The sequence below is a fragment of the Leptopilina heterotoma genome, unplaced genomic scaffold, assembly GCF_015476425.1.
Source record: "Leptopilina heterotoma isolate Lh14 unplaced genomic scaffold, ASM1547642v1 Lhet_27, whole genome shotgun sequence".
In the NCBI taxonomy this organism is placed as follows: Eukaryota; Metazoa; Arthropoda; class Insecta; order Hymenoptera; family Figitidae; genus Leptopilina; species Leptopilina heterotoma.
Genome location: NW_025110978.1, coordinates 2,526,041 through 2,652,263, shown reverse-complemented (window position 1 = coordinate 2,652,263; position 126,223 = coordinate 2,526,041). Strand labels below are relative to the sequence as shown.

Here is a 126,223-nt window from a genome sequence, read left to right as displayed (position 1 = left end):
GGCATATCTGATTCTACTTTATAAGTGAAAAACTTAAGTATATTCATAGCTGATTTTAGTATGTTATCAGTGTTTTTTTGGAAAACAAATAAAGTCGTTCTTCTATAATTAATGTCCTTATGATAGTTTTGCTGATGTACTCTATAAAAGAAAATATAAAAATCATTAATTGTACTTGGACAAATTAACTTTAAGATATTGTGGGAGAAAAAGTGCATTACTCTTCTCCTGTAAAGAGAAAATATTTTTTAGAATATGATTTTGTTTAAATAATAGAGAACGGCACGTTGCAAAAATTTTAGCATAAAGTTTAATACAAAAATTTAATTTTATCAGGTAAATTAATTGCAATCAAAAATTTTTATTTCAAAATTAAAGAGGTGATTTTTTATAACATTTGTGGATTCTATACCTGAATAACCAGATGCCAATTTCATCATAGCTTATGATTAACGATGCAAAATGCTGATTGACTTGTTTTATTAGGGAATTCATCAATGGGTCCATGTTATCCAATTCATCTTCAAGAACAAACACAACTTGAAATATTTTAAATTCGTATTTCAGAGAATTCAGAAGCTCATCAAAGTAATCTGTTTTCATAGGTTTTTCTAGACTAATTGTTGAATGTACTGCAAACATTCCGTTCAACAAAATATAACAAAAAAAATATATTCTTGAAAACTTCATTCTTGACTACCACCTTTTGCAACTGATAAACAATGACTGCCGGTATTAAACCAAAATTATAGATATTGTCTCTAGTTCATTGCGTGTGTAGATTCATCATTTTAGGGAGCGTTTTTTATTGTACGAGTGTTGTAGACCCTGTAGGTTGTATCTCTAATATATATATATATATAGTTTAATTTAATAAATTTAATATCAATGTATCTTTTATTACTGTTAATAAAAGTGTTACTATAACGACTAAGGCTATTCTATTCAGGTAAATAAAATTACATTAAATTACAACAAAGCGAGAAAACTGTCGCTAGTACTTAAATGGAAATTATTTTCTTCAACTGCCATCGATTTGCCCTGCAGAATAACAAGACCAACATTGTCACCCTCTGCAGGTCATAAAGTTAAACATTTTTCAAGTAGAAATATATTTTTGTAAAATTTAAATGTTAATAAATAAAGTCCTGAAAAACAAGTTGTGTTTACTTTATTGACGACTTGACGTGACTTAGAAACATTTATAAACAAGTTGTTCATTTTATGACCATTAAGCTTCCTCAATATATAAAAATTGCGGTTTTGCAAACTTTTGAAAAATTATGTACAAAAGGGTTCGTCCAGAAGATTGGTTAAAAATAAAATTATATAAATCATTTATAAGTTGTTGTATAAATATTTGGTGAAATTTACACTTTCATTTGCCAATTGCTTCTATTTTATGATAGAATAATCATTTCAAAATATTAATATTAATATTAAATTAATTATGAAAAAAATACCAAATTTGAATTTTTTGTGAAAAAGAAAAATATTTATTAATTTTATAAATTTTGATAAAATATATACTTTGTATACATCAATCGATTCGTTTTCTTGCCAGGAATGTAATTTTGAGAATAATTAATAAAAATATTAACAAATAAAAAAATTATTTCAGAAAATACAAAAAAAAAAATTTTCTGAATTTTAAAAAAATTGTATAAAAAAAAATTTTGTACATATTTTTGAAAATCCTTGTGTCAGATTTCAGGTATTAATGACTGCAATAAACCTGCAAAATTTCAGGACAATCCATCAAAATTTGTCTGAGATAATTTGTACACAATTTTTGTGACATACACACACACACACACACATACACACATACACACACACATACACACATACACACATACATACACACACACATACATCTGGACATTTGCTCATAATTGAATATACATATGTTCTAGATGAAAATGAGTCCATATAACCTTGTTTTGAAAAATTGAAAATCGTCACCAATGCAAAGCTTCCTCATGAGGAAGCAAAAACAGATTCAAAACATACCTCAAGGATGTCACTCCTCCTTAGTTGTAAAAATTTACTTTATCAATCATACTTATTGTTAGTAATTCCGTTTGCATGTACTCTAAGCTATATAATCTAATTTTATTCAAGTAAAAAAAATAAATAATCACTTAATTTCCTAATCTAAACCATGTGTAAAAAGTATTCATTTTGACAATTAACGTCGCTGAAAAAATTTCAAATAGAAAAGTAATGGCGGAAAGAGAATATCCAATTCCTAATACATAAGAGGCTATAAGAAACAATTTGTCCTTTTTAATTTCGTCTGGTGGTGAAATCTTGTTAGGTGGTACACTAGATGATTGATAATCTTCTCTAAACAATCCAAGCTCAGTGATTGCTTCAATTACTTCATTGTAACGATCGGTGTAAGGTGTGTTGCCCATTGACGTCCACATTGCAACATAGTAGTTGACAGCTTCTGGCAATATTTTTACATTCAGTTCTTCTCCTTCAGAAAATGAATGTTTATTAACATAATATTCAGCATCCGGAAGAATGCAGCATACATTATTATATTGCGCTAAGTAATTTAGGCAATATTTCGCGAAAACATCTTCAGGCTCCCTTATATGAATTTCTCTTTCTGTGAGTTTTCTAATATGATAAATAGAACTCTCACGTATATTTAGATAAACATCTAAACTCATCATTCGTGTCAATGACGAATTTGCCAATTCTTCTAAAGTTGAAATTTCAGGTTCCGATTGTAGATTAATGTCCAAAATTACTGAATAAAAGTATCCAGTGTATACAGAACATGTGATTAATAACGAACCAAAAACTATCCTTTCCAACCATTTACTTGGTTCATCATTTGCAGGCAGTCCCATTATAATCTGACTAATGTTAAAAGTTTGCCAAGTAGTCCTATTGAATCTCATGAAGAATGCTACGATTCGAATAACGATAATCGTGCCAATTGTTCCCAAGATCATGTGAAGAAGTTCTGGTGAAAAATTAAAGACTTTTGTAAATTTTTTCATCCTTGGAATTATAGCTTTAGTACTATCAATTTTTTGTAATCGTAAATTTAATGGTCCATGATGATCGTCATTTTCATTTTCATAAAGATAGTATTTTGGATGAAATGTTAGCACTTGTCTATTCCTGTATCCGGCTCTGTGTTTAAAATTCATCGCTTGTTCAAAAGTTGGAATATACAGTTTTTTCATTTTATCTTTTAGCTCATCATTGTGCTGATGGTATCCATAGTAAAAAGGAAACATCATTTCATATCCATTTAAATTGCGTATTTTATTTGGAAACCATTGAATGCCAGAGAATATTTTCTGATTAGTGAAATTTTTAGTAAACGGATTTAGTTGACACAGAAATGGTTTCGTTTGGAATTCTTCATCGTACGTCATAATTGTAATGTCTAAATATTTCCGTCGCCAAAAGAAACGCAAATTACGCTTCAAATACTCCAGAGTAGAATTAAAGGAGTTTATTATTAAACATCTTGGTAATGCTAAATCTGTCCTGCTGTTTATTTTATATAAATATTGTATAATTCGATGCATTGTTTTTTCATTCTTTGCTTGAAATACAAATAAACTTGTCCTTCGAAAATTAATTTCGCTTTTGAATCGAGTATTAGTGAATCTACAAAGGAAAGAAAATCATTACTTAAAAAATTGCAAATATCTTTCTGATTTGGAAATTTTTTTCACTGATTCATCTTTAGAATGGGAATAATGTTTTAATAATAGAAATTTCGAGAAATTTGAATATATGTATTTTTTAAATATACTCTACCTTTCGAACAAATTTTTAACTTGTTTGTAGTTGATGCAGAAAGATGGAAACTCCATATCAACTGCTTTTAGTAGAGAATTCATCATTGGGTCCATATTGGCGATTTCATTTTCAAAAATAAACACAACTTGATGCAGCTTAGATTCGTTGTTCAAATAATTTACAAGGCCATGAAAGAAATTCGTTTTTAGTGGCTTCTCTAGACTGATTGTCAAACGCACTTGTATAATTTCTTTCCAAAAAATACAACAAAACAAATAATTTTTAATAAACTGCATTGTTCGCAAACAAATTCTTTGACTGACAGAAATTTTCTAACACAATTTCTGCACAATTGGTTGTTTATATACTAGTCGTTTCAGGTTATTGAACTTCTTGTATATTTTTCCGTAAATTTATTTACTAATCAATTTGTATGTTTTCATGTAAATAACTTTTGGTATCAAAAAGCAATAAGTAAAATGAATTTCTAATTCTGTAATCAATTTTTAATAAAATATTATGTATATTGATGGTATGAAAGTGAATTTGAAATGTAATCAATTTGTATTCACAACCCTAATAGGAGCGCGGCAATGACAAAGAATATTATTTCGAGGTTTCGTTTTAGGTTTAGAGATAGCAATTTAGGGAACGCAAATTAACTTCATAATATTAATAAAAATAATAATAATGATAATAATAGTAATAATAATAGGTAGTGTAATGTGAATTGCAAAAATGGAGGAAAAAGTCAACAAAATGTTAAAATCATGCGAAGTTTGATTTCACTGCAAAAAGAAGTATCTTAATTTAAGATGCTTTGGTAGTCATTTCTAAGATGTTTTGGTAGACACTTTTTAGTTACTTGAAAAATCTTAATTTAAGATGTTAAAAGTATCTTCGTACACATTTTCTGTGTATTTTTGGGGTAAAAAGTTTTGAGGTTAACTATGGGCTCTTATGGAAAATACTTTATGTATCTTAGTTTTTAGTAACTTACACTTATGGCGCATCTTACGATTTTCAAGTAACTTAACGCTAAACATCTTATTGCAACAGAAACATCTTAATTTAAGATACTTTAAAGAACTTACAAAAGTATCTTACTTTTCTAAGATGGAAGAAATATCTTCATCGCTTCACGTATAAAGCATCTTAAATATCAGTAAGATGCTTTAGAAAACATCTTATTGTAAGATGTAAGATACTATTTTTACATCTTACATCTTATTTTAAGATATCAAAAAAGACACCTATTTTTGCAGTGTTGTTACAATTTTGATCATTAATGATGAAATTTAAATTTTCGGCTCTAATTCCCCCTGTTTCAACACATTCCGACGCCAAAAATATTAAAATTATCATGGTTTTACAATTGTTTTTAAATTTCCTTTCTAATGGTAATGTTTAAAATAAAGATGCGAGAAATTTTGGGTTTTTGTAGAATTTTCATCGTTAATGATAAAAATTTGTGTTTAATAATGGATGATTATTTGTTGTCTTCAGCATAATCTAGCAGCCACAGTCGATGAACATCAGAAAATGAAAATCGAACAGTATCTGATCAGATCGCGTCAAGACAAAGAAATTGTTAATAAGCAAATTATTAATTGGTCCTAAATTATTGCTAGAACAATACTAATGAATATTTGAGCGATAAGAATTAAATTACATTAAAGATTAAATCCTTTCAATTGTAATGTTCAAATAATTTCTCAAATAAGAAGGTCAGAAAGCTTTGTTGATAATTTATAAAAAAAATTTTAAAATAGTACTATAATTTATATGTTATTTTTATCCGACAGAAATTTTCTGATAATATTTCAATGATTTTTATAAATATTTTGAAAAATTTATATAAAAACTTTACTGAAAAATCATTAAACATTTAATTGTAGGGATAACTAATGAACGACAATGTATTTTAATAAAATTTATTTAGTTCAGACAAAGTAGTACAATTGGTGAATGTTGTAAAAATTACACATTTATTCAATATTGAAGTTAAAATGTTGCTTGGTTAAATTTTATTATACTCTTATATGGGTGATTCTCCGCGTAGCGCAGAACTTGGTTTTTTTCATGTTGTAATGGAAAAATAATAAATAACTTTCATATATTTTTACAATTCCAACGTAAAAAGGTTATCTATATGTTTAGAAACAAAAACCAATAATTACTTTTGTATCTAATATTATAATTTTTCATAAATAAGCGGTTTTAAGGCTGAAAACGTCAAATTTTTACCTGTCCCCATAGGAAGTTTAGAAAAAAAAGTTAATAATTTTAGTAATATGCAATAATAAATACAATTACTATTGACATTTTAGTATTGTCTACTTTAGTACAGTTGAATAAAAAAAAATTTTTTTTTAAATTCATTTTATATATGTTTTTTTCAGTTTATGCTTGACAGCAAATTTGGATGCTATTTATTATTTTATTAACAAACAGTGAATTATTTAAATGAAAATGAAATGTTAACTTAAAATTACTTTTGTAAACACAAGAAATAACTTCCTTAAGTTAATTCAGGAAAAAGAATCAATGTTCTAATTGATTTATTCATTTTTCACTCATTTTATTAAGAATTATTGTTAAGAATTATTTTATTAAGAATGTATGTATCGATCGATTTTTTTCAAAATTTTTTGTAAGAAACTGGTACTAAATTAAGAATTTTTAATCCTTGTCTGATTGTGGGCAAACGATGGGATCTATTTATTTTGTAATTTTTAATTTTTGTATACGCAGTGAAAACGGTAGGTAGCCAAATGCGTAACTTGACATTTGACCAAATCACGCAAATTTTTCAAACCAAAACTGTTTTCAGACTGAGTCTCTCCGAACTTAACCTTCTTACTGTTTAAAAAAGTGATTTGATCAAATTGCAAGTTAGGCATTTGGCTACCTACCGTTTTACAAAAATTAAAAATTTCAAAATAAATAGATCCCATCGTTTGCCCACAATCAGACAAGGATTAAAAATTCTTAATTTAGTACCAGTTTCTTACAAAAAATTTTGAAAAAAATCGATCGATACATACATTCTTAAAAATTAAATTTTATTTTTAAAATTTAAAATTTTTTTGGTAAATTAAAAAAAAATTTTTTTTAAATATTTTTATCAAAAACTACGTGTAAAAACAAAAATTTTCATATATCGAACGTCCAATTTGATCAATTTTTGTCCGAGTTATAAGCATTTAAAAAAAAAATTTATGTAAAAAACGTGATTTTTCAAAAACCCAGATCTCTTAAATTACTTCATGAAAAAATTTGAAAAAAATCATGGAAGTTCCTTTCAACCAGCACTAAAAGAAAAAAAATATTTGAAAAAAATCGGAGATGCAAAAGTCAAAAGGTGTCCGACTTGGCGTGGAATGCCCCATATATACATATACGGTATCAAAGACGAATGTGCCAACTCTTCTAAAGTTGAAATTTCATGTCCCGACTGTAGACTAATATCTAAAATTACAGAATAAAAATATCCTGTGTAAACAATACATGTATTAATAGAGAACCAAAAACAATTCTATTTACACTGAAAAACCTAGTCTCATTTTTGTTGCATCTCAAAATGAGACTATGTTAAACGCCATAGAACGTGGCGCCACCTAAGAGTCTCATTTTTGTTGCAACTCAAAATGAGTAGCGTACACTACTCATTTTGAGACTAGGTTTTTTCAGTGTTTCCATTTATTTGGTTCGTGATTTACAGGCATTCCAATTATCATTTTACTGATCTTTAAAGTTTGCCATGTTTCCCTGTTAAATTTCATGAAAAATGCTGTGAGTAGAATGATGACGATCATAATAATTGTACCTAATATCATGCACTGTAAAAAAAGGGAGTTAAATTTTAACTCCCCAGGGGATTCTATAAAAGTCGCCCCCATTGGGGAGTTAATGCCAGGGGAGTTAAATAAAGAGAGTTAAAACTTCACACCCAAATGCTAACTCCCCAAGGAAAAAACAACTCGCGCGGGTGTTGAATGAAGGGAGTTAGAAATTAACTCTCTTTTGGAGTTAATTTTTAACTCGAAAAATTTCACTCCCAACTCCTGAGTCCGTTAACTCCCTAAATTTTTTACAGTGTGGGTAAAGCTTCTGACGAAAAAACTATATCTTTTGTGATCTTTTGCGTTGTTGGAATTACAGCCTTTATAACATCAACTTTTTGAATGCGTAAAATATATGTATAGAAAATTATAATTAAAGAATATTTGTTGTTAAAGTTTAAATTTTTGTTGAAATATGTTGCACGTTTTCAAGTTAATTTAGAATTCATTGCTCAAGCAAAAATTTGTATAGTTTTTTCTTCCATCCTTCGATTTTCTCCAGCATCATTGTCGGAAGAAAAGGAATTGAAATGAAAGTCCATTTTTTGTCCTATTAGATCGCCTATTTTATTCGGAAACCATTGAATTTTTGGATTCATCATCACTGCATTGAAAGTTTTTGTAAATATATTTATATGACTCAAAAAAGGTGGCACTTGGTGTTTTTGATCGTACGTCATAATAGTAATGTCCAAATACTCGCGTAGCTCAAAAGAATGCAAGGTACTATAAAGATACTCATGCACAGGAAAAAAAAAGTCTGACTCCGTTTACACCTTAAATTCAGCCCATGTATTTCACATAAGTCTGTCCTTGTTTAACGGGGCTGACTCCGTTTACATCATAAATTCAGCCTCAAAAAGAGGCTGAAAGTAAAACTTTTTTTTTAGTGTGTGACTTGCACTGAAAGAATTCATAATTAAACATCTCGGAAGTGCCAATTTTGTTTCGTAATTTATCTGACGAAGGTGTTTTGATATTGAAACCATCGTGATAGATAGATTTTGTTAATACATGTTGTCTGACTTTAAAGATTTTTCTACTATTTGGTCTGATTTAATGGATTTTGTACTTAAATAACCATTGTCTGACTATTGATATACTTTTCTACTGAAAAAATATTGAAATAGACGAATCTGCAATACCGACCATTCATATGGTAACATAGAAGTTCTACAATTGCAATGTAGGGGCGATGACTTTAGTGGCGACGCCATAACTGAAGAAAGTCATTTCGTTCGCACTTGAATTAATTATGAATGTTTTGTAATAATAAATAAGTTTTGTTTTATCCGAATAATTAATATTATATAAAAGATAAGTAAGAAATTATAGAAAAAATAATTATATTTTGACAAAACGCAACATGTCAAAAATCAACAATGAAAACAATATTTTTGTCAAATATTGACTATTAAATACAGAATCGTGTAATACATTACATCGTTACAATTATAAATACGATATTCTTGCATGACTGCAATTAGTTTGACATGAAAGATTAATGTTTCGCCGCAGAATAATATAGAGCTGCAATCGTCAGAGCCGCAAGATGTATACCTAACCTCAAAATTGTCAAAATGAATATACATTTTGTTTTCAGAAAATAAAATTCTACCAATGGTCTGTATTCTTAGACAAAAAATAGTTGTCACGCATCGTGTTTACATATTTCTTCTCGAACTATCAGGTAAATATTTATACATTAAAAAAAATTTGTAATTTTTATTTATTTTCTACGCTAAGAACTAAAGTATTTTACAAAAGTTTTTTCTATATATACTTATTGTTTAATAGTGGTAAAATTTGACAAAAATCCGATGGTTTTCCGTTAAGAAAGAGCGTGGAAGTCATATGTACATTGTACACTAGCTTTAATTGTTTGCTATAAATTTTTTGTACATTGTTTTTTTTAATTTCTGACAAAAAATACTTTGCATAACCAAAAGTTGTTTATCTATCAACATTTACATTTTTTGTCAGTCACAATATTTTTAATAAACAAATAAAAATAAATGAATAAAGAAAAAAACTATTTTTATAAATTAAATAATTTAAAATGGATTATTTTTCGTTCTTTTATACCGAAATTTTTTGTAATTCATCTCTAATAATTTTGTAATTCTTCAACTGAACACAAGGAAATCTGAAGTAGAAATAACAGTATCACTCCTTCCTTGCAATTATTTTGCCCTAATAATTTTTAATTATCTCAATAATAATTGAGATTACAAAAATTTTTTACAAATATTCTGTCATTTGTTGACATGAACATGAATCCGATATATAAGATATATAAGAGATTTTACAAAAGTTTAATGTGTACTCGTTTAATGGAGAAATATATCTTGATGTCATTGTAAACATATATATTGTGTTTTGTTGAAGAAAGAGCAGAGGTGTTAAAGCCAGTGTTTATTTTTTTTAATTAAAAGTTAATAGTTTTTTTCAAGTTTTTGTCATAAATTTACTGTCGAAAGAATTTTAGGTAGTAATTACTTTCAGTTCTCGATTTTTTTGTCGAAAGTATGTTTTACATAACCAAAAAATTGATGATTATTTTTAACAACATTTTCTCAAGATGAAGCTTACTAAATAATTTTGTTTCTAAAAAATGTGTAGATTTTACCATATTTCATTGTGAATTTATGAATAAATAATTAATTATTAATTGCATGATTAATATTTCTACTTTTTCAGATTCCTCCTCCTCTGTGACTCCTGTGAATATTGAGTGATGCAGACAATTTTGATGTAACAGGTAATTTATATTACTTACATAAATTTTTACTTGTTAAATGGTGATTGCTTATTTTTCAATTAAGATAAAATATTGGTAATTTATCAAATGTACTGAAAAACATAACCTACAGTTGACAATCATTATTGCAATTAATTTTCATAACTTTTGTTGACTTTGTTTATTAGGATAGGACTGAACTTTAGGTTAGGTCATAAAAGTATAAATTATTTTTATAGAGACAGGTCAAAAAATCCTATTAATTTTGTATTTTCATTACAAAACAAACTTTGAATAAAGTAAAAAAATTTATTATCGTGCCTGATGTGTTCAACAAGCAACTTGTCAAAATGAATCTAACAATTAGGTGTTTCATTCGTACAAGATAATTATTTTTATTATTTTATTTATTTAAAATGGAAATATGATTAAATCTAAAAAATTAAAAATAAAGTTGAAGTTTTTAAAAAATATTTTTTATTAGTTATCTAATTTTCTCATTAGTTAATATAATTTATAATAATTGCAGATCACTTTATATTATAATTGTAACTAAAAAAAAACGTTTTATAAATATTGTAATTGATTGTAGATTATAAATAATAATTTGCTTTCATTAAACTTTGTCAAAATATGGAACTAAGAAATTCTAATATTTTTCGAAGTTATATTAAAAAAATGTTTTAATTTTATTAGAACATTTATTTATAATTATTATTATATACTAAAGTTAAAATATTTTAATTAGTTTAAAAATATTTTTCAAATTATTCTTCTTTCCGTCATTTTAATTCATGATTATATTTTTTTCTCTTTTATGATTATCAGTTCACGAAAGTTTTCAATATTTACTTTACACTGCGATTTTTTTTAAATAACCATATTTACCATTTTTTAATTATTCTCAATAGAAACCTGGGAAATTTTATGGATCGAATATAATAAGGACAACTTAGAAATATTAAACTGGAGGAACCACGATATTCATTATCATTTACCGGACAAAGATCTTCGAGAGTTGTCCATTTTTCAACAGGAATCGAAACCCAACGACCGGTGAGTCCATTTTTCTTTTCTTTCGTTACAGGGTTGCCACAGGACAGGAGATTCAGAAAAAAGTCAAATTTTTAAAATTCATAAAAAAAATTCTTAATTTCGGTGATGAGTCCAAAAATGAGGATCAAATTGAAAATTGATTCGAATTTTAGCCATCAATTTCATCCACTTTAGTATCAATTTGATACAAGAAAACCGTGTTTCTTTAAAAATAAAGAGTATACTTTTTAAAAGTATAATTAAAAATTCTAATTTTTAAAACTTGTTTTATTTTTCAGTTCGTTTTTGTTAATTCAACAATGTAAAAAAACTGGAAGGACATTTTTGGTGAAAAGTGATTCCTGGATATTGACTTATATTCAATTTTATTGTTTTCTACAGGAAGTGCGATGATACCGGAACCATCGCCCAACGACTGGTGAGTCCGTTTTCTGTAATATAGTTTTAAATATTTTAATCCCTGTTTGAGTTCTTTCTTTACTTCTTTCTTCAGGGATTAATTTTTGAATTGATTAATTTATCAGATATTTTTTCAACGTATAATTTTTGCAATACTTTTTTCATATTCCTGTATTAAGAAAATCATTTATTTATTGAAATGAATTATAAAAACTAATTTTAAAAAATAAGGGGAGGGAATCATAACAACATAGTGACGCAATTTACGATAGTTAATTTTTTTTAGTATTTATACGATTCCGCATTCAAGAAACGAATGTTAATCGTCCCAGAATTCGCACTTGTCCGATTTTTTTTATTCATGCGCATAAACTTTTGCCATTTTCTTCAGTTTCACTCTGTCAATTTTTCCATTTGCTGTTTCTGGCAGTTTGTCTAAAAATTTTATTCCACCATGTAGTTTTCTCTCTTCACCAAGAACTGAGGCCATTTTTAAAATTTCCTCTTCTGATATCTGCAATAAAAAAATTATGAATGTATAATTTTGGGATAAATAGTTTTCTTTTGTTATTTCAACTTTTGTTATTTCAACACAACCAAAAAATATTTTGTCTACACAAAAGATGTTCGAAGGTAATCAAAATTCAAAAAATGATTTCTTTGTTTTAATTCGATTTCTTCTGAAAAAATTTTAGGATTTTTCCAGATATGTTGGGTGTTTGAAATATTTAGTGGTATGCGATAGATTAAATAATAATTACATATAATATTGCAATTTAATTACTTTAACATTATCTACTGTTGAAATGAATGCCATTGGATGTTCAACATCTATTGAATGAGGAACTGGTACCACTGCAACCTGAAATACGTTTGGGTGCTTCAGAAGATGATTTTCGATTTCCGCAGGATAAATGCTTTCACTCCTATACTTTATCACTTCTTTTAATCGATCAACAAGAAATATATTTCCGTCTTTATCATAATATCCAAAGTCCCCAGTGTGAAACCAACCTGAATTAAACATAACTTATTATTACATTTGAAAATTATTATTTGACAATATAAATATTTTCAAAAATCACTGACTGTTGTAAAAAGCGAAAACAAAATTAAACATTAGGAATCTTTATAATTTATTTTTTGATACATTACGGAATATTAAAAAAACAAAATTTTAAATATAAAAAAATAAATTTCGTTACTTTGAAAGTTCAGAACTTTAGGATTGTTTGATAGTATTACCATCTTTATCAATAGCTTCTGCCGTAGCTTCTGGGTTGTTATAATATTTGTCCATAATGCACTCTTGCTTAAAATATATTTCTCCTCTTTCATTTGGTCCTAGAATTTGTTTGGTATTCGCATCAACTATTTTCATTTCTAAATCATAACATATTACACCACAAGAATTATGATTTTTATGACCCTTATTTTGGAGAGTGCCAATTGTTGCTATTTCGGTAAGACCTACAATAGAATTAAATTGTAGTAAATACATCAGCAATTTTAATTAAGTCTAAAATAATAATTTTAGTTTTGCTATTTTTTGTTATAAAGATGTTTTCAGTGAAATCTCTCTTGTAGTGTCTTTGACTTTTTCTCTTCTTCCGAAAACATACTATTAAGTGCAAAAATCTACATACCGTAACTTTGGAATGTTTCTCCATTTTTTAAGAAGGTACTAATTTTCTTTGTACTATCAGCAAGGACTTGAGAACCTCCTGCTACAAGAATTTCCACTGAAGAAAAATCATATTTTTCTAGTAAATTTGACTTATTAAGTTCGTTTAGATATGCAGATTTGAAGAATACAAATTGAACCTAAATAATAGAAAGAATTTGAAGTTCTTCTTCAGATGAGTTGAAATTTACCACTTTCAATTTTTTATTTATTCGTAAAACATTTTGAAAAAATAATCCTACCGTGGATAATAATGAGAAAAGTTATAGAATTATTCAAGTAGGTACGAGTATGGGCAACAGTGGTAAAGTGTTGGTAAAATAAAAGCTAAAAGTTTTTCGGATTCAGATGAAAGAAAATTTAAACCTTATATTGTTGGATAGCTTCACAAATTTCGTCACATGTTGGATTGTTCATGATAATTGATTCGTAGGCATTCAATAAACTGTACATATAAGTCAGAATACCCGTCATCCAGAATATTGATGTAATCTCCATTACGACATATTTCTTTCTAATTCCAAAGTCTTTGCTGAATCTGTACATATTGTAGTGTAGCGAACGATACGAGTGTTGTATACCTTTAGGCAAACCACTGCTTCCCGAAGAGAATACCAATAAGGCACTGTCTTCATGCCTTACTGGATAACACTGAAAGTTATCAATCTCTTCAGCACTCCAGTCTTTAATAATATCATCAAAAGATTCGAAGCCTGGTAATTTTCCAAAAACGACAATTTTCGTGTTGACATTTTCTTGTTGAAAAACTTCTTTTAACATTTTTGCTGCATTTTCATTTGCGAATACGATCTTCGGTTTTGTTAGATTCACATAATGTACAGCCACTTCTGAAAATAATTTTTGTTTCTATTTTGTAAAATTTATTGTTATCGTTGGACTGTGTTTGAATAAATAATTTGTGAATATTAAGTATAATTAATGACTAAAAAGTTTACCGGGCGTCCAGTTGCAAAACCAAGGATTGATATTTGCTCCGATGAAGAAACCTCCACATAGAGGGACTATAGTTCTAATGTGATTATCAGAGCAGATTGATATTATATCACCTGCTTTAATTCCCTCCTTTTTTAGCCATAACGCACAGCGAATGGAGTAATCTTTTAATTCTTGATATGTCCAAGTTTCTCCTGTCTTTGTATCGATCTGTGATTAAAAAATTTATAACATAGTAGAAATTCTTTAGGATCGTTCTAGAAAAATTTACCTTCTCCTTCCCTCGATTTTTTTCTCTTTTACAGTAAAAAGTAAATCTTAATTTAAGATGAGTCTTAAATTCAGCACTGTCTTCTTCAATGTTAAATCCTCGAAAATGAATTTTGTAAATTCAGCATTGACTGCCTTACAGATGTTGCATCTTAATTTATGACTGCCTTACTGTCTTAAAATAAGACTTTCGTTTTACTGTGTCCTATCGTTCTAATTAAGGAAAAATAGAGAAAGAAAATGGAGGTAAGAAGTAGATAACCACCAGATGGCATATTGAATTTTAGCCAATCCCAATAGAACTTTTTCAACTGGGTTGGTTGCTAATTTTTCTTTTTTAATTTAGTAAAGTTCTCCTTACTTGAGCAATCGATTCTGAATTGTTTTTAAATTTTTCCAACATTACTTCATTCAGTCGTAGGTCAGTTGGTAATGGAGGCAACTTTTCACCCTTTATGATGTTATTCTCAATTGTAAATGATCGATTTTCCTAAAAAAAACAATAATGTTTTATTTATTAAATAACATTTATTAATTAATATTTTATTAATTAGCACTTGAAATAAGTTTTTATTTGCGTTGAATACGATTTTTATTTATAACAAATAATTTAGTAATCTCTGAGACAAATAATTTTCATTTATCTCAAATTATTATATTATTATTATTATAAATTATAATACCATATATGTTTTATACAAACTTTTTCTCTGGGCGAGAAAATTTTCTTTTTGAATTTTAGAAAAATAATACCTAGTTATGTAAAATTTAGATTTAAGAATTTTGAGGACACTAAAGTTCTGAACGTTCAAATGAACGAAATTTTTTTTTTTTAATTTCCCGATTTTTTTTCAATAATCTTATTCAAAATAGTAAATAAAACAAATATCCATTACAAAATTACAGAAATTTTATTATTAGGGGTGGAAAACATCCCCTATGCAAATAACACATATAAGTAATAATTCAAATCGCTATTTACTGTTCGCCTTTTTGGATAAAAATATTTTTAAAAATTCCCAAAAAATATACCAAGTCATTTCCACTTTGTTAGATGCGGCGCGCGAACCCCCAAAAACCACCCTTAATTAATTAATATTCTCAATGGCCATAAACAGCTATTTACTGTTCACCTTTTTGGATAAAAATATTTTTAAAAATTCCCTAAAAATATACCAAGTCATTTCCACTTTGTTAGATGCGGCGCGCGAACCCCCAAAAACCACCCTTAATTAATTAATTTTCATTATGGTCATAAACAGCTATTTACTGTTCGCCTTTTTGGCCAGAAATATTTTTAAAAATTCCCTAAAAATATACCAAGTCATTTCCACTTTGTAAGATGCGGCGCGCGAACCCCCAAAAACCACCCTTAATTAATTAATATTCTCAATGGCCATAAACAGCTATTTACTGTTCGCCTTTTTTTATGAAAATATTTTTGAAAATTCCCTAAAAATATACCAAGTCATTTCCACTTTGTTAGATGCGGCGCGCGAACCCCCAAAAACCACCCTTAATTAATTAATATTCTCAATGGCCATAAACAGCTATTTACTGTTCGCCTTTTTTTATTAAAATAAATGACTTGGTATATTTTTAGGGAATTTTTAAAAATATTTCTGGCCAAAAAGGCGAACAGTAAATAGCTGTTTATGGCCATTGAGAATATTAATTAATTAAGGGTGGTTTTTGGGGGTTCGCGCGCCGCATCTAACAAAGTGTAAAAGACTTGGTATATTTTTAGGGAATTTTTAAAAATATTTTTATCCAAAAAGGCGAACAGTAAATAGCGCGAACCCCCAAAAACCACCCTTAATTAATTAATATTCTCAATGGCCATAAACAGCTATTTACTGTTCGCCTTTTTGGCCAGAAATATTTTTAAAAATTCCCTAAAAATATACCAAGTCATTTCCACTTTGTAAGATGCGGCGCGCGAACCCTCAAAAACCACCCTTAATTAATTATTATTTATAATGGCCATAAGTAGCTATTTACTGTTCGCCTTTTTGGCCAGAAATATTTTTAAAAATTCCCTAAAAATATACCAAGTCATTTCCACTTTGTTAGATGCGGCGCGCGAACTTCCAAAAACCACCCTTAATTAATTAATATTCTCAATGGCCATAAACATCTATTTACTGTTCGCCTTTTTGGCCAGAAATATTTTTAAAAATTCCCTAAAAATATACCAAGTCATTTCCACTTTGTTAGATGCGGCGCGCGAACCCCCAAAAACCACCCTTAATTAATTAATTTTCATTATGGTCATAAACATCTATTTACTGTTCGCCTTTTTGGATAAAAATATTTTTAAAAATTCCCTAAAAATATACCAAGTCATTTCCACTTTGTTAGATGCGGCGCGCGAACCCCTAGTAACCACCCTTAATTAATTAATGTACATAAGTCCCCCAAATCGCTATTTTATGTTTGCCTTTTTTTATAATACTGTTTTTAAAAATTGCCTAAAAACATACCATGTCATTACCAATTAGTTAAATGCATCGCTCGCACCTCCTTAAACCACTCTTAATTAATTAATATACATGAAGGCCCCAAATATATAGGGGAGACTGTGGCGAAAAGTTAAATTTTGCATAAATGATTTTTTTTTGGCAATATAATCCGCTTAGATGCAAATATTTGTATATCAATATTGTAGGGCAACTTGTCCCCTACAACTTTCAATAAAAAAGTTCCTGATATTTTTGCAAAAAATACATGTTTTGTCCTTTTTTGAAAATTTTGTTTTTTTTAACTTTTCGCCCCATGCTGGGGCGAAAAGTTAAATTCTATTTTTAGCCTACTAAAACTATTTTCTGATAGGTGTTAAGTAGTAGATAAGTTAAAGTAAACGTAAACAAGTAACTTAGTAAATAAAAGATCTTTGTTTATTTAACAAAAGCTTTAGAATAGTTGTAAAGTGAAAAAATTGAAATTTCAAAAAAAAAAAAAATTTTTTGGTTTATTTCATGTGAACGGTCTTGTTTTTTGACAGAGTACTTGCCCAATGTTAAATAAATAATTTTTAAACAAATAAACCCAAAAAATAAAAAAAAATTAAGAAAAATTTTTTAATAACATGTAAAAATACATTTAACTTTTCGCCCCAGGGTGCGTTTTTGGCATTAAAAACAAATATAAAAAATCTGACTAGAGATATTTAGCAAATACCTTCAGGTATCTCTTCAGGGGACCTAAATAATGAAGTAAAAAAATCGCGGTGAGGATAAATGCAAAAAATATACTTAAAAGTTGATATTTTCTTTTTCGAAAAAATTTTCAAAAGTAGGTTGAAAAAAAACATTCAATATAGACACCACAAAAATTAACAGAATTGCACACAACTCCGGACAAGTATTTAGGGTGATAACACCCTTCTATAATTAAAATTGCAATGCTCTAACTATTCCCGTTCGAAAGATAATGAATTTTAACGGTTTTGGCAGTTTAAAATTCAGTTATCAAAAAAAATGTTTAAAAATGTTTTAAAAAATGTTTAAAATTCAGTTTTCCCCAGTCTCCCCTATATTTTATATATCCGCCATTTTGAATTTTTAAAATTGGACTTCAGATTCGTGATCAGCGACCTCTAAAACCTCCGAGTATGAAATTTCAAGCTGATCTAAACACTGTCAACAATTTCGTACTTTCGAATCTAATTTTGAAAAAAAATTTGAACTTTAAACTCCATTTTTGAGCAGCCATTTTAATTTTTAATTTTCTTTATAGTTCTATCTTCTAGGTTATATATCTATGTCACGTTATTTGTAACATTTAGAAATATTTTTCTGCTATTTTATAGTAAAAAAAATTGAAAATTAAACAAAAATTGGAAAAAATCTGACTTTTTTTATAAAAAAACATTAATAACATTTTTGTTTATAAATTTTTGACTTTTTTTAAGGACATTCAATGGAGCGCATATAAAAACATAAGAAATGATGATTCGTGAATTTTTCTATTGATTTTTAAGTACCGAAATAAGTCCTCAAACTTTATGCCAAAATTTTGTCCATTTGGGCGTTAAAGGGTTAAGCATACAAACTAATTTCAATTAAACAAAATCAGTTAAAATTATTTTTCTACTTAAATGAAGTACAATGTTTTCTCAGTGCAGTATAATAAATATTATAATAAATATTAAAATAGATTTTTTATTTTAAAATGTAGAAAAAACAAGAGAATCGTTCTGGAATATCACTATTATCTAGTGAAAAATCATTTTTCAAAAAATGATAATATCAAAAAAATTGTCAATAAAAATTATCATCCAGAAATTCTGCTGCCCAAAGTAAAAACCTATAGAAAGTCGCATTTGCCATAAGGTTCAAAATCGCTTACCGTTCAAGCGACTTTCGCCACAACGGCAAATGCGACTTACTGGGTTTTTACTTTGAGCAGTAGAATTATATTAAAATATTTTTTAATAATGCGATTTATCTAAATTTTTTATTCAGGGTGGTCACATGTCAGTTAAGTCAGGAAAATGTCAGGAAAAAAAGTTTTGTGGGGAAAATTTATAAAATTAAGACTTTTCCGTCTTATTCTTAAAAATTGCGACTTTTTCTATTTTTAATCTAAAACAAAAATATAAAATATCATTTTTCATAACGCGGTGCAAAAAAGGGCACTTTTTTGCACCTTGTTATGAAAAATATCGTTCGTAACTAGTGCTAGCAGTTGCCAATTTTTGAACGAGCACTTTTTTGGAACAAACTGTAGGCGAAGCGAAGCTTCGCTCGTTCAAAAATTCACAACTGCTCGCACTCGTTACGAAATATACTAATTTTAGTATTAAATGTAACTCATTTCTATTTTTACGTTGCGAAAAACATATTATAAACAAATTTTTTTCATATTTAAATTTTCGAAATATATCTTCAATTAATAAGATTTTGAATAATTGGAATATTATAAAATTTAATCGAAACTAATTAATTTGTTTCAAGATATTTTGTTAGAACAATTTTTGAAAGTCAACTTTTGAAGAATTTTAACTGCAAATTTTCAAAATAATTGAATTATTAAAAATTTTAATGAAAAATCTTTAAACGTAAATTTAAAAATGAAAATTACACGGAGTGAAAATTTATGACACATAAATATACCATATCATATACCCATATCATATATATTTTGTAAAAGTTTTTTCAGTTTAGGGAAAAAGTGCACCAAACCGAAATATTGGTATCAAAAATAATAAACAGTGAAAGAAATAATTTGAAATTTAGTAAAGTTAGATTAAAATTCTTGATTTTTGATATTATTATACTAAATTTCATATTATTCCTTTTACTGTTTAGTATTTTTTATACCAAAATTTCGGTTTGGTGCACTTTTTCCCTAAATTGAGAAGCACCAAAATTTAATATAATTTTCTTTCCGTGTAGCTTCTAACTGTTTAAAATTCAGTATCTTTAGTGATTAATTACGCATATTTCCGTAAATCCAAATAAATTACAAAAAAGGAATAACATTTTAGAATTATTTTTAATCATTTTGGAGAACATGTTCAAAATATTTCATTAAAATTCATGAAACAATTAAGGGAACGTTCATAAAATACGTAGCACGTCTAGGGTTAGGGGGGTCAAGCAATTGTCTACCATAAGAGGAAAAAATGGCGCTAATACATGTAATTTCGTCTACAGGGCCGGAGGGGGGGGGGTAAAATTTTCCAAAAATTGGTCTACGTAGTTTATGAACGTTCCCTAATTAGTTTTTTTTTTAAAATACAAAAAATCTTTTAAGAAATTCAATTGTTTTCGAAAAATTACATTAAAATATTTTTAAAAACTACTTCATTCTTAGAATTTCTTTAACATATTTTTTTAAAATTTAATTATCTTTGAATAAGGCAAATAAAAATTTAAAATTTTTAGACTTATTAAAATTTCGGAAAAATTATAGTTATTTTTATGATTCGAATTCTTTAAACATTTGACTATTTTTGTTTTTTGAAAATATTATACCTTAATAAACAACAAAAAAAACATGAACACTTACAAATTATTATAAAGCATTGAATTTTCGTTAGTATATAATTAATTCATTTCTCAAAGAACTTTTCAAAATTATTTAAATTATTTTTTTTTTAAAATTATTATTTTTTGAAGAATGATTTTTCACTAAATAAGAGTAATATTCCTAAACGATTCCCTTGTTTCTTCTAATCTTTAAAATAAAAAAACTTAATTTTTAATATTTTTAATACTGCATGAAAACGATAGAGAAATTTTTAATATTTCAGACCTTAAATATGATTCAACGATAATAAAAAATAATTTATTTTCTTTCTTGATTTTCATCTAACAAAAGTGAATCGTTCTAGAGAATCACCCTTATCAAATAAAAAATGTTCAAAAATGAAACTATCAAATGAATATCAATAAAAATTATATTGACATTTTTTTGAATAATGCTATATCAATATCTCTAAATTTATTATTATAATTAAATAAAAATAAATTATTATTAATACTTTAAAATTGAAAATTTACGAAAATATAAATTTTAGAACCAATAATTACAACAGAATTTTTTTCAAAGAGTTGCAGTTTGTCGCGCTATCGATGTGAGGGCTGATTGTCCAAAATATAATTTCGCTGTCTCCTTCCGATTTTCGTTCGTTGTGCTGGGCAATGCATGCAGCGAGGTTTTAAATCTCAAGGTGAACCGAGCTTTGCCGAACGCACCCGAGCTAGGACCCTATAGGAAAGCCACTCAAGTTCGCAGAGAGAACGGGCGACCCGACGTTGAGTGTATTGTATAGAAGATTTACTTCGGGTGTGTTCGGCATAGCTCGGCTTATTAATGAATTTAAAGACTCGCTGCAATGCCTGAGCGCGGAAAGAAAGTCAAAAAATTTAATGCTCCTCTCGAAATACAGACTTCGAATTCAGTAAAACATAACTGAAAAACCAGTTAAACTTGAATAATTGAATCAATAAATTGTATTTAAAAATTATAAACCTGTTTGATTATTCCAAAATTAAGATAAGATTAGATTCGAAGAAAATGTGTTTAGAAAAGTTTGAATTTTATTTTTTATTAAACAGATTTGCTTGTGTGATTAATTTGAGAATTTAGAATTTTTTTCGATTTTTTCATGTTTTTTGGCATTTTAAGGGTTGAAAAAATCGTGTTCCCCTATTTCGATGGGGTTAATATTTTTTTTCCGTCTTTCTGGATCATAATGATCCAAAATATACAATAAAATTTTGGGTATCGAGCAAAAGTAGAGAATTTAGAATTTTTTTTTATTTTTTCTTCTTTACTTTAATATTTTGAGGGATGAAAAACTCTTGTTCCCCTATCGCTATGGGGCTGGTATTTTTCTCTTGTCTTTCTAGATCAAAATCTTGGTAAAACAGTTATAAAATTTTGGGTATCGAGAAAATTTTGTATCTTTGGAATTTTTTAATAATATTTTTTTGATTTTTGGCATTTTAAGGGCTCAAAAATTTATATTCCCCTATCTCGATAGGGCTTATATTTTTTTCTAGCATTTATGTATTATAATCTTTAAAAAACTGTAATAAAATTTTGGGTATCGATAAAATTTCTAGTCTTTGGAATATTTTTTTTTACTATTTTTTTGGGGTTGAAAAGTTTGAGAAGTAATTTTTTCTAACTATTTTGAATATTCTTAGTTTTCTATAATTTTGTGGCTTTTTTCGCCTTATTTTAATAACGTGCAATGTTATTTGAGGAGAACGAAATTTTCGACGCCGAGCGTCGAAGCCAACTTCATGGAGATGCATTAAGTTAGAAAACAAACAATCCTATATGTTAAATGTTAAAGAAAACGGACTTTAATACATATTTCTCTACTAAAAGTAAATGAGATGAAATAAAATAACAAATTTCCTAAATTTTGAATATCTGCACTAAATAATTACTTTAAAATTGTTTTAATTTCAAATTTTTTATAAAACCTGTTATTAACATTTGTAATAATTATTTTCATAATTTTCAATTTAAATTTAAAAAAAATTAATTAGGTTTTTAAATTCCTAAATTTTTTTTAATTATTACTCTAAAATTTTTAAATAAATTTTAAGTCAATTATTTTAATATTTTTAATCAAATAATATATATTTCAAAAATTTTCAACAATAATTTTTAATATATTTTTAAATAAAAGAAAAGTTTATGAAGATTTTTATTAGAAAAGCATTTTATTGAACCGAGTTGGTACTGAGAGAATGCAGCGACTTTAAAAACCTGAAGCTGAGCCAAGCTTTGCCGAACGCACTCAAGTTATATTGTGTCCTGTTTCGAGTATATTCGGCAAATCTCGTCTTCTGTCGGCTTCAACACCTCGACTCATTCACATATACCGCGAAGTGAAAGGAGAATCGTCAGCGCTTTCAACAATCAACGTGTGCCGCAAGGTGGGGGAAGGCTACATTCTCTCGATTCCTTCACGGGACTTTCTTGAGCATCGTGCCTCTCGAAGTCTCGACAAAATCAAGTCTCCCCACTCCGCTCTGTTCCCAGCTGTTGTGTCAGACAGCGGCGGCAAACGGCTCCCACTCTCGCGGTCAAATTGCTTCTTCAGGGCTCGGATCGTCTTTAAAACTCAAAAAAAAGTCGCTTTAGTCGTATAAATTTACAACAAAAGTCACAAAAAGTCGCATAAAATTTCCAAAAAAAGTCGGAAAAAAGTCGCTTGAAATTTTAGAAAAAACGACAAAAAGGAAATACGAAATTGTCAAAATTGTAAAAAAAAAACCACATTTCTCGACAACAGATACATTAATATCAAATAATGATCAATAAAATTTTTAAAAATTAAATAAAATTCATAGCAAAATTTTAATTAGGTATTTTTAACATTTTTTTAAAAAATTCTCTTTAAAATGTCAATTATTTTTATAAATAATAAAATTCATCTCCGAAATTCAATTATTTGACAAAAATTTTAATGAATTTCTTGTCAAAGTTTCAATTATCTTTATAAATAATAAAATTCTTCTCTGAAATTCAATTATTTTCAAAAGTAATAAAATTCTTCGCAAAAATTCAATTAATTTCACAAATTTGAAATAAAATACTTCTTATGAATTCAATTATTTTCAAATATTAATAAAAATATTTGTAATAATTCAATTATTTTCAAAACGTTTAAAAAAATTTTACGCAGAAATTCAATTATCTGCCAAAATTAATAAAATTATTCACAGGAATTCAATTATTTTTTTAAATTAAAATAAAATTCTTGACAAGAATATTCAATTATTTTTAAAAACTTTTAAATTCTTGTTAGTAATTTTTTTTTATAAATCAATAAAATTCTTCACAGGAATAATTGAATTATTTTCCAAAAATAATTGAACTCTTCGCATGACATCAATTATTTTCGAAAATTCATCAAATTTATCATAAGAATTCAATTATTTTCAATAAAATATTATATTACTAAAATTCTTCTAAAGAAATTCAATTATTTTGAAAAATTTTAATTAAATTAATGATAAGAATTGAATTGTTTTTAATACAAAATTTTTTTCGCGAAAGTTTAATTATTTTAAGGAATTTTAGTAAAATTCTTCGCAAAAATTTAATTATTTTCAAAATTAAATTGAATTTTTTACGGAAAATTAATTTTTTTCAAATATTAATAAAAATCTTTGCAAGAATTCAATTATTCTCCAAACTTTTAATAAAATTCTCCACAGAAATTCAATTATTTGCCAAAATTAATAAAATTAATCACATGAATTCAATTATTTTCAAAAGTAATAAAATTCTTTTCTGAAATTCAATTATTTGCAAAGAATTTTAATAAAATTCTTGTCAAATTTTCAATTATCTTTTTAAATAATATAATTTATCCTATAAATTCAATTATTTTCAAAAGTAATAAAATTCTTCGCAGAAATTAAATTATTTTCAATTTTTTTTTTAATTTCTCGTTAAAATTTTTATTATCTTCATAAATAATAAAATTCATACTGGAAATTTAATTATTTTCAAAAGTTGTGATCAAATTTTTTTGCAAAATTCAATTATCTTCAATAGTAAAAAAATTCTTCACAGAAATTCAATAATTTCAAAAAATTTTTTTAATTCTCTTCAAAATTTCAATTATCTTTGTAAATATCAACACTTTTCTGCAAAATTCAATTACTTACTAATGTTTTATAAATTTCTTCCCAATAATTCAATTATTTGCATAAAAAATAATTTTAAAAAATTTTTTTTATGAAGTCTTTTAATATAAATTAATGATTTTATCACTCGGTCATCTTTAATTATTATAAAACATGAAGACATCGATTGCTCCGAGTGGGGCAATCTAACAAAGTGGAAATGACTTGGTATATTTTTAGGGAATTTTTAAAAATATTTTTATCCAAAAAGGCGAACAGTAAATAGATGTTTATGACCATAATGAAAATTAATTAATTAAGGGTGGTTTTTGGGGGTTCGCGCGCCGCATCTAACAAAGTGGAAATGACTTGGTATATTTTTAGGGAATTTTTAAAAATATTTCTGGCCAAAAAGGCGAACAGTAAATAGATGTTTATGGCCATTGAGAATATTAATTAATTAAGGGTGGTTTTTGGGGGTTCGCGCGCCGCACCTAACAAAGTGGAAATGACTTGGTATATTTTTAGGGAATTTTTAAAAATATTTCTGGCCAAAAAGGCGAACAGTAAATAGCTGTATATGGCCATTGAGAATATTAATTAATTAAGGGTGGTTTTTGGGGGTTCGCGCGCCGCACCTAACAAAGTGGAAATGACTTGGTATATTTTTAGGGAATTTTTAAAAATATTTCTGGCCAAAAAGGCGAACAGTAAATAGCTGTATATGGCCATTGAGAATATTAATTAATTAAGGGTGGTTTTTGGGGGTTCGCGCGCCGCATCTTACAAAGTGGAAATGACTTGGTATATTTTTAGGGAATTTTTAAAAATATTTCTGGCCAAAAAGGCGAACAGTAAATAGATGTTTATGGCCATTGAGAATATTAATTAATTAAGGGTGGTTTTTGGAAGTTCGCGCGCCGCATCTAACAAAGTGGAAATGACTTGGTATATTTTTAGGGAATTTTTAAAAATATTTCTGGCCAAAAAGGCGAACAGTAAATAGCTACTTATGGCCATTATAAATAATAATTAATTAAGGGTGGTTTTTGAGGGTTCGCGCGCCGCATCTTACAAAGTGGAAATGACTTGGTATATTTTTAGGGAATTTTTAAAAATATTTTTGGCCAAAAAGGCGAACAGTAAATAGCTGTTTATGGCCATTGAGAATATTAATTAATTAAGGGTGGTTTTTGGAGGTTCGCGCGCCGCATCTAACAAAGTGGAAATGACTTGGTATATTTTTAGGGAATTTTCAAAAATATTTTCATAAAAAAAGGCGAACAGTAAATAGCTGTTTATGGCCATTGAGAATATTAATTAATTAAGGGTGGTTTTTGGGGGTTCGCGCGCCGCATCTAACAAAGTGGAAATGACTTGGTATATTTTTAGGGAATTTTTAAAAATATTTCTGGCCAAAAAGGCGAACAGTAAATAGCTGTTTATGGCCATTGAGAATATTAATTAATTAAGGGTGGTTTTTGGGGGTTCGCGCGCCGCATCTAACAAAGTGGAAATGACTTGGTATATTTTTAGGGAATTTTTAAAAATATTTCTGGCCAAAATGGCGAACAGTAAATAGCTGTTTATGGCCATTGAGAATATTAATTAATTAAGGGTGGTTTTTGGGGGTTCGCGCGCCGCATCTAACAAAGTGGAAATGACTTGGTATATTTTTAGGGAATTTTTAAAAATATTTCTGGCCAAAAAGGCGAACAGTAAATAGATGTTTATGGCCATTGAGAATATTAATTAATTAAGGGTGGTTTTTGGGGGTTCGCGCGCCGCATCTAACAAAGTGGAAATGACTTGGTATATTTTTAGGGAATTTTTAAAAATATTTCTGGCCAAAAAGGCGAACAGTAAATAGCTACTTATGGCTATTATAAATAATAATTAATTAAGGGTGGTTTTTGAGGGTTCGCGCGCCGCATCTTACAAAGTGGAAATGACTTGGTATATTTTTAGGGAATTTTTAAAAATATTTGTGGCCAAAAAGGCGAACAGTAAATAGCTTCTTATGGCCATTATAAATAATAATTAATTAAGGGTGGTTTTTGGGGGTTCGCGCGCCGCATCTTACAAAGTGGAAATGACTTGGTATATTTTTAGGGAATTTTTAAAAATATTTGTGGCCAAAAAGGCGAACAGTAAATAGCTACTTATGGCCATTATAAATAATAATTAATTAAGGGTGGTTTTTGGGGGTTCGCGCGCCGCATCTAACAAAGTGGAAATGACTTGGTATATTTTTAGGGAATTTTTAAAAATATTTCTGGCCAAAAAGGCGAACAGTAAATAGCTGTTTATGGCCATTGAGAATATTAATTAATTAAGGGTGGTTTTTGAGGGTTCGCGCGCCGCATCTAACAAACTGGAAATGACTTGGTATATTTTTAGGGAATTTTTAAAAATATTTCTGGCCAAAAAGGCGAACAGTAAATAGCTGTTTATGGCCATTGAGAATATTAATTAATTAAGGGTGGTTTTTGGGGGTTCGCGCGCCGCATCTAACAAAGTGGAAATGACTTGGTATATTTTTAGGGAATTTTTAAAAATATTTCTGGCCAAAAAGGCGAACAGTAAATAGCTGTTTATGGCCATTGAGAATATTAATTAATTAAGGGTGGTTTTTGGGGGTTCGCGCGCCGCATCTAACAAAGTGGAAATGACTTGGTATATTTTTAGGGAATTTTTAAAAATATTTCTGGCCAAAAAGGCGAACAGTAAATAGATGTTTATGGCCATTGAGAATATTAATTAATTAAGGGTGGTTTTTGGGGGTTCGCGCGCCGCATCTAACAAAGTGGAAATGACTTGGTATATTTTTAGGGAATTTTTAAAAATATTTCTGGCCAAAAAGGCGAACAGTAAATAGCTACTTATGGCTATTATAAATAATAATTAATTAAGGGTGGTTTTTGAGGGTTCGCGCGCCGCATCTTACAAAGTGGAAATGACTTGGTATATTTTTAGGGAATTTTCAAAAATATTTTCATAAAAAAAGGCGAACAGTAAATAGCTACTTATGGCCATTATAAATAATAATTAATTAAGGGTGGTTTTTGAGGGTTCGCGCGCCGCATCTTACAAAGTGGAAATGACTTGGTATATTTTTAGGGAATTTTTAAAAATATTTCTGGCCAAAAAGGCGAACAGTAAATAGCTACTTATGGCCATTATAAATAATAATTAATTAAGGGTGGTTTTTGAGGGTTCGCGCGCCGCATCTTACAAAGTGGAAATGACTTGGTATATTTTTATGGAATTTTTAAAAATATTTCTGGCCAAAAAGGCGAACAGTAAATAGCTTCTTATGGCCATTATAAATAATAATTAATTAAGGGTGGTTTTTGAGGGTTCGCGCGCCGCATCTTACAAAGTGGAAATGACTTGGTATATTTTTAGGGAATTTTTAAAAATATTTGTGGCCAAAAAGGCGAACAGTAAATAGCTACTTATGGCCATTATAAATAATAATTAATTAAGGGTGGTTTTTGGGGGTTCGCGCGCCGCATCTAACAAAGTGGAAATGACTTGGTATATTTTTAGGGAATTTTTAAAAATATTTCTGGCCAAAAAGGCGAACAGTAAATAGCTGTTTATGGCCATTGAGAATATTAATTAATTAAGGGTGGTTTTTGAGGGTTCGCGCGCCGCATCTAACAAAGTGGAAATGACTTGGTATATTTTTAGGGAATTTTTAAAAATATTTCTGGCCAAAAAGGCGAACAGTAAATAGCTGTTTATGGCCATTGAGAATATTAATTAATTAAGGGTGGTTTTTGGGGGTTCGCGCGCCGCATCTAACAAAGTGGAAATGACTTGGTATATTTTTAGGGAATTTTTAAAAATATTTTTATCCAAAAAGGCGAACAGTAAATAGCGATTTGAATTATTACTTATATGTGTTATTTGCATAGGGGATGTTTTCCACCCCTAATAATAAAATTTCTGTAATTTTGTAATGGATATTTGTTTTATTTACTATTTTGAATAAGATTATTGAAAAAAAATGGGGAAATTAAAAAAAAAAATTTCGTTCATTTGAACGTTCAGAACTTTAGTGTCCTGAATTTTGAGTGTTTGTTAAAAAGTTAAAAATATAAAGTTGTTATTATTTACAAGTTTGAAAAATATATTAATTTACTAGTTTTATAACTTTTTGTTTCAGTTAGTTTTGTGCAGTTTTGAATTTTAATGAAATATTTATTTAAAAAGTAGTAAATATCTTACCATTTTTATAATGATATTTTCTTGTATTTAGTGGTAAAAACAATATTCACATGGAGTTTTAAATGCCCGGTTAGTTAATTTCACTATAGTTTGCTCAGTTTATTAAACAGAGTTCAAATGTAATAATTACCGTTATTTATTGTCAACATTACAATAACTTGTTGCATTCAAAATATGTTTCAAAAATTCTTCAAACATTGCAATAAAAAAGAAAAACTGCACAACTTCTCGACAAGACAGAAAAAATAGTCATTGTCTGTTTGTACAGTGATTGATAATTATCCATGTAGGTAATAAAATGCACAAAATCGCATAATGTCAAAATAATAGGTTATACGGAGAGCGAAAAAGGCTACGATAAACGGTGATCCAAGTGTAGTGTAGTATGTAGTATCTGTCTGAGTGACTCAAACAGTAGCATTCAAGTCAACACAACTTGGGTCTCAAGTAAAATTGAAGGGCTACAGAAAATAAGGGGACGAACGCGTGGTTGAAAGGGATAATATCAGTCAGGTAGCAGCGAGCGGCTCAAGGCTTGTCACTGCTACCCGACTGGTAGTATCCCTTCCAAGCCTCGCGTTCGTCCCCTTATTTTATGTAGCCCTTCAATTTGCCTGGCAAACGCAAACTGTATTAAAAGTCTGATAACATCGGAAGATGACGTATAACGTTGATTTTTCCTATAAAGAATATATTGTAATTTAGATAAAATTTAATCTTACAGAATAATTAACAACTAAGAATCAAATTTGAAACACAAAATAAACACAAATTTCCAAGTATATTTCTGAATATAAAACGATGAAATTAAACGATCACTCCGGGTCAGGATTTAAAAACAAAAGTAAAAAATTTCTTTCTACTTTTCAACAAAACAGCTGTCCTCCTTAGGTACTAAAATTTAGTAAAAGGAAAATTCAATATAAATTATACATATTTTACGAAAGAGAAAATAACAAAATTATAAGTTGCAATTATTACCGGAAGAAAAATGAATTACAAAATAAGAAAAACCGCACATGATTTGCAAGATGAACGTTCTCGTTTAAACGAGTATGATTAAACACTGACTCAAAATATGCAGCGCAAAAATAATGTAAGTATGAAACGATGAAGATGAGGTGACTGACCCATTGCTAAACGGAAAACATATCAAGAGAAATGCCAAGGTTGATCGAAGTTGATAAAAAGTTACAAATGTTTTTTAATTATTGAGAAAGTGAATATATAATAGTTACTGAGATTTTGTGTGTCATCTTTTTTATCAATTTTGCGAATTGATAAGAATCATTTCAGACTTTTATACTAAACGATCATTATAATTAATCTTTTTGTCGAGAGAAAAAAAGTTATCAGTTTTTTTTATTTTTAGCTTTTATGACGATGTTATGACTCATTTTTTTATTTTCATTAGAAATGGTTAAAATATTGTAATTTTGTAATATTGGAATGTTATAGCTTTTATAAGGAAGATTGAAGTATTCTCATAAAAGTTTGGTAAAAAGACTTTCGGAAGCAATTAATATATAAGCCGTGATTGTTATTAATTTTATTATTTGAAATAGACAGAACAATTACGTTTAGTTTCGTGATGTATTTGTTAATTCAAATCTAAGGGGTAAGGGGCCGTCCATAAACCACGTGGACACATTTGGGGGGGTGAATCAAAAGTCCACGTTTGTCCACGAAGGAGAGGGGGGGTGTTAAAGCAAATGTCAACGTGGACATATAATCAAAGATATTTCCAAAAAAGATATCTTAAGCGTAATCAGGATGATCATAAGTTTCAGTTAATCAATTTCCCTGACAATTTACTGACATTAAAATTAATTTCCCTGACAAAATTCTTTTTACAAGAAAATATGAATGTTTACGGAAAATGAGTAAAATTTATGATTTTAATTATTTTTTAAAATGACAATTATAACCCTTCCTGAATTCAATTATTTTCTACAATTTCCAATTAAACCTTCGTCTCTGAATCAATTAATTTAAATAATTTTCCGAAAGTTCTTCTAAAATTCTGTTATATTTTAAAATTATTTTTGAATTTGATTGATAAATTTTAATTAAAAATTTCGAACATGATTGTCTCCTCTAAAATGTTAAAAATAATTTTAAAATGTTATTTTTTTGTATATATTTGAATTTTTGAAAATATGTAATTGAAAATATTGAATTTTAAAAAATTAGAAGCTAATTTTCATTAATTTTCATTTTTAAATTTACCTTTAAAGATTTTTTATTCTTCAAAAATTGTAACAAAAGACTTGAAATAAATTTATTATTTTCAATTAAATTTTACAAAATTTCAACTATTCAAAAAGATTTGTTTATAGTTATTTTTCACATTATAAAAATCAAAATAACTTGTACTTTTTTTTTGCTGAAAATTGTGGTATTTTGTCGCAGTTTTTTTAAATGAGTCGAAAAAAGTCACAATTTTCTTAATTTTCCTGACAAACAATTTTTTCCTGACATTTCCCTGACTTTAATGACATTCTTGCTTTGAAATATGTTCAAAAATAATCTTTTTTATTTTTTAACATACAGGAGTACAAAAAAACTTATTTTTTTAATTTGCAATATCCACGTGGACAATTGTATAGGGGGGAGGGGGTTTGACAAATGTCCACGACTGTCCACAACGGGGGGCGGGGGGGTCAAAAATTGGTGAAAAATTATCCACGTGGTTTATGGATGGCCCCTAATTATTTTTAATTGAGATTTCTTTAAAAAACTCAATCTTTTTAAAGTGAAATTTCGTTTATGAAAAAGTGGTCTGTTTATTAAACCAGACCATCACCCTCTGTTTTTTTTAAATCGAAAAAACTACCCTTAAATGTACAAATTCAAAGTTTACAGTAAACAAAATTGAATAACAGATTGTTATTCAGTTTTTTAATACAAAAATTAAAATTTTTTTTTTAACTTCACTTTGTTTTAAAAGAAGGAAACAAATACAGATCAAAGAAAAAGAAATCCACACCACCGCTCGTTTGAAAATAAGATGCAGAAATATATAATTTTTAATGGTTCTTTTAAAAAACTCATTTAAATTTTTTTTTCCTTTAAAGTCTGATATTATCCATATAAGGGTAGTTTTTTCGATTTAAAAAAAATTAGAGGGTGATGATTTAATTCTGTCTCTGCTTTCTAGTTGTGAGAACAAAAGTGCAGAAACGTATGCTTCTGTTTAAAAAATAAATTTTTTTTTAAATTTTTTTCTAGTAAACTCTGAGTTTATCCTTTTAAGGGTTCTTTTTAATATAAATTTAATTAATTATTAATATAATAACATTCGAAATTTCTTCAGTCGAATCATAAGATTTAATGAAACTTTTTTTTTGTTTTAATTGCTTTTTGCAAATTAATTAAACTTTTAACAAATCTTACATATTGTATCTGGGTGTTTTCGACATTATATTTATGCTCGGAGTGCTCCAAGGGGTTCTCAAACGTGTCTGATTTTGTCAGGAATCACACTTGCAAATCATGTGCGATTAGTTTATTTTGTAATTAATTTTTCTTGCGCTATTAATTGCAACTTATAATTTTGTTATTTTCCTTCTTGTAAAATATGTAGAATTTATATTGAATTTTCCTTTCAATAAATTGATTTGACAAATTCTCAAGTTAAATTCTTCCAGAAGGAAGCGGGAAGGTTTTTTATATCGCAATTCGATATATCGAAAATCTTCGAGCGAAATAAATAGTCGCTCGTCAAATTCAAATTCTGTCAGTTTTAAATAATGATAAAAATAATTGCTGTTAATGAAATCCAAGGTTTAATGAAAATTAACATTATTTTTTTGTAATTTTTAGTTTGAAAAAATTAAATGAATTTTTTTGAATTATAATCAAAATGGTTTTAAAGAAAAGCCCGCCGGGAATGCAGGATAATCCAATTGGTTGAAATAATTCGCGCTAATTTTTGAATGGCTTTTCATTAAATTTATATTAGTTTTACAAATATTTTTTACACTCTAATTACAGGTGTCTTATAGATTTGCGTTATACGTTTTGTCTAAGCTGGTGCAATACTGCGTATCACGCAAACTTCTTTAAGGTTTTTTTTTTTGCAATTTTATATGCAATATTGCCCTTAAAGAATTGTCTGATTTACGGTATTGCAGTAGCTACGACGATTTATTACTGATTTCTTTTTAAATCGAATACTGCTTTAGCAAAGTGTCTATTTTCAATATATTATAAATTTTACTCTTGTACAAATAAAATCTTAAATATATACTATCTGGATAGGTCATTTTACCAATTTTTTAATTATTAGAAAAAATTGAAAACTATAAAATTATTTCCTTTATATACTTTTTCTAGATGTTGAAATTGAGGAATAAATTACGGTTTTTTAAGTTTTCTATAAATAATAATTGACAGTTTCTTTTAACGTTCGTAATAGTTTATATTAAAGAAAATCTACTTTCATAAAAAATTTATTTATTTATTTATATTATATATGTATATACATACTGTAATAATTATATTTAAAATGATATTTAATATTACAATTAATATTATATTCAATATTATCATAATATTATATTTTTGATGTGAAGAAAGGTACCTGAGAAGCAAAGCTTTTGAAGATTATGTTTGTGTTCTTTTTTACCTTAGTTAAAAGTTTCTGTTTATTTGTGTGAAACAAAAATAAGTTTCTAATAGTTATTTTATATGTAATGAAGACTTAAACATCAGTAGTTTATATTGAGAATTGATCTCTTTTATGTATTTTCAATCAAAAAATTACAAACATAACCTAAAATTTCTTTTGCTTCTTTGGTATCTTTCCTCGGAGTAAGTATTTTTATATTATATTTAATATTGCATGTTTAATAATAATTTAAATATAATTATTTAATATAATAAACGTACATAATAAAAATAAATTAATATTTTTTATTGATAAATATCTTTGTAATCTTTATAATTATTAATAGTTAATACATTATATGTATTATTAATATTTGTATATAAAACTACATAGCATGATTATAATAATATGTCATTAAGCGTATTATAATAATTATGTATGCAGCCATGTATTTATATTTTTCGATAGAATTAACGTTTTATATAAATTATTCCAATTTTTTTTCTCTGTATAAATATATAAACTTAAAAGGAAAATAACAAAATGAAAATTAGAAATAACTTCTCAAAATTCGCATTGATAATTATAGCGTTATTATTATTTTACAAAACAATAATTAATTTTTCCAGTAAATATTTCTATGACTTTCACTATTAACTGCTAAATAGTTACTTACTATTAATAAATATTTTTACTGTCTGCAAAAAAGCAAAGAGCAAACAAAATATTTATTTGACTTTTTTTGTATATATATATACTATTATTTTATATAATAATATATTAATAGTAGTATTATATTATTTTAATTTACTGCTCTATTAAAAAAAATAACAAACTAATTAAATTTGATTTCCCTAAAGAAAAAAAATTTGCATAACAAGGTTTATTTTTTCTTATAATTATTAATAATTTTCAATCAGTATTTTTTATATTACTGATGATAATAAATGTTGTTCTTAATTCTCATAATTAACATTATCTATCTAAATAATAATATTATTGTCAATATCACGTTTATCAAAGATACTAAACGTCTATTTTTGTCTAGTTTGAGTAGAAAAATTAAGAAGTACGAACCGAATTTTTATCTGGATGATAAATATTTGTTCATCATTAAATAAATATTAACGAAATTAATTTTTGTCTAATAAATTTTCATGAAAATAGTCTTCTATTTTGAAATAATCGTTATACTCCCACATTTTATTATTTATAGACTGTTATAAATAAACTGATATTTATAGACTGATAATTTTTATGTTCGTGAAAATATTTGGCTACAATTTTTTTTTAACTTTAACAATGCCCCTTTATTTTCCAAAAAAATTTTCTATAGTATTTCCAAGGTTTGACAGTTCACACAATTTGTAAAAATTGAAAATTAATTATAATAGCAGATGAATATAAAATAATAATAATAATAATCAATAATAAACGTCGATTTCATGTATAGGATAATATTATAATAGTAAAATTAAATCGCAAATCACAGTTGATGATGAAGTATGTATATGTTTTTTATATTAAAGAGATCAATTAAGATTCTCGTATCATTTTGCTTTTTATAAAGTTTTTAGTCTTTTAGAAATTTTTTTACCTTGTAAAATATTTTTTTTATACTTTCCTTCGATTATCACGAATTTTTAGAAATAAAATTACTTCTGATTTTTAGTGACAATGTGAAATTTTTTAATTTATGAAATAATTTTAATTTTTTTTTTGCATCTTATAATTTTTTGAAATTTGAAAAAATTGCAAAAGTTTAATAAAAGTTTCAAGGATTACAATTTGTTGAGATATTTTTTTGAGTTTGTCAATTTGAGTTTGAAAAAAAATCAGAAGTATTTGTATTTATGTATTTTATTTGAAAATTAATAAATTTATTTAGTTATAAATTAATTAATTAATTAAAAATTCCTTTTGAAATAATTATAATTGATGAAAAGTTGAAAAGCAAAATGACATGAATAGTAAAACGAAGTAGCATCAAAAAACATTGTAAAAGCTTACTAAAGTAGTTTTGTACTTGAATGCATACGCTAAACTTAATACTTGAACATAGGGACCATATAATAATTATATTTAAAGGACGAACGATAATATCATTTTTGTCGATTTTTAGCGAAAAAATAAAATTCGACTAATTTACAACAATCAATTCTGATTTAATACCCTGACCAGAAGATACTATGACATTTAAAAAAAGAAACGATTTTGTAGCAAAAAAATAATTAGATTTCGAAAATTCCCTATTTTTGTTGATTGAATGAAAAATATGACGGACAGTAAAAACAAAAATTAGTGTCATAATTTCGTATTTTGAAAGAAAAATATAAAATTTTAAATTCGTTTTGATGGAAGGATAAAGATTTTAATTTTTAAATATTTCAGCCAATTAAAAGTTTTGTTTAAATAAAAATTACAATATTTTTGCCAATGAGAAATTTTTGTTAAATTAATCGTTTTTTATTGACAGAAAATTGAAAAAGTAACAGAAAAAATGCAAATTTAAATTATTTAAAATGTTGAAAATGAAATTCTTTTCGCTTCCATCAAAATTAATTCAAATTCGATTGGTTTTCTTTATTTAAAATTCAAAATAATGGATTAACTTTTGTTCCGATTGTCAGTCGGACTATTCGTTAAAATTGTCTTAATTTTTCTAAAGAAAAAAAATCCAAGAAAATTTTTAATTCATTTTAACATTTTATTAATAAAATTTTTTCAAATTGTGTAAATTTTCGACATTTAACATTAATTCGTTTAATTCTGAATTGAGATCATAAAGTTTTTTTTTCGTTTATTTTTCTAAAAGATATTTTCTATATTTTAATCTCTCTTTCTCTCTCTCTCTCCATCTCGTTTTACTTTCCGTTTCTTTCTTACAAAATTGTTTACAAAAAAAAGAACAAATTAAAACGTTAATAATATTGTCGTCTACAAGATGAATGTCAAACTTAATAATTGCAGTTTTATAAAATTGAAAATTAAAAAGAGCTCGACGTAATAAATCAACATTAAAACATAAAAATCACTAATCCTAAATTCTAAACGGAAAATGCGAGTCTAAAATAAATAAAATTGCAAAAAAAACATTTCTACGAAAAATTTCCATTGGCATATTTTGAGTAACTGATTTAAAACAATCAATTCAACTATTACAGACGTAGGACACTAAATATAGAAAAAAGTTCATGAAATATTTCATTACTTCAGAAACTTTTTTTTTTCCTTTTTTTCTTTCGTTTTTAGATATTTTCGTATCAAAATAAATTCGCCAGGGAAAGCAATAATGATGCGAAATTATAAACGTCTTTACTCATGAGTTAAAATCCAATTCACTATTTAAAAAAAAATTCTATCAGATCCTGCTGATCTTCTTCTTACTGTCACGCAAGTTTTTTTAACGTTTAATTTAATCGCTTCGAAGCGATTTTACTTATTTTAATAGCTCACAGAGCTTTTATTTTTCTCATCGTATATTTGTCTTTTATTCGGAATTCCATCAATTTTGTGATGAATGCGTTAAATTTTTTTTTCATTCAATTCGTCGACTTTTTTTATATTATGATCATTTTGAGATTCGTTAAACTGCAATTGCTACTTTTAAAAACTTTAATTCTCGACTCGCGCCGGATAAAAGCGGTAATTGTTCAAACGGGAGTATAATTGCCTTTGGGTTTGTAAAATATTTGTCCACGGACAATGCGCCTAAAAATTTCGTTTAATAAAAGTGCCTTTTCCTTTTTTATCTTCTTAAGAACGCCTCGATTTTCCTGTGCCCTGCGAGACAAATATGGTAATACTTCTTTCACCGGACCATACGGAATGTATTTATAAGCCGAGTATCCCGATTGTCCTGAAACAAATTTTATTTTATATGTAAATAAATATATAAAATTAAAATAAATAAAATTTTTCAAAAATAAATTTATGAAAAATACTCACCGAGAGGGAATGTAATGTAATCACACATGCCTAATAATTGACCGAAACAAATGACTTTATCTTCGGGCGATATTCCGATTTCTTTCATTCTGAAATAAAACAACTTTTTAGTCTTTTTTGTACTTTTAGGTTTTTACTAAATTTTTTTTTACTTTTTGTAAACAGTTTTTTGTTTATTTAAATTTGTTTATGAATAATCCACTGGTCTAATGATTTTCACAAAAAAATATTAAAAAATAAATGGAAGCATATTTGTAATGCGCTCCGAAGAAAGTTACCTAAGAAGCAAAAAATTGCCACGAAAATTTATTTTTGCTTTTCCTTCATTTCCCGACAAAATTTTGACTTTTTTCATGAATCTAAAAATGATTAGATAAACAAAAAAAAATGTTTCTAATATATTTATTTGTGAATATCTTTAATTGAAATATTCTTTGAAAATATCAACAATTTTTTTTTTTTATAAATATTTAATCATCAATATTATTTCTTCATTAGATTTAAGATTTTCAAATTTTAAATTCAAATTTTTGCATTGCTGCTGCAATATTTCCAAAATTGTTTTTGTTGTGTCAATTCAATTAATTCCGAGGGTTTTGAACTAAAATTCTTCTTTAAATCAATTATTTTTAATAATTTTTAAAAAAGTTCTTTGATAATTCAATTATTCAAAGAAAAAAGGAAAGTATACATAAACTAATTCTAAAATCCAATTATTAACAATTGAATTTTACATAATTTTTATTATTCGAAAATTTTCAAGTCAATTTATTTATAAAATTATTAAATAATATCAAACATAATTATATTTAAAATTTAAATTTTCTAAAATTTTTAAAAATTTTAATTTAAAACCTTTTGAAATTTGTGAGTCAAATTATTGGTTAAATAATTTATAAGTAATAGTTTTATTATACATAGTTCTTTAAGAATTAAATTACTTTTAATAAATTCAATTTAATATATTTTGTAATGTTAAAATATTGTCAGATTATTCATTCATAATTCATAAATTCTTTATTTTGTCCCAGGCAAGTCACAAGAACAATAATTAAAATAAAATATTCAGCAAAAAATTTAAGAATACATTATATACATAAAAGAAAAACATACATAAAATAATATTCCTAAGATATTTTCAACAATGGTAAATAATCCTCAATATTACACTCATCAAAAATTTATCAATGGCAAGAGTCATAAAAACGAAATTCTACTCATCCAATAAAAATAAATATTTATATAATCTAAGCATTTTAATATATAAAATAATATATAAAAAAAATATATAAAACTTTAATACAATAATTAAATCAATTGAAACTTTAATTATCTTGAAAAAATTGTTAAAAAATCATGAAAAAGTCAGAGAATTTTATCAAAATTACTGGTAATAATTAAATTTTTAGAATTCATAAGAAAATTTTGAATTTTGTTGTCTTGCAACAGTTTGGAAACTATTGACGCAATTAAATGTAATGACATCTAATAATGATTTTTTCCTGATTTTTTAATAATATTTTTAAGACAATTAAAGTTCTTAAATATATAATTAAAAAGTTTCTAAATAATTGAAATTTTGTAAAATGTTATTGAATATATATGTATGAACTTAATTTTTTAAGTATACATTAAAATTTTTTTGATTCAAATTTTGACAAATTTTTATTGCAAAGTTCGAAAGCAATTGAATTTATAAAAATTTTAATGAAAAGTCTTTAAATAAAAATTTTAAAATGGAAATTAAAGAAAATTAGATTTAAATATTTTTTTAAATAAATTAATTATAATTTTATAAAATTCAATTACATATCTTTAAAAAACGTAAATTAATATTTTTAAAAAATCAACTTTTTTAGTCGTCTTAAAATTTTCAAGAAATCATATTTTCATATTTTTAATTAAAACTTTTCAAAAAATTGATTATTTTAAAATATTTTTCAAAATTTATTTGAAAAAGTCAATTATTTTCAATAATTTTTTTCTGAATTTCAGTTATTGGGGAACTTTTCAATTGTATATAATTTAATAATTATTATCTTACAAAAATTATTGTAAAGTATTTTAAAAAAACTAATTTTAAGAATTTTTTTATTATAATTTTGTAAAAATAAAATATTTTTAATATTATTGATTACATATTTTTAATAATTCACCCTAATAACTTTAAAAAAAAACCAAAATTGAAGTTTTGTAGTTAAATTACTGAATTCTTGAAGAATTTTAGAAAAATTATTAAAAATGATTTATTTATAGAATTTCAGTTAAAAATTCTAGAAAATAATTAAATTTTGGAAAGATAGTTGTAATTTTTAGAAATAATTAAATTTTTAAAGGTTTTTTGAGCCTTACAGTAGTCGGCCCGACTCTTTAAATAAGAATCAGTTAAAAATAAAAAATTTTGAAGCAAAAAGTCAGTTACTTATCCAACTTTTAATATTTCTACTAATCATTTAGTTAAAAATAAGTGATTGTCAGTTAGAAATAACTGATGTTTCAGTAGATTTTTGTTAAATGGTTCAATTAGTCAAGTTTAACTAATTTTTCAGTTCTTTTTACTGAAAATCAGTCATTTTTAATTAATTTAGAAGCAAAAATTCAGTCACTGATTGTCAGTTAAAACTATGATTTTTAATTGATTCAAATTGTGAGAGAAGACCTGGTAGAATGAACCAGGAATCGTTTTTACAGAAAAAAAAATGTAGAAAGAAAATAAAAAGGACGTACTTTTCAATTGCGAAACGCACAGTATTCTCATTGTGCGATGCAACCATGATACCGATTTTTTTCGGATCCTCTCCCTTGTCTTTGTACTGCTTCATTCTTCGCAAGCATTCCATCAGGGTCTTGTGATAACATTCCGTAGTGGCCTCAAAAGTGGGATTTGTTGGGTCAGAATAACCCATTGCTGCAGCTCTTGCTCGTTCCTTAGAAAGAAAATTAAAAACCACATTCCTAGTTTACTAAAGAATTAGTATTTTCAACACTATAACCTTGTGGTAAATATTTTCCACAATACCCTTTTTCTCTCTTTAAAAATTTCGACATTAAATTTAAAACAAAACATATTTTTAATACCACCAATTTTTCTTTTGTCTCCAATCCACTGTGACCTTGTGTCTTTTTTTGCTTTTTTTTAATCTGAAAGAAAGAAAAATGTACAAACCTGTTCAATGTAAGCACCGCGAACAATTTTAGCGCCAAAGTAGAAATTTTGACGTTCTGCCTGCTCTAGATCGGTTTTCACTTCATTGTAGGCATCCTTAAGGTATGTTTGATATGTGTTGAACACCACAGCCTAGGAGGGAGGTAGACCACACATTGAATTTGAGAGCTCATTCATTTTATCCTCTGTAATAATACATATTTCATGGCACTATTCACACAATAAGATTAATTACCTTCTTTGTATTGTACTTGCGCATCATCTCCAATGTTAACCTTGATATTGCCGGCTGAAAGTACGTCTGCTCAGCGTCAATCATTATTCTAACGTTTAACTTGTCAGCTATCTGTAAACAAAAAGGAGAAGAAAAATTTCATTAGAAATTGAATATTTGGTGAAATTTTTTATTGCAGGGATCACAGTTAGTCCTTTTTCCTTTTTTTAACCGGTTCACAGGATCACTAATTCAGAATCTGATATTGGATTTGAAAAATTCAATATGGCGGACCCAAAATGGAGGGGAATTTTTTAAATTGATGCGTTTCGATCAAAATACGTTACTCGAGCTTTAAATAATAAATAAATTCAAAATTCGAAATTATTAATAAATTATTATTAATAAAATAATAATTACTTGAAAAATTATTTATGTTTTAATTAAATTTATTTAAATTTCTGAAAATATCAGTTTTTTGAGAAATTTTAATTCAATTTTTTGAAGATAATTGAATTTAAAGAAAGGTGTATTAAATAATAATCAAATTAATGGAAATTTTGTGAAATTAAGTTGAAAGTAATTAAATTTGATAAATAATTTCATTAGAAAATTTAAAAAAATCAAATTTTCAAAGAATTTTACTTTAATAATTGGCAAATAATTGAATTTTGTATAAAGAGTCAGAATCAAATGTAACTAACATGTGTTAATGTAATTATTAAATTCGATTTTATTTTCTGTCTTTTTCCTGATTTTTAAACAGAAGTATAATGATTTTTTTTTATTGTGAAAGTAATTTATACTTCTGTCTAGAAATCAGGAAAAAATTAGAGAGAAAGAAAATCAAAATTTCGTAACAACCCTGAATTTGTTATTGGAAATTATTTCCAGAGTAAATTTTTTTATTTTTGGAGAAAATTTTACTATTTCCGATGTGAATTTTACTAAAATTTACTTTTTTAACTATAATATTACATGAAAATGAAAAAAGTATTTAATTACAATAAACGTTTACTTGATTATTATACTAAATAAATATTTATTTGTATCAAATATTTTGTATTTAAGTCAATTAAATGGTACTTGCTACAAATGCAAAAATTATTGATTCTAATACTAAAATTATTGATTCTAAAGCTAAAATAATTGGTTGAAATACAAATTAATTTGATTTAAATACAAAATTTTAGACTCAAAAATAATTAATTAATATTAAAAAATTTATCGATTATTTGTATCAAATAAACTTTTTCTCCCTCTGCATTATATGAAAAAACCTCTGTGATCCCTGACATTGATAGAAAAAGTAAATAATTTGAAACATTACCGAGACAAGACTATTAAATCTTCTAATCATATTTCTAAACATTTCTTCTTCTTTGGATGTCAGCTGGGACATGAGTTTCACCATTTTTCCAGTCTTAATATCCGGAACTTGGAAAGTTTCACTCAGCTCGTAATTTTCGTCTAGGATTCCACTCCAGGGGAACAAGTGAATGACACTATTTGAAAAATAATCAATTGAATTAATTTTACAATTGAAAATTATTATTAATTAGTAGCCTACAAATTATTAGTTTCTCTCGATTTAAAATAGAAAAAAGGAAATTTCAACTCAAAGCAAAATAAATTTGTTTTACTTAAATTTAAATATGTTGACATTAAAATAATATCTTGAAGAATGAATAAAAAGAATGAAATGATTGAATTATTTTTATTCATTTAGAAAGAAAAAACATACCCAACTTATTTTAATAACAGCAAAGATTCCACTTCACACAAAGCAAAATAATAAAAGAACACAGACAAATTTGAAAAACGTTTTTGTTTGTTCCTTTTTTGTGAATATTATTAGTTTCGGTGAAATAAATTTAATTTTTTTTATAAAAGAATGAATGTAAAAAATTGACACTGAAGCAAAATTTAAAACTCTCTTTAAAAGCCGTTTTAATTGGAAAAAAAGCTACTACTGTTCACCACTTCATCAAAAATGTTAAATTTATGAACAGAACTTCTTTCAGTCTAAAATTCTACTCTAGTTAATATTTTTATTATTCAATTTATGAATTTACCTAACATTTTTTTGACTGTCAAATATAGAAGTTAAGTCGCATATTCACTTCTTTTTTTATATATAAGTATAAATATTGCAACTAAAAAAGAAAAATTATAAAACGTTGATAAAAAAAATTGTACTGGAAAAGTGCTTAAATGTTATTCTTACTTTCTGCTTGTCCAAGAGAACCATTTTCATGAAATAAAGAAAAAACAGACTTTGTATTAGGAAAATTCTAGGATGTGAATTCTTTTTTTTCTGTTTCTACAAATGTTTCTTCGATTGAGATAGGGAAATGGTAAAATTTTCACAATAAGATTAAATATTGTTTTGTTAATTTTTAAGAAAATTATAAAACAAGTGAGGAGAAATGTGTGATGTAATTTTTAGTATAGATAGAAGAGAAAATAGAGTTAAAAACAAACACGAATATTTGGCGAAATAAAATTTTTTTTTGAGAGACAAAGTATTTGATATGTAGTTTAGTATAAATATAATGGGATTAATTATTTTACTCACCCTTCTTTATCTGATTGGATTTTATCGAGGAATTTCTTCACTGGTACAGCGTCCTGAATGTGTGCATCTTCGAATTTCTTTTTAAAATCATCAGGTTTCGCGTGATGATCCAAAACGGCACCTTCACCGCCAACCACATCGTTCATGTACTGTCGGGCTCGCATAATTACTTCAGACAATTGAAGCTTTAAAAAAAATTTAATAATTAATAATTTTAATAAAATGATAATTTGTTAATCTATTTTTTTTAATTATGTGTTCTGAAAGTTTCAAACATTCAAATGAAAGACAATAATTGTCAGGAAAATGTCGGGGAATTTAAAAAATTTTAAATCCTGAAAATAATTTTGGAAAAATTACAGTAGCAATTCTTATGGATTATTCAATTTCAAAAGGTTTGAAAATTGGAATTTTTTAAAAATTTGATTTTTATGGAAAAATAAAAATAATGATTCAACTTTTATTTTAAAAAATCTCTTGATGCTTAGGAATAATTTTACAATTAAAAATATTCACTTATTGAAACTTTTTTTTCATTGATCAATTTTGTGGACTTCAACTTGGTAAACGAATAAGAATATAGAAGTAGAAATACAAAGTTCATAAAAAAAAATTTGGCAACTACCCTAGTTCTATGACGTGAAGAAAATTTTCTTATTTACCTGATTTTTTAAAATAAAAATCATCATTAAAATTGCTCTAGTTCTAAGAGGTTTCCAAAACCATTATTTTTTTCAACCTTTAAGGAGCGTAATTTTTATAGTATTTTAATTTTCTTACATAACTTTATTTAACTCTCATAAATTTATTTTTAAATTTTATTTTCCACTACTTTTATTTTAAGTTTATTTAAAACCTTGAAATTTTTTTTAACCAAGAAAAAGCCTTGAATTCTATTTCCAACTTTTGTTCTCCACCCTGTTTATAAAAATTTGTTTTTCTACAGAAAATAAAATTATTTTTTAAAAATTTCAAGTAAATAAGAAAAAAATTCTTTTCTACCTCATAGAATTAAAGAAGATGCTTTTTTTAAAAGTGAAATTTCAAGTGAATAAATAAAAAATTTTTTTAAATCACAGGACCTCATAGTCAACCTCATGTCAGTTGACAATTTTTAGAATTTTTATTTTATTCCCTTCAGAATTAAAATAAAATAAAAATCGTTAATTTTAACTAATTCAAATAAATTTAAATTTAATAAAATTTAAATTTTATAGAATCTATAAAATATACATACCAAGAGTTGAGGTCGACCAAGAGCGGTTAATTTAACAGCAGCGATACCGGTACCCATGGAGACATCTTAAAAAAATTATATTTCAAATTAAGTCTCGATAAAATTTTAAAAGTAAAATTTTAATATTTTTAATTTAATTAGTAAGTGTGATATATTCTTTTCTGCAGCAATTGCAGCATATTATTTATTGGCAAAGTATGAGGAAATTTATTATTCCGATCGTTGTCAGAAAATTGTCTTTGGCAACAATTTTAATTGCAAGCATCCAAGCAAGTAATTCAATTAAACTCAGAAAATTAGTTTGAAAGAAAGTAAATTCATTGAAAAATGAAAATTTTGTTTACTCTTTTATGGAGCATTTACTATACAGTATAGAACTTATAAGGTTGAGAATTCTTTTTTTTTTTCATTTTCAATCACTGAAATGAGAAAATAAAAAAACTCACTTGCAATGGCTTCTAAACTATTAATGAAGACGTCCATGTTTCGTTCGCAGGAGGCTTCATTCAAATAGAAATAGGTCCTTGCCGATGAAACTTTATATCGTCGATCCGCGAATGATTTCTCCACGTGATATTTCTTTAATGCACCCTCCTGCTGTTGGTCTCCGGCTTCAGAGACTGAGGCTCTGGGATTTAAAAAAGAAAAAAAAATGTTAATTTTATTTGAAATTATAGGAATTGAAAGGAAAATTATAATTTGAAAATAAATTCAACTTACTGAAGTTCCCTTCTCTCGGCTTCTTCTTGTGAAATATCTTCCTCAACGGAATAATCCAATATCGGTTTCACGCCAAATTGTCGTAGTCTTTCAATAACAGGTCTGATTTTTACTTCGTCCTCACCAGCGACAAAATGACCGTAAAAAGTGCATTTCATTATCAGGGAGAAGAGTCTGTCGCCTATCGCTCTATTCACCAGTTTCATAATCTGAAAGGAAATTTAATTAATTTTTGTTTTTTAATTCGTGAAATTTGGAACTTTCATATTAGGGAATTTTAGTTTTCACTATTTATGTCTCGCTCCGAAAAAAACTACTTAAGAAGCAAATCATTATTCCTTATTCATTTTATTTTTTTATTTCTTTATTTTGTTCTTTTAGGTAATTTTTAAAGTGTGAATCAAGATGAGAAGTGAATACCTCTGAATGAGGAAATTATTGTCAAAGAAACATGTGTGAATGAAATTGTTTTTACGACTCATAAAATTTGAGATCGTAATAATGTAATGATAAGATAATTGAAGTTACGCATATTTTCTACATTGCAACTGACGCATTGTTAACTGGCAACATAAATAACCGACCACAATTTTGCAAAAATAGCTCAAGCACAAGTTGACAATGAATAAATAACTTCTCTGAAAACTTGGCAAAAAAAAATGTCAAGAGAAAATTTAAAAACTGCAGTAAAATTAATTCCCTTTCTTTAATGAAAACTACCTAAACATTAATTTAATTTAAATTACTATTTAATTAAAATAGTAATTATTTACGTAATTAATTTCTTTAAAAATTATTGTGAATAAAATTTATTATTGAAATAAAAGAAACAAAAAATATTCTGGATTATAAATGATTGATTTTATTAATAATTAAAAATTAATTACTAAAATTATTTATAAAAAAAAGAAAGTTATTAACTACGAAAATTTCAATAATTATTAAGTAAAATATTAATTAGTGGGTCATCAAATAATTAATTATTATTTAACTAAAAAATTAATTATTATATGTAATTAAATAACTGATTACTATTTTATTATAATATTAATTATTATATTTAACTAAAATATTTGTGATCCACAGGTTCTGAAGGTTGAAATAAACAAGATTTTTTGGAATGTAAATATTTTCAAAAAAGCAAAACCAAAATAAAACAATTAGATAATTTCTTTTTTTAATATTTGACACAATATTTTTGCAATAAAATTTGAAAAAGAAATAAATAAATTTCATTCATTTGAATGTTCAGAACTTTAGAGACATAAATATTAGTTATTATTTAACAATAATGTGAAATATCAGTTAACATGATAATATTAATTATCTGTTTTATTTAAAATAATAATTAAAATTGTCATGGCGAAATAAAAATTAGAAACGTAGAATCAAGAATCTGCATTTTTTAAAAATCACAACTGATACATTTTAATTAGTGAATTTTCGCTTTTTTAATTTTTAATTTACATTTCCTAAATAATTATGTAAGTCTGTGTATTTATCATAATTTCGATAAAAATTTTTTTTTATCGGAAAAATAAATTTTCGTTTCAAAAAAAGTTTCCTTATTAAAGTTTTGAAACATTCAAATGAATCAAATATTTTTTCTTTTCTAATATTTTAAAAAATTACTAAAGAAATGAAATTATTGTAATTGAAATAAATTTTTGAATAATTTTTTATTTAGTTAAAAATTTAATTTTTTAATTATAAAAATTACAAAAACAATATTTTATGTAATAAAGTTGAAAATGAAAAAATTAAAATAAAAATGAAATAAATAAAATGTCAAAAAAATATAAATTTATTTGTACATTCGTAACTTTAGGGACATAAAAAAAGGAAATAATGTTGATAAATCTTTTTGTCTAATTTCTTTGGACAAAATAAGTTAAATTTCAAGATCTCTGTTAAATATAAACCGAGATAAAATCATCTTATACTGTGACGTGCGGCGCATTAACTTTAAATTTAAACGTTCGTCTGCTTTTTTGGCAAATTGTTCAAACATTTTCAAGAAACAGTTGACAAAAATTAAATAAAACTACTCTAGCGTGTTGTATAAAATTTGTATTTAAAAAAAAATTCCAATTGTCAAGTTTTTCAAACGATTCTTATTTGACATGATTCATAAATTTTATTTTTCTTTAAATAACAACAAAATTTTATTTGTAGCTTTCAAACTTTTGTGAGTCATTACAAAATTTTAGTCGTTGAAGACTCTTTTGAAAAATGATTTACAATTACAAAATTTTGTTTTATTTAAATAAACATAAAGATATTATTTAAATTGATAAAAGTGAAAATTATTAATTCAATTATTTAAAGAAAATTCAACTTAAATTAAATTAAATTAAATAAAAATATATAACACTGAAAAAACATTTTATATGATTCAAATAAACGATTGCTGACCTATTATTAAATAAATATTTATTTGAACCAAATAATTTTTCTCTATATCAATTAAATTGTACTTCAAACAATAATTTAAGTAATTGAAAAAATACAATTTAATTGACTAAAATAAAAAATTATTTCATACAAATTCCATTTAATTGACTTAAAGCAAAAATTTTTGACAGAAATAAATATTTATTTGATAGAAGACAACTAATCGTTTATTTGAATCAAGAAATTATTTTGCAGTAAATGTAAAAAATAAAACAAATACAAAAAATAATTAATACAATATAATATTGTGAGATAGAAATAATTTTCTTTTTCGTTAAATTGGATAAGAATGTTTATAAATAAGATGGAGACGTGGTGAATCGATTTAATAATAATTTGATTTGTCTCAGGTCGAGGTAAAAGTAGTAAGTTCAAGATCAAGTGGAATTTAAGTAGCTTTCAAGTATGTTCGTTTTGAAGCCTATGAATATCATGACAGCCATTCACAATTGTGATTTACAGCCATGACTCTCTAAATATAAATAATGTTAACGTCTCAGCTTAGACGTTGTGTTGAGAAAAGAAGAAGATAACCGAAAGTGGAAAATCAACTGAGGCGAGTTTGCGATATCGTCGTATAATATAAAATGTAAACAGTTACACGCGCCAGATATTTAACAACAGGTGCTGAGGGTACAAAAATTTACTACCGTCAAATTTCACGAGACTGTAATGCTTCACTTTACGTAACTTTCATCTAAAACGATAAAATAATAACTGCAATAAGATTAATAATATACATAATAATCATAATAGTGAAAATGAAAATAAAATTAATAATTTAAATTATATTCGATTCTATTTGTCAATTGCAAATTTTAATTGAAAATGAAATTGAAAATTTTTTGAAAATAAAGGTAAAAATTTTATTGAAAAAAATGTTCTGTTACATTTATTTATGAATTTCTTTAACCCGTTGCCTGTTTCCGACCCACGGGTGGGTCGTGAAAAAGTATGGCCATAACTGTTTCCGACCCACCCGTGGGTCGTGATCACTATCACTCAAAATAAATATAATTTGTATATAAATTGATAGATATTTTTCTTTATATCAATACTAGCGTCATATTATAAGAAATTATAAGGGTCATTAATGATATTTTAGAAAATAATTGAATAATTAGTTATAATTTAAATATATTATACTATTTGAAAAAGTATCAGATTCCGCTGGGCATTTTGGGACAATCATGTTGTATTTTCCTCAAACAGTTAAGGGGTTAATTGTAAAATTATTCGAAAACATCAATTACTTCTTTTTAAATAAATATTTAATCAATATTATTTTTTATAGGAATTAAGAATTTCAAAATTTTTCAAATTCAATAACTTATAAGAATATTTTTATAAAACATGAAGATAGCGATTGCTCCGAGTCGGAGACTCGGAGTGATCGATTTCTTCATGTTTTATAATAATTAAAGATGACCGAGTGATAAAATCATTGTTTTATATTATAAGAATATTATTACAGTAACTTTTTCAAAATTATTTTCATCATTTCAAATCAATTGTTATTTTCTACAATTTTTCATTATTTTTTATGAAAATAATTGAATTCCTTAAAAAAATGTTTATTATTTATAAAAATAATTGAATTATTGCGAAAGAATTTATAAAAAATTAGTAAATAATTAAATTCTTGAGAAATTTTTATTATTTATGAAAATAATTAAATGTTTGCTTACTATTTTTGGGAATTTGAAATTGATTTGAAAATAATTGAAATTTGGGGAAGAATTTTGTTATTTATAAAGATAATTGGGATTTTGACGAGAATTTTTTTTTTAAATTTGAAAGATAATTGAATTTTATGAGAAGAATTTTATCACTCTTGAAAATAATTGAATTTCTGCAATTATTTGTCATTTTTCCAAAATTGGACTTTTTTAGTGTTTTCAACAAAAATTTGAATTAAAAATTTTTAAATTCTATTATTTTTAAAATTGCTAATTTTATCCGAAAAAGTTAGCCGCGCGCTTTAACGCGCGAATTACTATTTTAATGGTAAAGAATAATTTGCTTCAATGAATTGTTAATTGAAAAAAGTAATTTTTACCATATTTTCAAATGAATAATTTGTTTAAATAAATTATTGATTGAAAAAACTAATTTTTACCAAATTATTATTCAAAGTAAATAAATTGTTGATTGTAAACAGTAGATTTTACAAAATTATTAATCAAAGTAAATAATTTGTTTAAATTTAATTAATTAACACAAATTATTAAAAATAAGAAATAATTTGTTTAAATAAACTGTTAATTGTAAACAGAAATTTTTCTAAATTATTCATCAAAGCAAATAATTTGTTTAAATTAAAAAAATTAACATAAATTATTAAAAATAAGGAATAATTTGTTTAAATAAATTGTTGATTGTAAAAAGTAATTTTTATCAATTCTTTGCTTACGACAATTTTAGAGCTTTATATATGTAAAAGTCTTGAAAGATTTAAATCTTTTTTGCAATAAATAAATAAAAAAAACACAGAGGTTACCCCGCGTATACAAAAATCTTTAGAAGCGCGAAGGTTAATTAACACAAATTGTAAAAAGTAAAGAATAATTTATTTAAAGAAATTATTAATTTAAATAACCTGTAGAAATTATTAATTCAAGTAAATAAATGGCTTGTTTACGAATTATTGATTGAAAAGATATTTTGTTTGTACAAATTAATTGAAAAAATAATCTGCTGGTAGGAATTATTAATTGAAAATATAATTTGGTTGTTTTAATTAATAACTGAAAACATAAATCGTTCGTAGATGAATTTTCAATTGATATAAATAATCTGTTTAAGCAAATTATTATTTGAAATAAATAATTCGTTGAAGTAAATTGTTACTTATCAGAAATAATTTTTTTAAATAAATTATCAATTGCAATTTTAGTATAATTAATTACTATAAATTATTTATAATTTATAGTATATTTTATTGTTATATTTATATTATCTTGAATTTTATTTAATTTTTGTATATTTTGATTTTTTTTAGTTTTTATTATAATTATTATATTAAATTAAAAAAAGAATGTATGTATGTACATCTATAGAAAAAAATGAAACTACCAGTTCAAATATCATATTACGTTTTGCAATTTCTCAGTGAAACGTGATACAATTTTGATTACGGGTCTCGGAAGGTTGTTAAATAAAACGCAAGTGATTCTTTACCGCCAATGAAATAACTAGATTCAGAGACTAACAATATAATAATTAACGAATTAACACTGTGTAGACGCACTGTTCATTCGACTACATACAATTGACGCTGATTCACTATCTTATTCACAAAAAAGGAAAAAAATGTTATAAAAATGAAAGGAATATCGTTAGTAAAGAATTTATTTTTTATATTTTATGTAAAAAATAAAATGTGAAATTAAATTTAAAAAAAAGTGTAGAGTAAAATATCAAGATTTTTTTTTATTTGTTTCCATATAAACTATTAATTTCTTTTATTCTTTTCTTTTAATTTATAATTTTTTTTATTCTTTTCTTTTAAACTTATACTCTTTTTAATTTCTAAATTTTTCCCCTTTATTCTAATATTAAAAAATTTAAAATTCTCCTTTAAACTATAAATCTACATGACCATTATCACTGTACAAAAATATGATTTGCATAAAATATTTGCTTAAAATACTAGTACATGTGAATGAGAGTGACGTTTTAAGTCATAAGTATAATATTTATGGAAAGAATCGTCGTCTGGGGACTGTCTGAGGAAACTAATATTAATGTAAAAAGCAACTTACGCACGATAAAATCAGAATTTACTTGTTACATAACTTTACAAATTTTTTATTTTTCAGAGATGTAACATTTATAGGTAACTTAAAATAAAAAGTAGGTAAAATTTAAATCCAAACCAAAAGAGAAATAAAATTGTAGAAAATTTACAATTTTATAGAATTAAATGAAACTTGAATTTAATTTAGAAAAATAATTAATTCAGTTTAACATTTGCTTCAAAAGTAATTATTAAAACGGGTTAAATTTCATCAAATAAACAAACACAAATTAAATTGCATCAAAATAGAATCAAGTGCTGTGAGAGAAGCATGGCGCAATGATCCAGCGTGTGAACACGAGTAAGATTTGAATAATCAATAAAAAGAAAAAATTATCTGCTATGTCGTAAGAGTTAAAACTTCTTGATCAATGAATCATTCGTTTTCGGGTCCTTGACAATGAAGAGGATTTGATTAGGAATTTTAAATTATGTAAGTTTTTTTATATTCAGTTGCTCTTTTAATGTAGGTTTTTAGTTTGTTTTTGTTCTTTTTTCTTCTTTCTTTATTGAAATGGTCAAAAATAGATAATAATGAAACTCTGTTTGAAAATTAGGATTTCATAAAGAAAAATGATATAAAAAAAGTCAAGTAAATTTTTTAATCGCAAATGTCATTTTTTCTTAACTAATATTTTTTATTTGGGTTACTTAATTGATAATGTAAAGAATTTGATTATGTGAATTTAAATTTAAATTATTTTTTCTATATATATTTTTTAGGGTAGGGTACATCAATATTTTCAACTAGGTATATCAAGAAAAGTAATTTAAATATTCCATAAAATTGCTTTTTTTAGCAATTTTTTAAGAGGAATTCAATGGTCATAAAATAAAATCATTTAGAAAATCCCCTTTTTGAATTTTTATTTTTCCTAAAAATTAGTAGATTTTGAAATCCATACGTAATTTTATAGAAAATATGTTTTTGCAGCCACAAACAAATTTCCGAATGAAAAATTGATTTTTACTAGTTTCGAAGTATATTTTTTTTAATAACTTTATTTTTAGGCCGAAAATTCTAAAAAAATATCATCATTATTCAATTTTTTTATTTTAAATTTATTTGTTTATAACAGGGTTACAAATTTGTTTTTTTTTCTAACTATGAAATTAGTTTTCATATCATAATTTTTTTATATTTTTTATTTTTTATAAAAATTATGATCTAAAATTAGTTGGAAAAATAAATAAATGAATTTTTAACTAATAAAATTGAATAACAATGGTATTATGTATTATGTTTATATTCGTATAAACTTTCAGAAATAACTTTGTAAATTAACAAAATATTGTGAACATGTTTATAAATTATTTGAAGAGTATTATTTTCTGAGTTAAATGCAAAAAACAAAATTTGATTATCTTTAATTTTATAAAAGATATGAGCAATTGTTGTATCTTATTAATAAACAAAATTGTTTTGGTTCAAAAAGTTAACTTTCTGAAACTTTACACAAATTTCTTTTTAATTAATTTTTAATGTTTTAAATAATTCGGTCAGAGTGCTCCGATACCATTAACATATTTCCTGGAGTTGCATTTTTTTTTATTAACAAAAAATTTAATTATTTTTTAATTAATAATTTATGAAATTGTAAAAAAAGAAAAAATGATATGAAATTGTGTTTTTAAAGTAAAAATTCCATCATGGAAAAACAACAGATAAATCACAATAGTTTTCTTCCATTTCAGAACGAATCTATCAATTATACGGTTTAATGTTTTTTAATAGCCACAGATCAATCGTATTATTTCAGCACTCAATGTACACCTTCTATAAATGATACATGAAACTTTATTAGTTGAATTTCAAGCAACAATATCTGAGAGTCTGTAATGTTAATAAAGCATTACGAATAATTACGTAACATAAATACTGAAATAGATATAGAATTAAATTAAATTCATACTTTAATGAATTAATTGAAAATATTTTAAATTAAAATGTAATAAAGTTTTCAATTTTATTTTCTTTAATAAAGGGTAAATTTTGAAAAACCGTTTAATATGAACTAAATAATTAAATAAATAAATTTATATAAAATTATTTTGAAAATAAACAGAAAGATTTTAAATTATTAGGAATTTAATGAACTATTCCTTTCGTGGTTTAATTTGCAAAATTTTGCAATGTTTAATTTCGTTTAGCATCATTATGTCAAAGATGTTAATTTTCGATTTCTATTGTTAATTTAATTGTTGGGAGGAAACAATTCTTTTCTTTCAAACCGACAATAATTTATCCTTTCGTCTGCGATTAAAATTGTTAATACTTGTTTTTCTGCAATTAGGTGAATTGCCAAAGAGAATATTTGATATTATACACTTTACAAAACTTTATTGATGTTATTTTTGAAAAAGTGATTGTTTAATTAAAAAACAGTTTTTTAAAAACTTTTTCGAAGAATTGTTTCATTTTTATCAAGATGAAAATACTCCGAAAAGAAAATTTACTGTAAACTTTTATTTTACATAATTACCCACAAATTGGGATGTTTATCGTTATTTTTGTATAAAGATGATTTTAATTAGAGTAAACATAGTTTTAATTTTTAGTTTTGGTCGAAAATTGACTTTTGCTAATTTTTTTTTTAAGGATTTCATTTTTAGTTGTGAAATGAAAAATACTTTGGAAAAAAGGTCGAATGTGGTTATTTTATATAACCCAGAAAATATGACATTGTTGTTAATTTTAAGAAAATGATTTTTTTAATTGAAGTAAAAATACAAGATTTTTATTTTTATTCGCCAAGTGAAAAATAGTTCGAATTTTTTTAGGAGTATTTTTCGACTGTAGTTTCTTTTACATAATCCGGAAAATATGACATTGTTAATTATTAAGATGATTTTCGAAATTAAAGTAAAAATACAAGATTTTCGTTTTTATTCCCCAAATGAAAAATACTCCGAAAAAAAGGTCTACTGTAATTTTTTACATAACCCACAAGATGTGTGGATTGAGTTCTAAAATTAACACGTGCCATGTGTACATAGTATACTACTGTATCACTGCACTTAACAGTTATTAACAATTTTTTAACGTTAACAAACTATTTGCCAAAAAAAATAGCAAATTCAGTTCGATTCAATCGACCAAAAAATTTATTTTTGCCGTAAAATTATTATTTTAGTTTTCAAGTATTCGAGTCTAAATTTTAAATTTTTGTTACCTAATTGAGTAGACATTAAATCATATTTTAATTTTCTACTCCAAAAATAGACGTATTTCTCGAATCAAGCATCACTTCTCCTCGTGCTCTCTTCGAAAACTTGAAATTTGAATAATTATAATTCCTTCCTGGAAACTCACCTTGGAATTGTTCTCGACCAAGTACTCGATGGAACAAAGTTGATAAACTACATATGCTCTTATTAATTCAGTCATTGTTTTACTCTTGAATGATGCCACGGGATCATTAAACCTTAGATCCAAAGGGTCGATTTGTCGTGGAACAGGTTTTACCTCAGCTCCAGCTGTAGATGAACTTGTGGCACATCCTTTAACGCATAACTGCATTATATTCACAGACGGCCTTGCCACGCTCTCAAATAAACCGGGAGGCAATGCCATGAGATATTTATCCAATTTTTTACCGGCACATTGCTTCGATACTGTTCTTAAAAACGCCATTCCTTCTTTTCGACGTCAATAAATTAGACAACGACAATTTTTCAAAGATGCTCCGAAAGAAAAATTTTCACTTTTCCCCTTCTAGAGAGAAATAGAGACAATAGAAAAAAAAAGAAAGTAGAAGGTTACGTTTATGGTTGGAAAATACAACCCCGTATTCGAAAATTTATACTAATTTTTAGAGAAAAAATAATTCACAGTTCTAAGAGAAAATATGATGATTTTATTATAGGTGAATTGGAATTTTACCCGAAATATAAGAGGATGATTAATGAAGTTTGATAATTTTTTTGGTAAACTGTTGTTGGATTTTTCTTTGAATAAATTGTGTCTATTGCTTCGATTTCCTTGACTCCAACAAGATCACCGGTCTTCTTGTTGACTGGCCTAAAGCACTCAACGCTATATTTTATTGGCTGTCATGGAAATGGAACCAATTTAAAAGTGGGGTGCGTTCAGGGACGAATATGTGCCCCTCAAATTTTGAGGTCACTTCTTTTCTAGCGAAATTATTTTTTTTATTACTTTTTGATATTTTTATAATATCATAAAAAATTACTTTTTTAACAAAAAAATTTTTTTTAAATTTATATTAGTTTTCCCTAATCTACTGGAAAGGGAATTTTTGTTTAATATTTTAGTAATAATTATTACTAAACAGTTACATAACAGAGTGAATAATTATAATTGTTCACTTTTAATTTTTACTAATTGAAAGTAATTGAAAATATTTTTCTATTTTATTTAATTATTAAACTGTAATTTTTGTATATTTCTTTTTTTAGTTTTCTTATTTTATACATTATTTTTACTTATTTTCTTACTCTAAGTTTATATTATATATATGTTTTCAAAATTTTTTTGTTAGCAATTTTTTGTTTTATTGGTAAAAATTAGCTCCGTATAAAATTAAGATTATTATTTCTTATACCTACTTTGTGCCTTTCGGCTATGAATAAGTGTAACAATAAAATTTTTAATTGATTAATAAATTAAATTGATAAAAATTAACAAAATTAATATTAGAAAGATATAATAAATAATACTATATGAATATTATTATTTTAATATTTTATTACTATTATTATTATTTTTACTAATTATATTATTATTAGAATGTAATATTAATAAAAAATTAATAAAAATCAATAAGTAAATAAAGAATCAATAAAAATTAACTATTAACAAACAATTGACGTTCCTAATTTTACAATTGCAAAAATAACATTCGAGAATTTTTCAAAAAATTGTTTAGTCTCTGTCAATCGATCTCATTTAAAATTAATTAAATTTTATTTTGGAAATAGAATAAAATTGAAAAATTATTAAAGACTGAATAATATTAATAACCAGAATAGAACGAACAATTTTGAGAAATTGTCATTTTTTAATAAAAATTGTTTATATCAAAAAAATTAATTAAGACACATTTAACAATAAGATTTTTACAATTTTGTATTGTTCGGAAAATTTATCAAGACAAATAATTATTTAGACCCCTTAAAAACAGAATTGTGTGTACTTGACTGAAAACACTTTCTTGGTCGTCACCGTCAGACAGATTAATATTCAGGATGTTCTATTCTCGAAATTTCATTGGTCGATGACGGAGGTGTGTTTAGGATACTACAATTTCATTGGTCAGTTTGTTTATTTATTTATTTTCGTTTTTTTTATCACAATTGACAACAATTGCCGTACATAATTTTACATTTGCAAAAATTACATTCGAGATTTTTTCAAAAATTTTCCTAGTCTTTCTCAATCGATTGCATTTAAATTATAAAATTTTTGCTACTTTATTTTATTATAATAAATTTTTTTGTATTTAAAATTATGTGATTTTGAATAGAGAAAAATTGTTAAAATAAAATTACTTGAATTCAAATTTAAATTATATATTTTTTTACAATTTAATTAATTATTGTGATTATTACGTATTTTTTTTACTTAAATTTACGTGATTTTAAATAAACAAAAGTAGTTGAAATAGAACAAAATATCTTCTTTTTTTAAAAAAAAGTGTATTTATTTATTTTTTTTTGTTTTCAATCGTATAGATATACATTGTTTTAATAAAATGTCACAATTTTTCTTTTTAATTTAACAAACAAACATTTTTACACTAAATATTAAAATTGTTTTTAATATTCAGTGCGTTATTTTTCATATCACAAAAGAGTTAATAAATAATGTAAATTTAATTTAAAATAAATAGAAGAGAAATTTACGATTTTGTAAATTTTTCTATGAAGTACATGAAATTTGAATTATAATTTTTAATACATGTCAATGTTAATACTTATTATTAAAATTCTTAAGTATCTTTGGAAACTTAAAATAAAACTATTGTTTTTTATGTTTAAAAATAACAACATTTTGTAAACAGTTAAAAACACACTGCAATTTTTTGTTATATAGATTTAACAGTTTAAAACAATTTCTTTTTGATTAATTCGATGCGTATTTAAAAAGTGATGCGAATATGTAAGTACTTGTACAGAGTTGCCACAAAATTTAAATTTCATTTAATTTTTATCCCTTAACTTTTTGATTTTGTCTAATTTCCATACAGAATTTTGACTTTTTCTTTGATTTTTACAAAAAGAAATGAAAAAAAAAATCAAGAAGAGTTTTATTATACAAAGGGATAATTTTTAAAAGCAAAAATTTATTTTAAAACTTTAAGGGCGTCTAATATTTTTAAAAGTAAATTAATTACTGCCATCAACTTGCCTCGATTATCTTTAAAAATTTCAATACAAAAATTCTTTTTTTTTAATTATTCAAAACTTCAATTTTTCAAAAGAATTTAAAATTTCAAATTAACTGATTAATAAAAATTTTAGGAAGTGTAAACTATTTTTAATACAATTTAATTATCTTTGAAAAATTGAACTGAAAGATTTGACAAACACAATTTTTCAGAATTTTCAATAACATTATTCAAAACTTCAATTTTCGAAAAGAATTTAAATTTTTTAAAATCTTTTTAAAATAAACTGATTAATAAAATTTTTAAGAAATTGCAATTCTTTATAATTCAATTGTAAAAAATTTCAATTATGATTAGTAAAATTTTGTGAATTGTCAATTATTTTAATTAGAATTTTAGGAAATTTCAATTGTTTGTTTAAAAAAATTAATTATCTTTGGAAAATTGAACTGAAAGATTTTAAAAACATAATTTTTTAGAATTTGAAACAAAATTTTTCGCAACTTTAATTTTTAAATAGAATTCTAAATTCTAAATCTCCTTAAAATTTAATTGTTTTCAATTTAATTAAAAAAAATTTCACTCAATTTGTAAATTTTATTTTTAAAATAAATTTTTAATTAGTTGTTTGGTATTAGTATTAGTTTTTGGGACACGAAAAACCAGAAGTTTTGTGAAAATTCTAGAAATCTCATTTTTTGTTTAGTACATTTAATAAAATTCCCTGAAATTTCTCTAATTTCCCTGATCTGTGACAACCCTGTTATATGTATTATTTTGAAATTGAAAATTTATTTCAAGGTGTAGAAAATAATATCTTTATAAGTACAATGACTAAGCGATTTTTGGTTATTATATCGTCGCGATATTTTTATAGCCTCTGTTAAATTGGGAAAATTTGTCCATTTTCTCCTTTAACTTACCTCTTGTTTTTTGACCCGCTTTTCTTTACTTTTAATAATAATAATTATTAAAGAACAGCGTCAAGTTTGACTACTTGTACTTTTGATGATAAAATATCTGAATTTAATCCTTCGTAAGACGATCGATAGCTTATTAATTCAGAATAACCATCGTTGTCAAGATCGACAACTGCCATTGACTGTATTTGTGATTGAAGATTTGGTTGACAGACATCTCCCTTGCACAATTGAATTATATCACTTTGACTAGCATTAAATGCACGAAAATCAGAACCACTCATTAGAATAATTAATACTCTCTCGGTTATGGTTCGTTTCACGAGACCAAATTCGTCTTCAGCTTCCTTTTCATTTGACGTTGACCAATGCCAAAATTTCAAAACACATCCTGTTGATTTTAATGGTTCATCCGTTTTATTTAGAACTGTTGGTAATGATGCATATGAACCGGAACCAAAATGACTCCAAATTATTCGTGTATCGTTCTGTTTATGAACGGTAATTGTCACGTTGACTTGACATTTTTCACTTGGACATTCTCCTTGATTTTTTACATAGAGCCGATAGAAAGGACTTAAATTCCAAATGTTTGGAATTTCTCCTAAGGCCGCATTATTAGTGAAGGAATAATTGGACACCGGTTCGTACTTTCTTTGTCCGTATGACAAATTTGAGAGTAATTCGTCCAGGGCAATTGACTCCAATGTTTCTGGAATTGGAATTAAAATTTAATCTCTAAATTTAAAAAGACTCGTCTAGTAATTCGAATCAGAAGAAATTTCTAATTATTTCAGGGCTCGAACCAGTGAAAGTATTTAAAAAAACGTACTTTACGGACCAAAAATGAACCGGTTATTTTTACTAATTTTTGAAAAAGTTCTTTAACAATTTTCAAACCCATTTGTTTACAATATTCAATTTTACAAAATTTCAATTATTGGTAAATTCTTGAATTAAATAAATATTAGAAAAAATAAATTTTAAAATAATATAAAAAAATTCAATTAAACTTTTTCAAAAAAATTAATTTCAAAATTTAATTATTTCTAAAAATTTACGCAATATTGCTTTTAATATTCAATTATTATCTTAAATTTTAACTGAAATTCATTTTTAAATCATTTTTTATATTAGAAAATTCTACTAGAATTCAATTATTTAAATAGGAAAATAAATAATTTATTAAATAATTGAATGTTTCTTAAAATTTACTTCCCATAAAGAATTTTATAAACAAATTTTTAAATAATTGAATTTCTTGAATTTTCGAATTTTCTTGAATTTCTTTCAATAAAATTTTCAAGAATAATTACATTTTTCGAGAAATTCTATTAAAATTGTATTAAAAATAATTGAAATTGTATGAGTTTTATTATTCATGAAAATAATTGAATCTCTGTAAAAAAAATTATTATTTTTGAACAATATTTCATTTTTGCAAAGAATATTATTACTCTTGAAAATAATTGAATTTCTGCAATAATTTGTAACTTTTCCAAAATTAAAATTTTTTTTCGTGTTTTTAACTAAAATTCTTATAAATGCATTATATTTAATAATTTTTGAAAAAGTTTTTTAAGAATTTTTAAATTCATTTGTTTACAATTCAATTTTACAAAATTTCAATTCTTCGTAAATTTTTTTATTAAATATATATTAGAAAATAAAAACTTCAAATAATTTTTTTAAAAAATCCGCAATTAAACTTTCTCAAAAAAATTAATTCCACAATATTGTTAGTTGAAAGAAAAGTACAAAAAATTCAGATTTTCAAAATTTTAATTTGAAACCTTTACATAATTTAAATATTTCTAAAAATTTAAGCTCTAATGCTTTTAATATTCAATTATAATATCTAAAATTTTAACTGAAATCCAATTTTAAATCTATTTTTATGAGAAAATTCTACTTGAATTCAATTATTTAAATACAAAAAAAACAATTTATTGAATAATTGAATGATTCTTAAAATTGAATTCTCATAAAGAATTGTATCAATAAATTTTTAAATATTTGAATTCTTTTGACGAATTTTAATAAAATTTTTAAGAATAATTACATTTTTTCGAGGAATTCCATTAAAATTGTATTAAAAATAATTAAAATTCTGCAATGAGTTTTATTATTTATAAAAAGAATTAAATTCCTAAAAAGAATTTTAATATTTACAAAAATAATTGGATTCCTGTGAAATTTTTATTATTTTATGAAAATAATTAAAGGTTTGTGTAGAATTTTATCAAATTTTTTTTAAATAAGTGAATTTTTTTTGAAAATGTTATTAAAATAGTAAATATTGAATATAATTGAATTTCGGAAAGGAATTTTATTAGTTATAAAGATAATTGAAGTTTTGACGAGTATTTTTAAAAAATTTTGAACACAATTGAATTTTTGTAAAGAATTTGATTATTTTTGAAAATAATTAAATTTCTGCATTCATTTGTAATTTTTCTAAAATACTGTAAATTATATCATATAATTTACGAACTTTTCGTCTTTTCTTAATTAAATTACAGACTTCGAACCTTTTTTTTAAAAAAACTGACTTTTACGAACCCTTACGAGATTTACTGACCTAGTTCGAGCCCTGGACTTATTTAAATCAGTGAAGGACTTTTCACTAATTTGGAATTAAAATCCTTGGATTTTGAGAGAAGATTAAGATAAATTGTTGCTTAAAATTCGATTTACTTACCCTGGTTATTTGATGATTTACAAAAATACTGAACTGTGAAATTCGAAGTTAGTCTATGAAGTTTTACCGATTCACAGTTTGTGATTGGATAGCTTTTCAGTGTTTTTCCAGTATCACCGGAAATAATGATCAATTTTATTTTCGGTTCGATGCCAAATTGAACGGTGAGGAGATCGCTGACTTTATCCGAATTAACATCCGGCAGAAGTAAGGGTAAATTTGAATCGGTGTGATTTGTCGATATCCATCGAATATATCCGGTGATTGGATCAATATTTTCCAAAAGTCCCTGTTCTCCGACTACGATGCAATTTAATTTTTTTGAATCCTTTGCATCCAGAAAGAGGCAATTTATGTTGGTTGGAGGACCTTTTGGATATGTCCACCATAAAGGAACGCCTGTGGTTCCTTCCATTGATAAAACTCCACCGCCATCGGTTCTCAAACCTGCTGCTTGTGAATTTAAATTTCCATATTTCTGTCCACGTAGGAGAAAAATTAGATTTGATGGTCTACCAGTGAGTACTGAAATTGGACCCTGTAATTCTAAAAGCGGTAAATTTTATTAGTAAACTGAATACTAAAGTAAAGTAAATTCTACTAATGAAGAATTTGAAGGAAAATGTGAATTCGGTTTTTACTTACCTATACCTTCTAAAGATTTTTCCCAGGATAGGGAAGTTTTCGGTCCTAAGGCCTCGGAACAAATTTTTGAATTATCACAAGGCAAAACGTACAAAAATACGAGGGTTGTCAGTATGCAGAGGAGTATCGAAAACACTAGGCAAATTCGCCTCACGGGCGACATATCGTGACGCTTCCATAAATCGTGACCATCTCCATCCAAAACCATTATTGGAATATTGTCGTTACAAAAACCTAGAGAACTTCTTCCATTTCTTATTCGATTTCCCATATTTTGGGTCTCGTCGAGCGGATGAAATTGGCCATTTTTATGCAGTGATTCCTGTTTTGAAAGATAATGAACAAAAGTAGAGTTAAAAATTCTAATACAAAGATATTAGCAGGGCTCGAACTAGGTCCGTAAATCCCGTAAAAGTCTGTAACTTTTCCTATAAAGTCCGTAAAAGTCAGTTTTTTTTTAAAAAAGTCCGTAAAGTCCGTAAATTGTACAATATAATTTGGATAATTTTAGAGAAATTACAAATGATTATAGAAATTCAATATTTTCAAAAGTAATAAAATTCTTCGCAAAAATTCAATTATGTTCAAAAATTTTTTAAAATTCTCGTCAAAATTTCAATTATCTTTAGAAATAATTAAATTCTTCTCCGAAATTCAATTATTTTCAAAAATTTTAATAAAATTCTTATCAAAATTTCAATTATTTTAAAAAATTTTCCTCAATTCAATGATTTTTAATAGGTATCTACTATTCTAATAAAATTTTTCACAAGAATTCAATTATTTAAAAAAAATTTAATAAAATTCTACACAAATCTTTAATAAATAATAAAAATTTCACAGAAATTCAATTATTTACAAATTTTATATAAATTTCTTAGCCATAATTCAATTATTTTCATAAATAATAAAATTTATGTCAGAATTTTAATTATTTTTAATACATTTTTATTCGAATTCCTTGAAAAATGTAATTATTCTTGAAAATTTTATTCAAATTCGTCAAAAAATTCAATTATTTAAAAACTTGTTAATAAAATTCTTTATGGGAAATAAATTTTAAGAAACATTCAATTATTCAATAAATTGTTTATTTTTCTATTTAAATAATTGAATTCTCGTAGAATTTTCTAATCAAAACTGATTTAAAAATTAATTTTTTTTGAAATTTTAGATAATAATTGAATATTAAAAACATTGGAGCATGAATTTTTAGAAAAAATTGAATTTCGAAAAGGTTTCAAATTAAAATCTTGGAAAATCTAAATTTTTCATACTTTTCTTTCAAATAACAATTCTGTAGAATTAATTTTTTTTAAAAAGTTTTCATAAAAATTCCAATTTTATTATCTTTTCAAATAATAAAATTCTTCTAAGCAAAATTCAATTGTTTTCAAAAATTTTAATAAAATTCTCGTCAAAATTTCAATTATCTTTAGACATAATTAAATTCTTCTCCGAAATTCAATTATTTTCAAAAATTTTAATAATATTCTTGGCAAAATTTCAATTATTTTCAAAAATTTTCCTCAATTCAATGACTTTTAATAGGCGTCTACTATTATAATAAAATTTTCCAAAAGAATTCAATTATTTAAAAAACAATTTAATAAAATTCTACACAGACCTTTAATTATTTTCAAAAAATAATACAAATTTCACAGGAATTTCATTATTTACAAATTTTTTTTATAAATTTCTTCGCAATCATTCAATTATTTTCATAAATAATAAAATTTTTACAGGGATTCAATTATTTTGGTAAATAATAAAATTCTTCTTAGGAATTAAATTATTTTGATAAATAATAAAACTCATTGCAGAATTTCAATTATTTTTAATACAATTTATTTTAATCAAATTACTCTTCGATTTAAAATTCTTAAAAATTTTGTTAAAATTCGTCAAAAGAATTCAATTATTTAAAAATTTATTATTAAAATTCTTTATGAGAATTCAATTTTAAGAAACATGCAATTATTCTATAAATTGTTTTTTTTTGTATTTAAATAATTGAATTCTAGTAGAATTTTTTCATAAAAATTGATTTAAAAATAGATTGTAGTTAAAATTTTAGATTATAATTGAATATTAAAAGCATTTGAACGTGAATTTTTGGAAATAATTGAATTTTGAAAAGGTTTCAAATTAAAATCTTTGAAAATCTGAATTTTTCATATTTTTATCTAACAATAATGTGAAATTAATTTATTTGAGAAAGTTTAATTGCGGATTTTTTTAAAATTATTTGAAGTTTTCATTTTCTAATAAGTATATCAAAGAACTTTTTCGAAAATTATTAAAAATAATCGATTTTAAGAAATACTGGTTCGAGCCTTGTTCTTTAAGTTATTGTTGATTAACAAACCCATTTTTAAGTCAAAATTTGATTTAAATCATGATTAATATGGAAACATGTCTTTGATTTGAATCCTAATTCAATACATGATTTAAACCCTAATTTAAAACATGATTTAAATCATAACAGTCCTGATTAATTGTTGTAACAGAGACAAAAAGTTATTGTAATAAAAATTTAATTGCAAGCAAAAGAAAATAAACCTTCAGAACTTTATAATCATGATTAGCTTCGAACATAGCGAAATTTACTCCGAAAATAAAATTTTCCTTTACAGAAATGTCTGTATTGCTGATAGTTTAAATTTTCCATTACATAGAGTATCTTTTACTATTTATAGAATAGTAAAATTTATTCTACATTTGCTTCGTGTAAAAATTTTGTTAGACATGAATTTGAATAATTACATGCAAATGAAGTACATACCGTCATTGTCATATCATCCGAATCTCTATGAATCGAATGATTATGTCCATTAAGATGATCATCCTCATCTTCTGAATCAGAATTACTGATACTTTGCGGAAGTGGTGAATATCCATTTCCACTTAAATGTTCACTAGCCATGATGGAAATATAGTACTGAGTTTCTCTCAATCACAACAGAGCTTCATATTTTTTCCTGCTCTCAATTTCTTATCAAATTCTTCATTTCTATTTTTGTTTACGATTTAAAAATACGATAAAACAATGATGTAAGAAGTTGATTATTAACCGTTCACAAATCACAACAAATGTATTTAACACAGTTTCACTGTTTTTTTTTTTTTTTTTTTTAACAAAACAATGACACATCCATTTGTCAAAGGAGCATCAAATAGGCTATTTTACGTTGTTGGTAATCTTGGTAAATATTTCCTTAAAAGAAAATATTAAAAATAGTTACTAAACGAAATTTGTTTAATTAAAAAATAAATTATTTTGTTCTTCATTAACAAATTAATGCTGTTGGAATTTTTTATTTACAAGTAAAATTAGTAAAATTTGCTTTTATAATATTCAGCGCTTGCGCATTGAATGACTAATTTGAGATTTGTTAAAAATGGTTAATTTTTAAAAATTTGTAATGAAGATAGTTAACTTATAACAGATTTTATTTTATTTTATTAAATAAAGTTGATACTTCGTTATTTTTTTGTACTTTTACTTTGTTATGGTAAACAAATAATGGTATGGATAAAAATTCTTTATAAGGAAAAACTTTGCGAGGATTATTTCTATCTACTTCTATGAAATTATCTACTTTTGCCGAAATTTTTTTTTATGCTCCATAAAATTAGATTTTTGCCAAAAGAAATCATGCATCATTTTTTAAAAAAGTATTTAATGAGTGAAAAAAGAAAAATTTCATTGCAAACCTGGAGGCCTCAATGACACTCCACCGTTTTTCTCTCTTTGCTCATGACTCACGCGCAACAAATCGAAGAGAGGAGAGCGGAGGAGAGAGAGAAAGTGACCCTAAAGGCGCATTCTCACAGTTTCGTGATCTAAACTTCATTTCTGATTGGTAAATATTTTTAGTATCACGAATCCATTTTGAAATAGCGGAGAATTCAAATTTGAAAGGATTTCTAGATTTTAGTTTCGAGAATTTGTGTTTGTGGCACTGAATGCAGAAGAAAATTTTTAAGAATTGAGTTGACTGTCTTTATTCTACTTTATGGGAATCATTCCTGTATAGTAGTTAATAGGTTATGTAGTTTCAGAAAATTTAAATTAAACAAATATTTTCTTTTTGCACAAATTACCGAACAATAATAAGGCACAAATTTTACTTTTCGAAATGAAATTCAATATGTTTCGGAGCATATTATTTGGTGGTAAAACCATAAGTGTTATTTAAAGTGGAACTGTTTTGATTTTTTAAATGTTTATGGTGATTGTTATTGTTTTCTCTATAAGGTGATTGAAAATTTAATTTTACAATGAATGATTCGGAGAAACCTTTTGCGTGTCCTTCGCCGGGATGTAATATGGTAAGAAAGGATTTGTTTTTTTTAAAGAACTCTTTTTGTATAAAATTACAATTGATAATTGTAATAATTATAATAATTGTAATAATTATTTTTGTATTATGTAGAGTTTTACCAATGAAGATCATTTAACAGTTCATAAGAAGAAACATGACATGATTCTGAATTTTGGAATGAATGGCAAATGCAATGGTTTTATAGGTAAGTTGTTTTAATTTTTCTATAATACTTTTCGAGTATTAATTTTTTTGGAAATAAAATTTACACTTTAGATTTTGAGCCTGGAAAATAAACTACTTTTCAAGTAATAATTTGTTTAAAAAGAATCTTTATATTTTTGATTTAATGGTCTTTGAAAATGTTTTAGTTGATCAAACGCCAACACCTACGAGATTTATCAGAAATTGTGAGGAAGTGGGTTTATTTCAAGATTTACAGAATGTAAATCCTTTTGAAGAAACATTCCGCAGAGCTGTCGAGGGGAAAACTGGATCGATTTCAGTATCAGAAGTATGTGAGAAATGAAATTTGAAAATAATAAGAATTTTGGCACTATTTTTGAATTTGTTTCTTTTTTTTTCTTTTTAGGTGACAATTACAGATGACTCTCTAAATACTCCTCACATATTTCCGCATAATGTCGATTGTCCGACTACTGTAACCATTACTGAAACTTCAAATGAAAAAAGTTCAGAGACTAAAATTTGCAGTAGTACTGAAGTGAATCAGAAAAATTCACAAGATGAGGAGATAGTACAGAAATTGAAAATTACAACTACTTGTAAGAATAGTATTCAAACAACAGAGAGAATTGTTGTTCAGGAGGCAGATGCGTTGTATGTGCCAAAAATTCCTATTGCACCGGCACCCACGCCATTGTGAGTTCAAATAATTTTTTTCTATTTTAATATTTTTGAACTTTAATTTTCTTGTAGATCCATCGATGAAATTCAATTTTGTTATTTTCTTTTTTGAATTTAAATATTCTTTGAGATCAATCGAAGAAATTTTATTTTATTTTATTTTATGAATTTTAACCCTAGAAGGAGTACGTTAATTTACTCACCCTCTAAGGAGTAACTGGGGTGTCCCGACTCCCCACGCTTTAAACTTGTTTTATAAGGTTTCTATTTGACGTAAAAAAAATATTATATAATGAATTGATTGGTTTTTTAGTAAGGAAGACAATATTATTATTCATATTTTGATAAATTAAAAAAATTTTGAAAAAAACCATAAAAACCCAAAAAAAAACACCAAAAAATTGCAAAATTGACTTTTTTCACAAAAAACGTTGTAGTTTCTTAAAAATTTGACTAATTTAAAAACTATTTTAGATTTTTAAAGTTAAATAGATACACTTTTTAGGGGAAAAAATCAGTTTTTGTATTACTTCCAAAAAACATAATTATTTGAACATCTGAAGTGAAAGAAATTAAAGACAATTGACGAATAGTGAAAATCATAAAAATGAACTATAAAATGGTCTTAAACAATTAATATTTACTAAAAATGGTGTTATAAATTTAAAATTTTACAAATTTAATATATCTGAATATATTAACATTAAAATTAATAACTTATGAAATGATTCTGTAAATTAATATTTAATCAAAGTTTTAATTAACAATTCATAATATCTCTAATATATGTTAAAATATTATTAACAATATATAATTTATAATTTAAATTTGACTGTCATATACTACATTTTTCTGTATTAGAATTTAATTTCTGACTGTAGAGAGAGCACATAAATTTTTAATAAATCTTAACTCAAATTTCATAAGTTGTTACAAATACAGAATGTCTATTTTTCATAAAAATAGAATTTTTGTATAAAAATGTTTCTTTTTTATAAAATACAACTTTTTCATGCATAACCTATCAATTTATACTTTATCAGATGATTTTAACTGATTAAAAACGATTTTTTTTTTAAATTTGAATTTACTTATCTTGACAATTTTTCTAACGTTAGGGAGTAACTGGGGTGTCCAGACCAGAGGTTCAAACTAAATTATCAACGGGTTTTGAGCGTAAAAAAATTATTGGTTAAGCCATGGGAATACTTTAAATTTTGCTTGGGGTGTCCAGGCACTCCGGTTACTCCTTCTAGGGTTAATATTCTTTGAGATCCATCGATGAAATTCAATTTTGTTATTTTATTTTCTGAATTTTAATATTCTTTGAGATCCAGCGATGAAATTTTATTTAATTTTCTTTTTTGAATTTTAATATTCTTTGAGATCCATCGTTGAAATTTTATTTTACTTTATTTTCTGAATTTTAATATTCTTTGAGATCCATCGTTGAAATTTTATTTTACTTTATTTTCTGAATTTTAATATTCTTTGAGATCCAGCAACGAAATTTTATTTAATTTTCTTTTTTGAATTTTAATATTCTTTGAGATCCAGCGATGAAATTTTATTTTATTTTATATTTTGGATTTTAATATTCTTTGTGATCCATCGATGAAGAAAATTAATTTTAATATTCTTGTAGATTCATCGATGAAATTTAATTTTATTGTTTTCTTTTTTGAATTTTATTATTCTTTGAGATTCATCGATGGAAATTAATTTTAATATTCTTATAGGTCCATCGATGAAATTTAATTTTGTTACTTTCTTTTTGCTTCCTCATAAGGAAGCTTTGCATTCGTGACGATTTTCAATTTTTCAAAAGAAGGTTATATGGACTCATTTTCATCTATAACATATGTATATTCAATTCTGAGCAAATGTCCAGATGTATGTGTGTGTGTGTGTGTATGTCACAAAAATTGTGTACAAATTATCTCAAGCAAATTTTGATGGATTGTCTTGAATTTTTGCAGGTTTATTGCAGTTATTAATACCTAAAATCTGACACAAGGATTTTCAAAAATATCTAAAAAAAAATTTTTATACCTACAATTTTTTTAAAATTCAAAAAAAATTTTTTTTTGTATTTTTGTAAATAATTTTTTTATTTGTTAATATTTTAATTAATTATTCTCAAAATTACATTCCTGACAAGAAAACGAATCGATTGATGTATACAAAGTATATTTTTTATCAAAATTTATAAAATTAATAGAAATTTTTCTTTTTCACAAAAAATTCAAATTTTGTATTTTTTCATAATTTATTTAATATTAATATTTTTAAATGATTATTCTATCATAAAAAAAAAGAAGGAATTTGCATATGAAATAGAGGTGTGCATTTAATCGAGTCGAACCGAACATTAATCGACTCGACAACAGAAAATTCGAATCATTTCGAATTGCAAAAGTTCACAAACCGCAATATAATTACATTTAATTTATGAATATATCTTGCTGCATCAAAAAGAAATTTCCTTAAGAAGAATGTATGCTTTGATTGTTATGCTTTTGAAAAATCATAATTTGGTTTTCATGGAGATTTGTACCTAAAATGAAGTAATGAATATATTATTAACTTTAGTAAATATTTTATATGTTTGATTGGATTCTATCCCGATTCTATGCGATAAATTTAATTTTATACATATGTTTAGATGGAGTTTGCTAAAATTTTGTAAGTGAATTACGTCACGAATTTATATTTTATATGTTGAGGAAGCTAAATGGTCATGAAATGAACAACTTGTTTGAATTATTTTAATATTCCTTGAGATCTGTCGATGACAATGAATTTTAATATTTTTGTAGATCCATCGATGAAATTCAGTTGCTGTTAAAAACATCTGATGGTAAATTATTACAATTATCTGCAGTTCCTGCACCGGATTGTCAAAATAGTGTAAATAAAAATCATAATCTAAGTACTGATCTCATTCTAAAAGGAACCAATCAAGTTTCACAAAGTCATCAAATGCCCAAATTGTCGGCTGCAAAAATGGTAAAATTTCTTCTTTTTTCAAATAAATTAAATAAATTTTTGTTTTTCAAAAGGAGAGACGTTGGTGAAATTCACAAGTTTAGTGGTCGATTTAGAAAAATTTATATGGTTGTCACAATTCAGGGAAAAGTAAGGGAAAGAAAAATTGGTCAGGGAATTGACCTCTTAAAGAACTATCGTACAATTATTCCTTAAAAATTATTTAATGAATAATTTTACTAAGAAATTCAAAAAATAATTGAAGTTTATAAAAGTTTACAATTTTTATAAATAATTGAATTTTAAATCATATATTTGAATTGAAAGTTCTGCTATAAAAAAATGTGTTTAATTCAAATAACCGATAAATTGTCTATTATCGAATAAATATTTACATGAATCAAATAATTTTTATTGGAGTCAATTAAATGGTATTTGTTTCAAATACTGAAATCATTTGTTCAAATAAAAATTTATTCGATTTAAGTAAATATTTATTTTATAATAGACAACTAATCGATTATTTGATTTAAATACAATTTTATTTCAGTGTGAAGAAGTTAGTTATTTGAAAAATTTTAATTGAAAGTTCTGAAAAACTTACTTTTTGCAAAATTTATATTTAAAATATTTTTCGATCCAAGTTTTGATAAATTCTATTTTGAAAAATTATTTTTTGATTCAAATTTATATTATTTTTTGACTGGAGAATTATTAATCAATCTTTTACGTTCGAGAAATAGTAATTATAGTGAAGGAGAATAAAACGAAAATTTGTATCAAACAATATTTTTTCCTATAAATTATGAAAAAAAAAATTTTTAGACAAAAAGACAATAAAATTGTTTACATTTTATTGTTTTGGTTAAAAATTTGGATCGAAAAACATGTTTTCTTATAAATCATAAAAAAATGTTTTGTAGACAAAAAACAATAAAATTGTTTAGGAAAATTTCTAATTAAAAGTAATTAATCAAGAAACTACAAGAAGCTTTTTCAGAAAAAAAAATCATTAAAATTTACATCGAAGATTATTTTTCTTATAAATAATTATAAAAGTATATTAGACAAAAAAGGCAATAAAATTGTTTTAAAAAATGTTTATTAAAAAATAATTAAGAAACTTCAGTAAGTTTTTCTAGAAAGAAAATCATAAAAATTTGCATCGAAAAATGTTTTATATTACAAATATTTATGAATTTTCTTCTGAAAAAGCTTTGATTAATTTCATGAATAATTAATAATTATTTACTGTTCATTTTCATAAAAGAACACTTTTTTTTATAGTTTAAAAGAAAACATTTTCTGGTGCAAATTTTTGTTAATTTTTTTCTGAATGAAAATATTTCTTGATGAATAACTTAAAATAACATTTTTTGTAAACTATTTTATTATTGTTTTTTTTAATAAAACATTTATTTACTATTTAGAAGAAAAATATTTTTCTATGCCAATTTTTATCATTTTTTGTTTTAATTTTGTTTTAATTTATTTATTAATTTCTAATTTCTTGATCAATCGTTTTTAATACAAATTTCGGAAACAATTTTGACTTTTTGTAAGTAATATTTTTTTTTCAGTCATTTATTTACTTTTCAATCGCAGACGTTGCGAATTTCATTGACGTAAGGAAAGAATAAAGTTCTTTTTTTTATAATTCGCTTTTTTAATTTTAGAAATTGAAGCAAGCTTTAAATAAAAGTTCAAATGAAGTTGTAAACGAGAGAAATGATAAAGAATCGGAGAAGGGAAAGAAAAATTCATCCAAGGAGAATAGAAGGAAGGATATTGACGATAAGAAGCAAGATTTTCTGGAAAGAAATCGCGCGAGTTCAATGCGGTCACGAGCCAAGAGAAAAGCGTGGATTCAACAATTAGAAGATACGGTAAAAAGTGTTAACGAGAAGAATACTTCATTACAAGCGGAAGTGAGCGCTTTACGGAGTGAGGTCGCTAAGTTGAAGACTCTCCTCTTGGCTCACAAAGACTGCGCTATTACAAAGGCAATGAAAAAAGGTAAAAAATTTAATTTTCGTCAGTGAATTTTAATGACTCGAATCAAAAAGAAGACTTTATGATTTTCCTCTTATTTTCACTATTTTTTTTCTTCTCTTCTTTTTTTGTCATAAGAGAATTTCTAAAATACAATTTTGACCTCTTTACGTTTTTTAATTTAATTAGAAAAATACATTTTTTTAATTAATTCGAGAAATATTTCACTCGAGAATCAATAAAAAAAATTGGTATTGAATTATCTATGAGCCCAAAATATTTGAACAATTTTTAATAAAAGTTTATTAATTAAAAATTTTATTTTAAACAAGAAAAAATTCAAATTTATTAAGTACAATTTATTTTTAAAGAACAGAATACTTTAATTTATAAAATTCCACGAGTAAAAAATTTGTGAAGTGTTCGAATTTTATGGTAAAATTTATCTTAAATTTTATCAGTTTATTACTAGATTTATAATTTTTTTATTTCCTTTGAAAATTATTTTTATATTAATTTTTAAAAACTGCAATAACGTTGAAGGAAAATTTATTATTTAAAAAAATTCGTTTTCAAAATTTTTGAGCTTAAATTAATTAAAAAATACCAGAGGTAAATTTTCACAGTTTTTTTTAACAAAAATGAATTAATTTAATATTAAAATAAATAAAATTTTTAAATTAGTAAAAAATGCCGCACAGAAGTAAATTTTCACCTTTTTTTAATATAAATGATTTAATTGATTTAAGTATAAATTATTGAAAATTTTTCCTTGATTCAAAATTTAATTAGTCTTTCTGAATATTTATTATAATTTTAATAAAACTCCCAATTCAATCAATTGAAAGTTAAAATTATCTAAATTCATTTAATATATTCAAAGATTGTTTCAAGTTTTAAATTAAAAATTAAATTTGACACATTTATTTTTAAAGCACTCTCAAGATAACGGCAAGAATTTATTTTTAAAATTCTATGTCTATAAAAATTTCTCAATAAATAAATAGTATTTAAAATTTTTTTTATGATTTAAAATTTGTCTATTTCATTTCAAAATCTTTTAATAAAAATTCCAGATATTTGACAGTAAATTATAATAAAAAGATTATGAACAAATTTGATTTAAAAATGTTTAAAAGAGTAAAAATTAAACAATTTTAATAAAAGTCGAAATTACGAATTACAAAATTTAATAAAAATTAAAATTGCAAATTAACAAAATTGAGTAAAAGTTAAAATTGAAAAGATTACAGAAAAATAGAATTATAAAATGTAGATAAAATATAAAAAACAATAAAGAAATTGATTTTCTGTTTAAAGGAAACAGTATTGTCGTGGGATCGAGAGTGAATATAATAACAACTAGTCCTGAAATTATTTCGCCAATTATTGATACATCATTGAAACGAACGTCAACATCAGTGGACAGTCAATCGACAGCGAAGAAATTATTATTGACAAAGAATCCGACAATTTTACCAAAAAATGACATTCAAATTGAGAGAAATACATCGAAGGTGAGAGTCTTCAAACAATTGCCAGCATTAAAAATATGTGAAGTTCCATTGTGGATTGATAATAATGAAAAAGAGAAGCAATTTTTAATAACTGAAAATTCACCGTCAAAAATAAATGAAACAACATCAAGAGGAATTATTCAAATAAATCCTGTAATTCACGTGCAGAATGCAGCTTCTAAAAGTACGGGAACGTAAATTTTTTTCGCTCATTTTTTACTTATCCGTTTGCCTTTTTTAAAAAAAGAAAAGAAAAAGTCCATTTATGAGATTAATGCTCTCAAAAAAGCTGTTCAAAAAAATAATCTGCAAAATACTCAAAAACCTATTTATAACTATTTACTAAAATGTACCTTCAGTTTTTTGTTTAAGTTTTCTTCTTTTTGTAACATTAAGGATTTTTTTATTCATTTAAAATGTATAAATTTTACGATTTAAATTTTTTTCATTTGTACATAGATGCATTCATTTATTCGTTATTATAAAATCATTTAAAGAAGTTATTTTATAAAATTAAGTTATGTAATTCTATTAGGAAAGTTAAATGAAAGAGTTGTATTGTAATAAAAAAATTGGACTGAAATTCATAAATTAATTACTAAAGTAATTAATAATTTTTTTAATATATTTATTAGTCGATAAAAGATTAAAAATTTATTTTGGCGCAATACTTTATTAATTGTTTTTTTTGGTCTTTTGTTCTGTTATTTTGAAATAATGTAAATAATTGATTATTTTCTTATTGAATAATTTTTGTCAACTTTTTTGATTTTTCGAAATGTCAATTATCAGATAATTTGTATATTATATTATAACTAAAAATAATAATAAAAAAAAATAAAACATTTACATTTCTTTAAATAATCTTTTATAACTTTCTTTATATTTTGTAAAACTTGTTTAATATTTATTTATTTATTGAAATACACGGAAAATTGTTAATAAATGTAAAAATTAATCAATAACTAATAAATAATTTAATAAATAAAAAAATTATTATTTATTTTTAGAAAATATTTCGATTTGAAAGGAGGGAATAAAGTTTTATTTATATTAAAAGATCGTTTATTTCAATAAATTTAAATAATTACATGCTTCTTCCGTTTCAGTTGAACTGTCAGAATTACAATTATTTACTTGTCATAAAAATAAATTGAATGATAAATTGAATTTTAATAATTTAAAATCTATACAAAATTCAATACGAATTTAGATTTTTTCTACCAAAAATTCTTTAATACTCCAAATTTTCGACTTCTAAATAAAAAAAGGATTTTAAATAAATTTTAATTTCTTGTAACTATATTTTGTATTTGTATAAAGATTATACGAGAATTTTCCTCCAAAAAATGTGATTTAAAACTTTTTTATTTTTTATTTATTGCCTAAAAAAATTATAAATCGTTTTTTTATCGGGACCTTAAATTATTTTTCTGCAAAAATATTTATAACTTTTATCCTATATTTTACATATAATAACAATATAATTATAAGATAATTGTTATAATACAAGAACAAAACAATATGATATTACAATTTTTTTCTCTATCTTTACAAAGGTATTGCAAATAAATAAGAAATTATAATAAAGATAAAAAAAATTGAACACTTCTTATTATACAAAATTTTTAAAATTTGATATTTTATACATATAAAGATAAAATTATGTTACAATAACAATGCAATGCAATACAATAGAATACGAATTTTTCTGATATTCATAAAATTATTGTAAATAAATTATAATGACGACAAAAGAAATTGTAAATTGAATTGAATTGTTATTTTCAAAATGGTTTAAATCTGATTTACAAATTTGATTCTATATTTTATATAAAAATATAAAATTGAAATATAATAGGGGAGAGGGTCCCAAGGTGGTCAGGGCCCTAAGGTGGTCACCCTAAGAAAATTTTTGTATATTAGTTAGTATCTTCCAATTTTTTTTTGTTATTGTTATTATTTGAGAAGACAAAGATTTTAGTAAAGTTTTGAGGTAAATAGTCGTATGAGTCTCGTTGTAACGTGAACGTCGTAAAATTTCTGTTTTTAAATGATCGAGAAATTTTTTTCTCAGCGTGTTAAAATCATCGAAATTAACCATTTTAAATTAGTAAAAATCGTTATAAATTATCTTCATATATCGTACAATAATATTCCAAATAAATATAATTAATATTGTGCTTTAAAAAATTTTTTCATTAACGTTTAAAAAATTGTTTCTTGGCCCTAAGGTGGACACTTTTTGGCCCCAAGGTGGTCGCTTTTGATTTTTTATGAAAATGTGTTTATACGTTATATTTATCAACATTTATCACTGTGAATGTGAATTTTATCAATTTTTAAGTTTTATGATGAATAATAATGAAATAGAATTATTTTCAAAATTTTACCTGTCTAATACATACACAAAAAGTATCATTTTTGACGAAAGGACAAAGTGCAAAAAAAATAGGTAATATGTTTCTGTGATCCTAAAAAACAATTAATATTAAATAAACAACTTAATAATACGTTTTTTACATTTTTTTAAAACTTTTTTAGTGAATTTTTGTATGGTGACCACCTTGGGGCCACTTTTTTAAAAGTCGAATTTTCAACTTTTTTTTTATTAATGAAATGAAAAAAACTTAATGATAGGAAGTTATAGGTAATAAGATAAAGTTTCAAACGCCGTATTATTGACCTTTATATATAATTCCATTTGAAATCTACAGTCGTTCAAAAGATGGGTGACCACCTTAGGGCCCTCTCCCCTACAATAAAATTACAATTTTTTCTGGACCTTTATAAAGTTATCGCAAAATAATAAATTATTGGGAAGGTAAAAAAAATTTGTAAATTGAATTTCAATACAAATTTTATAAACTAGCTTAAATCTATGCTAACTCATTTACAATTTCCCTACATCTAACCGCATATTTTTTTATATAGATTTAAATATTAAATTATGATTCAATAACAATATAATGCAATAAAATTGTTTAAGAACCGTTTTTTAATAATATTATTATCAATATAATGCAATATTATTATAGAAAAACAATTTTTTCTGTACATTCGTAAAAATATTGCAAACAAAATAAATTATAATGAAGATAAAGAAAATTGTAAATTGAATTTGAATAATTCGAATATTAGCCAAATGATTCAATAACAATTTTACTATAGCAATCAGTAAAAAAATGAGAAAATTATATATTATTTAAGAATTAATGAAGATAATACAAAAAATTCTTTTTGGCTTAAAAGTTGTAGTTTTTTAATTTATTTCACTTAATTTTGCAAATTAATTTCTGTAAAAGTTTTTTGTCAATTTAATTTTTTATAAAAGTACCTTCATTAATTCTTAAATAATGCAATTTTTCCAGTAAATAAAACTTGTCTGACCTCTAGAAAAATAATTTCTCAACATTTAAATAATTAAAATATTCATATTAATAGTGTTTTCTAGAAAAACGCAGAAATATCAACTTTTAAAGAAACGAAATTTACAATAAATAAATTTTATATTTATTATAATATTATTTATAAATTTTTATATTTATTTTTTATTTATATTTTAGACATAATCCAATTTTTTTGTCATATCTTTTCGATAGAATTTTTTATTATGGTGACGTAGAGAATTATTTTTTGAAGAGAATAAGCTAATTGTATAAACAAATAAATTTTGTAGGTTTAAATTTCTTTTTAATTAATATTTCTTCTTCCAGAAAATTCTATTAATAATACAATTGCAATTTTTCAAATATTAATTGATTAGGTTTTCTGTAAAGTTTGTATTTCTCTAGATAAACGTCGTTAAATAATAAAAATTATTTGATTCAAGTAAATATTTATTTGATAATAGTCAAGAGATCGGTTAATTAAATCAAATAAATTTTTTTTCAGTGTACAATTTAACTACAATAATTTAGAAGACTTTTTTCTTTTAAGTCGATAATACAGGTTCACTATAGGTAATTCTATTAATGAATCAGATGATTAGAAATTAGTGAAATTTTACTAAAAAATAGAGTTATAATTTTTTATTTACAATTTTCTAGAAGGTGCTAACCGTCAAATGGGTCAATTAGTAACAATGGGGTAACAGGTAACAGAACTTTAAATTTCGATTCAGGATTTTTATTATAGACGTTTTTGTATTCCGACTTTTTTAATATGTACATTTTTCGTAAATGTTTGACTCACGAAGATCGGACAACAAAAACAATTGATATCGACAATTTATATCCTGAATTAAAATTTAAAGTCCTGTTACTTATTACCCCACTGTTACACCCAGAAACAAATTTGATTTAAACCAAATATAATTCATTTGAGTTAAATAAAAGTATATTTGCCTCAGAGCCTTCTATAAATTAATTATTTCTTTTGAATATAAATTTTATTCGATATAAATAAAACTTTTTTATTTGAAGCAAATTATTATTTATTTGAAGCAAATAACATTTATTTGAAACAAATAAAATTTTATTTAAACCAGGGACCGACACGGACACGAAATAACACAAAAATTCGTGTCCGTGTCGTGCCTTGACACGACACGAAATACCAATCGAACTTTGTGTCGTGCCAAGACACGATACGACACGAATTTTTCGTGAAAGTCCCTGATTTAAACCAAATAAAATTTATTTGAAACAAATAAAAAGTCTAGTTAGCGCTGAGTAAAAAAATTTTTTTTTATTGGTGTACTAATTACCCCATTTGACGGTATATTTTTTATTTACAAGTAATATTTATAATTCATAACTTTTTTTTTACTTATTTGAAAATTACAATTCAGAACATGCAGAATGGTAAATTTTTCTTTTTGTTCTTTTTTGTCCTCTTCTCTCTTGTAGATTTGTTTCCATACCATTGTCATTACTATTATTATATTAGATATACAATATTTGTGCAGAAGTCGATAAATGGCATTCCTCATAATAATGTTGTGAGCAGTTTGAGTCATTGTAAGATATAATAATTGAATATTGTTGCGTTTTGTACACAATCCAACGATGATTCTGTAACCCTCGGGCCCTTATCAGTTCTCCGTCCAGTCGTCTAATACTTCACCACCGGACATGAGAATGATAAGGGGCTTTAGGCACTTTCTTCAAATATTAAATGTCCTCTTGTGATTGTCATTTCCTTATTAAGTAAAGTTTCCATGATCCATGACTCTGCAATAGAAAAAAATAATTAGTTTCCAAATTTTTTTTTAATTTTAGAGACTCTAATGATACATTTCTTCTTACAATTTGTAAATTATTTTTTTATTCTTTTTTTCATTTATTTTTTAATTATTATAACTTACAAAATACAATTGTTAAATAATTGTTTAATTAAAAATGATTATTATTTATTATTATTATTAAGAGTAAAATTTATTATTAAAAATTAATATTTCCAGAAAAACTTTTACTATTTCTGAAGAAAATTCCTTTATGAAAATTAAAAAAATTTACTTTAGAAGTAGAACATTTTCTCTGTAAATATTAGTTTTTAATAACAAATTGTACTTCAATCGGTGAAAATTTTAATAATTTTTATACAATAATTAACAGTGGAAATAGTAAAATTTAATATTAAAAACTGTTATTTCCTGATTAAATTTTATAATATTAAAATTAAATGCCAGTAAAAATTAGTAAAATTTACTTAAGACTTAGTGAAAATTCCTCCAAAAATATAGTAAAATTTGCTATTTTCAGAATAATTTTTACTATTTCCGAAGGAAATTTTATTATAAAAAATAGAAAAATTTACTTCAGACGTAAAGTAAAATTTACTAATAATTTTTAATAATAAATTGTACTACGCTCGAGAATTTTATTTACTATTATTTAATGATTATTATTTAATTAATTAAATATAATTAGTTTCTATGAATACTTTCTTATTGTTTATTGTTAAATAAATATTTATTTATACTGTGAAATAACAATAATACAAAATATTTTTTTAAAAAAATAGAACTTTTTTTTTATTTTTGGCGCGTAAAAATTTCAGACATTTGATGTAAATAAACTTTAGGGGAAAAAACTGTTTGAGAAATATTTAATTTGAATTTGCTGACAGAAGAGGAATTTCTATGTGAATAATTCATTCGGATAGGATAGAGAGAGAGAGAATCGTACACACATGTATTCCTAGAACTATGAGTAAAGTTTGGAATTCATCTTTGTAATTACTCTTCCGTTCTTGTTTTCTTTTTTATCTTCAGAAACTTCCGCTCTGATTGGACAAAACTAATAAATATAGTTATGGATATCTAAAAACTTAAAAAAAGCAAAAAACAGTATTTTTTTTATAAACGCCCTTAGTCTCTAAAGTAATAATTATATGTAAAAATTTAATAATAATTATATATTAATCTCAATTTAATATTTATTATAAGTAGGTGTTTATAAATAATATATAATTTATTAATAATAATAATTATTTATTGAATAAATAAAATAATAAAAATTAAATAAGGAAAGAAATTAAACAAATTAAACAAATTAAAAGTAAATTAAAAAAAATTGTTTGAATCGTTTTTTATTATAAATAAAAATATATAAATACTGAGAAAAATAATTTTGATAGACAAAAATATTTTGAGAATGATGAATTTTTAAGACAAGGAATCTAATATCTATACCTAAAGACTGTATAAAGATTATTTTTCTGAAAAATTTAGACCACTAAAGATATAGAATAAAATTCCTTGGAAATGTTTTTGGGAACATTTGGTGAAGTTTGTCGGATGTTAGAAAATTATGAAATAATATTCCAGAGGTCTGGTTATCTTTCAAACAAGACCTAAAATAACACATGATGACTTTCGAAGATTCTTGAAGTGACTGAAAAAACTTTACGATCCTTTTGTTGATTTTTAAAAGTAGCGTATAACTCTGAAAATTTTCTGGAAAAATTCTCAAGTGTCTTGAAGAAATGAAAAAAAAAATTGAGAATATAATATCCAAAGTGAAAAATGATTTGTAAAATATTTATTCTATATGTATGATATCAATAAAAAATTATTTCTATAATTACAATCAAGAATCACATTTTTTCCGCTTTTCCCTATTTTTTCCCCTCAAATCAATAAAATCTCCCTAAATTTCAAAAATTGTCAGCTTTTTGTAAGTTAGAAAATTTTTTAGTTATTTTGAAGAACAAAAAGTTTCTACTTTTTGCAAACTTTGGAAAAATTTTATTTTTTTTGAAACTTAAAAATACTTTTATATTATTTTCTCAGAGTTTATTAAACTTAGACATTTTTTTATATGAGGTAACAAATTGTACTTGTACTATTTCCAAAATAAATTTCACTGTAAATTGAAAGTTTATTTTTGAATTTTTTGTTCAAATTTACTTCAGATATTAAAAAATTTACTCTGGATAATATCGACTTGTAATAGCAAATTTTATTATTTTTATAGTTAATTTTTGTATAAAAATATTTTACATTTTCCTCGAATGTAGAACAATTTGTTATTAAAAATTATTATTTCTATAGTAAATTTTTCTAATAAAATTTTCTTTGGAAATAGTAAAAATTATTCTAGAAATAGCAAATTTTACTATTTTTGGAGTACCTAATTTTTGTCAATTCGAAGTAAATTTGATTAATTTTTACTGAAATTTACTTTGAATATTATAAAATTTAATCTGGAAATATCAATTTTTAATAGAAAATTATTACTATTTTCACCGTTAATTTTTAAAATTTTCTCCGATTTAAGTACAATTTATTATCAAAAATTATTATTTTACTTAGGGCAAAAAAATTTTATTTGGTTAATATAATAATACTTTTAAACTCAAATAAATTATAAATGGTTTAAATATAATTTTTCTCTGGATCTACTAAAAGTTACTTTGTATTTTTTCAGTGTAAGTAAAAAATTATTTAAATGAAAATAAATTAATTTTATACAGTTTTTTAACAAAATTAATATAGAGATAAGAAAAGGATAACATTCTTCAAAGAAATAATTTAATAAGAGAAAATTATTCGAAATGAAATGTTCCTTTTGCGATTTAAAATCGGAATAATTTATTCTCGAAAAGGAGCGTTCCGCTATTTGTACGAACCTATTAAAATTTAAGTGAAGCGCGTGAATATTATACAATGCTATAAGAATTTTTTAGGTTTTAACCTTGGTTTGATTTGCTTGCTTCTCTTTGCTTCAACTGTTGAAAGATACTGTAAAGCCATTCAGTTGATTCTAAAGAAGACTACATTATCTTGTATTCCCAGAGCTACGAATTTTAAAAAGACTACATTGTTGGAAAATAAATTTATTATAAATTTCTATAAAGTGTTAAAAAAAATGATCTATTTAAACTCAAACTATTTTGCTTCAGTTTTTAACAAAATCGACAGTTTTAGTTAAAAATTAAAGCAAAATAGTTAAATTGTAACTTACATTAATTTATAACTCGAATTCTTTAATTTTGTTCACCAAAACTTTCTTTTAAGATATAATTTGGATTTTTTTAAAAGTTTAATCACAATATTTTTCTTCTACTTTACTTTAAAATTTTTTTCTTCAATTTTAAAAGTTTTTTTTCAATTTCAACTAAAAAAAATTTTTTTCCAATCTCAAATTATTTTTTTTTCTAACTAAGGAAAAAAATGTATTTGAAAACTTGGAAAGAAACAATTATATTCAACATGACCTAACTTTTAAGCCTTGAGAATTTAATAGACACATTTACGCTGAGTCTTTTTTTTAATAATAAATTTTTTTAAAAAACACTCAACTTTCTAAAAAGTTTTTTAGAAAATTAATTATTAAAATTTATAATAGATAGGTAACAATTTTTAATAGTGAAAAAAATTTTTAAAAAAATTATATGAGAAAAAATCGATAACAGAATATATTCTAAATTCTTTACTATCTGGAAATTTTTTTTTCCTTTTGTGAGGCAAAGGTTATTTAACTTCGAGATTACCTAATTAACTTCAGATTGTGAAGGAAAAACTATTTCAAAATTTAATTTACTAAGACAAAGAGAAAACTAAAATTAATAATTTCATAACAAAGACTTTTTAAAATCATATTAAAAATTAATTTTTCGTTGAGAGCTTAAAAATTTTTTTTAATTGAATTTTTCATTCTATTAAAAATCAATAATGTGAATTGAATTTATTTCAGTAAAAAAATCGTTTTTTATTGGGGAAAATTTAATTTGTTTTTATTTATAATCGAGAACGGTAAAGTTGAACATTTTTAAATTTAATATTTTCTATTTCAAAATAGTTAATTAATTAAGTAATATAAATTAATTTAAAGGTAGAAATTAATTTAAAGATAGAAATTAATTTAAAGATAAAAATGAATTAAACAATAGAAATGAATTTAAAATTAGTAATTAATACAATGAAAATAGTAATTTATTAAAAAGGGAAATTAATAAAATAATGGAAATTAATTAAAAAATAGAAATTAATTATAGAAATAATAAAAATTAATTACATTCATTTAACAAACACTTCAAGAGAAAGAGTGAGAAATATTCTGAAAGAAAAATCTGAACAAATTGATAACAAATCAACTGACAAAAAAATAAAAGTAAGACGCATACTTTGACAAAAATAATATTTTTTTGGAGTACTTTAGAAACTTTATAGTGAATTAAAATTGAAGAATTTGAGTTGTTTGAGAGATAAAATCAAATAATGTGCGATCTGGCAGCCTTGAGACGTTCTGGTTTCTTTATTTTTACGTTTGACGAGAGAGACGAGACAACGTTCCAGACATTCGTCAGATTCCAAATGCGTAGTTTTTCCTGACATTATAAAAAATTTATTATATACTGCCAATGATTGCAAATCAAGTATATCGTATTTAAATCAAGTATTAATTTAAAAAAAGCTTCTTTTTCCTTCTATTCTTTCTTTTTTTTACCTTTTCTTACACTCTCACAATTCACAAAAACCACTTTGTATTCGTTTCGCGATAAAAGTTTCGACATGACGCCCGCGATTGATCGAACTTTATCTCACTCTAATCAAAGTCTCTCAAATTCCTCCGTAAACTCTTGCCGCGATAACGTGACTACAAAACCGCAATTACTTTTAACAATAAGTATAAGTATTTTTTTTCTATCTAAAATTCGTTTTCTTTTTGGTAAGATTAGAATTTCTTTTATTTCTGAATTTATTTTGGACAATATAAAGAAAGTGGTAAATGAAATATTATATAATTATAATATTAACTCGAAGAGAATAGTAAAAATGGAAAATAAAAACTTGAAAAAATGTCAGTTATTTATTTTATGATTCTTTTTTCTTACAATTTAACAAACGTTAAACTTTCAAGAGAAAGAGAAATTTTTTCTAATTTGAATAAATAAATAAATTTTTGTGAATTGGAAACAATTTTTTAAATATTGAATATTAGTTGAGAAATTTGACCACAATTTGAGGAAATATCTGAATCAAAGTTCTAAATTTACATTTCATTTGGAACACTTAAAATATATTTCTATTTTTGAAATTTTGTGAATTCTGAAATTATTCTCTCGTTAATTTGTCACAATGAAACAATTTATTGTTGAGTTAAATAATTATTTGTCGTTGTTTTTTTATAAAATTGTTTTTTATTGAACAGAAAAAAAAATTCACTTTTCTAGACTTAATATATATGTCTGTGTATATAGAATAATTTCGGAGCACATGGCACGGAAAACGAAACCAACTATGTCCTATACTAACTGAAAAAGCCGAGTTGGAGAATCGTTTGAGTTTGCTCAGAATTCATTCTCTGCTCTTACTCTCTGGATCAGATAAATGGTGGGGATTTGTTCAGGATCGACTCAATAATGGGGGCAATAAAAAAGATTAGTGCAAAAAAAGGAGAATTTTCTAAGAATATTTCACCAGTGGGAACGAATTAATTTAGTTCTTAAATCAGTGGAAAAAAATTTTTTTTCTTGAAATTCTAATTTTAAATTTAAAAATTAACAAAAAAAAAATATTTTTCTTCATCTCAAATTTGTTTTGAAGTAAAATAAAAATTAAAGTATCGAACAATTTTTCTGATTATTTTGCAAGTAAGTTTTCTTTCTAAAAGTTTTCTCCAAGTCTAAAAATTTTCAGAAATTCATATCAGTATCAATTTTATATCAGTTTTAAACGAAAATATTAGACAATAAAATTTTCAAACTATTAATTAATTATTGTCGACTTACATTAAAGTGAAATAGAAATTAGTTGAAGAAATTTTAATTTATTGACAATAATTTTTTTATCTCAAATCAGTTTTGAACTAAAAAATATTAAACAATAAAATTTGCAAATGATTTTGCAAATAATTTATCTTTTACTTTCTCTCTCTCATTAAATTCATGGATTTTTCTACATTTTTTTAAAGAAACTCGGAATTTATTTCTCAATGTTTTTTTCATCTTTTGATTAATTTTTAAACTAAAAAACGAAATAATAAAATTTTCCAACTAATTTGTAAGTATGTATTTCATCATCTAATTAGTTTTAAACTAAAAAATGACACGATAAAATTTTTCAACTATTTTGCAAGTAATTTATTTTTACTCTCTAACTCCCTCTCTAATTAAATTCATAAATTTTTCTAAATTCTTATGAAGAAATTCTAATTTTTTTTTATTTCAAAATAATTTTTTTTCTAATTGAATTTCTAATGAATTTCAAACTAAAAAATGAGAGAATTAAATTTTCAAATTATTTTGCAAGATTTTTTCATTAACAATTTATTCTAATTTTACTTCTGTACAAAATTTAGAAAATTAAAATCGTTTATAAAAGTCATTCTAACAATTATTTTAATATTAGAATTATTTTATAATTATTATACAAGAAAATAACGAGTAAAGTAACTTTATTACTTATATAAGTGAAATTATTACTTAAATAAATAAAGAAATAAACTTTTATTATATAATAAGTAAATTTAAACTGACAGGAATTTCTGTCAATTTTTAATTATTTTCTGGAGAATAAATTTCACTATTTTCCCAGTAAATTTTACTTTGAATTGATCAAAAATTTTCTTCGGCCGTATACTAAAATTTACTTTCACCATGTAAAGTCTATGCGGAAAGTGCCCTTTTAAGATCCGGAGCCTCAATTTACTATAAGAATTCTTATTTTAATCATTTCAATTCAATTATTATTTTCTATAATTTTTAATTATTTTTTATGAAAATAATTGAATTCCTTAAAAAAATTTTATTATTTATAAAAATAATTTAATTATTGCAAAAGAAATTTATAAAAAATTTGTAAATAATTGAATTCCTGAAAATTTTTATTATCTATGAAAATAATTAAATGTTTGCGTACAATTTTATTACAAAATTTTTTTAAATAATTTTAAAAAATATAATATAAAAAAATATAATATAATATAAAATAATATAATATAATATAATATAATATATTATAAATATAATATAATATTTTAAAAAATTTTATAAAAATAGTAGATATTGAAAATCATTGAAATGAGAAAAATTTTTGAAAATAATTGAAATTAGGACCAGAATTTTATTAACATTATTGAAAATAATTGAATTTTTGTGAAGAATTTTGTTATTTATAAAGATAATTGGGATTTTTTTAAAATTTTAAACTCAATTGAATTTTATTACTTTTGAAAATAATTGAATTTCTGCAATTATTTTATAATTTCTGTAAAATTCAATTTTTTTTAGTGTTTTCAACAAAAATTTAAATAAAAATTTTTTAAATTCTATTATTTTTAAAGTTGATAATTTTATTTAAAAAAGGAAGTAAGAAGTAAGCCTCGCGCTTTAGCGCGCGAATTGTTGCTAGTAGTGCAATAAATAAAATTCACCACAGTTAAAATCCCCGACGAGTAAAATTTAAATTTATGTAAATTTCGATGCCAAAAAAAAGAGAGCAAAAAATTGAAACCAGTTTTTCAAAACAATTGTCATTTAAAATATTTATCACACAAGGGATCTGGACATTAAAATTCGTCCCTACATCTTCTATCCTTGTTTAATGTTCACGAGATCATGTAACACCAAATTGGAACCCCCCTCCCTTGTAGTTCTCATAGTGTACCCTCTCTAAGGATTTTTTTCCCTCAACTTCTCGCCCCCTCCACGCCCCTTTCACATTTTCTTCAGCACTGCTCTTGGGTTGTGTTCTTGAACCATCGAGCAAGGGAAAATCGAGGAATAAAGAGGGTGAAGCCCATTGCAATAGAGAGAGAGAGAGAGAGAGACGAAAGAGGAAGTGAAACAAGGACGGACATTGCCACGAAGAAGATGGGAATTGAATTTTCTTCCGGAAGGGAAGCTGCTGCGCGACACGTTGACGGGAATGAACCCAGAGAGAACTGAAGGGCAATCGTACATCTCTTTAAAGAGAATAAGAGGAGAGAAAGAGAAAAAAAGGAGAGTATAGAAAAAGAAAAGGAAGAAAACGCGTTATACTCACTTCCATCTCTTCCCTTTGTGATTCACTTAATTATAAATTAAGTCAGAGAGCAATCACAAGTACAATGGACATTTTATGTACAATATGACGGAATCAACTGAATTTTATTTCCATTTTTGAGTGTGTATTAATTTTAATTAATGTGTCGATTCATTTTAATTCACGAATCTGGGGAATATTTCGAAAAAAATATTCTTCTAATATTTTATTATTATTATAATAATAAATTATTTCAAAAATAATAGATAATAACTCATCTACTGAAACCTACTATTTACTACTTTTTTACGATTAACTATTTCGATACTTTTTTTAAATTTGTGACACAAAAAGACTTTTTCCTTTTTTTCTAAATTTGCAGCCTACTTTAAATCCGTTATTGGTTGAAATAAAAAAATTATTCTAAAAAACTTTAATAAAATTCTTCTGAGAAACAATTAAATTTTTTTTTGTAAAATTCTTTAAAAAAATTTAATTATTTTTAAAAATTTTTGGAAAAACTTTCGCAAGAATTTAATTATTTTGTTGTATTCAATATAAAATATAATTAAATTATTCAATTATTTTCTAAAATAATGGAATTCTTCGCTGAAATTCAATTATTTGTAATATCTATACCATTTTTAAAAAAAATTTCTCCAAAGAATACAATTGTTTACAAAAAAAAAAATGAATAAAATTCATCGCAAAAATTCAATTAATATCTTGAATAATAAAATTTTCACAAAAATTCAATTATTTGAAATATAATTTTTAACAAAATTTTTCGAAAGAAATTAATTAAACAGCATATGACTGTTAGGTCCTCAATGTTAATTTTGTCGACCATTTTTCTGTTTAAATATTTAATAAATGGAGCTGAAATTTTGTAAGAATGTCTAAAATATATTTTGCACATCACTGCCCTTTTTTATTATATTGTACACATTCTTATAAAATTTCAGCTCAATTTATTCAATATATTAAAAGAAAAATAGTCGCACGTTGTTAATTAAAATATATACTTTAATAAAATTCTTTGAAAGAAACGAATTATTTTCTATAATTTTAATAACATTTGCTCATATTAAATTATTTTCATAAATTATCAAATTCTTGGGAAAAATACAATTATTTTTAACACAATTTTAATTAAATTATGCGAAATAATATTGAACTGTTCTTTTAAATTTCCATAAAATGATTCAAAAAAACCAATTATTTAAAAAAAATGTAATAAAATTCGTTGCAAAAATTCAAGTATTTTCATAAATTATAAAATTTTTCATAAAAATTCAATTATTTTAATAAATTATAAATTTTTTCATGAAAATTCAATTATTTTCATAAATTATAAAATCCTTCACAGGATTTCAATTATTTTTAAATAAAATTTTAAATGAATTCCTCTAAAAATGTAATTATTTTCAAATGTTTTATTAAAATTTAAAATTCTTCGAAAGAATAAAAAAAAATTTGATAAAAATAAAAAATATATATAATAAATATATATAGTATATAATATATAATAATATATAATATATAATATATTATAAAAATTTAATTTTGAAAAAAAAATTTTTATAAAATTCTTTATAAGTATTCCATTTCTTAGAAATAATCAATCATTCTATTAGTTACTTATTTTTGTATTAATAATAATTGAATTCTTGTATAATTTTTAATAAGACCTGATTTAAAATTGATTTTCAGTTTAAATTTTAGATTATAATATTCAATAAAATTACATTTCAAAAAGCTTTTACTGTAAAATTATTTAAGATTTTAATTCCTTTGAAAAAATAAATAAGTCGGTACTTATATTATATTTATTGAATAAAAATTATTTGAGTATTAATCATTTAATTTAGAAATGTTGAAAAATTGGGTTTTAGAAAAATTGTATTAAAATTTATGGCAGATAATTGAATTCTCGAAAATAATTTTTAAAAATTGGAACAATATGGAATTTATTCAAATCAAATTTCATATTTTGAGGACATTTGAACCATTACGTCACTTTTTTGGAAAACATTCCTTGTACAAATTGTGACGTTATAATTGTTCAAATGCCCTCTTAAGGGATTTTATTTTTTTACTGTTAAAGATTATTTTGAAATATAATCGAATTTTTGAAGAATTCGACGCTGGTCTTGACAATTTTTTAAACAATTTTCGGAGACGAATATCAAATTTGGTCTTTTTTCATCAAATGGAGCTTTTTTTTGTTAAAGAAGAGCATTTTCCGAAACACGGTAGAACTTTTTTAGAATTTATTTCCGATTCAGAAAAAATTTGTGTCTTGAAAAACGACGCTTGTTTTGACAATTTTTTTAAACAATTTTTGGAGTCGAATATCAAAGTGCTTTTTTCATCTAATTGGAGCTTTTTTGTTAAAGAAGAGCTTTTTCCAAAACACGGAGGTACTCAGAACCTTGATAATTTTTTTTAACAATTTTTGGAGACCAATATCAAATTCTGTCTTTTTTTCATCAAATTAGAGCTTTTTTTTAAAGAAGATTTTAAATATTAAATACTTTTCTAAATATTAATACTTTATTAATTAAATTAAATAATTTGAAAACTTTTTTTCGCAGTCTATAAAAATAAAATTTGTCCTGTAAAAAAAGAACAACGGAAAATACTAAAACCGCTGAAGAAACTCTCTCTGTACATGTACAGGATTATAAAGTCCAATAGAGATTTTAGATTTAAAGGATAAAGAGGGAATGAAAATAATTAATATTCCTTTGGCAACCGATGCGAAAAGTGTCACGTAGCAATGAAGAAAAAAAATGCCGGATGTTAAAAGGGGACGAAAATAAGTGAATGATGTGGGCGGAGAAATAGTATTAGTTGGGAGTAAAAGAAAAGTCGAGAAGAGGGATGGGGATAATTTGTGACTACACGTAGCAATCTCAAGTGGCCTGCATGATAAAACAATATTCTTCATGTTTTTTTCTCTTCCTTTTTTTCTAACGCCCAATCTCCAATAAACGATATCCAATTTTTATAAAATGCGCAGAATAGGAAAATAAAAACACTTTTTTTTTTATCTACATACATACTCTGTGTGAGAGTAATTGACTGTTCGTTTTACAAATCTCAGACAGAAAATGGGACAATATTACATTTAACGTGATTTTAACTTTTGAGGAAATTCCTTTCTCTAAAGTTAGAGAACATTTGTTACAACTGCACTCTGGAATCCAGTGTTCTTAGCTACTTTTACTCCATTTATTTCTCTAAATCTCTGAACCAGTTTATCTCTCGGGAATCTGTGTACTTTACCAATTCCTCTAATTTAATTTAAATATTCTTCTTCTTCTTCTTCCTCTTTCTTTACTAATTTACACGTTCTTTCTGTGGCAGATTTTTTTTAAACTGGTTTGTTAATTCTTTTGAAATTTTTAATTAATTTTTTCCAAATATCGGGAAATATTCCATTTAAATTCTTGGTATATATTTATGTAATTTTTTGGAAATATTATTTTTAATATTATGCTCATTAATATTGCCATTTAAATTAATACAAATTTTTTTATTTCTAAATATTTTATTTCTAAAATAAGATAATTATTTTTGAATTCAATTATTTTTAATAAATTTTAATAAAATTCTATCCAAGAATTGGATGATTTTCAATAAAATTTTTAATATAAAATTCTTTTCAAGAATTCAATTATTATTCTTAATACAATTTTCATTAAATTCCTACAAAAAATTGAATTATTCTCAAAAATTTTAATAAAATTCTATGCAAAAACTAATTATTTCAGATTTAAAACTATAAAAAGTTACAATAATTACAAAAAACTAATATAAAAATCAATGCAAAAAGTTATAAAAAATGTTGAAATTTTAAATAGAAAAAATTTGACATATTAACACAAAATCGTGGAAAAAAAATGAATTTCTAAATTTTTTTTTTGCAATAATATTATCACAAAAATTTTATTTTCATTATTTAAATTAGTAAAAGTTACACAATAATACATATTGAGAGAATATTAAAAAATTAGAATAAACTAGAAGTTAAATTATTCAAGAATATTGCAGGAATATTTACAAAAATATTATCATGAAATACTATTTGAACTCCTAAAAAAATATATTTTTGTGAATATTATAATATTTGTGATATATTTAAATAAAAAATTTCTTTTTTAATTTTGCAAAAATTTGTAAACAGTATTTCAATTCTTCTACAATTCTCTAGTTATATTTAAGAAAAAAACATTGCATGGAATATTTTAAAAAATATTCTTATGAAAAATTATAGAAATTATAGAAATTTTAAAAGAATATTTTGTGAAATATTTCATGAATATTGAATATTTTTAAAAAAATCTCACTGCAATATTTTGTTAAGAACATTTTAAATTCTTCTACAATTCTCCTGATATGTATTTTTAAAAAATATTACATGGAGTAATTGAAAGTATTATTAATTAAAACTTTTGATAATTGAAAGTATTATTAATTGAAACTTTTAATAATTGGAAGTATTATTAATTGAAACTTTTTGATAATTAAAAGTATGATTAATTGAAAGCACTATCAATTGAAACTTTTGATAATTGAAAGTATTATTATTTGAGAGCATTATATTAATTCAAAGTGTTAATAATTGAAACCTTTGATAATTGCAAGTATTATTAATTGAAATAATAATTAAACAGTTATATGAATATTATTAAGTAGAAAAAATTTGTTGCAAAAAAACTTCCTTCTAATAGAACATTTTAGTTTCTCAATGAAAATCGATACAAGCAATGGGAAAAAAGAAGAAGAAAAAATTGGTTCAAAATGGTTTCGAGAAATATGAAATTGGCCCTTATTTCAGCGCGGAAATGTGTCAAATTCAAGGAGAGAATAAAAAAAAGGTTCTCTTTTAACGTGAAATCTCAGAGCTCTCTCTTTCTTTCTTTCTCTCTCTATACTATATATAAATTTTTTTTAAAAAAATATGGTTTTCAGCGATAAAAGAAGACTTGAGGCGTTGTAATGTCCGGACGATCACAGGGTTCGATTTACGACACGGGAAACGTGTGATGTTCGACACTGGTACGTCATAAAGTACATGGGGGGGAAATACATACTCTATGTATGTATACCACATCCTCCTACGCGTTTCAAAGGAACATTTCACTTTTGCACATCTTGCCTCTATCCCGAGATTATATCGTCATCGCAAAATTCACTTAAAAAAAATTTTCACACCCGTTACATAGTTTTGCTGACATTTTTTCCCTCTTTTTTCTATTTTTGCTTTTTTCTATATTTATTTAACAAACGTTTTTTCTTTAATAATTTAATGTTTTTTTTTGTCTGCTGAATAAATATTTTCTTATTTTTATTTTATTGAGCGGAGAAAAATGAATAATTATAAACTTACTCTGAGGAATGTAAAACTTGAGAAATTTTACACTCCTCAGGGTAAGTTTCTTTATCCTTCTTTTCTGTGTGAATAAATATTTTGATTCTATACTTATTCTATTTAATAAATATTTCTATTCTATTTTTATTCTATTGAATACATTTTTATTTCGATTTTTCTCCTGTTTTTTCATATATCGAACAAAATATTCAATAGTATCGTTTTTTTTTATTTTCTGTAGTGACACTTGAAAAAAGGTCAAAAGTACGTAAAAGAGAAATTTAAAACTAAAATTAAAAACTGGGGAGTTGAAATTTTAAAGCTTTTTATTTAACTCCGTGAGGCGTTGACTCCAAATGATTTAGGCAACTATATTATGGTGACTGATATTTAACTCTGTATGGAGTTAATTGTTTTTATTTTTTTACCTCCTAGAGTAGATTAGGAAATTTTTTTAGGACCCTTTTAAAGTGGGAAAATTTTACTCCTAATTATGGTAAATTCTTAATTCCTTGAAAATTTATACTATTGATAAAAGTTTGACTTAATAATTTTTTCAATTAATATTACTATCCATTAATAATGCTTTCAATTAATAATACTTGCAATTATCGAAAGTTTCAGTTAATAGCGCTTTTAATTAATAACATTTTCAATTAATGATGCTTTCCAATTAATAATATACTTTCAAATTTCAATTAATAGGAATTTCAATTAATAATCCTTTCATTTACTAAAAGTTTCAATTACTAATACTTTCAATTAATAAAAATTTCAATTAATAACATTTTCAATTAATAATACTTTCAACTAATAAAATTTTAAAAAAATAATGCTTTCAATAATAAAACTTATTTCAATTAATTATACTTTCAATAAGTAATACTTTCAACTGAAAATAATTTAATTTAAAATAATAATTAGTTTCTAAATAAAATTAAATTCCAAATTTTAGTAGTTTTTGTTAAAAAGTATTTTTTAAAACTGCAAAATTTTTAAACATTAATTTAATAAATTATTTTATTTAAAATATTATTTATTTTATTTAAAATATTCCCATTAATATTATTTATAATTTATAGTTACAATTAATAGTAGCTCTAATTATAAGTAATTTTAATTATGAGTATTTTCAATTAATAGTTATTTTAATTAAAAATCTTTTTAACTAATAGTGAAATCAATAGTAGTTACAATTTATGATAATTTTCAGTGATTGAAATTTGAATTAAAAGTAGTTTCGAAAAATAGAAATTTCAATTAACAAGAGGTTCAAATTAGTATAGTAGTTTCGCTAACTAGTAGTTTTAACTTGGAGTAGTTTAAACTAGTAGTTTTAATTTAAAGTAGTTGAAACTAGTAGTTTTAATTTAAAGTAGTTTTGGAAGCTAGTACTTTCAATTGATAGCAGTTCTAATTAAAAATAGTTGCAAGTTTAGTATAATTACAAGTAATATCAATTTCAATTAACACTCGTTTCAAAAAATAATAGTTTATATCAAAAATTATTTCAAATGATAATTTTGAATCAGAGAATGTAAACAATTTGTCGAGTTGCACATCTAATGAATTTGGGGATTATAAAATTACAGTTGGAGTTGAAAATTAATTCCAAAAAGTGAATAAAAATACCAAGTACTTTACTCAAAGAGTTAAAAAAATGAAAACTAAATTACAAACTTCCTTTGGAGTTAAATCATAATCACCAGCTCCTGTCACTTTTTTATTGCTATTAATTCCTCGTAGAGTTGCAAAACTGTCAATTTTTACTCTTCAAGTTTCATTTCCATTGTTAGGATTCAAAAAATGTCCTTATACATTGGAGTTTTATAAAATACTTCTCTATATTTTAATTGAAAAGTCGTCCACTAATTTAAATTAATGAAAATCTCCACTAATTTTTAGTAAATGTTTATTATTTCACAATTAGTGGTTTTAAATTTTTGTTACTAAAAGTTTTAGTAGAAATTTACTAAAAATTAGTAGAAATTTTTATTTATTTAAAATTTAAATCAGTGGACGACTTTTTACTAAATCAGATTTAAAGAGAGGAGTTTTCTAGAAAACCGAAGTTTTATAAAATACTGAAATTTTATAAAAAATTAAGTGTTCACTTAAAAATTGGACTTCAACTTTACACCAAATTGACTAAAATGATTTTGTTTCACTATCGAAAAGTGTGAATAATTTCATTAAATTGGCTTGATTAAAAACTTGAATCAAATGAAATGAAAGCATTCACAATTTCCGAGATTAAAACAACATTATTTCAATCTTTTTTTTAAATTTCAATCCTTTTTTATGGCGGATTTGAAACAGTAAACTTATATAAAATAATGAAATTTGTAGTTTTTAATGATATGAAATTGAGACAAAAAATCGAATCAAAATGTTGCTTCGTTTTTTGTCTCAATTTGAAATCATTAAAAATCGATTATAAAACACTGGGTTTTTTAAAAAAAAAGTATTTAAGAAATAATTGGTAATAATTGTAATAATCACTTTCTTGATCCTCTTGATATTCAATCCAAACTTTTACAAATCGTTAGAAATTGAAAGATTCACTTGGAAGGAGAAAAAAAAATCACACCCGTTATATTGCATGGTAGGAAACGTTACCGATTTCTATAAGGTCGACACAAAGGTTGACATTGTCTACTTGCACGATCGGCGCTTTTGTTTCTTTATATATATACATATATGATATATATATATTTGAAAGAGTGACGGTAAATTTTTTTTTTCGCGAAAACGCGTCGACAATTTTTTTTCAATTTTTTCTTTTTTTTTTAATTATTCTGCGTCCACGCTCTCATATGGAAAAAAGCAAAACCGAAAGCGTTTTTGGCATTGAATGAACACGATGCGAAAGTTCTTGATGTACTGAAAGAGCGAAAGCCTCGATATTAGAGTCGGAGAGGGTCGTCTGGCGTTAACCCCGGAATGAATCTCTCTGGAGTGGGGGAGATCCCCTGATTTTGTCTCTTTTTAATACGTGTACAGCAGCCATAGTGCTTTCCTGCTCTTTTACAGATGAGGGGTCGGACGCTCGTCACCAGGGGACGACGTTCTCGTATTCCTCGTTGAAGAGAGCCGCAAAATAGTCGACGCTACTCACTCAATTTTTTTTCCCTTTTTTTCTTTTTTTTTTTTTTTATTTTACTCTGCGCTTTGGTTCGATCGGCAGCAACGGCAATACAAGTATTCAAGTAGTTTCAAAAAAAAAAAAAATGTGTATTTCAACAGAATTTATATCCTATGTGTTTGTATATACCTATGCTAGTAATAAATAAATATAAAGAAAAAAAAAGATGATGAATCGAGAGAAATTTTAATTCATTCATATGTCAAGAATGTATTTCAGTGTATGCAGTTATGAGCACTATCTTGGAAAATTGGATTTTGAAATTAAAATAAAAATTATTTCATTTATAATTGAAGAATCACAAAGTTAGAGATATGGGAGTTGAATGAATATAGATACTTTGGCGTTTTTCAATAATCCACTGGGAGAATTTACGTTTGGCGTATAAGATTGGATGAATTTTAGTGAAGCGTGTTGCCAAGATTGGGAGAATATTGGCTCTAAATTGAGAAAAGTAGAAATCAATGCCAATATCTGTAAAAAGTGAGTCTTGTTTTTAGCCTAATTTTGGCTAAAACTAGTGTTGCATTTGAGAATTTCTCCTTTCATTAAAGAAACAAAATTCATTTCATTTCGAATGCAAAACAACTTGTATTGCTCGAAAAATTGGATTAATTTTTTTTTAGAAACTGATTTTAAGTCCTACACTTTGACTTTAATCAACTTATTAATTTTTAAGTCCAAAAATTGGTTGAAAACATGTTTACCTTTTTTCTCAGTTAAGCTTCGAATTTTCTTTTTTTAAATTTTAGTTCGAACACCAGATTTCTAATAAGCATCTCTTATAGAACAAATAGAATCTAAAACCGTTGTTCGCATCTTAAAATTAAAGTGATTGAAAGGCAGATTTTTTATGCTTAAACCCAGATTTAGTTAATTTTAGAACTTAAAATCATACTCTCAAGGCTTAAATTCAGTTAAAAATGGTTCTGATGTAAATGGTTTTAGTCATATAAATGGGCTAAAAGAAAGATTTATTTTTCACAGTGCTGAAAACAGCCGAAAAATCTGTTTCTAAGCAAATATTTCCGATTTTTAAAACTTCTTCCTTCATTTTGCATCCACCATTTTGAATTTTTAACAACTAATATTGGATCTCTAATCTTTAAATCTAAAAACTTCGGACTAACCTATTTTTAAGGAAAAATTTACGATTTGTAATAAATTTTCTTTCATATTGAATCAGATACTTCGAATTTTAGAAAAAGAGCATTGAATTCGTAATCAGTGACCCAAAAAACTCATAAGTAAGATGAATTTCAAGCATAAATTTCCGATTTTAAAAATGTTATCCTTCATATTGAATCCGCCATTTTGAATTTTGAAAAACTGTCACCAGATTTATGATCAGTGATTCCAAAAACCTCTGAGTAACGAATTTCAATCGAAAATCTTTGATTTAATAAATGTTATCCTCCATATTGGATCCGTTATTTTGAATTTTGAAAAACTGTGACCAGATTCACTTATATTTCCATTTTTTTTAAAAGCAAAATAAATTTCACTTTATGGTAAAAGAAATCTTACGTGGCAAAAAATTATAGGTTATAAATAGAAAAGTTTTTGCCCTTTCACCGCAGAAAATATCACATTTATGTTAATCGAAAATTAAAAATCTGTTTTCATAAATTTTTTACACATTTATTGAAGATTATTAATAAAAAAAACTTCAAAAATCCTTGAAATTAACTAAAACTACTCTATATTGTTTAAGATCAATAATGATGATAAAAAAATTTAAAGTTCAGCCCTTTTCGAAACTCATGATGCAATTATTATTAATCTAATTATTAATTAATTAATTTAAAGAAATTATGTATTAATTACATAGGTATTACTAATTATTAATTAATATAAACTATCTTTTAAATTGAAACTAAAAAATTTGTATTATTATTGTTAATTTTTTCTTAATTTGTTACTGATAAAATAAATTTTATTCTTGGATGAAAATAATTTTTTCAATCTGGATGTTAATTTTTTTATTAATTTGTTTTTCTGTAATAAAATAAATTTTATTCTTAGATGAAAATAATTTTTCAATTAAAAAATTTGGATGTTAATTTTTGATTGATTTTTTACTGATAAAATAAGTGTTATTTTTTTAGGAAAATAATTTTTCAATTAGAATCTGGATATTAATTTTTTATTAATTTGTTACTATGATAAAATAAAATTTATTCTTAGACGAAATTAATTTTTCAAATAAAATCTGGATGTTAATTTTTTTATTAATTTATTACTGATAAAATAAGTGTATTATTTTTGGAGGAAAATAATTTTTCAATTAGAATTTGGTTAATTTTAATTTTTTTTTTAAACTTGTTATTGATCAAATAAATTTTATTTTTAGATGAAATTAATCTTTCAATTAGACAATTTGGATGTTAATTTTTTATTAATTTGTTACAGATAAAATCAGTATTATTTTTGGAGGAAAATAATTTTTCAATTAGAATCTGAAAGCTAATTTTTTTTTATTAAAATTTGTTACTATGATAAAATAAATTTTAGTCTGGAATGAAAATAATTTTTCAATTAGGTCTAATATTAAGATTCGAAATTTGAAATTAAACCTGGGCAAGTGCTGGCAAATATTATTTAAATATTAAAATGTCAAGCTCGGTATACTAGTTTCTAAATTCGAAACTTTGGGCTAATATTCTAAAATAAGCATTTGGTCCAATATTACTATTTTATTAAATATTTTGCATTGTAGTCCTTCTAATTGCTTCTCAATTGTTTCTACTGTGAATTAAATAAAAAAAAATATTTAGGGTATGTGGAATCAGCCAACTTCAATTAATACATGTATTAATATTCCCACCAGTTTTCTAAAAAAATATTTAATAAATCTTGACAAAATATAAAAAAAATTATATTTTATTTATTGAGGCATGGATCTCTAATCCAATTAATACAAAAATTTGCTTTTAAATATTATTTTTCATTTAATAAAAAGTTTGATATTTTCTGAGAAAAAAAGACAATCAAATACAAATTAATATTTAAAAAAATGAATAAATTTATATTTTTCTATTCAAACTTTCATTTTTTTGACAATTTTCGAGAAAAAAAGACAATCGAATACAAATTGCCATTGAAAAAAATGAATGTTAACATAGAAAAATATAAATTTATTCATCTTTTTCAATATTAATTTGTATTTGATTGTCTTTTTTTCTCAAAAAATATCAAACTTTTTATTAAATGAAAAATAATATTTAAAAGCAAATTTTTGTATTAATTGGACTAGAGATCCATGCCTCAATAAATAAAATATTATTTTTCTTATATTTTGTCAAGATTTATTAAATATTTTTTTAGAAAACCGGTGGGAATATTAATACATGTATTAATTGAAGTTGGCTGATTCCACATACCCTTAAATAAAAACAAAAACTTCATGAATTTTTGCAAACAATTAAAAAAAAACTCTGTTTCACGCTTCAGGACTTGGAAAAATTCAAGGTAGCTATGCACTAAAAGTAAATATCCTAGGTGATTAGTTTTAAATTTCTCTAGGTAATGTTGGTTTTTTCATTTTTTTTCTTCTTTGCTAAATACAGAAAATAATACAGAAGAATTATACTTGCACGTGTTTTGTGAAAGGTCAATCCAAGTTCCGAGGGTCATGTGATATAGACATAAGAATTTTATGTATATATAGTGACGCAAAACTATGATACACGGTCCCTTATCTGTCAGACAATCCCGTATACACGACGAACTAATTAGACTACTCGAAGCTCCATATAATACTTGATCATTTCATATGTGTGTCTGCTTCTGACCTTCATTCAAGCTTAGCCAGCTGTTCGGATCATTTTTTTTCCTTCTTTTTATGACCTGAAATTATACAAAGAAATGGACAGTGGTTAGTTGATTTAAACGAGTGCTTCATATACAAGAAATTTAAATGACTCAATGTGTTCATATCTGTGTCATTGGAATGTGAACACACATTGTTTATTTAATTGTCTCGAATTGTTATATATAATTCATGTATTTATCACTTTTGGAGTTTTATTAAATAGGCATTTTATGTATATTTATACAATACTTGACACATTTCTTTTCGTTATTACCAAAATAAACTAATTAACTGTAATTAAATAATTCCCTATAAATTAATAATTTTATATTTGTACACTAAAATAAAAATTTATTTGATTCAAGTAACCGATTAATTGACTATTATCAATTAAATATTTAATTGAATCAAATAATATTTATTGGAGTTAATTAAGTGGTATTTGCTTCAAATACTGAAGTTATTGATTCAAAATTTCAAATACTATTTAATTGACTTCAATAAATATTATTTGATTCAATGAAGTATTTAATTGATAATATAGTCAATTAATCGGTTATTTGAATCAAATAAATTTTTTTTGCCGTGTATAGTTAATTATTTACTCTCTCTATACATTTGAATCAGTTAAAAATCGTGGTTTTAACTGACAATCAGTGACTGACTTTTTGCTTCTGAATCAGTTAAAAATAACTGATTTTCAGTGAAAAAATAACTAATTTTCAGTAAAAAATAACTGAAAAAATAGTTAAACTTGACTAATTGAATCAGTTAAAAAAAATTTACTGAAACTTTAGTTATTTTTAACTGACAATCAGTTATTTTTAACTAATTGTCAGTAGAAATATTACTATTCGAATTAGTGACTGACTTTTTGCTTCTGAATCAGTTATTTTTAACTGATTCAAATTTAGAGAGTACAATGATTATAATTATACAATAATAATAGCAATAATAAAATATATTTTCAATATATTCTAAAGTTGATAATAATCGTTTAAGAAGTGTCATAAGATTTTCTTCACTTAAAATCAAAATTTATTTGACAGGGTTTTTTTTCTTTTCTATACTTATTCTTTCTTTATCTTTTTTTTCTTTTTTTATTCAATTCATAGTCGAGCTTTTATACTTTACATAAAAAATGCAAATGCTTTTAGTATTGTATTTTATCGCAATGTCGAGTACTTTCGAATTTATCCGCTTGAAAATTTTTTTCAACTTTCTCTTTATTGATCACTCTACACTAAAAGTTCGTGAACTTTTCAATTAAAATTATAGAAAAATGTCCTCGATTCCGTTTTTAATATTGAAAATGTAAGTAGAATATAAAATGAATTTTCACCATCAGTAAAGATATAATAATGTAAATAATAATTATAATAATTATATAATATAATAAATTAAGGCAAATTAAACAAAAATTGCCTTAATTTATAAAGGATCTCAGACGTTAAAGATTATTTAACTAATTATAATATAATATAATGTATATTATTACTACAGTTCATTATATTTATTTTTTGATTTATATTTTGTACGAAATTTTGATATTTATTTAATTTTTGTAATTATTATTATTATTATTATTTATTAAAAATCATTGTTATCGTATATAATAAATAAATAAATACTATTTATATTTACCATATAAAATATATTAATGTTTATATTACTCGGATTATGTTATTAATTATATATATTATATTATATATTATTATTATTATTATTATTATTATTATTATTATTATTATTATTATTATTATTATTATTATTTATTATTATTATTATTATTATATTATATTATTATTATATATTATAATATATTTATGTTATTATGTTATTATGTTATTATTATTATTATTATTATTATGTTTATATTTTATGTCATTTAAAGAGTGCGGATTTGTTTACTAATTAAGTATTATTACGAATTTAACTAATTTTTAGTAGAAATTTACTAATTATTTAGTATACAATATTATATTAAGACAATAAAATATTTATTTATTAAAATAGTGAATTTTTACTATATATCAATTAATATAGTTATTTTTTATCTAAATTAGCTGTTCTTCTTTTTACTAAAAATTAGTAAAGTCCTTACTAATTATTTGGTAAACGAATTTGCACTACTCAATTAGTACAGAAAACTACTAATTCGGATTTAAAAATTCAGAAAAAAGTCAGGGATTTTTATTAAAAGTACTAGAAAACAATTAAATTTTTAGAATTCATAAGAAAATTCTGAATTTTGGCGTCTTTTTTGTTTGCCTCATAAACTATATTAATTGAATTTTAAATAAGTTGCGTTTACAATTTTCATAAATAAATGAACTTTAAAAAGTTTCAATTTGAAATTTTAATGAACTTAGATTTTTAAAAAATTTTAATAATTCAAATTCTTCTGAAATTAGTTAAATTTTTCAATATAATATATTTAATTAATTATTAAAAATAATGGATTTCTAGAAGAATTTTAGTTAAAAACACTTAAAAGATTGAATTCTAGAGATGTTACAAATAATTGCAGAAATTCAATTATGTTAAAAAATTTTTTTTAAAAATCTCGTCAAAAATTCAATTATTTTCAAAAGTAATAAAAATTTCTTTTTGATTTTAATTTAATTTCTCGAAAAATATAATTATTCTTAAAAATTTTATTAAAATTGATGGAATGAATTGAATTTTAAGAAACATTCAATTAATCAATAAATTATTTTTTTATTTAAATAATTGAATTCTAGTAGAATTTTATAATAAAAATTGATTTAAAAATTAATCTCAGTTAAAATTTTATATAATAATTGAATATTAAATGCATATTATAGCATGAATTTTTAGAAACAATTGAATTTTTAGAAGATTTCAAATTAAAATCTTTGAATATAATACCTTTTATTGTTTAGTTGCTGTGTTAACTTAAAAAAAATTTGCAAACGGTCCGGTTTGCCCCACCCCCTTGGGTAAACCGGACCGTTTGGTTTTTATTTATAATATTGCATTTACATATTCTACAATAATAAAAAACATAAATAATCATGTAAACAATGGTTGTAGGGGAGAGTCTCCAGTTGTGAGACACCTCCAGTTGTGAGACAGTCAATTTTTTTTAACATGCAATATTAAAAAGCCGATTGGTTTATATAAAAACATTTCTTTTTATATGAGCCAACTTTTTCGTGTACGCCGAAGCGGATATATTAACTGTTTTTGTTAAATACCAACACTGTGTGTGATAATCGACTAAAAAGCGTTTTTTCAATAAATGCAAAGTACTTTTTTTCCAAGTTAATTAATTGGAAAAGGTAAATGTATTTTATTTTCTTTTAGTGTTTTCCTTATATTTTGTGATGCAATGCATTGTTCCAATCTACGGTTGAAAATAATTTAATTTTCCTTTTTCAAAATAGCGCCAATTTCTGGGTGTGAGACACAGCATATCACCAGTTGTGAGACGGTGTCAACACCCATCTGGGCAGCATAAAAAATACGACTTTGCAGGCATACTATTTAAATGTTGTTTTATTTTGTTTTCTAGTATTTTTGGGCATGTCAAGTGGAAAAAAGTCAATTGATTCAGAAGAAATCAATTTTAATCCTCTTGTTGAAGCTATTTAATTGTGTTTATTTAATAGTCATATTTTGCCGAATAAATATTATTATTCAGTATATAATAATATATATTATTAATATAATTAATTATTTCTACTAAACATAACGTTTTATGTCAAACTTATTAAATTTTAGCAATTTTTAATGAGTGTCTCACAACTGGAGACATTTTTTTTTGTTGACAAAAGCGATGTGCTCGGAAAATGTATCGTAAAATTTTTTGAGTTCATCGAAACACTATACTTTCTTTTAATAAAAGTTGCGTATTTCTGTTACCTTTCGAACGGTGTATTTTAATTACAATTTCGTTTACCCGTTTACAATATACGGGTCAAAAATGAAACCCGTCTCACAACTGGAGACTCTCCCCTAGTAATGAAAATAATAATACGGGATTGAATTTTAATTAAATAAATATTTTTTTTAATAAAAAAATAAAAATGTTTTTCATTATCAGAGAAACAATATTAATGGGTCCAATTCTCATTGGAAGACAATTATTTTTCATTGAAGGTAAATATTTTAACGAAAAAAACATTTTATTTAAAAATAATTTTTATGAAACTTTAATTCAATGGAAATATTCTATGGCCGGTTTGCCCCACAGGCCCATTTTGAGAATAAATGTTTGTCAAAAAGAAACGCTTTGCAAATTCATCAAAGTTTTTGGTGGTAAATATTCCTGAGGTGTGTACCTTCAAAACCTAAGACCTAATATTTGGAAACATTACACGATTTCCTCAGAATTTCCTTAAGAAAAAATTCGTAAAAGTGTAGAAAAAAACTAAAAAAAAACTTTTGCTCCCTTCGTCGCACAAACGCAAGCTAAAACTGTCAGATTGAAAAAATAAGGTATACTAAACTTGGTTGTTTTAAATTTGTAAACAACACTTTTTCCAATTTCGCCATTTCGGAAATATTGAGGGGGGTCCGGTTTACCCACCGGTCCGGTTTGCCCCACTCTCCCCTATTTAATTGAAGAAGTTCCGAATAATCGAAATTGCGTAAAATTGAATTGTAAACAAATGGATTTAAATATTCTCAAAGAACTATTCCAAAATTATTAAAAATAATTGATTTGAAGAAATATTTTAGTTAAAAATTCTAGAAAATAATAACTGAATTGAAATGATGAAAATAATTTTTAAGGAGTTAGTGTAACAATATTCTTATAATTTATAAAATAATAATAATAATAATATTATAAGTTGTTGAATTTAAAAAAAGTTTGAATTGGAAAATCGTAATTACTATTGGAAAAATAATAATAATTGAATATTTATTTAAACTAAAACTATTAATATTTTCGAATAATTTTACAATTAAAGAAATTCGTTAATAAATGTAATGAAGAACGTTTTTTTGAGTAATCAATCTTACAGTGAAGCCGAATATTTTTTAGGGTTAGAGAAAAACAATATTAAATTTTTGTGTAAAATCTGTAAAAGTTCAAGAAATTCCTAGAAATGAATTAAAAATCTTTAGGAAAATGAAAAAAATTCTCGTCACTTTTCTTTTAGAGTGTATATTATAAATATTCTCGAAAATGAAAAAAACGTATACTAAAGACTGCGAAAGGGCCAAAATCGAAATTATAATTCACACACACACACACACACAGAGTGAGAGAGACGTATACCCTTACACAAACACATTTTTGGTCCATTGTCGCGAGATGGATATAAAGGTTTGAGAAGATGAGAGAAATTTTAAAGGTAGTGGCGAAAAAGTCTTCTTTTAACGCCGTGTTGTCGTATTAATAATCATGAAAAAAAGAAGAAAAAAAAAAGAAAGGGAAAGAGGCAAAGAAGGAAGACATGATTAATACCAGCAGGTATGACCTGCACCCTCGTGGTACGTGAGGGTGGTCGTTTCTAATCTGGAAAAGAGGTCGCCGAAGGGTAAAAAGGAGAAGAGTGTTATTTTAATGTTTCAGTCTTGTATATATGCATCAACATTATTTTTATTTTTATATATATTTCAAAGTAAGGCTGTTCATTAAAATGATCTATGCACCCGTAGAACTATATTCCCAATATAGTATACGAGACACGTAATCGTGAAAAAGAGAGATACACTCATGTTTATGTGTGTACACACGAGATAATAGTGAGAGGGAGAGAGAGAGAGAGAGAGAGAGAGAGAGTGCGGGGAAACTTAAATTCGGGGGATTCTCATACGAGGCAAATGGGTGTGGTAATTTGAGGGTTTTCGAAGGGTCAAGGACACTTTTTCATAGATATATATGTGTGTATACACAAAATAGAGGAAAAAAAGCACCCCTCGAAAATTCTAACACGAATTATAGATTAGCCGCACTCTGCGGATATATATTTTCGAGGAAAGATAGTAATCAATTTTCCAAAAATTAGATTACCTACGTCATTTATATCGTTTTCTGATAGTACTATTTCTCATGTATCACTCGATATTTTGTATTATAGAGATTATATTTATTGGAAGTGATTTCTTATGTGCTAGGACTCCCTTTAATCGAAATATTTGTGTTTGTGTGTGTATTCTGTGTTTATTATGTAACAAAAAAGGGAGAGGGGAATTCGTTAAATTAGTGCTGTAAATTTTAGTTATACTTGATTGATTCTCTGATAATCAGTTTGGAAATTGTATTCTATACACTTACTTCTTTTATTTTCCCGATCCTTTTTGTTATTATGATTTTTATTATTATTTTTATTATTATTAGGTATCATTATTGTTATTAACTAATAACATTACTAATACAATAGAAGATTCATAATTCAGGGTTACCACACAAATTTAATTTTGTTTTTCCCTAACTTTTCCCTGATTTCCAGACAGAATTTAAAATTTTCCTTGAACCTAAAGAATATTCTGATTAACTCTAAAAACAATTAGATAAAAAAATATTCTATTGGATTCATTTACGACTTTCTTTAATTGTAAAATAATTCAAAAACACGAATAACTTAATTTTCAAATAAATATTTAATCACTTACTAAAATTCTCAAAATTTCTAAATCAAACCTTTTAAATATCAATAAGTTATAATAATTAAAGGTGACTGAGTGATATAATATAAGAATATTGTTACTGTGAATTCTTTAAAATTATTTTCATCATTTCAATTCAATTATTATTTTCTAGAATTTTTAACTACAATTCTCTTTAAATCAATTATTTTTAATAATTTCTGATAAAGTTATTTTGAGAATTTTCAAATTTATTTGTTTACAATTCAATTTTACGAAAATTTCGATTATTCGGAAATTCTTCAATTAAATATACATTAAAAAATAAAAACTTGAAATAATTTTAAAAAAAATTTGAAAAAAATTAGTTCTATAGAATATTTAATTAAATTATGAAAAATTCAAATTTTTAAAGATTTTAATTTGAAACTTTTACAAAATTTAATTATTATCTAAAACTTTAAATGAAATCAATTTTTAAATTAATTTTTATTCCAAATTTTCTACGAGAATTCAATTATTTAAATACAAACAGATAATTTATTGAATAATTGAATGTCTCTTAAAATTGAATTCTCCAAAAGAATTTTATCAACAAATTTTCAAAAAATTGAATTCTTTCGATAAATATTAATAACATTTTTAAGAATAATTACATTTTTTGAGGCATTTGATTAAAATTGTATAAAAAATAATTGAAATTTTGCAATATGTTTTTTTGTTATTTATGAAAATAATTAAATTATTGCTAAGAATTTTATAAAAAAAAAAGTTTCAAACAATTGATTTTTTTCGAAAAAATTTATGCAAATTCTATTTTTAATAATTGAATTCCTGTGAAATTTTCATTATTTTAGAAAATAATTGAATATTCGAATATAGAACTTTGTCAAAATTGTTTTTAAATAATTGAATTTATTCTTTTGGGAGATTTTATTAAAATAAAAGATGTACAAATTATTGAATTAAGAAGAAGAAATGTTGAACTAAGAAAAATTCTTAAAAATAATTGAAATTTTGCAATGAATGTTATAAAAAATTTTTGAAAATAATTTAATTCTTGTGATGAATATTGATATTTATGAAAATAATTTTAAAATTTGTGTAAATAATTCAATTACTTCGACGAATTTAATGCCAAATTTTAAAACATTGAGTTCTTCGAAAAAATTTATGCAAATTCTATTTTAAGTAATTGGAATTCCTGTAAAATTTTTATTTTGTTTTGGAAAATAATTAAATTTTATTAAAATTTTTGAAAATAAATGAAATTTTGCCATGAATTTTATTAAAATTTTTGAAAATAATTGAAATTTTGCAATGAGTTTTATTATAATTTTTAAACATAATTGGATTTTTGCGAATAATTTTATTACCTATGAAAGGAATAATTAAATTCTTGCGGTGAATTTTATTATTTATGAAAATAATTAAATCCCTGAAAGGAATTTTAAAATTAATGAAAATAATTAAATTACTGCGAAGAATTTAATGCCAAATTTTAAAACATTAAATTTTTTGAAAAAATTTATGTAAATTCTGTTTTAAATAATTATTGAATTCCTGTGAAATTTTTATTTTTATTGGAAAATAATTGAATGTTCGTGTAGAATTTTATCAAATTTTTTGTTTTATGAAAATGCAATTCTTTTGGGAAATTTTATTAAATTACCTTCAGTAGAATATTAAAAATCATTAAATTAAGAAAATTTTTTAAAAATAATTAAAATTTTGCCATTATTTTATTAAAATTTTTAAAAATAATTGAATTTTATTAGTTTTGAAGATAATAATTGAATGCTTATGATGAATACTTTTATTTATGAAAATAATTGAATTTTGCAATGAATTTTATTAAAATTCCTGAAAATAATTGAATTTTTGTGATGAATTATTTACGAAAGTGATTGAATTTTATAAAAATTCCTGAATATAATTGAATTTCGACGAATAATCTTGTAATTGATTTATAAAGATAATTGAAATGTTGACGAGAATTTTTTTTTTTGTTTTTTAAAAAATTGAATTTCTAAAAAGAATTTTAATATCTGGGCATATCTCTGGAACCTTTAACTTTCATGTCCCTCGCATATATTTCGATAATTTCAATAACTTTTTACTTTATTTTTGTTGGAAATATTAAAGCTTGATAAGATGAATCAGTTCCAAAAGGTTTTACATTAATTTATTAAATATATCAATAATTATTCCAATCTGAGTGCCCGATTTTTTACAATATCTACTTGTCCCTAACCATACTCTCGGATGGGTTAAACGATAAAACTTTGTAATGAATAAGAGTTACTAATTCTAAGACGCATCTTTTTAAAGTTAATTAAACAGTGAACACTTTTCCGTATGAAAATTAAAAATTTGTTAATTTTGAAAAAAGTTATAAGCTTTCAAACGTTGTCCCTCACTTTTAACCTTTTTGATCGTAATCGAGATATTTATCATTTTTCATTAATAAGACAAATGGCACATCAAAATGACTTACGGGAAATAAAAGTTCAAATTATTAGAATTATTTTGAGACATAGTAAATTGATGTGCCTCGTGTCTTCAAAAAACTGTTGTAATTTAAATAACAGAAAACACGCGCGTACAAAATTTGAAAACGACCGTAATTCGAGTGATACTCCACGAAAATCAAATAAAAGTATTTTAAAAGTACTTGTAAATATTTTCGCATGTGCCATTTAACATCCCGTGAATGTGCTTCAAGAAAAAATACTTTATTGCAAAGATAATGTAAAAATATTTGTCAATTACGGTCGACCGTAATCAACCAAAAGTTTTTAGAAAAGAAATTGTTAAGTATGAAGTTGTCGATTCTCACTTTTTTATAGAAACTGTTAATAAATAAAACTGAAGGTTAAGTTTCAATGTTTATATTTTGATTTTTTAGACAGAATAAATGATCGAAAAAAATAGGATATATAAGAAAAAAGAAAAATAGAAAAAAATGAATAGAAATTGGAAAGTTTATGAGTGTTAAATTTAAATAAAATGTATCTGGAAATTGCAAGGTAAACTTTATACATTATAATTTCATATTTTTACAATTCAGTTTAATTAAAATCTATTTTTAAAATAAAAACCATTTTAATTTTTTAGTAATTCAAACAAAAAATAAAAGAAAAGTAATGTTAATGACTAGTAATAATATAATAAATACAAAAGTAATATATTATATAATAATATAATTATTATATTATAAATTATAACCCCTCAGTTAATTACTTTCAACTGTTTTCGATTCTAAAAAACAAACACCTGTTAAATATTTTTTTGTTGCACGTTAAAAATAATTCGCAATTTTAAATAGTTTATAACTTTTTGAAGACGAATCATTTTATCTGTCCACTTGGATATTTTGAAAGCTTATTTCTTAAAGTTTATGTAGACAGAGTTTCAATACTGTGCTCAATAAAAAATTAACAAATTTTTTCTCATTGAAAAGTTAAAGGTTCTAGAGATATGCCCATCTATTAAGATTGCGTAGTTGAATTTTTCCGAAGATTTTTGTGAAAATTTTTTTTAAATTTAATCTAATTTCAACAGAATTGAAATTAAAATTGTTCAAAAGAAAAATGATTCGTTAAATGATTTATAAGTAAGAACTTTATGGCAGTTCTTCAATAAAATGAAATTGTTTAAAATAAATTTTTGTCAGAAATAGAAAAAATTGAAGGTGTTTTTAGAATTCGTGGTAATTTCATAGTTTATGAGGCAAACAAAAAGACAAAAATTCAGAATCTTTTCTCTGATTAATTTTACTTTTCCTGACTTTTTCCTGAATTCCCTCTGATCTGTGGCGACCTTATTATTGTCAGCATAAAGGGAATTTTAATAAAATGTATCAAATTGTTGTGATGCAACATCTTGAGGCTGTTAATGGTCACAGTTTGAGAACCTCAGAAAAACTGCGTAACAAAAAACGAGTTGATAATTGCATGTCGATACATAAACTTCGAATATTTGTCAAAGTGCATTAACCCTAAAATTTCGTAAAGCACAATACATCATTGTACTCTAAATTTTCGTCTGTTCGAAAGAAAAAGACGATTCAATCTTTTTCGCATAATAAATAAAAACGTAAATATCCTAATTGCGCATAATATACATAAATGCATTGAAAAATGAACTCTGGTATTCTTAAAAAGCAATTATAAGTGAACTCGGCTCATATTCTTAAAAAGCACTCTTATTTGTTGCTGAAGAAAAAAAGAAAAAAAGAAAAAAAGAAAAAGGAAGAACAAACGATTTCGGGATATAGAAACGAGAAAAGAGTGGAAGCCAACAAAGCGATATCTTGCTAACGAGCCAGTAATGTGCAGCGGGCCAATAATTTCAATTTACTTGAAGCCGAAAGTGCCACTGCTGTTTGGCACCGATTTGCACAATGAGTCACAATTGAAGAGTCTCCTTCTATACACAAAGTGTTTCTTTGCCAAAATTGCACACTGCTTCATTTGTAAATGTGTATGTATATTAGTCCCATGTACAACACACTATGTATAATGCTATGCCTATAATGCATACATTACATTATATAAATGTGCACTAAAGCACTGGATCTATTGCAGTACTTTGCGGCAATCACTTTGACTGGGGATCTATTTTACATAAAGTGAGAGTACCCACACTTGGAGAAATTCGTGTTTAGTCATCTTCTTTGCCCACCGTAATTGTGGCAAGGAGAACTGCTCATTAAGGAATAATGTATCGGTGCGGTGCGGTTCACTCTCGCTGGTGGCGCTTGGGAATCGGTAATATCGATATTAGTCGCCAAGTTCTTGTCGTAATCAGTGCGTATAACCTAACCCGATATCGTCGCATTTGATCTTCTCCAACTATTAGCTGCAGACACCCGCAGGGACCCACTGATTGGGATGAAAGAAGAGCATCAAGAATTAAATTTACTTTTCACTTTTTAATTTCATCGAGAGTATATCAATTATTATTAACTTGGAAGCAAATTTTCATCTTGTTGATAGAATCGAAAAAATTACATACGTTTTAACTATTGTTTAATGGATTATTTCCTCTATTCTGATTCGGTCTGAAAGCTCTATAATATATACTCCTTCGAATGTTTGGATGTGAACAGCATGTGATTGTTAGGTTCTCAATGGTAATTTTTTCGACCACTTTTCTCTTTCAATATTTAATGAATTGAGCTAAAATTTTGTACAAAAGTCTGAAATACAATAAAGAAGGGCAGTGATGTGCAAAAGTTTTAATATTTTCAAAATTAATTATTACAAATCACTTTAAAATGATTAGTTGTCACGGTCACTTCTAATCAATTTTTTGTCTTTACCGATTTCAAAGTGTTTTATTTTCATTTATTTTTGATTTGTTAAAACTTTTGCAAATCACTGCCCTTCTTTATTATATTTTAGACTTTCTTACAAAATTTCAGCTCAATTTATTAAATATTTGAAGAAAAAAGTTGTCGAAAAAATTACCATTGAGAACCTAACAGTCACATGCTGTGAAACGCTTTTGTTTTTATTTTTGCTTGACTCTAATGAGGAATTCATTTAGATTTAGAATCGTTGGAGTATATTTTTTATTGAAGTCCGTACTGGTCGGAATGTATTCGTTTTATTATTTTCTTCAACTACTGCAGGGCTTGAACTACTTAGATCCGTAAATTCCATAAATATCAGGGAAAAGTCAGGGGATTTTATTAAAAGTACACTGAGAGAAATGGATTGTAAGATTTTGATGTTAAAAAGTAGATGTTACCCAGTATCATCATTATGTTACTGAGTACCATCAAAGATGTTATAAAAATATGGTTATGTTACCCACTACAATCAAAGATGTTACTCCGTACAATCTTATTGTATTTTTGATAAATTTTAATAATTCAAATTATTTTGTAATTTGAAATTTTGAAATAATTGATTTATAGAAGAATTTTAGTTGAAAACACGAAAAAAATTTAATTTTGGAGATGAAGTTATGAATGATTGCAAAAATTCAATTATTTTTAAAAGTAATAAAATTCTTCGCAGAAATTCAATTATGTTCGAAAATTTAAAAAAATTCTAGTCAAAATTTCAATTATTTTTATAAATAATAAAATTCTTCCCCGAAATTGAAATATTTTCAAAAATTTTAATAAATTTCTGTGCATAATTAAATTATTTTCATAACTTTCCCTCAGTTCAATGATTTTCAGTATATATATCTATAGTATTTTAATAAAATAAATTGAATATTAAAAGCATTATAGCATGAATTTTTAGAAATAATTGTATTTTGAAAAAGTTTAATTGAATTTTTGTTTGAAATTATTTCAAGTTTTTATTTTCTATATAGTTTAATTCAAGAATTTCTGAATAATCAAAATTTCGTAAAATTGAATTGCAAACAAATGGATTTGAAAATTCTCTAGAAACTTTTATAAAAATTATTAAAAATAATTGATAATTGTTCATATATTTCTAAATTTCTTTCGAAGAATTTTAATAAAATTTTTGAAATTATTTACATTTTTCAAAGAATTTACTAAAAATTGTATTAAAAATAATTGAAATCCTGTGAAGAATTTTATTATTTAAGAAAATAATTGAATTCTTACAACGAATTTTGTTACATTTTTGAATATAAATAAAATATAAATAAAATTTAGCACTAATTAATGAGGATGTTAAAGCTGTTTACGAGTGGGCAGAGTTAAATAAACTTAAAATTAATTTTGATATAAGACTTATTCAATGATTATTGGTTCATCCTGGAACATAAGTAACTTGAATTTAAATGAGTGCCCTCCCGTTAAGATTAATAATATAGTTATACCTTATGTACAATTGGTTAAAAATTTGGGGGTTATTTTAAATCCAACTCTTTCTTGGGAAAAACATGTGGGCCACATATGTAGAAATGTTTATGCAACATTGCAACAATTTAAATCAAATAGAAAAGCACTTTCTACTAAATTGAAAACCCAACTTGTTTCTTCTCTAATATTACCTCATTTTGACTATTGTTGTGCATAGTCTATAACGATCTGACAGATGAACATGATAGTAGGCTGGAGGTACTTCTCAATTCATGTATAAGATTTATTTTTAATTTAAAACGGGATGAACATATTTCTCCTTATCGTGAAAGACTGGGATGGTTAACTGTAAAAAATAGACGTCTATTGTTTATTGGATGTTTAACATGTTATTTTAAATACGAAGAAACCTCTTTATTTATATGAAAAATTTGTTTTTAGAAGTCAAATTACTTTGAGGGAAGTAAGGTGTCCTAATCAGCTAAGGGCACCTTTATGTCGAACGGAAAAGCATAAGAATTCTTTTGTTGTTACGGCTGTAACTTTGTGAAACTCTCTTCCATGTTCAATAACCAATGCAGAAAGTGTTGGTATTTTTAAGTCCAAACTTTTTAAACATTTGATACTCTCTAAATCTGAATATGTGAAATTTCACTTATTGTACGTTATAAGTCGTCCTCTCGATCAATAAGTGCATATACACTTATAAATAAGTGAATTTTTCACTTATTCTGAGTGAAATTTCACTTATTATAAGTGTATATGCACTTATTGATCGAGAAGACGACTTATAACGTACTAATATGTGAATTTTCACATATTCAGATTTAGAGAGTAGTTTCACAAAATTAAAATATGTTTTTCTACTTATATAGCTTCACTTTTGATTGTATGTATTGTTGTTTTGTATTATTATTTTGACTACATAAATGTTATTCTATGTTAAAGCACTGCGTGTGTTTAAAACTTTAATTTTAATATCTTTGGGCTTTTATAACTTTTATAACTGCAGAGTCTTTTTCGTTTGTATGTTGTGTGCTTTACTATTCTTTTATCTTTTTTGTAGACTCTTTAAGAGTTAATATTTCTATCGTCATCATTGTTATGCAACTTTTGATTAAGATTAAATTATGAATTCTTATTATATGAATAATGTATATTATGTATTTTATTGTACTTTAAAAATTGTTCTCATGGTTTTCCTAGAACAAAATAAAGGAAATTCTAATTCTAATTCTAAATAATTGAATTCTTTTGAGAAATTTGATTAAAATAGTAGATTTTGAAAATATTTAAATTTCAGCGAAGAATTTCATTATTTGTGAAATGTAATTGAATTCTTGCAAAAAGTTTTTGAAAATAACATTTTTCGAAGAATTCTTTTAAAATTATATTAAAAATAAATTTAATTCCCCAAAAAATTTTATAATTTATGATAAGAATTGAATTCTTACAAAGAATTTGATTACATTTTCTTTAAATGATTGAATTGATATAAAAAATTGTATTACTCATAAAAATAATTGAATTCTTGCGAAGGATTTTATTAAAATTTTTGTAAATAATTGAATATTTTTGTAAAATTTTATGAAAGTTTAAATTATTATAAGTTGCTTGTAATATTTATTAAATTGAAAACTGAATAATTTATTGAATAATTGAATGTTTCTTAAAATTCAATTCTCATAAAGAATTTAATGATCAAATTTTTAAATATTTTTTTGACGAATTTTAATAAAATTTTTAAGAATAATTTCATTTTTCGACGAGTTTGATTAAAATTCTATTAAAATTCAATTTACGAAAATAATTGTTTCTTAAATAATTGAATTCTCGTAAAGTTTTGTAATATAAATTGATTTAAAAATGAACATTAGTTAAAATTTTAGATAATAATTAAACATTAAAAAAATTACAGCATGAATTTTTAGAAATAATTGAAATTTCAAAAGGTTTCAAATTTAAATCTTTTAAAATCTGAATTTTTCATACTCTTCACTAACAATTCTGTAGAGTTAATTTTTTTGAACTTATATTTTTCAAAAATTTTAATGATTCAAATTCTTCTGAAATTAGTTATATTTTTTGATATAGGTTAATTATTAAAAATAATTGATTTATAGAAGTACTTTAGATATAACGACTGAAAAAATTGAATTTTTGAGAAGTCACAAATGACTGCAGAAATTCAAGTATGTATTTTGAAAAATTTTAATAAAATTCTTGACAAAATTTCAATTATTTTCAAAAACTTTCCTAAATTCAATAATTTTTAATATTTATGCTATTTTAATAAAATTTCCAAATAGATTCAGTTACTATTAATCACAGGAATTCAATTATTTACGAATTTTTTATAAATTTCTTCGCAATAATTCCATTATTCTCGTAAATAATAAAATTGTTTACAGGAACTCAATTGTTTTTATAAATAATAAAATTCTTTTTAGGAATTCAATTATTTCTTAAATAATAAAACTCATTACAGAATTTCAGTAATTGGTCCGTAATTTTTCATTTTCACTTTTATAGGAACAAAAAATGACATTTTCAATTTAATCACCTGTTTATTTATTCATATCGTTAAATCGTGGTGCTCCCTGGATTCACTACCGCTAAAATAACTACTTTTTTTTACATGTATGCGTAAACAATAAAAATTTGTTTTTTAATTCGAAACAAAGGAAAAGCTTTATCAAAACAAAAACAAATTGATTTTTTTCAAATGTTTATTATGAAATTGTAAAAAAAGTCTTTTTAAAATTTTTTACAATTGTAACATAGAATGGCGTACACGCTGTCCATCTCGATTACGATATGTATCAAATATATATACATATAGATATGTGTATTTATATATATATATATATATATATATGTGTGTATGATGACTTCACAGTAGGATCGACGCGTGCCCATAATCCCATTTAGGCCTTTTCCCGATATTGAATCCCGACGAATCGCAAATTCACTGTTCTGTCATTTATCCCAGAGCAGTCGGGGAGAGGATGAAAATAAATAAAAAAAAAGAAAAAAAAGTAGGAAAAAGGAAAAAGAATGAGAAAAAAGAGGATGGGAAATAACGGAGCCAGAAAAGTGCGAGAGGGATGATAATGTCTCGTGTCAGACGCATATCTAGAAAGCAATGTGATAGCAATATGGTCGGCGCACGAGTCCCTCAGGATTGACCGGCATATTACCACCAATGGATGATATCCCTTTCTCGTTTTGTGGATGAGAAATTTGTCCTTTTCTTTTACCCCATCAACCCATCACATATTTTTCTTTTCTTCACTTTTTCTCCTCCGATCTCATTTCCTAATTTGAAAATTAAATTTTCATACGTCCTTCTCTTTATTGTATATTGTAAATCATCATTCTGCAAATTACAGCAAATTTACCATTTTAGCAATTTGTTAAATATTCATCAACTCAGAATATTTTGCTTACTTGGAAAATTAACAACCGTATTTCTGAAAATAACTGGATTTTAATTCTCATCTTTTTGAATTTCTTTAATTTTTTCTCAAATTTTTGTCTTCTATTATTTAAATCTATTCATCTTTACTCAGAGTTGACACGCAGGTCAAGAAATTCAGGGAAAAGTCAGGGATTTTCTATTAAAGTACTGGAAAAAATTGAATTTTGGAGAAGTTACAATTGATTGAAGAAATTCAATTATTTTCAAAAGTAATAAAATTCTTCACAGAAATTAACTTATGTTCAAAAATTTTAAAAAATTCTCCGCAAAATTTCAATTATCTTTAAAAATAATAAAATTCTTCTCCAAAATTCAATTTTCGAAAATTTTAAAAAAATTCTTGGCAAAACTTCAATTATTTTCAAAAATTTTCCTTAATTCAATGATTTTCAATACCTGATATTTTAATAAAATTTTTAAAATGTTGATAAAATTCTAAGCAAATATTAAATTATTTTCATAAATAATAAAAATTTCATAGGAATTGAACTCTTTACAAATTTTTTTATAAATTTCTTTCCATAATTAAATTAATTTCGTAAATAATAAAACTCATCGCAGAATTTCAATGATTTTTAATACAATTTTAATCAAATTCCTTAAAAAATGTAATATTCTTGAAAATTTATTAAAATTCGTCGAGAAATTCAATTATTTAAACAATTGTTGACAAAATTCTTTATGAGAATTCAATTTTAAGAAACATTTAATTATTTAATAAATTTTTTATTATTTTATTTAATTAGTTGAATTTTTATAGAATTTTTTAACAAAAATTGATTTATAAATTAATTTTAGTAAAAATTTTAGATAATAATTGAATATTAAAAGCATTATAGCATGAATATTTTTAAAAATAATTGAATTTTGATAGGGGGTTTCAAATTAAAATTTTTCATACATAATTTTTCATAACATAATTGATAATCATGATTTTTTACTGATTCAAATTAAGAGAGTAGAATTAATTTTTTTTTGAAAAAGTTTAATTTAATATTTAATTGAAGAATTTTCGAATAATCGAAATGTGAAATTGAATTGTAAACAAATAGATTTGAAAATCCTCAAGGAACTTTTGCAAAAATAATTGATAATTGAATTTCTTCGAAGAATTTTAATACAATTTTTGAAAATAATTACAGTTTTCCAAGAATTTACTATTAAATTAAAAATAATTGAAATCCTGTGAAGAATTTCATAATTTAGAAGAATAATAATTGAATTCTTGCTACGAATTTTATTACATTTTTTTAAATAATTGAATTTCAGCGAAAAATTTTATTATTTGTGAAATGTAATTGAATTCTTGCATAAATTTATGAAAATAATTACAATTTTCGAGGAATTTATTAAAAATAATTTAAATCCAATGAAAAATTTTATCATTTATGAAAATAATTGAATTATAACAACGATTTTTATTACATTTTTTTAAATAATTGAATTCATGTGAAAAATTTTATTACTTATAAAAATAATTGAATTCTTGAAAATAATAATGATTAAATATTTATTTAAAAATGAAGTTATTAATGTTATCGAAAAATTTTACAATTAAAAAAATTCTTAAATAAATGTAATAGAAAATGTTTTTGAGTATCTAATAATTTTTAGAGTGAATCAAAATATTCTTTGGTTCATGAAAAAAGTCAAAATTTTGTCTGGAAATTAGGAAAAAGTCAGGGAAAGACAAAATTAGTTTTTTGTGGCATCCCTGTTACTGTTTTGCATCTGCAAAACAGTCATTAATTCAATTAGTAATACTTCTTCTGACCATTTAGTTAAAAATAACTGATTCAGAAGCAAAATGTCAGTCATTGATTTTCAGTTAAAAGAAGGATTTTTAACTGACTGAAATTTAGAAAGTGTAAACGGATGATGATGGTAGCTATATAGCTACCATAACTAATTTAATTGCTATTAAGTAGTAATATTGATGATAATTACTTTCACTTGATAGGAATATTTTTTCCTAATCCTTCTCGCACATTTATCTCAATTACATCGCGAGGCTTATTCTGATAATTATTCGGAATCCAAGAAATTATGGCAACTGTTGTAAAAGGTAGCAGTTCCTTTTTCTCTTTTTTGTCTTAAAAAAGAAGGTAAAAAAGAGAAAAAAAACACGAAAGCAGGGAGATTCATTTTCCGGTAAAAGATAAAGCTTTAAGTACTTTCGAGCACTAATTAAATTATTAAAGAGTCTTTCTTTTTCTTACTTCTCCTTCTTCTTGTTATGTCTGGCAAGAATGTCAAGGAGAAGGAAGATTCTTGATTTAGAAAATACCGGTACATACTTTGAGAGACTAGAAGTTGGTCCTTAGTGAACTTGATAGCAACTATATAGACATTAGACCTGACTCTGTTCATAAAGTGCAAGACACATAGATATAGAACACGAGTTTACAAAGAGAAAACTTAAACAGTTGTGCGGTAAACCTTGACCAATTATGGCACTTCCGTAGCGGTGTTCTCACTTCTCTTCAATACAATGTCCACAGATCTACAATGCCAGGACTGTTATGGTTAACCGCCAACATTAGGAGATGAATCGTCAGTGTGCGCAACTATACCAAAGGTGCGCTCAGAAATTGAGACTTTAATGTACATATGTGTACAAATGCTCTCAACTTACAGAGTACGTGAAACTCAAACCTTGAAATATTTCCCCCTTAACTATAGAGAGTTTATGCAATTATTAACACTTTTTGAGATTTTTAAATTTATTTTATTTCTGTACATAAGTATACCCGCGGTCCTACTGAACCATTTTTGGGCGTACATACAATCTGTAGGTGTAGAAGAACAAAGATAATAACATATATAGTAACTTATAGATAAGAATCATCTATCGCAGACTTTCGATACACCTATCCACAATTTTTAAAAATTCAGAAATCCTGCAAAAAGTTATGTCGAGGTTTATGTTCACATTAGAATACATCTGATTTACATGATAGCAAGATACGTATAGTGGATCCATGGTAATTCTCGATGTGCATAGAGGAATGAAAAAAGGTGTATGAGTTCTTGACGAGATTCGGGGAACTCTAAAATTAATTCGACTTAACAGATACGGGCAAGAAATTGATGAGTTAATAATTTTAAAAAGGAATAAGATTACATTATAAATTCGTCTTTCAGCTAAAGTCATCAAATCGTTGACATAATTGTAAATAATCAGAACCTTGTTGCGGATAAACACCATCTGCCTTATATATGATAAATATTTTAAAAAACGTTTCTGTATATGTCGCTGATTACGAATTTGATGTCAAATTGACAATTTGAAAGTTGACAGCTGCCAAACCAACTGTCAACTTTTATGAGAAGTAATTAATTTTCTATAAAAATAACTGTAAAAGAGTTTTTGGGGTCGCTGATAACGAATTTGATGCGAAATTAAAAATTTGACAGTTTTTAGCTGTCAAACCAACTGTCAACTTTAATAAAACTGATTTATTTTTTATAAAAATGACCGAAAAACGGTTTTTGGGGTCGCTGATTACGCATTTGAACTCAAATGAACAAGTTGACAGCTTTCAAAATAACTGTCAGCTTTTATAAGAAGTGATTTGGTTAATGCAAAAGTGTCCATAAAAGGGTTTTTACAGTTGCTCATTTTGAATTTGGTGTCCAATTGACAATTTTACAGTTTACAGCTGTCAAACCAACCGTCTATTTTCATAAAAGTGATTTAATTTTGCTAAAAATTACCATAAAAGGCTTTTTAGGGTTTCTGATTATGGATTTGGTGCCATAAACACAATTTGACAATTGACAGCTGTCAAAACAACTGTTAACTTTTGTGAGAAGTGAATTTTTTTATATAAAAGTGTTCGTAAAGGAAAATATAAAATGAATAACCTGTTCAGTATTTGTCTTCGTTGGAACATACGGTGATTCTAACACTAAATTTGTAATCAGTGACCCCAAAACCCTTTTGACGGTCATTTTAATAAAAAATAAATCACTTGTATAAAAGTTCACAGTTGCTTTGACAGCTGTCAACTATCAAATTGTGTTTATAACATTAAATTCGTAATCAGCGACCCCGAACACACTTTTATGGACACTCATGAAAAATAATTTACTTCTCATAAAAGTTGACAGTTGATTTGACAGCTGTCAATTTTGAAATTGTCAATTGGACATACCAAATTCGAAATCAGAAACTGTAAAAACCCTTTTTTGAACACTTTTATGTAAACAACATTATTTTTATAAAAACTGACATTTGTTTTGACAGCTTTTATCTGTCAATTTGAGTTCAAATTCGTAATCAGCGACTCCAAGAACCCTTTTAGAGTCATTGTTATAAAAAATAAATCACTTTTATAAAAGTTGACAGTTGGTTTGACAGCTGTCAACTGCCAAATTGTTAATTTGACATCAAATTCGTAATAAGCGACCCAGAAAACACTAGGAATGGTGTCTCATTGATTGGTTTATACGTTTTCTCTGTTTCGCTCGGGTGTTAAAGGGTTAAATTATTTTACAGTTGCCACTAAAAATTGATGTTTCTGTTTCTACTAATATTTCTTTTTTTTTACAAATAATTAGTGTTTTTATTAATAATTTAGCCTATTAAATAATTAATTTTTTATTATATTAAAGGACGAAGTTATAACAATCTCTCGGAATTAATAATAATTAATACCGAATGATAAATTTCTTTCCTATAATTTATTTTTTAATTGAGATTAGTTATTTTAGACTTTAGTTAAAAGCAGTTGTAATTTACGGAAATAATTTAAAATAAATAAAAATTATTTAAATTTCAAATAATTTTATATAAAATTCGAAAAATATTAGGTTTCTAAGAAATTTTATATCAATTGTTAAAAAGTACTTAAATTAAAAAATAATTTATTAAAGAATTATCGAATAAATTGAAATTTCGTAAAATCGAATTGAAAATAATTACAATTATTAAAAGTAATAAAATAAAATACATTACATTGGAGATTTAAAAAATCGAAAACTCAAAGAACATAATTAAAAAAATTAAATTTTACGAAAAGTTACAATTGAATGACACAATTGTTCATATTAATATAAAAAGCAGCATGGAAAATCAGATCGAAAATTATTTAATATACGAACTGAATTGCTATTAAAATTGTTTTAAAACTCAGTTAATTTTAAAAAGATTTAAATTACAATTTTTTTTCCAATAGAAATTTGGAAAAATTTGAGTTAAAATTCTGAATAATTTTCGATTTCTAAAATTTTAGAATTTTAGAAAAATATTTCAAAACAATTGAATTATTTAGAAGAATTTTATTAAAAATTTTTGGAAATAATTACATGAATAATTTTATTACTTTATTAAAAGAATTGAATTCTGTCGATGACTTTTATTATCTATGAAAATAATTTAATTCTTGTGCAGAATTTAATTGTGATTTTTAAAAAAAATTGTTTTTTTTTTAAACAATTTTATTGAATTTTTTCAAATTTCTGGAAATCAGAGAAAAAGAAAATAAATTTTTTTGTGGCAACCTAGTTTATTTGATTATTGAATGAAATAAAAATTTGTCGTTTCAAGTAAATATTTATTTATGGTAATCTTTAAGTAATGGATAATTTAATATTTTTCATATTTTTATTACTAATGGGAAGTAATGGAATTTTTTCAGTATTTATATTCCAGTAATGACTCTTAATTAGGAACTAATTTTTCATATTAATATTTTTTCCACTTTTGTCTGAATTATGCTCGAAGGAATCTTGCTCTTTTCTAAAAGAGAAAAATTTTGCCTGAGAAAAATATTTTTTTTCAAAAAAAAAAAAAAAATGCAAAGAAAAAAGAAGAGGAAATTGTATGTTGAGAAAAGATTCCACTGCGTATAGAAAATTCAAAGAAATGTTTCCTCAATGAATTTTAATAGAAAAGATTATTATTGCATGAGTTTTCCTTCGCGATTTTTCCAAACATCATTTTTCATTTTGAAAATACAAAAATAGGTATATTTTGAAAGAATATTTAATATTACAAGAAAATTTTATCATTTTCATTACAAGGGATTTTTTATTTTTTGGTGTTGAAAGTATAAATTTTAATAAATTTCACTTTTAAAGGGTGAAATTTTCCAGCATACGAACAAACAAAAAAAAAGATGAAGGGGGAAAAGTTTAATTTTTTTTTTTCTCGGTGAAAAATAGAAATATATATTCTTACGGAATATATATGTATATGTTTAAAGTGAAAAATGTGGTTTAAATAAATGTGTCTTCAAAGGGGAAACGAGTTTATACTCTTGTTGAGACGCGAATTTCTTTTTCTATCCTCTTAAAATCAACGTTCGTATTTTTCACAAATTACGTTAATTAAAGAGCCACTCCAAGCTGCAAAAGAAACCTTACAGATAAAACTGGAAGTAGAACGTACTATAATTTACACATCTGTATATTGCTATATATATTTATACTGAAATTTACAAATTTCAATTTTTGAAATGAGAAAAAAAAATTAAAAATTAATTTGCTAAATAATTGATTATTATAAAAGTCAATTTTATGATTTTTGAAATCTAAATTGTTTGGAATTTCTGTCAACTTGTACTATATTTAATGATTTACAGAATAAAATTTACTATTTTTTTTACTAATTTTTATTAAAATTTACTTCGGATATTATTTACTCTGGAAATTAGATTTTTAATAGCAAAATTTTACTATTTCCTCAGACAATTTTTGTATAAAATGATTAAAATTATCTTCGAACGTAATAAAAACATAAAAATTGTTTAGTAAATTTTACTATACCTCTGAAGTAAATTTTTCTTATTTTTATAAAGAAACTCTTTTCTGATATAAAATTTACTCTAGAAATTGTGATTTTAAATAACAAATTTTATTATTTTAAAACTTTTATTATTTTGTAAAAATCATTAAAATTTTCATCGAAAGCATTACAAGTAGCAATTAAAAATTTATTATTTCCAGAGTAAATTTTACTATATATCTGAAGTAAATTTTTCAAATTTTATAATGAAAGTTATTTGGAAAGCGGTAAGAGTTTTTTAATAACAAATTTTACTACTTTTAGAAAAAATTTTAGCAAATTCGATATCAATATTACTAATTTTTAACTGTATTTTATTTAGGATCCTAAAAAAATCCATGGAACTTAAAAATAAAAGTAGCGTCATAACAAAAATGTTTATTTCAAAATTTAGAAAAATTGCACATTTTCGGAAAAAAATGAAAAGAATATCAATAATTATCAAAAGAGGAAAAGTAAAAAATCTTTAGACTGGAAAACAATTTATTTTATTTAAAATAATAGATAAGTAGGGAATACCTAATTATTAATAATTATTTAATAAATATATTTACTAATTCATTAGTAATTTATAACCAACAAATTTTTATTTAAATGAATTAAATAGTATATGTGCTTCAAATGCATAAATTATTGGTTAGCATAGAGTTTATTGAATTTAAATAAAAAATCTGATTTCCTACAAGAATTTAATTTGATAAGTAAATATATTATTTATTTTTCCAATAGTAAAGTAAGCGTTTATTTAATTGAATTTAAAAAATATTTTTTTCAGTGATATATTTAAAAAAAGAGAAGTAAAAAAGTGAAGTCCTAAATCACATTTTTTCATTATTAAGATTAAATTAAATAAATTTTATATGGAATTCAGGTTAAAAAATAATGAAACTTTAATGTTGACGTTAAAATTTAGATGAGATTACTTCAATAAAATGTTTTAACGACTTTTATAATTAAAATTCAACTGATGTCATAGTTTGCGATATAAAATATGTTTGAATGAAAACTTGCGACAATGAAATATTAAATGAAATCAACATTTTATATTATAATTTCTCTTTTATGAAATAATACACACACACACACATTTTTAAAATTTATATAAAGGTTGATTGTGCAAAATGAGTGGAAAACTGTTGTAAATTTCTATAGAGAGTGCGAATTTTACTGCACAAGCTAAAGTTTTAGGGAAAATTCTTTTTGTAATTGCGTTTATTATGAAAAAGAAAATTGATAAAAGGAAAAAAAATTCTTAAAATTAGAATTTTAATTAAAATTCTTGAAAATCTTTTAATAAAATATTTGAATGAGAAGAATATTTTAGAAATTATGGTGGATGTACATCCAATAGAATGATGACCTCTAGGAAAATTTGTCTTAAATTTCAATTTGAAACTTTTTGAAATTCAATCTGTAATAACAATATTAGATATTAATTTAACATTCTAAAATATAAAAATAGTAACTTATAAATTATTATAGAGAAACTAATTAGTTCAAATTTTTACTAAATCAAATTTAGAAAAGAAGTTTTGTGATATTATTGCAAAAAAAAAAAATTAGAAATTTATTTATTTTTCACGATTTTGCGTTAATATGTGAAATTTTTTCTATTTAAAAATTAAACATTTTTTAACTTTTTATATTAATATTTTTATTACTTTTTGTATTTTTTGTAACTATTTATCATTTTGAATCTGAAATAATTTAACTTTTGCAAATTATAAAAAAATTAATTTTATGGAAATTTTGAGAAAATAATTAAATTCATTTGAGAAATTTAATTTAAATTACATTGAGAATAGGTAATTTAATTCTTATGAAGAATTTAATAAAAAATTTTTTAAATATAATTGAATTCTTTCGAAATTTTTATTAAAATTGCATTGAAAATAATTGAATTTCGTGAGGAGAATTTCTATTAAATTTGGTGGATAGTAATTGAATTGTTTTGAAGGTTCTTCATTGAAAAGTTAAATTTAATTAATTTTCAATCTGAAATTATTGAAAAATATAGAAGTTGACAGTTGAAAATGAAAATTTTTTTTGAAGAAAATTTGCCATATTGCATTAAAATAGAATTTCAAAAAACTCTATAGAAGCGATATTACAAAAAATTTGCATCGTATCCTACACTCTAAATCTGAATCAGTGAAATTTTCACTGATTCAGATTTAGAGTGTAGCATAAATAAATAAATTTTTTGATTGTCAATTTACTTTTTTGAAAATTATATTTGTTTTTTCACATTCTATTAGATTCTATTAATAACACAGGCCTGCAAATTTTGGCTTAGTTCTGTTACAGAAAAAGTGGTAGGTGATTCTTATAGCTTTTTTGACGTAGAATACGAATCCGATTTCCAAAATGGCCCATCACGTCAGGATTTCTTGTAATATTGCCTTAAATAGCCAAAAAATGGCTATTTTGGACACTTTTCGGAATTTTTTTTGGTTAACCAAAATTTTTTTGTTCAATTTGCACAATTGCATCGTATAGTACTATATCTAAGCTTTAAAACCCATTTTTCAAAATTGCTTTACGATTTTTTTAAAAAAAGTTATGTAGATTTGAAATTAAATGCCATTTTGAACTTCTTTATACATACATTTTCCTAAATAAAAAAATTTCAAATCTACATAACTTTTTTTTAAAAAATCGTAAAGCAATTTTGAAAAATGGGTTTTAAAGCTTAGATATAGTACTATACGATGCAATTGTGCAAATTGAACA

The 126,223-nt window shown here is 24.3% G+C and overlaps 4 protein-coding genes and 1 long non-coding RNA gene across 9 annotated transcripts; 2 read left to right on the top strand and 3 right to left on the bottom strand.

Annotated features, from left to right (window-relative positions):
* The first annotated feature begins 7,976 nt into the window (after window positions 1–7,976).
* Window positions 7,977–11,829, top strand: LOC122503712. Its single transcript, XR_006301775.1, has 4 exons — window positions 7,977–9,312; window positions 10,323–10,383; window positions 11,274–11,418; window positions 11,697–11,829. It is a non-coding gene; the product is annotated as an uncharacterized LOC122503712 (long non-coding RNA).
* On the bottom strand, window positions 11,671–30,195 carry LOC122503707 (4-coumarate--CoA ligase 1-like). Of its 5 annotated transcripts, XM_043614358.1 has the most exons (10): window positions 30,049–30,182; window positions 29,931–29,961; window positions 29,068–29,255; window positions 15,087–15,215; window positions 14,458–14,665; window positions 13,868–14,349; window positions 13,464–13,641; window positions 13,063–13,287; window positions 12,602–12,831; window positions 11,671–12,331 (listed from the first exon to the last, which is right to left on the bottom strand). In XM_043614358.1, exons 3-10 carry the CDS (start codon window positions 29,068–29,070, stop codon window positions 12,173–12,175), a joined length of 1,614 nt encoding a protein of 537 aa, XP_043470293.1. In that variant the 5' UTR covers window positions 29,071–29,255; window positions 29,931–29,961; window positions 30,049–30,182; the 3' UTR covers window positions 11,671–12,172. The 5 variants fall into 5 exon arrangements, with proteins under 5 accessions (XP_043470293.1, XP_043470292.1, XP_043470290.1 ...); XM_043614357.1 differs by lacking the exon at window positions 29,931–29,961 and having other exon boundaries at window positions 29,068–29,323; window positions 30,049–30,185; XM_043614355.1 differs by lacking the exon at window positions 29,931–29,961 and having other exon boundaries at window positions 29,068–29,465; window positions 30,049–30,167.
* A 6,317-nt stretch (window positions 30,196–36,512) lies between these two features.
* Window positions 36,513–55,839, bottom strand: LOC122503704 (proline dehydrogenase 1, mitochondrial). The gene is made up of 12 exons (XM_043614352.1): window positions 55,679–55,839; window positions 55,109–55,510; window positions 45,543–45,751; window positions 45,269–45,450; window positions 44,823–44,887; window positions 43,586–43,770; window positions 42,338–42,512; window positions 41,029–41,139; window positions 40,794–40,925; window positions 40,355–40,554; window positions 37,628–37,716; window positions 36,513–37,538 (listed from the first exon to the last, which is right to left on the bottom strand). Exons 2-12 carry the CDS (start codon window positions 55,427–55,429, stop codon window positions 37,333–37,335), a joined length of 1,875 nt encoding a protein of 624 aa, XP_043470287.1. The 5' UTR covers window positions 55,430–55,510; window positions 55,679–55,839; the 3' UTR covers window positions 36,513–37,332.
* A 2,845-nt stretch (window positions 55,840–58,684) lies between these two features.
* On the bottom strand, window positions 58,685–66,218 carry LOC122503706. Its single transcript, XM_043614354.1, has 5 exons — window positions 66,129–66,218; window positions 65,197–65,628; window positions 62,412–62,733; window positions 61,767–62,312; window positions 58,685–59,777 (listed from the first exon to the last, which is right to left on the bottom strand). Exons 2-5 carry the CDS (start codon window positions 65,335–65,337, stop codon window positions 59,116–59,118), a joined length of 1,671 nt encoding a protein of 556 aa, XP_043470289.1. The 5' UTR covers window positions 65,338–65,628; window positions 66,129–66,218; the 3' UTR covers window positions 58,685–59,115.
* Window positions 66,219–66,426: 208 nt separating this feature from the next.
* LOC122503708 (cyclic AMP-dependent transcription factor ATF-2) lies at window positions 66,427–74,730 on the top strand. The gene is made up of 7 exons (XM_043614361.1): window positions 66,427–66,746; window positions 66,851–66,944; window positions 67,111–67,253; window positions 67,332–67,621; window positions 70,426–70,615; window positions 72,271–72,610; window positions 73,907–74,730. Exons 1-7 carry the CDS (start codon window positions 66,696–66,698, stop codon window positions 74,299–74,301), a joined length of 1,503 nt encoding a protein of 500 aa, XP_043470296.1. The 5' UTR covers window positions 66,427–66,695; the 3' UTR covers window positions 74,302–74,730.
* The last annotated feature ends 51,493 nt before the right edge of the window (window positions 74,731–126,223 follow it).

Bases quoted from the DNA above. Each gene is read 5' to 3' on its own strand.
- LOC122503707 (XM_043614357.1), bottom strand. The intron at 14,666-15,086 runs GTAAGGAGAACT...TTTTAATCACAG, and splicing joins ATTCAGAATCGATTGCTCAA to ATCGATACAAAGACAGGAGA. The intron at 14,350-14,457 runs GTAAACTTTTTA...AATTATTTTCAG, and splicing joins GTTTTGCAACTGGACGCCCG to AAGTGGCTGTACATTATGTG.
- LOC122503704 (XM_043614352.1), bottom strand. From the start codon at position 55,429: ATGGCGTTTTTAAGAACAGTATCGAAGCAATGTGCCGGTAAAAAATTG. The intron at 37,717-40,354 runs GTACGTCCTTTT...GTTTTATTTCAG, and splicing joins GTGCGTTTCGCAATTGAAAA to AATGAAAGAAATCGGAATAT. The intron at 37,539-37,627 runs GTGAGTATTTTT...AATTTGTTTCAG, and splicing joins TTACATTACATTCCCTCTCG to GACAATCGGGATACTCGGCT.
- LOC122503706 (XM_043614354.1), bottom strand. From the start codon at position 65,337: ATGGCTAGTGAACATTTAAGTGGAAATGGATATTCACCACTTCCGCAA. The intron at 62,734-65,196 runs GTATGTACTTCA...CTTTCAAAACAG, and splicing joins CGGATGATATGACAATGACG to GAATCACTGCATAAAAATGG. The intron at 62,313-62,411 runs GTAAGTAAAAAC...TACCGCTTTTAG, and splicing joins AAAATCTTTAGAAGGTATAG to AATTACAGGGTCCAATTTCA.
- LOC122503708 (XM_043614361.1), top strand. From the start codon at position 66,696: ATGAATGATTCGGAGAAACCTTTTGCGTGTCCTTCGCCGGGATGTAAT. The intron at 67,622-70,425 runs GTGAGTTCAAAT...ATATTTTTGTAG, and splicing joins GCACCGGCACCCACGCCATT to ATCCATCGATGAAATTCAGT. The intron at 70,616-72,270 runs GTAAAATTTCTT...TTTTAATTTTAG, and splicing joins AATTGTCGGCTGCAAAAATG to AAATTGAAGCAAGCTTTAAA.